Consider the following 144,179-nt stretch of genomic DNA (forward strand, 5'->3'; position numbering starts at 1 on the left):
CATAATAAGGATAATTATTAGAAGTGACTAAAAGACCCCATGGCATTTCATTCCTAGAGACCCCCACACCACGGAAAAGCAACTAGAAGGCTTGTTTCTGGCTCAGTCCCTGGACAGTTCACCACACCGAGACCCACTTAGGTCCCCAACCCACCTATGCGCACATGGGTCTCCCCTTCCCCCTCACCCACCCCTGCTCACTTGTGTCTCCCTCTGCTCTGCTGATGTGAACCCATCTTCCCTTTCAAGGGCCAGCCACAGGGGTGCCTCCCCTCTGATGCCTTCCTGGGCCCGTCCAGCCTTTCTGCCATCTCTTCCCTGAATCTGGACAGCAATGACAGTCACTAGTACAGTTTACTGTATCTTACTTTCTCTCCTGGCTTGACTTTTACATTCCTGGGGGGGAATCAGATTTCATCTCTAGCTCTCTCTGTGGTAATCTGACACCTAGCCGGTGCCCAATTAAGTGACCAATAGAAATCCAGCCTCCCTGAATACCTGAGAGAGGCTGGATCGATTACTTGAAGTCCTATATTTTTATTTTAAAAGTAATATAATAACTATAGCGGACACAGATTGAGTTTGAACTGTGTGCTGCCTCATGGGCAACATCTCAGGAAACTCTCCCCATGACCCTATGAGACAAGTATTGCCATTATCCCCATTTGACATATGGGGAAACCGAGTCTCAGAGAACTGAGCCACTTGTCCCATATCATCCAGCTAGTAAGTGGTGACATGGGAGTTGGAACCCAGGCATGCCTGCCATCTCATTTCCTACTAAACTTGTCCCTGACATGCTTATCAGGGGAGCTTCCGGCTGCCTGATTTTAAAGACTGAGGAACACTGGTGGCTGGCCAAAGGGCATGAGTCAGCTTAGATATTTTGGACCCATCCTCTGCCAACAGGGCTCCCAGTGTTTCCATGGGCAGGGTAGGGGGGGTCCTTATTAGACTGTACCCAGGGCTGAAGAGACACTCAGCTAAACCAAAGCCAAAAAGAAAGTCAGGGGCGGATGGATTTCCCAAAACGAGGTATCTCTGGGGCTTTGTAGAGAGTGAGGTACTTTTTCTATTAAACGAAGGTAGAGTAGTCTTCCAGGAAATGTTAGCTGGCAAGTGGGCTTTAGAATTTAAGCTTGCTCTTCTGGCTGCCCATCATTACGTAGATGACCCTGACATTTCTACCTTCAGAGGGTGGCTTGCAGGATTTGGAAAGCAACCACATTCTGATCTCGAAGAAAACCAAAATCTTGAGAAAATGTGAGTATTTTTGGTAATGTCTGTGCCTCGAGCATCTGGCCACTGGCCTCTTGTCTGATGCTGTCACCCGTGGGCCCTGTGAGGCCCTTGCTTTGAGGGTCTGTGGTTTCCTTGATGAACCCTGACCTATTCATAAGGGTTAGCGTCTTCTCAAGAGCAGAGCCGCCTTGAGTCTTGTCATCAATCCTCACCAGGTCCTGTGGGAGGATCGGAGAGCGAGCTCTCTCACAGCTGAGGCACGAGAAGACTGAGACGGGCCCCAGATGACACAGAGGCCAAGAACGGCCCAGACTGGGCCTGGCAGAGCTCTGGGGTCTCAGCGACGAAGTCTGCTCACTTCTCAAGTTTGTTGTAGAAAACAGTTAAGAATCACATAGGCTAAGTAAAATTGTCTGGCTGAGTCTTTAAGAGAAAAACCACAGTTAGACCCAACAGAAATGAAACCATAGGTTCGCACAAAAACTACATAGATCTGTACATGAAGGCTGATAGCAGCATTATTTGTCAAAGCCCAAACAGGGAAACAAGCCACACAGCCGCGAGCTGGGGAACTGATCCTCATAATGTGGCCTCTCCTGACAATGAAATACTACTCAGCAAGAACTAGGCATGAACTTCCAAGGCACACACACTGTAACACCAATGAACCTCAAAGACATTGTGCTTTGAAGGGAAAAAAGCCCACACCCTATGACTCCATTTCTACGAAATGGCCAGAACAGGCAATTCTGTGGAGACAGAAAGCAGACAAGTGGTTGCCTATGCCTGGCGGGAAGGGGGAATGGGGAGTGATTGGTACTAGGCATGGGGTTGCTTTTACGGGATGACAAAAATGTTCTAAAATTAGTGGTGATGGTTGCACAAGCCTGTGAATACACTGAAACCATTTGACTGTTTACTTTAAATGGATGAACTGTACAGCATTTGAATTCTATCTCAGACTTGTTTCAAAACCGAAATCATGGCTAATGAAATAATGAACCCAGTGACAGGGCTTCACTGCAGGATGTGGGCTCACCCATGGGCTCTGATAAGCTCAGGTCATCTCCTGCAGAGCTTGGCCACAGGCCACCCCGACAATCCGAGGAATAGGAACGTAGGTGGAAAAGATGCTATCCCTTAATTTCTCCACAGAGACTCCATGAGGAGGAGTTCTGACCCCCCCTTTCCCGTGTAGATTATTTACAGTTTTATGCAATCGATCTCACTATTCTCTTTTCCCTTCTGGGTTTCAAGTCAGGCTTCAAAAGGCGTTCTCTGTTCTAAGACTACAAATCTTACAGAACTTAACTAATGTTTTCCTCTAAGGTTTATCTTCTTCCATTTAAATACTCACCTGAGGATCCAGGTTGTTTTTGTTTGTTTTGCCAAATAGATAGCCAGTTATTAAATCAGTTTTAAATTTGGAGTTACAATGGACTTGGGGTACCTTGTAATTTCCAGGAATTAAATATAAAAAAATGTGTGTATGTGTGTGTATGTATGTGTGTTCATTTTGGGGGGAGTGGGGAGTTATAGATCTTGTTCACATTCTCAGGGATTTTATGACTCACAGAAAAACAACTGAACTCTCTACATTTCGAAGCCTGAGTCCAGGTAGACAGTGCATGTACGTCCCAGTGCACGAGGCCAAATCCAAGGCAAGAGGACAATTATTAAACAATTACAGGGGAAGACTGAGTGATTACTTCTGTAGAAAGTTCTCCATCACATGTCTGGGGAGCGTTGCACCACCTTTTGGTTTGACAGCAAACTGAGGCAGAGAACAAGAGTTGACTCTCACTGGCTCTCCCTGGGCTTGGAAAACTTTACATTTTATTCATCTGCTGACAAATCGGTGGAGCTAAATCATTTTAGCTGACAAAACTTGGGGCCATCTTGTCACAAAGAATTTGAGGAGACTTATGGCCCACAATATAGATAAATGATAAATAAAGGGGAAATGCAACTGCCATGACAGAGAAGGTGGCAGACCCTTGTGTGTGTGTACATATATTCATGTACTAAATATGTATGCGACGCCCTCTGTGTGCCAGGCATGGTCTAGACTGGGGTTCTCAAAGTGTGGTTCCCCAGACCAGCAGTTTCACCATCACCTGGGTACTTGTTAGACATGCAAATTTCCAGCCCCACCCAGACCTGCTGAATTAGAAGCTTTGTCGGGCCCAGCAGTCTGTGTCTGAGCAAACCCTCCCAGTGATTCCGGTGCACATCTACATTTCAGAACCACTGGTCTAGAGACATGTAGTTTGTAATGGTAAAAGGACAGATGAAACCCCTGCTTTCTTCATGGAGTTGACATTCCAGTGTGTGTGGTAGGGGAGAGAGGAAACAAACAAGTAAACAAATAACTGAATATGATAATGTTTCAATGGTAGTAAGGTCTAAGAAGGTAAAGAAAGCAAGGGGATATGAAGGACAGTGATGGGAGCTGATTTAGAGCCAGTGGCCAGGGAAGAGGCCTCAAATGAAATGAGATAAGAATAATAAGCAAGAGCTGGCTGTACAAAGAGGGGCAGAAAATAAATGTGTACACATTAAGTAGAGGGAATAGCAGATGCAAAGGTTCTGAGGTAGGACTACGTTTGGCCTAGATGAATAGTATGACTGGAACACAGGGAGCAAGGAGTTCGTAGGGGGTGGACCTAGGGAAGCAAGTGGTGGTAGCAAGCTTAGCTTTTGTTCTTAGAACAAGTCAAAGGCAATGCACAGTTTGGAACAAACAGGGACATGATCTGATTTACCTTTCAGCAGGATCCTTCTGGACTGAAATATAGAGGGTTAGGGTTCTAGAAGCAGAAAAATCAGCTAGGAGCATATTCCAATAACCTAGAAATACTGGTGCTTGGATGGACTAGACCAATGTGCAAACATCTATTATTAAGGGGAAAACAAACAAACAATGCAAGACACTGTACCTAGTAAATTGTTTTTGTGCACATACACATTCAGATGGATGAAGCCAGTTTCCCCCAAAGGTTCCAGAAAAAAAAAAAAGTTAATGATGGTTATCTCTGGGGAGAGGAGATTAATGAGGGTCATTTTACAGCCTTTCATGTGTCATGCATTTTTGTCACATGTGTGAAGCATTACTTTTACTTAAAGATAAAATATTTTATTTTTTTTAAAGATTTTATTTATTTATTTGACAGAGATCACAAGTAGGCAGAGAGGTAGGCAGAGAGAGAGAGAGACGGGAGGAAGCAGGCTCCCCGCGGAGCAGAGAGCCCGATGTGGGGCTCAATCCCAGGACCCTGGGATCATGACCTGAGCCGAAGGCAGACGCTTTAACCCACTGAGCCACCCAGGCGCCCCAAAGATAAAATGTTTTAAAATAAAAATTGAAAAACTGAGATAAAGGAAAACACAGAATAGGTGATGGGTGATCAATATCAGAGAGAGGAAGCCCACCCCACGTGTATTAGAGTCCTTTCCAAGCACGGGCTCCTGAAGTCCCTGGAGAGGCAGGGCACCCATGGCCTGAGCTGTTCTTGGGTTACCATGGGAATTGGGTACTGCCCGTCTGAAAACCACTAGGCCCTGTTTCTGTCCTGCGGCTCTGATGATGTTTGTGGCTTTCAGATCTCCTTGGGCAACTAATACAATTTCCTGTGAATGTCTGCTGCGTTTCTCTTTGTCATGTTTGTCAGATCGCTCCCCCGACATCCTGGCATTTGGTTCACCATGAGGCCAGCATGCCCTTCATTTAATTGCATGATTTGGCATAAACAGAAGGAAATACTTTGCCAGGGGAGAGAGTATAATGCAGCATCTGATTTCTCCTGTCAGCTGATTAGGATTTGTCGTGTCCCAACAAGGTCAGATGAAATTAGAAAGAAAATGCAGTGTGTCTGGTGTGTGTTTCAAATAACTGCATCATTTCTGTAAGCAGGATGAACGAAGGGGTAAGTTTTAAAGCAAATATTAATGACCAGCCTCAAGATTCAAGGCACAAGAAACCACTGCTTCTAGGTTATGCCTGGAGAGGGACAGTATTTACTGGGGGGCATTTTGAATTCTGCTGATTCTGTCATGCTCTGGTTCTGCTGTCATGTTAGTGAAATTGACCAGGGATGTCTGATTACAGAGCACTGAGCACAGAATAAGTAAATGGACAGCAGTGCCACCTTCCACCTTTATCACCCTGCTACGGCCCTGAGAAGAGGTTTAGAGTCACTTCTGCTACCGGCAGCCGCTCAAAGGCTCCACTGTGAGTCAATCTCTTAGGATGCAGAAGGAAAAAATCTCACCTCCGCAACCAGCCAAAACATTTTAGGTGTGGATGACTCTGGCCATGGCCACACCTCTGTGGATAAACCTACCAGGTTTCTCCCAGGGTTTCTGTTGGTCCTGCAAATCTGCTGTGTTCTTCTTTTCCCAGATACACCCTCTGCACTGCTAGGAGGCCCGCACACAGGTTGTAGCCATCGCAGAAATGGCTTTAAAAGTGGTCTGGGAGCTTTGGGGAAGAGATGGGTTCTATTACATGGTCTGTAGAGGAGCCGGCGTCTTGTGGATGCTTAATAAGCAGCCCTACCAGCTATTATTTGCGTGGACTATTTCCTGGCCCAGAGCTCGAGGGCTATTCTGAGGCCAGACTTCCAGGCGAGGCAACCCCCAAGTCCCTTCCCATGCTAAATAACAGGCCAGAAAGCATTAACTTGATCGTGTCTCCTGAGTCAAAATATCCAAATGTATATTATTTTAAAAAAGATGAATCAAGATGCTTGATGTGCAAGTTGAAGTGAATGTGGAATTTGGGGGATATTAAGGTGACATTCTTGAAAATTCGATATTGAGGGGCATTCTATTATAGTAAATACTTTAAGGAACAGAGGATTCATTATTTCCCCACAGTTGGACAGTATCATTGCCAAATACCAGATATGCAGTAAAGAAATTAGTTTGTATCAGTAGCTAGGGATTATATTTGCCTAAAAGCTATGTAGGTTTTTTTGTTTTGTTTTGTTTTGTTTTGTTTTGTTTTGTTTTTAACAGCATTTCACAACTAGATGTCATGGAAAAACAAAACTAAAATAGTGCCTTACACATGCGTTACCGGTTTTCAAGGTGCTTTCACGCACTTCGGCATACTGGATCTCACGATATGGCTGTGGGCTTGCTGGGGAGATGCGGGTAGCAGAGTCTCATTAATCTCTTGTGTGAAGGAGGGACAGGGGAGCCCCAAGGAGTTGAGCTGCCCAGGAAGGGCCAACCATGCCGTGTAGGCAGGACCCTGAGCTAGGGACACTTGTGTTTAGTCACAGCGAGGGTTTTTGTTAGGGGTACAGATTCTGAGCTGCCTCTCTGTCCTCAAAATTTTTGGTCTGCTATTTAATGGGCTTAATTTCCTAACTGAGTGTTCTTTAATCTTAAAATCCATTATCCCACGTGCTGGAAAGTTAACATGCACCCTGGGTGCAGCATACTACTTCTTCAGTATTGAGAAGATGATTGTCTGCAATACTTTTATCTCTCCGGGCTTCAGAAGGCCCTTTGGCAATGAGCAGATCCTCAGGAAGATTATTATTTTGTAAAGCAAATTATGAGTGCCTATGAGTGTGCAGACATGGCAGTTCACGGAGGTTCCAGTGAGTAAGATTTGGTGAAATCAACTTTTTCTGTACTTTTCAAGCCCCTTTCAGGAGAGCTGCGGCTCATCCATGGTTGGACTTAAGTGATGTTTGTGCTTCTAGGGTCTCTGTCTCAGAGGATGAGCTTCTCTGGAAGCTCATCCCCTCGGAAGGCACAAAAATGGCTCCCCGGATGCTACCACAGAATGCATTAGATGCTACACAATGCGCCTGGAGAACAGGCTCCTGCTTCCACCTTCCAAGGGGAAGTGGAGAACAGAGAGCCTATTTCTAGTTCTCATAGGTCAATCCGTACCTGTCTGTCTGAATCATCCGGTGGGTAGGCTTAGACAAACACACACACACACACACACACACACAGGCTCAAATGCCTAACTAAGGAGGAGGGACTCTTCATCAATTATAGGAAACCATTAATCATGTTTCCATTTAGTCTCTTCAAAGATACCTCCTGAGCTGTATCCTCTCAATCCAATTTCCAGCTTCACTCCCTAACTTCTAGCCAAAGAGCTTTTTGTACGGGCAGCTTCCTCCCTTCCTCATCCTGTCCTGGCCAGTGGCATAAAGATGATTCCCGAGGTCCTTTAATGAAATCCCCACCCCGGGAACTGGGCTTACCTGAGGCTTCACTTGCCTAGCTCAGCAGTGACAGGCTCAACCACGGGTAAGGAATAACAGAAATGCTTGCTTTGCAGCCCCTTCCAGCCCTAGCCTGGATGGCCATTGCCTTGAATGGCTTTGCAGCATGCCCTCTTTAAGGCTTGGCTCTAGGAATGGCGCGCGCGCACACACACACACACACACACACACACACACACTCTGCCACACACAGACACTTACACCCTGTGCAGGGATGCCAGATGACAGAACAGAAAAGGACTCTTTCATCCAGCAGCCTTCTGATTCCAGAGGAGCCTCTCTGAGCCACGACCTGCTGTTTCCTTGGCGACTGAGACTTCCAAATAAACAGGATTCTGCTCAGACAGGCCAGTAGTCCATTCGGCTCAGCCATTTGTCCCAAGACAAACCACGCTAGAATAACACCCAGGACAGTTGCTGCTGCCGTCTGCTGTCTCTGCCCCCCTTCTCTGCCGGCCAATAGCCCTGCATTCCTGGGCCTGCTGCTGGCTGTCCGTGTTGGGGGCACGTAGAGCTTTGTGTGTGTCCCTGTGGGTGGGGTCCGTGTGGGCTGTTGTCTGAAGGCGGGTCCCCTCTGCTGATCAATGAGGCCAGAGAGAGACCCAGAGGCTGCCATTCTCGGCACCCCCAGCCAGCCCCCCCTGCTTTCCACACAGGCCTGCGGGACTGGTAGCCGGCTCTGTGGCATGGTGTCTGGAGGCGGACCAGCACCCTGATGTGCATGCCACGGCCCGTCCCCTCTCCCCACACAGAGCTGCAGCAGCCGAGCAGTCCAGAGAGCCAGGGCACGGGGCCGCTCTGGGGAAGCAACCGCGACACAGAGCAGGCGACACCCTGCGGATTCCCCTTCCTCTTGGAGAGAGAGGCGCAGTCCTCAGCCTGCAAGTTTTTCAGGTAAGACTCTGAGCGTCTGTTCTAGGAAACAAAGAGCAGCTTATATGCAGAGCTGAGTGTGTGTGTGTGTGTGTGTGTGTGTGTGTGTGTGTGTGTATCTAAGTGCAAGGACAACAATGACACAGAAAGGGGGAAAAATCGGGGAAAGTGAAGGCAGTAGGATGTTTGAAGCCGATCCCACTGGAAGCAGCTGTCCTGCACGGAACACCCAGAAGCTCCCCTCTGGCTGGACTGAAGCCAGGCTGCAGATTGCTCTGGGGGAAGGGCTTGCTGGTGGCACAGGCAGGTAAAAATAGCACCTAGAGTTTAGACACCGTAAAAATAATCATGCCCCATGCTGCCCAGCACCTTCCTTCCTCCAGGCTGCTGGGCTGGTGAGGACTGGAGGGGACAGAATGTTCTCATTTACCAAAGTGCTGGATGTGGCCCTTTGGTTCAGCAGAAGCCAAAATCTGTGGCTTTAGTAAGTCTGGCTGGCACACTCACCCCCTTGGGGAGCCTGGACATTCAGCTGCCTCAGGAAGTCTGTTCACTGGCTGGGCACCTCAGGTTTTATCAGCATTTTGGTGGGAAAGTCAGGCTGCAATATAGGATTAGCTGAATGGGAGAGGACAGGCTGGTATTCTGATGGCGCTTCCAGCCACCTAGATTATTCCTTACCTTCTTCTGATCCTCTGTGAAAACCTATCCTCCTCTCTGTAGCCCTGCAGACAGACACCCGAAGAGAACGTACGCGAATGCCTGGCCACACCTACATCACGATTCCATGCCCAAAGTATGCAAGGCTTTTAGAGAGGAGCACTTGATTAATTCAGACCTCCAGGTCTGGGGCAGAATTCAGGCATTCAATCAAGCACCCATTTTTTCAGAGATCCCAGAGGAACCCACCTTATTTGGGCACCGGATCCAAGCACTCCCTCTGTGACTTGGCAGAATGTAAACACTCCGTGCTTTCTCCCCCTGTTTCAATCCACCCCCACTTCTCTGCATTCTTTTCTGCTTGGGCACTTTCCCTTTTGTTCCCCACAGGGACTGATTGTTTATGATTTAGCTCTGCGCACTCCAGTGGGAAGGCAAGCATCCGGCAGAGGACGAACTGGGTGCTGCGTGGGGCTGAGCCAGCCTGATGGGGGCAAAGGGTTGAAAAGAAACGAGCCTGGCTTTGCAAAGTGGTGTCCAGTGAAGCGTCGGCCGGCGGGGTACTGGGGCTGTCTGGGTGAATGAGTGTGGATTTTGGTGGAGCCTGTGATTCATAGTCACAAATTCCCTTTTCCTTTGTTTTCTTTGTGTTGGTCATTGAGGGCTTCTGAGGAAAGTCCCCTTTTGAGATTGTGTATCTGAAGGCAAGATCATCAGTTGCTGCGGAGGGCCACTGGTGAACACTGGACACTCACTTCTGTTGACCCTGCTTTTTCAGTATGAGTAAATGGATTTCAAATGAGGTGCTTAATCAAGAGCAAAGTTAATGCGTAAACAATTAAGGGAGGAAACACAGAGCTTCTTGTAAACTGCCTCCCAAAACTGGTGAGCGGTCATACACAGATGGCTCGCATGGTTGCAAAAAGGACCCAAGGAGGCACTATCTGCTTCATTCGGTCGTGTGACAACACAGGCGGGGAGCATCAGTGGTGATGACTGCATTTGTTGTCGCGATGGTAGATGGACATCACACGCTCGTCTGCCCTTAGTACAGGGATGCCTGATCCCAGGACAGAGGGGCTGCTCGATGACTCTGCTGACAGGTGTTCACTGGACCCTGAGTCAACCACGGAGGGTCAGGGTACTACCAGGCCTGCTGTGCCAGCTTCTGGGAAGCAGAGATGGTGCACAGTGGAAGTCATGCCCCTTGAACTTCATCAAATAGGTGTGGCTTGGCTAATGCAATACTCCTTCATTTAAGCTACTAAAAAAATAATCTGCAGTCATTTGTTAGGTAAGCCTAACACCCACATATGACACAAATTACAGGCGAGTGAGATTTTTTTTCCTTAAAAAAGGATATGCTGATCAACCAATGTTCATGGGGGTACTCCCAAGGTGTCCCATCTTAAGGTACCACTGGATCAAGCCCACTCAAACACAGAGAAGGGAGGGCACCTACCTGGGTGGGCAGCTAACGGAGGATGGGCCTGGGCTGACAGGATGTCCAACTCAGCTGGGAGGCAGAGTTCAAGGTATGAGGACAAAGGCAAGCATCTAGGTTAGTGGCCTTGAGGGAGAAAAGAGGGAGGAAGGGAAGGTCTGATTCTTAAATATTCTTAAATATCACTACTTAAGAGAGGCAGCCTAGCATAGTGGCTAAGTGCATAGATTCTGCTGCTGAGCTTCCTGGGGTTCAAGTTCAGACGTGCCATGGCCTTGGGCCTCAGTTTCGTCATCTGTAAGATGGGGTAATAAGCTCCCATCCTTGTTGGTGAAAGGATCAAATGAATCATGCTCTTAGCACAGTGCCTGGCTTATAGTGAGTACTGTGTGAGTATCTGCTATTGTTACTACTGAATGGCGGGTCTGAAAAGGCTGTCCCAAGACCATTTGTTCCCAAGTCCAAAGTGACACTCCGTGAGTGACCACTAGGGCCACCTTTGGGGCAGCATGGAGGTGCTCTGGCTCTGGTGTGGAGTTCTGCTTGCATCTCAGAGCATTCAGAAATTGAAGGGCTTCTGTGCTGGTTGCTAGTGTTTTCCTAAGCCCCTACTGTGTTTTAGAAACTCTGCCTGGCTTTTGCACAGTTGCTCCAGACCACCTCTCTGACTTTGTCCAGGAATGCTTGTGAGGACGACAGGTGTGAGGGACATGCTTGCCTTGCACCAGGGCTGTGTAGATGTGGGTGGTCCTTGGACAAGACTCATTTCTGTCTCTTCAGGATCTGTGGTTTGCAAACTTTCACATGCATAAGAATCACCGGGGAGCTTGTTTAAAAGATCAGGTACCCGGGTCCTGCCCACAGAGGTCCTGATTTAGCCAGGCCGCTGAGGGCCCCAGGAATCTGCATTTCCTGGGTGGGGCCCAGGTGATTCTGACTTTGGTCCGCAGGCCACAGCTGCAGTCTGATCATGGCTCTTACCGTGAACGAGAACACAAGAGTCATTTGGCCTCAGTGACCATCAGCCTCTTCCTTGTAATCACCTTCTTCCCAAATTACCATTTTCCTGGGACCTGCCCCCCACTGGCAGTAAGGCCGATGACGCCACACCCGCTGCACCGTGAGTTACTCTGTGCCTGGCACAGTGGCACACCCTTCACGCTTGTCCCTCCATCAGTCTTCGGAGCCGTCCCATCGGTTAACTGTGCTCACTACCCACCTGTTACAAAGGAGGGGCAAGTCGCCACTGCTAGTAAGCGACTGATCTGGGTGTGAACGTAGGATGATCCCATAACCAGAGCATCAGCAGGAAACCTCTGGGCCAGGCGACAACTGGGGTTTTAGCTGTTTGTCAGTTCAGCCTTTCCCTTTTCACTCTTGGGGGTCTTTCTCTGGTTCACATTCCTCTCTTGTCCACTTCTGTTCCCAGGCTCCCAAATAACTTCCTCAGAAGATGTGTCCCTGTGCTTCCTTACCTTTTTCTCCTTCGTAAATCAAAAAGGATCGGGGCAGTGGACAGGTGGAAGACAGGTGTTATGAGCTGAACTGTGTCCTCTATTTAAACGCATATGCTGAAATACTAACCCCCAGAATATCAGAACATGACCTAATCTGGAGCCGCCTTTACAGAGGAAATCAATCCAGATGACTTCATTAGGGTGGACCCTAATCCAGTGTGACTGACATCCTTATAAATGGGGAAACTGGGACACAGAGACAGATCTAGAGGGATGATGACATGAAGACACAGGGAAAAGAGGGCATCTCCAAGTCAGGGACAGAGGCCTGGAATGGATCCCTCCCTCCCAGACTCAGAAGGAGCCAGCTGCCATCTATAAGATGGAGAGAGCCCTGGAACAGCTCTTTCCCTTGCTGCTCTCCCAAGGAACCAGCCCTGCTGATACCTTGGTTTTGGACTTCTGGCCCCCTGAACTACGAGGCAATGTTCTTCTATTGCTTGAGCCATGGTCATGGTACTTGCCCTAGCAGACTAGTACAGTGGGAACCTACATTCTTCCCGCAGCCCCTGAGTTTGGGGTGATCTAGTTTGAGGCCAACACATTATAGCAAGCTATGACAACATTCTCTTTTAACTCATGACTATTCTTCTTTTGTTCATGATTCTTCAACACTGTTCATGGGAGTCATAGGCAGGTCCAGGTCCCAGGAAGGAAGAAGGAATGAATAGCAAGGATGAGGAGGGAAGTGGGAAGGGAAAGTAAAGAAACAAAGAGCCAGGAAGAGGAAAAGGAGAGAAAATGGGGACTGGGATGGGGGATACTTGAGGGTCATTCATGCCCATGACAGGTCCATTCCACTCCCCTGTGGGAGGCCACCTGTGTGCCGGGAAGCATGTTGAACACTGGGGTAGAACGGAGCCTGGAATGGATGGTCCCTACCTTCAGGAAAGCCAGAGGTCAGATAGGGATACAGACCTCAAGCATGCAGTACTTCTGAGTGTCTCAGGAAAGCAGATGCACTACTTGACCCAGTCAGGGGGTCTGGAAAAGCTTTGGTGAGTTCATGATGCCTGGGTTGAGAAGTAAGGGACTGGCAAGGGTCCACTGGGTGAGGGATGAGTGTTTCAGATGGAGGGAAGAGTACTGCCAAGGTCACCTGGGATGAGGAAGTGTGGCATTGCCAAGGAGTGGAGGAAAGGCCAGTGTGGCTGGAATGCAAGGAAGAAGAAAGAGGAGACAGCCAGAGTTCAAGGCCCAGGAGGGGTCTTGACAATGGCAGCCATGCTGACAATTTAGGTTCTTCAAATGAGAACCACAGAAGGCCAGAGAAGGAAGTGATCCTATATAGGGAAAACTCCTTTCAACAAAGGGAATGCTGGGATGGAGATGCCGATGGTGTGGTTTGGCAGTGGGTCCACCCTGAAGCCAGACATCAGATTTTCTGAGCTCCCAGACTTGGGGTTGGCTGCACTGCCTCTAGGGATAAGTTCCAGGACCTCCAAAAAATTGTTGTAGTTGTGGTCTACCCGCAACATTCTGGTGTTTGTCACCGTCCCACTGGAAAGGGTCGAATAGGGACAGTTCTCTCCTGTCTGTGATAGCAAGCTGAGCACCTTGGACGGGTTGACTGGGCAGCCCCCTGTTCAGCATCCCTTGGAGGCCAAAGAGAGGCCTCAGAATACAAGCTCTCTGCTTACATGCTTTGCCTGAAGCAACAGGAGCAGGCATGCATTCCAGAGGCAATGATTCCATCAGGCTGCTGAGAAGGGTAGAGATTCCAGTTGTGAAAGGGAAAGAAGTAAGGGCAGGAAGCCCAGAAAGACCCCTGAGGCTATCAGGGGTGAGAGCAGGCAGAGAACCGTCTGAAAGAAGCAGGGCAAAGCCAAATGCTGCCTTATTGCTGAGTTCCTGGGAGCAGCAGCAAGCCTGCTACCGCAACAACACACCATGCCCATTGCTGGGACACTTCTCAACCATGCCTGTCCTTGTGGGCACCATCCCCACAAGAGTCTCAGGGTAAAACTAGAGCCATGCCTTTGACAGGCCCCACCTGCCACAAAAAGAACTCTCTTCCTTGTTCTTTCTGAAGAGGGACTGGATGTGGCTAAGCAAGGATAAGTTCTTGGAGCAAGCAGAGCACACTTCGGAGGAAAGAGGGGATTTTCAGGAAGGTGAGTAAGCAGCCCGAGGCCTCTTGGGGAGCAAGATCCCGACTCTGCTCCTCTCACATCCCCCCCGCCCCCACTCTAGCCTCACTGGCCTCTTTCCTGTTCCTCTGTGGTGCCATGTCCTTGCCTGCCTCTCGGACTTTACAACTGCTGTTCCATCTGCCTGGAATGCTCCCCCTGTTCTGCACATAGCAGATCTTTTCACACTTGGGCCTCACCTCTCTTGGGAACTCCCCAAAGAGGCTTTCTTTCCTGTCTCTCCCTCTCGTGGCACTTGTCCCAGTCTCTACTTTTCAGTTTTCCCAAGACTTACTGTTGCCCATCTTTCCCACTAGAACATGAGCCTCGTGAGGGCAGAAGCTCGTCCATCTTGTTTCACGCTGTATCCCTAGGACAGAGCCTAGCCACAGAGCAGGCACTCAACAAATACTGGCCCAATGAATGAATGAGTGAATCATTCAATCTTGGAGTGGGAAAGCCAAGGCCAAGGCCAGCTGTGGGATCTCCCAGTCTGTTGTTCCTCATAGCTCTAGAAAGGGGTGCATCACATCTGAAAGCAAAGCTGACAAGTTTGCACCAAGCACCTCCGACCCTGACTTAGGGGAACACACCCCTCATGGGTCCCCAAGCCATATGCCACCAAATCTGGCTTAGCCAGCCTGGTCTCACCTCTTCAGAGAACTCACTCTGGTTGCCTGGAAAATTCAGCTTCATTGTATTGTTCATGCTTAGAGATGAATAACGTCTTTTGGCTGATGGGCATCAAAGGCAAGTCAGTGATGTCAGGCACCGAGAAGGGAGACATTAATCCACTGAGTTCCGGCCCTCGCACCTACGGAGGCAGCTGGAACCATCAGTCAGGTGGGAACAGAAGCAGTTTGCTTTGATTAATCAATGTGTGCAAAGGGCTGCACCAGTATCTCTGGGGCTATAAAGAATCTCTAGAAAATGAGAGTCATCTTGTCCTTCCTCAGGATCTCTGTCAGAGTTAGAAATGGCAACAAGGGGAGAGCTGAGATGAAGGCTCCGGTCACTCCCTAGAGCCCACACAGAGCAAGTCTGCAGCCCAGAGAACATGCTCCCAGTTCAGGGTCATGGGCTGGGTTGGCCCAGGCTTTGGTGATAAGGAATTTAAATTAGAGGAGCAAGCACAAAATCTTCGCTCAGGTGGCTACAGAAAACTTGCTCCGTTCTCCCCAGCTGGTCCTGGATGACTTTGTTGAGGGCTCCGGAAGCAGAGTCCTAAGTTCCTTGGAGAAAGAGTCAACAGAGAAGCCCAAGATTCATCTCATGTTCCAATTCTGACCCACTGCTCTCATTACCCTTTCATTAGTTCAGACTGACAGTCTGTGATGCCTAATGGTAGGGGAGCAAAATGGCCAAGGGCATGGACTCCGGGGAAGGGCTGGCTTTGAATTCTGGCTCTGAATCAACAGATGCATGGCCCTGGCCAAGTTACACAAATTCTCCATTTCTGTGAAATAGAACAGGGGGACCTGTTTTCTGGGGTTGTTCCCACGAGTATGGGTGTCAATAGAGGCTAAGTCCGTTTTGCATGACATTGTCAGCGTTGGGTGCTGCTCTCTCATAGGGCTGGTTGAAATTTAAGTGAAACAGTCCGTGTAAAGCACCAAAAAGGTTTTAGGATGTAACACACAACACAGTATTTGCCCAATAAAATATAATTATTGACAAGTCTGTAGTCTGGCTAAGGCTTTTTTTAGAACGCTTTGTAAGAATTTAATTGATCTAAAAAAATGTTCCTGGGACATGAAGGTCATCTGTTGTCCTACTGTTTCTCCATCAATTTTTGTTGTTGTTTCAAGGGACAGTTATCACCCTGTGCTTTCTCAGCACTTTAAAATCCTTGTATCAGGGGTGCCTGGGTGGCTCAGTTGTTAAGCGTCTGCCTTCAGCTCAGGTCATGATCCCAGGGTCCTGGGACTGAGTCCCCCATTGGGCTCCCTGATCAGCAGGAAGCTTGCTTCTCCCTCTCCCACTCCCCTTGCTTGTGTCTCTCTGTGTCAAATAAATAAATAAAATATCTTTAAAAATAAAAATAAATAAAATAAAATAAAATCCTTGTGTCAGGAACCTAGAACTAGCCAAGAAAGCAACAGAGCACTTAAAGAGCTGGACATGAAATACACACAGGCTACTTGTTCAGTACTTTGAGGCTGCGGGCGTTTCCAACAATTACAGGAGTCAACTTCAGCAGCCTCCTTCTGCTCAGTTCACATAATGGCTTTGGGATTCCCACCCATCCAGGGGTGTGAGGTTCCTCAGGGCACAGACTCCTCACAAATACTGCTCTAGGGCCCTGGTCTGGGACTTTGAGCTTAAGTCATTTGAAAATCCAACTGCTGGGATGAAAGGGACAGGCTGGCATAGGCTGGACTGGCCTGGCTTTTGCACTGAGGCCGTCCGCTGCTCCATCCCTCCCCACTGCGTGACCTTGTGTAAGAAACCAGTCCTTTTTATGCTCTGGGCTCCTTCTCTACAAGAGCTGCCTCTAGAGAGTGGGTTGGAGATTAAGCACAGCGTGTAGAGCTCCAGCTGTCCCTCTCTATACTCCTTCCTTTGTGGCCTTCCTGACCATCACATAGCTGTGGATATGGAAAAAAACCCAGCGGCGATCAATGTGTTAAAGGCTTGCCAGTATTTGCTTGCACCAGGTGACCATGAGCACATCACTTGGCTTCTGGAGCAGTGCAGAGAGATGGATTATGGGAAGGGGTCCAGGTCATGGTCCGAAGGAGGGGATGCTGGCAGCCCCTGCACTCAGCTCAGCCCATCCTCGCACCACCAGGGCCAGAACCAGATTATGGATTTTTAGCCCGCTGCTCCCCTGGGATGTCAGACTTCTCACGAAGGCCTGAAGATTCATGGTCTTCCTTAAAGGAGGGGGACCCCTTCCTGACCCACTCTGACCTTCCCCAGATGCCTCTCCACCTCCCACTGAGGCCCGAGGATTGAACACACAGCTGGTTCAGGGTGGATCCAAACGGAGGCAGCGCACATCGGGGGAGAGCGTTTCCAAGGCGATGTCCGAGTTGTCTCTAGTGATCCGCTGACCTGACCCTCCCTGACTTACGCTGCCCCAGAACTAAGCCAAGCCTTTGGAGGGCGGATACACCTTGGGATGTCTGGCTGGGGCCCTACTGTGGTGGGAGGTTCGGATCCCACGCTGGGACAGGCCCTGGGGAAGGTCAGGGGGAGGGTGAGCCAAAGTAGGCTTAATCACCTCTGTTACCTCCTGGCCTTTCCTTCTTCTGATGGAACGGCAGTCAGATGTAGGGTGTGGAGGCCTCTGTTTCAGCGAGGATAAAGAACATCTCTTCAAAAGAGCTCTCAACATGTCTTACTGTAGGATGGAAGCAGGGGCTGAATTGGCTACTTAAAAGTCTTCTTATACTGCAGATCAAGAGAAAGATCTCAGTGACTAATTAGGAGTCCTACATTCATCAGACTATTACACCCCCAAAGTCAGTGTTTCCCCAGAGTCAAGGTCCCCTTCTCTTCCTGGCCAGTCCCACATCCTGCTGGGCCTGCGTTGGCTGCTCATGTTTCTCATTATCTCTCCCCCATCCTCTCTGAAGTCTTCTCACTCCACCCAGGGGTTTTATTTTTAAACTTGCACAGTAATGCTAGGGCTGAGCAAGACACACTGCCCACATTCCCGGGGAACTGGACTGCCTGGAAAAGCATCCCCCTTTTCGGAGATTTCCTTCCTCCCTCCTTCCTTCTCTCACTTCCCTTCATATTTATTGGGCACCTTCTCTCAGAGAGCCTCTGCCAGAGGACACGGCAACAAAGGGAAAGATACAGTCCCTGCCCTCGGAGACCTTATATTCTCAAAGGGTAGGGAATACCGGGGACAGGCAGGCTGAGCACGTAGACACACACACCAAGTAAGCCAACAAATAAATATGTGAAATCGTAGAAATTTGTTCAGGCCAAGTCTATAAAAGGGACAAACAAGGCACCAACAAGAAGAGCTGTGACAAATTAGGTAGCCAGGGAAAGCCTCTCTAAGGTCATGGCACGGAAGAGAGGGCCAGAAGAACGAGGGGCGTCACACAAGCAAAGAGTAAGGCCAAGAATATTCTGTGTGGAAGCAAGAATAGGGGTAAGGTCCTGAGGTGAGCAAGTGCATGGTGTGTTCTAGAATTCCAACAGAAGGCCAGGATACTTCAAGCACCGTGGACAGGGGGAAGATGTGCTCAAAATGGGGAAGCATGCAAAGAACAGATCACACAGAGATGTGGAGTCATGTCAAAAGTTGGGGCTTTTGTCTGAGGGCGGTGGAAAGTCACTGGGGATTAAAATTAGGAGGTAACATACAGTGATGGACATTTTAAGATGCTTATTGGGTTGTGAGTGGAGAACAGACCCTAAGAGGGGTGGGAGGGAAGGCAGGGCATGAGTTCAGAGGCCTCAGACTTGTGCAGAAAGGAGATGATGGTGGCTAGGCTGCAGCCAGGCCATGCCACGGCTAGAAACAGGCAGGTTCTTCCAAGAATGAGCCTGCCACTGGCCATTGTCCTTCCAAAGAGCCCTAAGTACCCCCATTCAGAAGACAGAATAGAACACCAAGGCTCAAAGGCAATAAGTGTCGGAATAAGCCATGAAAGTTTAGATGTCCTGTTGCCTATAATTCGACAGATTTATTAGGTTTCCAAACCCAATTAAGTAAGATTTTTGTCCAACACTGACTCCCATGATTTTCTGAAAGGCGCACACAAACTCCTCTCCACCATGGCCCCTCTCTCTGTCCTTTACAGCTTTGGCTTGGGTATGAGGCCAAAAGGCTTTAACTGGGTGATCTCACCTGCAAACAAAATTCAAAGGTGACTTTATACGCCCAAAGGACCCGAACAGTGGTCTCTGCTGTCCAAGAGAAACACAACTATTTACACTCGGGAAGAAAGGAGAAGGAAAACAAAGCAGAATCGCAGCGTACCTGTTCTACATACAGCAATAATAATAATATGACTTGCTACGTACCTCAGGTAATTTACTTGTAACTCACTGCATCCTCCGAGAGACCGATGAGGCGGGTACCACGCTTAGTCCTGGTCACTGGGAACGGAGCTAAAGCTTAGGGGGCAGTGTCGTCTGCTGGTCCAAGTGGCAGATTTGGGGCTCAGGGGCTGCTTGGCCCCGACTGGCTGAATGAACTCCTATTGACCAGGGCTCAGGGCTGCCTGCTCTATGACTCCTTAGTTCCAAAAACTGCACTCAAAGAGTCTGGAAGGAGATCGTCCAGAATGTGAGTGGCGCGGGGATGTCAGCAGATTTTCCTTTTTGTTCGTATTTTCTTTTCTAATGTTTGGAACACATAGCACTTGGTACATAGTGGATACTCAAAAATTGTTTACTGAAATTGTTGGGTTAATGAGTATGTGTTACTTAAAATTATTATCTTTACATCATTAATACATTTCACTATGGGAAAGGTAGCCAATACCAGAAAAAAAGTTTACCCATTGTCCGGAGATGATCGCTATTAAAATATTGGTGATATTGATATTTTTCTAGTCCTTTTCCTGTGTTTCTGTGTGTCCATCTCTATCTACCTCCCTATTGATGCATACAGACAGCATGTGTCTATTAAACAAAAATGGGATCATACAGTATTTATAGACTTTTAACTTACTTTTTCACTTTATCACGGGCATTCTCCATTCCATTTTACATTCTTCTAAAAAAGAATTCTTCACAGTCGCAGTGCATTTCCCTACAATTTACTTAATGGGCCCTCTATTACCAGATATTCAGTTTGTAGTACTAATATTAATAATGCTTTACTGAAGTTCCTTCTAAAAAACATGTATGCATATCTGTATTACTATTAAAGAGAAAATGACTATGTATTGAAATACAGAATGGAGAAAGACACTTATCCAGGGGGCTCTGTTGGGTAGGCCAGCTAGCATATTTCTGGCATCTGTCCTTCAGAATGAAAGCAAAGACAATGGCATTTACAATACTCTCCATTTTCCCAGTCTTGTCATTACTCACCTCTCAAGTATGTTTTGGTGCCACTGTGTCGCAATGCAGGTGGGTTAAGAAAAATCCCAGTTGTGGCTACAATGTGGGCCCTAAGTCAGGCAGCTGGCTGTATGTTCCGGTCCTATCCCTCACCGACAGTGTGACTGTAGGCAAGTTCATCGTTCTGAGCCTTAGTTTCTTCATGCGTAAATGGCATACACCCCAGAGGGTGCAATGAGGCAATCAGGCAAAGCTCTCTTAAGCCATCTGCCCAGCCTAGAATGAATGCTCAGAAAAGGGTGGTTTCTATCATTATGAAAATAGAAGAAGATTTTTCTCACAGGTTCAATGTTTTGGAAAACTCCTGTCCAATCTACAGTGCAGGATCCAAGTAAAATGAACTAAAAAAAAAAAAAAATCACTCACTATTACCCTTTGGCTATATTACCCTTCTACTCTTTGTGTATGTGTGTGTGTGTGTGTAAGACTAAATTAAAAAACAATTAACTTTTTTTCCCCTTCCTTGCCAAGAACCAGGTTTGTTGGATTAGAGATATATTTAAATTCTGTTGTTCACAGCTGCATTTAGCATTTAGCCAGCTGTGTTTTATAAATGTCTATCCTAAAATAAAAACAAAGTAGGAAAAAAAAAAGGCAGGACTGTCTACAGCAATCCTAAACTGTTCTCAGTTTTATATAACAAAACAGAAAATATCTAACCCCTAAAACAGACCACAGAAAGAACTACCCTGACTCGTGTACTGTATACATCGTTAACCCAGACACACTATTGGCACATAGTAGGTGATCACTGAACCTTGCTGAATGTATTTCTTGAATATATGTTTTCCTTACAGACAGCAAGCTGTTGAGAAATAAATCAGGATATTCATTACATCTAAATACCATTAGAGCCCATGTGGAGGGGCAGAAGGAAAAGATAGATGATTGAATGAACAGATGCTTTTTGAATTTGTAAATTGAGTGTTTGGGAAACTTTATCCTCCTAATTCATGGCTCCTGAAATATGTTTATAATCCTGGTGGAACTGTCTAGGGCTTTCTCTAAACTGCCATCAGGGATATCACATAATGACAAAGCACTTCTGATGGCCAGGCCAAGTTTTTCCATTTTTCTTTAACTCCAGGCAATGCTCAGCAAAATCTTCGTGTAGGTATCAGAGTGTATCCTCACTATCAAAATGGCTCTAGAGATCATGGGTAACACATGTACTTGTAAGGCAATGCACTGCTGGGCCAAGATATTTATTTACAGAGCGAACCCCTAAGGCCAAATAACTATGAGGCACCCCAAAATTTCCAAACAAATAGTGGGAAATGGTAGAGCTCCCAGCCACTCCTGCTCTGGAGTACTTCTCCCTTCATACGCTTTGCTGGTATTGGTTGACTGCCTTCTGTGCATGAGATTGCATGCTGTGGGCAATCCAAAGATAGAACATGTCCTCTGCTCTCATACATAAGCTAGCAGAGGGGAGAGACAAGCTACCAGCTCTATAGAATCCTAGAAAGAAAGGAGTAATTGCTAGACAAAGCACTCCATGGGTCCTGGAAGGGAGGAAGGACCCTACTTGCTGGAGATATCATGGAAGGCTTTGCAGGAGAGGTAGCATTCGACAGAGGCCTTGAAGGATAAGAAGAGTTGTAATTAGCAGCCATGGGGGTGGGGGGAAGGACCTTCCAGGCTGAAGGAACAGCCTACACCAACCATGAAGGCATGAGAGTCCCTGGCATGCAACAAGGAGAGGGAGAGCCACAGACTGATGGGATGGGGAAGGATGTAGGAGAAGGGGGTGCTTTTAAGACCAGATGTGGAGTCACTGAAATGCTTTGCCACAGACTCTGGGCCTGACTGTCTAGGAAGTGGAAAGCCATGGAAAGTTTCTGGTAATGGAGGCCATGGCATCGGGATCCTCCTCCAGAAGAAGGACTCAGTGACAGCGTAAGAAGTAATTAGAACAACAGAGCTTAGAGGCATGAGGCTGATCCTTCAGCTCTGTCTTCCATTTTCCACCTGCTGAGCCTCTGAAGGTTTGTGCAGCATGGACCAGTGATAGCTTCCCCCTTGAATGCTGTGATCCTGTGCCTTGCGCCTGTCTCCTGTGGCTTCCCTGAGAGAACTCTTATATCATGGATCTGAGAATGCAGAGTGCCCCCCAGGATAGCCACCTCTGTCCACTTCTCTGTTCAGGTTCCAGGTTGTTCTCCCTTGCAGATTCCCCTCTTCCCTCTGCTCCCACTCTCCTGCACCTGCCCTCTCCGCAGAGCCCTACCCCCACTACCTGCCCCACTCTCAGCTCTGAATGGGTGGGTGACTCCTTTCTGATGAGGCACTCGCCCCAGGGAGCTCACCTCTGCTCTGTAGAGTGGGATTCTCCTGCTTATGTCTACTCTGTCGGTGAACAGCCTCTCCATTCCTGCCTCCATCCTGCGTACCCACACCCTGAGTTATCTGGCAATTCCTGTGTTAAGTTCCGGTCATTTGTCAAATTCTCCTCATTGTCCGCCCCCCGTGGTTTTGGACCCATCATCTCCCTTCCTGTTTCCATTCATTAACAGTTGATGGAGCCCCGGGGATGGTGCTGAGGAGGGTACAACAGTGCAGAGGAAGCACGTGGCCCCTACCCTTGACCAGAGTGCAGTCCAGGGAGGAAGATGAGCAGTAAGCAAGCGCCTGAAGACTGATGAATTGTTCAGGGATGGAAACACAGAGCACTGTGCCCCGTGGCCTCTGCTCTGCCTCTGCCCTGCCCTCTCCCACCACCACTATTTTCCTGTAAAATGTTACCAGAAGCATCTACCAAATTCCCTTCTCAAAAATCTCCACTGGCTCCCCAGAGCTTGCTGATAAGAGTCAAAAGTCTTCAGACTGGCACCGAGGTCCTCTATGACCCGACTCCAGATGAGTGTGAGGTGACCCTGTGTGTCCTGCCCATCACCCTGCCCAGCAGCACCCGGCCCCCTGTGGGAAGATGACCACCTCTACGTCCCACACCTGGGCCCCCGGTGAAGCCATTCCCTCATCCCACATCCACACTTGCGAAGCCTGTCTGTCCTGGCTGAGCGGCTACAGCTTCCCCCACGTCCCCCAGGACTCCATCTTCCCCGGGCTCTCACACTCCCATCCTGCCGCCTACATGGTCTGTCTCATAGACGATTTCACTTCTCACCCTCCATCAAGCACAGGAAGTTGGTTTTACTCATTCTGAATAACCGTAACAACAAAAATCATAGCTAAAACCACTGAGATGCTTTCTGTGTGCTGGGAGCCATGTGCTTCACTCGTGTTAACTTGTTGCATCCTTAGAGCGAGCACGTGGGGTAGGCACCATTCCTGGTCTCCTTGTGTAGGCAAACTGCCCTTCTGGATTTAAATCCAGGAATCCTGACTGCAGAGCCCATGCCTTTGACCATGACCTCACCTTTATTCCTTTCCTGTGTTTTGTCAGGTCCCTTATACTTAACTAAGGGTGGCTCAAATAAGTGCATGGGAACAGTGACAGCCACAGTGAAGCTCAAAGTCACTCTGTAAGTCACAGTCTCGGAGAGAGGACAAATGCAGAATGGTTAGTGTCTTCTCTTCTGTGTATTAATTAGGAAATCGAGGAGATTTTCAGAGGACAGATTTTTGGCTGATGGAGGAGCAAAGGACTGGGCAGCAGTTACTTGTCTCCTGACTGGTTTAATCTGATTTGATTTGGGTGGTGTCACACCCCTCTCACATAGCATTGTCACACCAGGTGCCCAAAACAGAGCACCTTCCTCTCACGCAGTCACTGTGCCTCTCTGCCTGAGCCTGGGAGATGTTTAACAAGGGCAAGAGCCTCTCCCCAACTCACTGGACTGGACCTGTCTGTTTCCTTAAGGGGAGAGGTGTGGAGGCCAGGCCCTCCCCTGAGGGCCTGCCCTTCTCTGCTCCAGAGAGACGTGCCTTTGTGCATGAGGGCGGGCGGGCAGAACCTTTGTGGCGCCCTAGTCCATGGGAGCAGGGCCAAAGTGGAGAGCCGGGATGGGGAGACTGGGAAAAGGGACAAGCTGGGTGCCCAGAGGGCAGTACACAGGCTGCCACCAGTAGGCCAGCCAGCGCACTTCCTCCGTCCTTTGTGGGCGTGAACAGGGAGCAGAGCTCTGGAGAGCTTGGACTAGTGTGGCCGCAGGTTCCAAAACCTGCCCACCCAAGGTGCTTCAGTCTTCAAATCCCCCTAAGAGAACACCTCTGTAGTGTGGCCATTTTGGAGTGGGAGAAAGCCCACTCGTTTCTCTCCACTGCCTCTCCCCATTAGCCTGGTAGGAACTGCATACAAGGTGGGCAGCCCTTCTTCACTTTATTTCTACCCCTGGCTTGAGTTTGGCTCATCTTGCTGTAGCCTAGACATCTTTATGATGCCACGTTGTCTTCCGTAGCCTGGCTTAAATGCCACAATTTTGGGGGGAACGCATCTCAGGATATACAGATGGACAGAAACGCAGATAGATATGTCTTGTCTAACACGTTGTGCTTGCCAGTCTCTGATTCAAGGATGCCACAGTGCTGCTGCATTGTGTGAAGCCCTACACACCAACCCAGCCAGCACACTGCACTATGGCCTTAAGATTCTTAAGCGAGCAGAAACAAGTTCTGAGAAGCTAGGACTTTTTTGGCACGCTCCTTAGACCATGAGAGTCATTCCACTGTGTTGCACAGCTTTCCCAAGGGGCATCTGGAGGGCCCATGGTGCTGCTCCAGATCCAACTCCATGAAAACCAGACCTCGAGGGGAAACGAGCAATGTCAGAGAACTTTCTTCAAATGCCATGCCAGAGTGGCTTGTGCAACAGTACAATTCTGTTGGCAAAGGTGTAACTAAAAATCTGGGTTTTCCTGACCCTGGGACTGATGCAACGAGGCAGATCAGCTATTCAAGGTGGAACAAGGTAGATTGGGGGGTGGGTCTCACCTTAAAAGAGGAAGGTTTGCCGGAGGGCCAACCTGGGGAAAAGTCATTAGTTCCAGCTTCCGTCCTCATGAAGTGAGGAGAAATATCAGCGATAAAGAAAAGAGCTGGTAGAGCCTATCTGCCTGGGAGCCCCTGCAGCCCCCCACTCCCCAGAGGAAAGCCTGTTTCTACCACTAGGAGAGGAAATCCGTGCAATGCTCTCAAGACTGTGGAGAACTTCGGATGGGAAATGCCAGGGAGCTCTCAAGATACGGGGAGGCTCTGGTGTGTGTTACTTGGTGATAAACATAGATCTTGACTGATTTTGATAAGCCGGACTCATTAGGTAGAGGTAAGAGGCTTCGAGAAAAACATGCACTTACATATAGGCTACCGGGTACTGAGGGAATCCCACCAAGGACAGAGGCAGACCACTGGGCAAAGGGAGCAATGGTGCAAGAGGAGACAGGGGGCTGATGGGACAGAGAGGAGCCTCATTGGGGAAGCTCTTGGGTCAGCAGTTGCTTGAGAAACCCTGCGGTTTATGGTGGTCTTTTCCAAGGGAGATGAGCCAGCCATCTTCCCAAGGCAAGTATTTCCTAAAGTAATGTGTCCAGAGGGGCCAAAGTCCAGAGGAAGGGAGTGCCGGGGAGATGGAAAGCTGGATCAGAAAGGAGGATGGCAGTCGGGGGACAGTGTGTGAGGTGAGGCCGCAGTCCTAGACACACACCAGCACAGATAGGAGCACTGGTTTGGGTTCTGAGATCCCTTCCTGCTAAGAGTCCAAGCTGGATGTTTTATGATGGGACTCCCCAGGTATTTCAGAAATAATAACACTTTTTAGGAAATGTAATCTGGTTATATAAGGTAATGCTATTACTTAATTATTAATCTCATCATCATTATTATTCAATGTGTATGCAATGCAGCACTGTGCTAAGCCCTTTATAGGACTCTACGCCATTTTGTCCTCACATGTTATCCCCCTTATAGAGGAGAGAGAACTGAGGTTCAGAGAGGTGACGGCACCTAGCCCTGGTCTCATGGTGATTGGTAGCCAAGCCAAGACTTGCCCTCAGTGGAGGTGATTCCTCGGCTGACAGGGCCAGGCTTCTGTCCCCAGGGAAAAGGCTCAACCCACCTGGAGTCAAAAATGAAACCCATAGACGTTGATGGAGTTGTGAATCTAGCACAGGTAGAATAACCACAAAACACCCCAACTGCCTCTTACTAGATGTCTACTTGCGTGTTTTATTAAACGTAAGAAATAATAAATTGAAAGATACACCATCATTTTACATACCACTGTGAAAAAAATGCCATATTTCCTGATTCTAGAGATGTGAAAATAGCCAAAGAAAACTGTCCCCAAGGCCTGGGAAGTATTTTAAGTGCATACTGTGCTGGGAGTTTCGCTTCTACTACCCCATTTCATCCCAGCTATAGCCCTTGCTTTTCACCCCTGCTTCTACAGGCGAGGACAGAGTCCTTAGAGGAGCAAGGCCTGTACACATGCTCAGTGACACAGACACAGGGAGCCTCAGAGACTCAGCGGCATCCTGGGCTAAAATGCCTGCCCTTAACCAGTTGGCAAGACCACCTCTGAAGAAGACAAGCCATCTTTGTCATCTGTTCCATCCTGACAGGTGGATAGCTGGGCAAACCAAAAACACAGTGGAGGTACCTGGCCTCAAGAAAAAAGAAAACCTTACCTTGTTCTCCTTCACAGGGTCATCTGTGAGTTGGGCTCACTCTAACTCTTAAGCTCCCCTGAGCTCTGGGAGTGAGCTCAGGGGAGCTCTAGTTGCAAATTCAGCTGGCCCCTTTAGGAAGATCCTCCAAGATCTACCCATTCATTTTCTAGCTCATAAGCTTCCTCGGTCTTGGGTCTTTCTCTGACCCATCCTTCCCTTTTCCCTAAACTCTAGTGAGCAATTTGTGCTAGATTCTATGGCGTCATCCTTGACCCTGAACCTTATTCTGCCCATCTTTCTTGTCTCCTCCCATTTCTCCAAGTGTCTTAAGTTTCTGACCCTGATCTGCCTTGTGCAAGAGCCATGGTCATGTCTTAATCAGTTCCTACCCCTGTTTCACATCTCCTTCCCATTATAGGTTTTCTAGAAACCCTGCATATTAAAATGAAAATGTGGGGCCAAAGAGAGATGGAATGAGGAGATTGTAAGTGTGAGAAAAGTCAATTGGACTAGTTTTCTTGCTTTCATTTTTGACTCCAAGACCTCCATCACCCACCGTGGGCTGTGTATCTACAAGCTGGCCCCTTGGTTTCCCAACCGTGTCATCATCATATATCTTGTTGCCCTCTCTCTTGACCTCTTGGCTGTCATTCCCATAATTTTCCATTGTGAAGAAGGCCATTGCACTGTAATGAAATCTTCCCCATCTCTTTAAAACACCCTTGTTCCCTCTCCTCCCAGCCACTGAGTCACTCTTTCCCTTCCTATCTCTTTTCGAAGACTTCCCGACAGTGGACATGGAGGATGGTTCTTGGCGCTCTCCCCCTTCCCGATATTACTCCCCACCTCAACAAGAACTTAAAATCATAACTTGGAATTGCCTCCTTGGAACCAGCAAAATCACTGGAAAGCACCCATTTTCTTTCTTTCTGGATTGACCTTCTACTCATTCATCCTCTATCCTTCACAATCTTTTTCTTAAAGATTCACAACTGTCTTAACTCAGCCCGACTTTGCACAAAGCCCTAGTAAGAGGAACTTTAACAGAATTTCTGCTTTCAATATATGCAAATCTTTAGTGAATGTTAGATATTACTTGTTTTCAGTGTTTAATCAAAGTGTTAAACCTTCTCGGTATAGGCTTCCTTTGCTGTAAGTTCCCCCCACCCCCAGCACAGAGACACAGCTGCTTTACTCATTCACTCCACACACCACGAGGCTGCAGTAAATACAAACTGAGTAAATGATGAATAGCAGTCATCACTGGCCTTCTGTGTCCATTTGGTGTGTGAGCTCCATGAAAGCATCTGCTCGTTCAATGACAATTTGAGACCCTACCATGTGCCAGGCCTATGTTAAGCACGGTGGATAAAACAATGACCAAAACAAAAGTCCCTGCTCTCTTGGAGCTTACCTTCTAATAGAACATAATTGCTTAAAAATCATTAAATAGGTATTTAAGTTAGCTACTATCAGACTCTAATAAGTGTATTGGAGAAAGTACTGCAAAGACTGGAAGTTGAACTCATATTTGTCCTAGGAGATGTAAGGCAGTGGGAAAGAGGTTCGATGGGAGAATGAAATGAGCACATCTTTTCACAGCTTTCTTGAGATATAATTTACATACCACACATTTCACTCATTCAAAGTGTCCAATGCAATAGCTCTCACTATTTTCACAGAGTTTTGCAACTCCGGCCACTATATACCTTCAGGACATTTTCATCATACTAAAAATAATCCACACCTATTAAGCAGCCACTCCCCATTCTACCCACCCCCCCACCCCTGGCAGCCACCAAACTACTTTCTGCTTCTATGAATTTGCCTACTCTGAACATTTCATACAAATGAATCATACAAAATAGAGTATATTGTGACCACCTCTTTTCACACTGCGTAATGATTTCAAGGTTCATCTGTGTTGTAGCATGTTATCAGTACTTCCTTTTTATAGCTTAGTAATATTCCACTGTGCCGCTACACTATGTCTTATTTACCTAGTCATCATTTGATGGACATTTGGGTTGTTTCCACTTTTTGGCTATTTTAATGCCGCTATGAACATTAAGGTACATGTTTTTGTATGAACATGTTTTCATTTCTCTTGGGTATATCCCTCGCAGTGGGATTGTAGGCTCGTATGGTAACTCTCTGGATAACCATCTGCGGAACCGCTATATTGCTTTCCAAAGTGGCTATACCGATTTTACACTTCCATCAGCAATGTATGAGGGCTCCAACTCCCCCATATCCTTGCCAACACTTGTTAGTATCCATCTTTTGGTGATAGCTGTCCTAGTGGGTGGGAAATAGTATCTCACTATGGTTTTAATCTGCACTTTCCTCATGGCTAATGATCTTGAGCATCTTTTCACATGATGAGAATATAGTTGACACTTGAATGACATGAGGGTGAAGGGGGGCCGACCTCCTGTGCAGTCCGAAATCCATGTATAACTTCTGATTCCCCAAAAACTTAACTACTAATAGTGTACTGTTGACCAGAGGCATGAATGATAACATAAACAGTCAACCCATATTTTGTATATTCTATACTATATTCTTACAATTAACTAAGCTAAAGAAAAGAAAATGTTAAGAAAATCATAAGGAAGGGATATATATATGGAAAAAATCCACATATAAAAATCCACATATAAGTGGACCCACGCAGTTCAACACCATGTTGTTCAAGGTGTTCTGCTGTATTCATATCACATCTGCAAGGCAGGCAGTTACTGACTTGGATCTCAGCATTGTGCCTGCACGTCAGGGGCTCAGTAACTGTCACTGAATGAACACAGGTGAGAATGAAGCAAAGAAAAGTGTCTTGAAAGACACTGGCGCTTTTAGCTGTGGTAGGCCTAGAACAGGCATGGGTGCAAGAGGGAGAGTATCTGGCAAATATGAAGCAATGTATTTTGATCCCTCCCACCCCATCCTGTTGCCTTTAAACCATGCTCCATCTGGAGCCTCCTTCCCCAGAGGCTGGGTCAGGGAGCCTGTCACACAGAGCCAGAGAAGGAAAGGAGAACACAATAAAGAGGACATATCGTCAGTTCAACTGCCAAGATTTGTGGAAGGAAGACTTGCAGAATTGCTTGGCTTCCCATTTAATACAGCTAAGTCTAGGCCTATAGAGAGACTGTAGCATTTCCACCTCTGTGTAGGGGTGATGCCTGTCTGCCCCCAGAGCATCTGGAAGTGGAGGTGGAAAAAAAGGGATGTGTGTGTGTGTGTAGGGGGTGGAGGTGGTTTGGCCGAGGAAGCATCTGGATGAGCTGGGGGCAGCATGGCTGGCCTACAACACAGGGAGGCCCGGAGGGCTGAGAGAGTGGATGGGTGTGATCCAGGGCAAGTGGGCGTAACTCATACTCTGGACCTCCTGCTCTCCCTGCATGATGCAGATGCTGCGATGAGAGCCAGAGGTCACTGTGGGGTGACCCCGCTGTGGGGCTAGGGGAAGACCTCTTGGGTGGGGAGGTGAGGAGCCCATGGCCAGCAGGAGCCAGTCAGCCAAGGAGCCGCCCTGAACCCTGACCACACTGAGACAGACCAGAACCTTAACTTGAGCCATGAAGGCCCTGAGTGGGCAGTGTCAGGGCAGGCGAAGCGCTCCATGCTGAGACCTTGGGCCCCAGAGGCCTGTGAATGAGGGTCTCAGCTCTTCTGGTGAGAGACTCAGAGACCCTCACTCCCCTTACCACTAGATGATACTTCCAAAAGGAGCGGGAGGGTGGCCGAAGACGGGGGAATCTCAGGGGCAGAGTAGTCCTTAATAGCTCTGTTTAAATTCTTATACTGGACAATACTGAGCTGTTCTCAGCTACCTAACAGTTGAGGGCTTGTGAGGAAGTCCAGATTAGACAAAGAGAAACTACAGTCTCACTGTGTGAGGTACATTGTAACCCCGCCACCTGGCTCTGTTTGTAGCTGGTTAGTGCGACCTTGAACTAGCCTAACATAGGGCAGTGGGAGCAGAGATATGGTCGGAAGCTGATGGAAGCTGGATGTGTGTGTGTGTTGTTGTGTCTGTGGCCATTTCCATGCTTACTCCGAAGTCAGGAAGCATAGGAGCAAGAGAATTTCTCCTCTTCCACCAGAAAAAGAGCTCCAAGTGCATGCCCTTTGTCGTCTTTGGCTAGGATTCTTCTAGAAGCTTTAGGAGGCATTTGGATGGGCCAGGCTGAAGAATCCTCAGTCCCATAAGAGCGGCACCTCCCAGTTATTTGAGTCCTTACTTTGTTTCAGATGCTGTGCTTTCAGTTATCACTGAATCCTCCAGCCACCCTCTGAAAGTACGTACTGTTGTCAGTCATATTTTATAGATAAGGAAATTGAGGGCTTGGTGAGGTTCCCTAGGACCTACTGACCTCCCACTGTGGGTAGTGGCTGGACCAGTATTTGAACACCGTGATCTAGCCCCAGAGGCTGGACACTTAAGCACTGTGCACAGTGCCTGGTGTTTTTCTGCCTTCAAAAATTCCCGTAGAATTAAAGCAAGACCCAGTTAAGGGCTGTTTATTGAGAAAAAATTTTTTAAACATTACTGTTTTTTATTTGTAAGACAAACTGTCTGCCTGGAATATAGTCAGTAATATTATAGTAACTTTATATGGTGACAGATGGTAATTACACATTATGGTGAGCATTTTGTAATGCATATAATTGTTGAATTACTATGTTGCGTGCCTAAAACTATATAATATTGCATGTCAATTCCACCTTAATAAAAAAATGCTTGCCCATTTCACAATAATAAGGATGATTAAATAGAAAAACAATGTGTAGCTAAAGTAGCAGAGAACCTGAGTGAGAATTCTTTTCCATCACTTTTCTCGCAGCACAAGCCAACTCCAGCAAACTCCAAGCCTCAGCTTTGTTGGTTATAAAATCATTTCCAAAAGTCAGGACAGCCAGCTCAGTTTAAAGCATATATGCTTTTTCACCCACCCATCTATCTACCTACTCACCCACCTATCTACGCATCCTATGCCTATCCATCACCCAGCCACCTGCCTGTTCATCTACTCATCCACCTATCCATTCATCCACCCATGCATGCTTCCATCCACCCATCTACCCATATACCACCCAACTACCTATCCATCCATCCATCCTTCCATCCATCCACCCATCCGCCCACCCACCTACCCATCCATCCATCCAACCATCCAGTTTTTCATCTCACAGTTATTGAGACTACCATGTGCCAGGCACCAGGGACCCAAATGAACAAGCCAGTTCCTTCCTATGGGAAGATCACAGCTAGAGCAGAAGCACCCTCGAGTATAGTGTATGCGAGTACTGATGGTGGTTCAGCCTGCATGGAGTGCAGAGTAGACAGGGAAAGGGACTGAAGAAAGGCCAGCATGAGAAGGAGAGATTTTGTCTGGAATGAACTACCCACTGCATTTTCTCTTCCTTCAGGTCTCAGCCTAAATGTCATCACCTCAAGCAGTCTTGCCTGCTTATCCTAAAGTTAGCTTTACTCTTTATTCTTATAGTCCCTTGATAACTGAATTTTAGTTTGTCCTTTAATGTGTGTGTGCATGTTGGGGGTAGGGAGTCTGTAAGGTCCCAGGTACAACATGGTCCCACAAAGGCAGGGATCACTACTTGTTCTCAACGAAAGTGTCTTCAAGGCCTCACAAATAATGGGTGCTCAGTTTGTTGCCTGAATGAATAAAGGCTGAAAGCAGACCACTAGACTTGGGCTGGCAGAGAGTGAAGAATACGGAAGGTCATTTGAGCAAGGATGAGGCTTGATCAGCTTTGTGGTTTGGGAGGATAAGGCTGGAGATGTTGTGGATGATATGAGAGTACCAAGCTATAGAAAGAAACAGTAGAAGCAATTGCTTTGGATAGGGGTCAAGATTTTGCTGGCCTGACTCAAGATGGGGATGACAGGAAAGGAAGGAAATGAAATGTAAGGAATATTTAGGTCAAATCCTTAGGAGAGGCCTGTGGGTACTGAGGGAAAGGGAGTATGACTAAGGCCTGTGGTTTGGGTTACTTTGTAACCACTGTACTGTCATGAATGAAGGCAGAGGTTACCTGGGATTTGGGAGACAAGAGCAGAACCCGAGGCAGGCAAGGACACTCAGGGAGACAAGGAGAGCACGTACACCATGGACAGACCCCTGAGGGATTCTGGAATTCAAAGGATGGCTAAAGGAAAGAAGCCAGGGCAGGATGCTGAACAAGGGCAGTTAAAGAGAAAGGAGAAAACTTAGAATCTGGTGCTACTGTTGAAACTAAACAAAGAAGAAGAGTATAAAATGGGATCAAACGCTCCACTGACCAGGGGGCCAGAAGAGTCCGCAAGACAATGGTAGAGATCCTGGGTCCAGCTGACGCTCAGTTCCAGCCATGTGGGAAGGTGGGTGTACTGGGCCAGATCTTCCGGTGGTTAAAGAAAAGAGAGAGAGCAGGAATTCTAGGGCAAATCTCTCAATATCAAATCCATCAAGAATAAACACAACCAAACATGTGACCCTAGCCACCTACATAGCCTCGGGCCACATCTGGCTCAGGGGTCACAAGTCTGCAATCCTGTTATTGGAGGAGGTTATGGGCATTTTATTTATTTATTTATTTATTTTTAAAAGATTTTATTTACTTATTTGACAGACAGAGATCACAAGTAGGCAGAGAGACAAGCAGAGAGAGAAGGGAAAGCAGGCTCCCCGCAGAGCAGAAAGCCTGATGCAGGTCCTGATCCCAGGACCCCGGGATCATGACCTGAGCCAAAGGCAGAGGCCTTAACCCACTGAGCCACCCAGGCACCCTGGTTATGGGCACTTTAAGTAAAAGAGTGGGGTGGAAGGAGGACTCCAGAGGACTGGCGATGATGGAGAAGTGCCGGGGCTCTGGCTTCCTCTGGGAAGCCAGGCCCTGCGGGACAGAAGAGGACCCAGGGCAGAGGTGGGTAAAGTGGGAAGGATTCCCCAGGAGGAGGGATTTAGCAAGTTTGGGGGCAGAAGGGAAAGACTGAGTGAATAGTATTCTTGCCCTCTCTTCAGAGGGCTTCAAAAGTGTTACGAGTTTTTCCTTTAAATCAGAAAAATATCTGCAAAAAGACCAAAGAAATGGGAGTTCCTCCTCACCCACCCCATCCCATTCTCCAGAGCTAATAATTGTTTTAGGTTTCTAGCCATGTAGCTACAGACACACGTATAATTTTAAAAATAAGTTATGGAATAATTCCACATATATTATCCTAGGGCTTCCTTTTTTCCCCACGCATCTATGTTCATATGTGTCCATGTCTCTTTTTTAAGGCTGCCTGGTATTTGCTTGGCTGTACAACTTACCATTCTATGATTGGTACATGTGGTTTCCAAATTCCTGCTATTATTTAAGTGGGATTTTTAAAAGGATTTTATTTATTTGAGAGAGAGAGAGAGCACTTGTGCAAGTTGGGGGAGGGTAGGAGCGAAGGGAAAGGGACAAGCCAACTCCACATGGAGGATGAACCTGACATGGGGCTTGATTCCATGACCCTGAGATCAGGACCTAAGCAGAAACTTAAGAGTCAGATGCTTAACCAACTGAGCCACCCAGGTGCTGCTCCTGCTATGATGAACAATGCTGCTGTGAACCTTCTACAGGGACCTCTGCACACTGGTGTGAGTCCCATCATAGGACAAATTCTTAATATTAAATGTGCCAGCCACAGAATCTGTACGGAGTGTGCTGTCTCTTCCATGTACTTGTTGAATCTGTCTGCGTGTCCCTCAGGGCCCAGGAATAAAAAATATAGGGAAAAAGATGTTTCCCAAGATGCTTGTAAATGGAAACAAAGATACTTTGAAGTATCTTTTAAGCTTTATAGTTGATGAATACACAGCTTTCTTTTTAATCAAGGTGTTGTCGGTAAGGACCGCAACGCGCATGGCTAGGTTCCTCTTCCTCACTAACTTGACAAATACAGAACACATCTACATAACTCTCTGAAAGATAAAGTCAGTTTCTCCTTCTTGATTTGATCATCCATTTTCTAGATGTAGGATCGATATTTGAAAATACTGATTCCAGAGGGCCCATTAAGCACACTAAAAGAGTTCCTGGTGTGGGAAATTTGTCCACAGATTTCAGCAAGATCAAAGGTTGAAGGCCATTAAATATTTTTTTGTTTAAACATGATTATACTTTTGGGTTTTGGTACTTAATCTGTGAAATCATCAGTTTAGTTATACTTTCAGAAGAGGCTTCTTTGGCACAGAGGGAGAAAACTCTCCCTTATTCCTACAGAGAAGGTGAAAAGATGGAAAAGAAACAAGACATAACATAAACACCCTCTTCTAGAGACCTGGGAGTCTGGTCCAGCCCTTGGCACACTTAGCTCGGAGCGCCCTCTTCTGGACGTGGGCTCCGCAGCACCATCCGGGGCCCAGCCCACCAAGGGCAGGCAGACAAGTCTGATTTTCGAGTTTGGATAGCTGCTCTAATCTTCCAATTCCAGCTTCAGCACATCCTTCTTCTACCTCAGCCACTAATACCCCGAGATGTTCTTTTTCAATGTTTGTGCTATATTATCAGGTTACCGAGGACTATGCCTCCTCTTCAAAAACGACTCCTTGGTTGTTATTTAAAACAAAACAAAACACCCTCTGATCTGATTTAAGCCACTGGGATTCCACTTAACACTGTTCACTCTCAGAAATAAATTTATAGGGGCGCCTTTTAAGTGTCTGCCTTCGGCTCAGGTCATGATCCCAGGGTCCCCAGTGCTCAGCAGGGACCCTGCTTCTCTCTCTCCCTCTGCCTGCCACTCTGCCTACTTGTGCTATCTGTCAAATAAATAAACAAAATCTTTAAAAAAAAAAAAGATACAAAAATACATTCATAAGTTTGGACAAACGGGAACTAGGTCTGGAAGCCAAAGGAGAATGGCGAACAGTTCTATGTGTCATTACCTAATACACTGGAGCAATATATGCTTCGAATGAAGGCTTTCTGTCCCACTCTAGAACGCTGTCAGAACCTTCAGTTAGCCTCCTATTTCCCCAATTAATTAAACAAATATTGGCAAAGCAAATTTTATGTACATGCCAGCTGTTTCACAGTGGGGGACAAGGCAAGGGTATTGTCCCTTCAATCAAACATGTGTGATAACTAGGTAGTGTTTTTCTTGCAAAATGCCTGGCAATCTACAAGCGTCATAATGGGTCACTGGAGCTTCAGTGTCTTTCACATTACTGTTAATCTGTCATGTGCTACTATTAAATTTAACTAGGTTAATCCTCTTACTCAGAAAATGGCTTCCCTTGAACTTCTTAAAAGGGACTATTCAAACCTCCAAGGAACATACTCATGATGTGTTATGATAGGAAGGAGGAGGCAGGATGAAAGCAAACAGCTTTTGCAAACAGCTGCGTGTTTTCCTTGGAACGGGGTGGGCAGAGCCGAGGCCGGGCCCTGCTTGGATGTGGGAGCCTGTGGCTTCCTGGCATCATCGTCTCAAAACTCTCCTGGGTGAGCCCCAGGCCCGTCGCCCACGACTTGCCCCTTGTCCTGCTCATCCCCCAGTCAGAGGAGAAGCCCTGTTTGTTCTCTCTCTCTCTCTCCCTCCACTCCATCCCCTTCTTTCTCTGAGGTGTGGAAGCCCTACGACTCATATGTCAGACAGAGGGGTGCCAGGTCCTGGACAGGGCCAGCCCCCAAGAGGAGGGGTTCTTCCATGTAACCAGACCAAAGCATTTACAGAGTCAAAGTCAGCAACGACAGCAGGGGGAATGAGCCAGGCAAGGTCATCCAAGAGAGATTAGGAAATGACGCAAGGCCACTAACTGTAAGGAGGCCAAATTCCCTCGTGATTCTCAGTGAGATTCCAGTAGTTATGTCTTCTCCACTTTTCCTCAACTTCAGCTGAACCTCTGAGCTGAAGGTGTCCCTTCTTTCTCCCTTCTCTTGGATTAGTAACTGTCATACGATGCTTCTTTGGGAAAGTCTTGGGTCCCTCTATTCTGTGATCAAAATTATAAGGAACTTGGCTTAAAACTCTAAGAAACTTAGCTTTTAAAAGCTCACCTTGCCTCTAAAATCCCTCCAGATCTCCAAGGGTGAGGGGTGGGTTCAGAATAACTATACTCTGTGGGCTCACCCCATCCTAAGCTCTGAGTCTTCAGGGGTCCTTTCCTCAGTTACTCTATCCCACTAAAACCAGTACATTCAATTCAACTCACCAAATATTTACTGAGCTGAGTACCATGTTAGAAAAAGACCCAGATGCTGCCCTCAGGAAAATCACAGATCAAGAGATGAGAAAGATGAATAAACAAATCCTTCAGTGCAGTGTGGTAAGTGCAATGACAGAATTACCTACAAGGCAGCACTTTCAAGCCACAGCTCTCACAGAGTTGGGGTCTGAAGAGAGAGCCAGATGTTAATCAGAAAACTGCGCACATAAAAGCAGTTCAGTTCTGACACTACCCTTGATGAGAGGCAGGCAGAGCCAACTGAGTTTTAATGGGGCACCCTGCCCCGGGGCGGGTGGGGGAGGGGATCCAGCGGGGCCTCCTTGAAGAATCACAGAGAGATCTGAAAGACAGATCAGGGAAGATTAAGTGTAGGGTACAAGAGTGAACAGTGGCCCAAGCCTCAAGAAGAGCTTGTGCAAAGGAACTGTGGCAGGAGAGCACAGTGATCCAAGGCATCAAACCAACACTGGTATGGCTAGAGCCCAGGGTGGGAAGGGGCAGGGAAGTCGGCAGGATACCACATACTGTGTGGTCAGCTGTGGACTTGGCTCAATTCCTCATCTGTATCCAGGGATCAGAGCAGCACCCGCCTTGTAGGAACCAGTAAATCCCATTTAGCACTTGGAGGCAGGGGGTATGATCTAAGCACCGGCTTCTCTTACTGTTGCCGTTGCCATCCTCATCATCTCACCAGGACGAGCCCGCAGATGAGGACCCTGCTGGCCCAGGTCAGATATTTCTTTTTGACATGACACACTGGCTCTGTGGCCATAGTTCCTCAGAGGTCTCAGAGACCACAGAAATTAGCATAAATCCTATAAGAGTAACCACTGGCTTTCTGGAGACATTCTGAAGGAATGACCGGCTGGGCTGCTGACCACAGGGCTTAAAAACAACCACCAAGAGTTTATCCTCAAATACCCAGAAAAAAACCGAGACAGAGGAAGGAGGATGGTGCCTCCTGAGAGAAAGCCATCTATAAATGGAAAATTACACTGAAAGCAAACAAATCTTATTTGATGTGAACCCATTTTTGACTCTGTCTGGAAATCCAGGGCAGAAGGAAGTGGAAGGGACAGGGAGTGAGCAGGTGTGCCCAGGCTGAGGCTGCCTGCCGGGGACCAGTGGGTACTATGACCAGAATGATGAGGAAGGGTTAGAGCCGGCTGCCAAGGCACCCACACTTCGGGCCAGACACTGGACAGACCCAGACACTCCTGGGCTGCTTCTGAGCTGTGATGCACGCCCGGGCTGCAGATGTTGGCCCAGGCTGCGGTGGGGAGCAGGGAGATTGGGGGGGCAGGAAACTTGGGAGAAACTTCAGGGGTGTATAACGAGCAGAGCTCCTGGACACCTCTGTTTCCTAACGTGGGCTGTTATAGCATCAAGGGGGATAACATATCTGGTAAGTGCTGAGTAGATGCTACCCTCACCAATCAACCAGTACTCTCTTCAGAGCAGCTTAGAGCCACCATTAACCATGGCTCTTAGTTCCGGACCTGCAAGCCGTTTGCTGCGTGGCTCAAGCAGATTTCTGAACATCTCAGTGCCTCATATTTCTCCTTAGGAGAGAATCGTGACCCTCCGATTTAAATGGCTCCACTTCAGAAACATCAACAATAACAAGAGGTTAACATTTGGTGATATGTTTTCTCTGTGTCCCAAATACTGGTAAGAGCATTCCTGAAGAGAGCCTCAGGACTAAAACCTGGAGTCAGACAGCTGAGTTTGAATTCCAGACTGTTTCTTTCCTGGATGTGTGGCCTTGACCCGTTATTTAACCTCCCTGAGCTTTAGTTTCTGCCATCTGTCAGGGAAGGGGCTTGGGGTTGTTCATAATACCAATGTCACAGGTCTCAGGAAGGACTAGATGAGGAAAAGCACAAGGAGGCAATTACCAGGGTGGCTGATCCCGAGCACTTCAAACTTCCGTGCTTATCGTTATTACGCCCTCTCTCAGCCTCTGTGACCCAGAGCCCTGTATTACAGCCCAGGAGATGGAGGCTAAGAAAAAGTAACATGTCCACGCGATGGAATACTATTCAGCCCTAACAAGGAAGGAGCCAATCTGAAAAGGCTGCAGAGTGTGTGATCCCAACTGTATGACATTCTGGAAAAGGGAAAACTAAGGAAGCTAAGGAAGTAGTAGAAAGATCCGTGGTTGCTGCCGGGAGGGCTGCTTGGGGGGAAATGAACAGGAATAGCACAGAGGCTTTTTAGGGGTGAAACTACTCTGTATGATACTACAATTTGCAGATATGTTCTTATGTATTTGTCCAAACCCTTCGAATGCCCAGCACCGAGTGAGCCCAATATAAACCACGGACTTCGAAAGATTAATATGTGTCAGTGTGGGCTTATCACTGTAACAAATGCACAGCTCCTGTGGGGCTGTTGCTAATGGGGGAGACAGTGCATGGTGGGGGGCAGATAGGAACCCTCTGAATTTTGCTGTGAGCTTAAAAACTGCTTTTAAAACATAAAGTCTATTAATTAAAAAGAAAAAAAAGTTAAGAGAGGCAGAGCTGGGACTCAGACCTCTATATGTGAACTGTAAGCCAGGGGTCTTGACCTCTGCCCACAGCTATGTGGGCTCCTGGTGGCTGATGCAAGTCACAGGAGAAAGGCGGGTCGAGATGCAGGGAGGCAAGCTGGTGGGCACGCCGGGTCAATTTTCCCTGTTTCTTGTCTGTGGATGGGGCCCCCAACCCTACCCCTGCAGCCCTTTTCCCCTCTGCCTCCTGCCCCCTCGCCTCTTACCACTGGCCCTGCCAGGAGGTGCTTATGGGGAAGAGGTGTGGATACTGCTGTGTTACCAACGCCCCTGTGTTAATACACACTCAGCTCCTCCACAGGGATAATTTGGGCCATGTGCGTGCTATGAGGAAACGTGGGTGTGTTAAGCTATACATACACATTTACACGTAAAGTTTAAAATGTTCACCCTTTGGGACTCAGCCCCCCCACTTCCAACAATTCAGGCACTCCCCATTATCCACTATAATGCATCTCTAGAACCTGCATCTTACAGCAGACTTTCTGTGTTAATCACACTTTCCCATGAGAATAACGGAGCAGCTGAGGGTTACATACTGAAGATCTCTATCTATGTGATATGAAAGCAATATCTGGTTACTATAAACCTCAGTTGTAGTTTCAACAGTGGGCTAGGACCCAAATTACTTGTGTATTTATGGGTTACGAAGGGAGAATAAGGATTAACACTCACCACCACTATCTGCATTAAGTGGCCATCTAAGAAGTTTCAAGTTCTGGGTTAAGCAGGTTATGTGCCTTAAGTCATTTGATCTTCACAACGTTCTTTTCAGTTAGGTACTATTATTGTAGATGATGCTCAGAGAGGTTGTGTGACTTTCCAAGGACACACAGACACTATGTGGTAGACTCCTCAGAGTTTTTGTTTTTGTTTTTGTTTAAGATTTATTTATTTATTTGACAGAGAGAGAGAGAGAGAGAGAGCGAGAGATCACAAGTAGGCAGAGAGGCAGGCAGAGAGGCGGGGTGCGGGGGGGAAGCAGGCTCCTGGCTGATCAGAGAGCCTGATGTGGGGCTCGATCCCAGGACCCTGGGATCATGACCTGAGCTGAAGGCAGAGGCTTAACCCACTGAGCCACTCAGGTGCCCCCTCAGAGTTATTTTTAACTGCCATGGATTTAACTGCCAACTGTCCTGGACTTTTGAACTTCCTGCATGTTTTCTTGACAAATCTCTATAGATTTTCCCCTCCCTTCTACTCCAAATCTCATGTCCTAGCACAGTGCCTGGCACAGGGGAGCTGTCAATCAATGCTACTCTCCATCTCTCCCCTGAACACACCCCTCCATCCCCACTCCCTCTCAGAAGAACCGTCTCTCTCTCGGGTACTTCCCAAACTGGAGGATGCCTAAGCATCACCTGGAGAGGGTTATTATTGTGTAGACTCAGAGGGTCTGAAGCAAGGCTCAGAATCTGCATTTATCAGATGTCCCATGTCATTCTAATGTTGGTGTTCCTTGGATCATATGTTGAGAAACACTAATCAGCAGGTTTCCAGGGAAAATTATTTTTTCTTATTTAAAACATCTGCTAAAATACAGCACCTGCATGCCAATGTTTATAGCAGCAATGTCCACAATAGCCAAACTATGGAAAGACTCCAGATGTCCACTGACAGATGAATGGATAAAGATGATGTGAGATATATATATATATATATATATATATATATATATATATATATATATGAATAGTACTCAGCCATCAAAAAGAATGAAATCTTGCCATTTACAATGATGTGGATAGAATTAGAGGGCATTATGCTAAGCAAAGTAAGTCAGAGAAAGACAAGTATCATATGATTTCATTCATGTGTGGAATTTAAGAAACAAAGCAGATGAACATAGGGGAAGGGAAGAAAAAATAAAATAAGACAAAAACAGACAGAGACGAACCACAGAGACTCTTAATTATAGGAAACAAACTAAGGGTTGCTGGAGGGGAAGGGGGGAGGGGGATGGTGTCATTGGGTAATGGGCATTAAGGAGGGCACTTGATGGAATGAGCAGTGGGTGTTCTATGCAACTGATAAATCACTAAATTTACTACTTCTGAAACTAATAATACACTGTATTTTAATTAAATTGAATTTAAATAAAATTTTTTTAAAAAATACCCGTTAAAAATATAAGTGGTAAAAAATTCAGAAAGTTCAAAAGAGGGGCACCTGGGTGGCTCAGTCAGTTAGGCATCTGCCTTCAGCTAAGGTCATGATCCCAGGGTCCTGGGATCAAGATCCATGTCAGGCTCCCTGCTCCGTGGGGAGTCTGCTTGTCCCTCTGCCCCTCCCCTCAACTTATGCTCACGCTCTCTCTCTCTCTAATAAATAAATAAAATCTGGAGGAAAAAAAAGTTCAAAAGAGTAGACAGTAAAAAATACATCTCTCCATGTACAAGATTGTTCAGAGCAATGGTTTCAATGAGAGGGAAAAACTCACCCAGATGTCTGTCCCTACAGAGTATATGCAAATACGGTGTAGGTGATTTTTAAGATCGGAGCTTACTTACAGAGTTTACTTACATAATATTTGCTGACGTATCTGTATGGGTGTATACCCGTGGAGATGTCAGATATAAGGTGAGTGAATAAAAGCCATCTGCAGGGGGTGCCTGGGTGGCTCAGTGGGTTAAAGCCTCTGCCTTCGGCTCAGGTCGTGGTCTCAGGGTTCTGGGATCGAGCTCCGCATTCGGGCTCTCTGCTCAGCAGGGAGCCTACTTCCCCCTCTCTCTCTGCCTGCCTGCCTGCCTGCCTACTTGTGATCTTTGTCTGTCGAGTAAATAAATAAAATCTTAAAAAAAAAAAAGCCATCTGCAGACCCAGAGAGTTTATGTGCATTACACAGCCCCCCCTAAATTCCTAATAGTAGTTGCATCAGAGGAAGAGAGAAATACTATGTAAAAGAAAAATGGGGAACCTCAACTCTCCGATGTTTTATTTTACATATTAAAAAGATCTGAAGTAAATTTGAGAAAATGTTAACATTTGTTAAATCTGGGCAGAGTGTACACAGGTGTTTCTTCTTATTTTTTGTTTTTCTTAAATAAAAAAGAAAGCTGTCCCTGGTTCCCCTGCTCACCGTTTCCTTCCCCAGAGGCAGCCTGTTATTTTTCCTTTGTCCCTGTCTAGGTCAGTCTCAGCATTAACAAACGCCTGAGTCTAATCTCCATTCTTCATCTGATTCTCTCCTACCCACTTCAGGACCCGGTCTTATCAATTTAATTCTCTTTGGATCTTCAATCTGTTCAGTCCCTTTTCCTGCAGGGGTTTCTTCTTCTTCTTCTTCTTCTTCTTCTTTTTTTTTTTTTAAGGATTTTTTTTTTTTTTAATTTATTTGACGGAGAGAGATCACAGGTAGGCAGAGAGGCAGGAAGAGAGAGGGGGAAGCAGGCTCCATACTACGCAGAGAGCCCAATGCGGGGCTCGATTCCAGGACCCTGAGATCATGACCTGAGCCAAAGGCAGAGGCTTAACCCACTGAGCCACCCAGGTGCCCCAGGCGTTTCTTCTTCTTGACAAACATTCTCAGATCTCTCATTTGAGAAAAGAGAGACCTTACTCCCTTCTTACTCCCTCAAGACAAGACTTTTTTGGGGGGGCACCTGAATGGTTCAGTGGGTTAAAGCCTCTGCCTTCTGCTTCGGTCATGATCCCAGGGTCCTAGGATCGAGCCCCGCATCTGGCTCTCTGCTCAGCAGGGAGCCTGCTTCCTCCTCTCTCTCTCTCTCTCTCTGCCTGCCTCTCTGCCTACTTGTGATCTTTCTGTCAAATAAATAAAATCTTTAAAAAAAAAAAAAAGAAGAAAAAAGAATTTTCTTTTGGTGGGATCCCGGGCGTTCCTGGGAGGGTGGTGTGGGCTCACCACTCCCAGCTACTTATGGCCATGCAAACCTCTTGTCACCTCTCCTGGCTCCCCTAACCACCCATCTCTGGAGACAGAACTCAAAAGACTTTTCTGCAAATCGGATACATTTGGCCATCCCTTTCTTGACCTTGTCCCCTGCCCGGACTTTTGGAAACATACCTAATCCGTCTCTTTTCTCATTTTTGCACCTCAGCTCCTCTCCTCTCACACCATCCTGGGGCTCTCCTATGGCCCACCAACTCTGTCTTCTTCTCTTCTCTCTTGTTTTTCTCTCCACTGATGACCTTACCAAGCCCCTAGATGGCAACCCTCAATGCGCATTTTGGGGAAGAGGCCTACTTCGTCTTGAATTCTCTTTCTGTGGCTTCAGAACCACCTTTCCAACTGTCTGAGGGTCATGCCCACCTCCAAGTCCTACAGGTAGAGCAAACTCATCCTGCCAAGTTCAAAGTACATATAGTAAGTAATTCTGCCATTTCTGCTAGGTCAGTTCTTCCTAAATTTAATATGTGCACAAGAGACCTTGGGCATCTTGTTGAACTGCAGCTTCTGGTTCCCTAAGTCTCAGGTGGGGTCTCAGAGTGTGTATTTCTAACAAGTACCTGGGTGATGCCTGTGCCCTCCGCCCCCGACACACACAAATAGTAAGATGCTAGAGAGATTTCCATTCTCCAGGTCAGGGCTCTCAACTCTGTCTTAAATTTAGAACTACCTGGGGCTCATGCTAGGTATAATATGGTTGAAAAATATGCACACAGCTAGAAGATTCAAATTAATTAACTCTTCTTTTGCTTGGCCCCAAGCCAGACAATTAGAACTAAGAATTAGAATTAGAACTTCTGGGTGAGTGGCCCGGGCCACCTGCATTTCATGAATAACTACAAAGTATCTGTGTGGGCTAGGACTGTGTGAAGCACTGAAGGGACAGTGGTAAGACAAAGCCCCTGCGGAGCTTACCTCTTACTGGAAGTAGTGGTGATGAACAGAAAAATAGACATTGATACTGAAGAACATTTCAAATCAGTGCTATGAAGGGAAGAGTGAGCGAGTAGAGAAAATCTGAGCAGGGGCTCTCTTAGTTAGGGTGGTCAGGGAAGGCCCTTGTGCAGAGAGGACATCTGAGCTGAGAAATGGACATGTAAAAGTCTGAGGACGGAGAAGCATTTCAGGCTGAGGGAACAGTGTTTCAGGGAGACAGAACAGCAAATGCCAACATACCGCAGCAGGTCCATGCTTGGTTAGAAGGGAAGTAAAGCAAGTGGTATAGGTGGAGCGCAATGAACAAGGGAGGAGAGGTGAGCGATGAGGCTGCAGGAGGCTGGAGGCTGATCATGGGCCTGTGGAGCACCATCTTCCCAAGAACAGAGCAACAGTAAGCCTCTAGAGGGTTTTCCCCAAGCGAGGCCATATCATCTGACTTAAGCAAGCTGCCGGAGGAGACCAAGGGTTAAAACAGGAGGCAGGTGTGACTGGTGGCTTGGAACACAGTGGGAGTGATGGAGAACCCAGAAGAGGACAGACAGAGGATAGAGCCTGGAGCAAGAAATAATAGAACATGCTGATGAATGGAATGGGCTTAGGGGAAGTAAAGACAGAAAAGGACGTCTCTGTTTTTCAGCTAAAACATAGCCGACATTTACCAAGATCTGAAATACTTGAGAAAGGGAGTTTGGCGGACTGGATGGGGGAAATCAAGAGTTATGTCTGGTTCATCTTAGGATAATTACTGGACATCCAAGTGGAGATGCTGAACAGGAAGTGGGACTTAAGATCTGTCTAGATTATCTTTCCAGCCTTACTCCTCACCCCTGAGAACCCATTCTATATGAGCCAGTCCTAATTCAGAGTATCCTGATCCAGGTTCTCACCATGCATTTTCCTAATTCTGTCCCTTCCCATGCTGTATCCTCTATCCAATCTTGGACTTTTGAGACCCTAGTCCTGTATTATAAGCCATCTCAAGTAACCACGGCTCCCTCATATCTGTCATCAGTGAGCTGTGACTCCTGGGGACTCCCATTAAACCCTGATGCCTCGTTTGTGACATCTGTCACATGCCCTCCCAGCCCCCATGAGTTGTTTGTATAAATTTACCTGCCCTGCTGGGCTGTAAGTTCCTAGAGGGCAAGGCTTGCCTCCTAGTCTTCTACCATATCTTCCATGATATCTACACATCTACCCATGATATCCAGAAATACACCCAGCACATAGAAGACTACTCATTGAAAGTGTTGAATAAATGAGGATTAGGACATGTTCTGAAATGATCACCTGAGGTTAATCTAGTCATCAGTGATCAAAGGTGACAGGTTTTCTTACTGCTGGAGGAACTTATGACTGCTGAGTCTCTGGGTCATTGGTATAGAACCACCTGGTATGATGCTAAAAGTCTTGACACACATATGCCATTGTTTGTCTCTAAATAGTACTGCGTGCTTTAGGCCAAGAGTATATCCTTTTTAAAAACTCTGAATCTCAGGGCGCCTGGCTGGCTCAGTGTGTTAAGCGTCAGCCTTCAGCTCAGGTCATGATCCCAGAATCCTGGGATCAAGCCCTGCATCAGGCTCCCTGCTTGGTGGGGAGCCTGCTTCTTCCTCTCCCTCTCCCTCTGCCTGCTGCTCTGCCTGCTTGTGCTCTCTCTCCATCTTTCTAATAAATAAAATCTTAAAAAAAAAAAACTAAACTAAACTCTGAATCTCATGTGTGAACTCACCGAAGAGGCCTATTATTGGAAAAGCTGGTGGTACATTCTTTCCCAAGACAAAAACTACCTTTGTAATTATCACCACTGCTGCCCAAGGCCCAAGTTGCTAAGACTGGACTGTGGTCCGCTTTGCTTCCTATGGGTGCATGTCTCTTACGGTGGGGCACGAGAAACTGGTGTTGAGTCCAGTTCAGTTTATAGCCTCATGCCCATTTTGTCCAGGAGGTTTCATTATAATCAGCTTGATTTATTACAGTGCATTTTTGCCTCGTGGTGTGCAAGGCATGGATTCTGTGCTGGGGAAAACACAATGACAGGTCAGACACTGAGCAGTGGGCTCTTGGTACACAAGCTAGCAGACAGCAAGAAAGTAAGAGAACAAGACAGAAATGGAGAGTAGTGGCCGCGAAGGGAGGCTGGGGTGTAGCCAGAGCTCACAGGGCGCCAGAGGTAAGGGATCATTCCTGCAAGAAGGGCATGGGGGCTAAGTGAGACTAACAGAGAAACAAAACAAGAAAGGATGGCGAAGTAATAGAGGCTCTGGGAGGCAAATGGTCAAAGGACATCGTCAGTTCTAGCAGCCATCATCTACTGAGCATTGAGTATGTGCCAGCCGTTGTGATAAAAGCTTTATACATATCATCTGATTTACTTTTCCCATGACCTGTAGTAGATACCATTTAACCCAGTTTACAGATGAGGAACTTGAGGACCAGAGAAGTTAAATAACTTACTCAGGGTCGCAGAGCTAGAATAGATGAGCTGGGATTCAGACCCAGGTCTGTTGGACGCCGAAGCCTATGCTCATAACGACTGCTTTATACTATACGGATCGAGGGGCATTTCCACCCAGCAAGCCTGCTGTAGGCTGAGAAACACAGTGTCTTCCAATACCCCGAAGAGCAAGGTACTGAGTGATGAGCTAAGTTAGAGGTGTTGTTCAAAAGCCCTGCTATGACTGAGCTGTCTGCTGGGGCCGAGGGTGCTTAGGGCTGAGATGCTCTCATCCCTCATCAGGGAATACTCACTCCATTGTGTCGGGCCCCACCTAAATGTTTTTTTATTGTCTGCTCTTCACCATGAGTAATGCCACTTTCCATTTTAAGCTGGGAGCTTCAGGAGATGACCCCGTTCTAAGCCAGAGCTGAAAGCTAAGTGCTGCCTGGGGGATTACTCACCCACTTCAAGACTCGGCCAACATCGCACCCTCCCACTCAAGACGCTGCTGGAAGAGCTCTTCCTTGCCAAAGCCTCAAGGAAATCTGGCTTCCCCTAGAATCAGACTGGGAATGGTGCCAGGCTATCAGAAAGCTGGCAAGTTAACTGATTCTCCAAGTGAAACTACTGTAGTTGTTCTGGTCCCTACCTGTGTGGTAAGGTTTGCTTGCTTGTTCATCCCTGTGGCATAGGCTGAGGGCCTACTACGCACCAGGAACTCTGTTCCATGCGAGAGATACTGCGGTCATCCAGATGGCTTTAGTCCTTGTCCTCGGAGCTACCGGTCTGGGGCAGATGAGCAGACACTTATTGCGAGACTTCATAACTGGTAGAGTATATGAAAGGATAGGACACGGGAAGCTCAGGGAGTCTGAAGCACTCCCAGCTGAAGGATTTATGCCAGCAGAGGAGCTGGCTAGGTTTCTAAATTGTAAGCAACCCAAACTGACTTCTACTGCTAATCGACAGAAAGAGAATTTAGAGAACCTGGGGTTGCCCCAAGAATCACCAGGAAGGGGTGGTGGTCCAATATCACAGGAAGGGTATAGCCAGACCAAGACCCTGGGGGGTAGGTAATCCCTCAAATAGGGGATGTGGCTTCAGATAGTGGGCAGTCAAAAGGATAACAAATGTCCAAGACAGCAGGTAGAAGTAGAGAAGGTGGGGAGGAGAAGCCTGTCTCAGAATGACCTAAGATAGTCTGAGTCACAGAAACCAAAAGGAACAGCTTAAAGAGAGAGCTGGCTTATTGAGGGAAGCAGGCAATGGGGCCAGGCAGTCTGGCTCCCAGAGGTTTCCACAGGGAGTGAAGTTTGCTGTTCAACCAGACTTTGAAGCTTTTGTGGGGAAACAAGCCCTGTGCTGCAGGTAAGGAAGAATGACATTCTAAGCCTTTCCCTTTTGTTTTAGGGTTCCTTGGGCCTTTCTGGAAGGCCCCATTCTCAAAGGATGCCTTGAACTTATAAAAACCAGTTAAATCAGAAAAATGTTCTCCATATCATCGTTGGGAAAGATGACAGGGACAAGCCAAGGAGATAATAATGATAATGGCCGACACTGACTGCTTATGCTAACATGAGCTTACATGCATTACTTCATTTACTCCCCATAATAAGCCTATTAGTTTACAGACAAACAGACGGAGGCACAAAGATTATCCGTGATTTGGCCACAGTCCCATGGTTAGCAGATGGTGGAGCAGAAGGCAAATGCAGATCTGCTTTACTTTAACTAGAGTCTGCTGACAGGAACCACAAGAACAGAAAGGTCAGAGGAAGAAAAACGGTTATGGCAGGAGAAATCATTTTTTTTCTGTGCATGTCATGAGGGATTGGAAGCCTCGTCCCTTACCTCTTACCTCTCCCATGGGTACCATACTGAATCTTAAGGATAGGCATTGCTCCAAAGAGAAATTTTCAAATTTTATTGGAAGGGGAAAAGGCCTCTTTTCCTAGAGGGAGCCTTGAGGGAGGAACTTGTAGCAGTAAGTCAAGATACTAACCCTTAGACTACAGTGAGAGGTATATACAGCATTTTTGATGGATTTTTTAAAATAGAAATTTCTCTAACTATACAAACAATACATGGTATTTGTGGGAAAAAATGAGGGAAATATGGGAAAATAGAAAGAAAACAAAAGTCACCCGTAACCTTACCGTTCAATGACGGCCGTTGTCACATTTCTGAGTATTTGTGTTTTGTGTTTGTGTGTGTGTGTATGTGTAATTTGTAATCTCACTTTCCAACGTGCATATATGTATGTCATACTGTCTTGTAAAATCAGTTCTTTGTATCTGAAATAATTGTTATTGCCTTGATTTCACCTTTTTCCTCAAGGAAAAATCATATCAGAGTCTTCCATTTGCAAATTTACTAAGCAACTCTTAGTTTGCAGAGTAGTAGAGTGTGGTATGTAATGCAAGCCTGTTTGTTCAAAGTGTGTAGATGGTATGGACTGCATAGAGCATATGTGAAAATGCCTGGTTCTTTAAGGAGGTTGTGATTGTTCATCACTCACTTAACATTTCTAACTGGTAAGCATTACCTGAAAATGCCTACTATAATAAGTAACTCATCATAATGAGTAACTCATCAACTAACCTCATCATTTATTAGATAACCATTCATTTATCAGGAGAGATTTATTTCATCATCTACCATCTGCGTAACATTGAAAAACATTACATAGACAGAAACTAGAAAAGCAGTTTCTAGCCCTGAGCTCCGAGTGGAATCCTGGTTCTGATCCCACTTCTCCTTCTCCAGCCTTGGGGACCTCATCTCCTTCGACATCCCCGCCAAAGGCGGTTCAAAACCCCCAAGTTCAACATACACAGAAACTCTGCTCTCTTGGGCAGGAGTGCAGCTGGGCCTCTCCAGTCCTCTCTGAGTATCTTGTCCGGGTACCCATGTGGCCCAAGTCAGCCCACAGCCAGGTCTGGCACACCCTGCTATTGTCAGCTCTTGGTACACCCAGTGCCCTCCACCTCTTGTTTTTTCCCCCCACTCCTCAAGACAAAGTCCTACCGGTTCAGGAGCCCTGCGTCTTCCCTCTGTGCAGCCCAGACATCTGGTTTGAGCTGAGAGTCAGTGGCCGGTCAAGCGTTTGCACCATGCAGTTGGATTTGCTGATGTAAACAAAGGAGATTGCATGTGAGTTTTCTGACCCGGAAAGGCCCCACAGGATGATTCCCTCGGGCCTCCGTCAGGATTTTTTAACCTTGTCCAAGGGGACAAGGAAAATGAATCTGAGTTTAATTAATGAGCTATAGCCAAGAGAGAAGCAAAGCACTTGGGCCCTCTCTTTCCTTCTCTGTCTCCAGTAACCCTGTTTTCAGGGAGCCATTCCTCAGGCTGAACTGAGGCCACATTGCAGCCAGGTGAGCCACGTGGGGCCCCAGGGAGCCAAGGGTTAGCCTCTACTCACAGTGGGCACATCCTCGCTCTCCCCAGTGCAGGGCTCCCTTCTCCCCTTGCTTTTTCGCTTTGTGTTTCCATGCTTCATTGGATTTTATCTTTACTTACAAAAGCAAATTGTTCGTACCTAAATTTATGTTTTAACAGGGAATCATCTCAGGCCCCACCCATCTAGTCTCCTTGAAATTCCTGGGGTCTCCATCACATAGCCATTTGCAAACAAAAAACCTAAAATGATAATTCAGATGAAAAGACCTCCTAACTCTGGGAGTGGCTGAACTTTTTTGCCTTGCTCAAGAGCTCAGTTTTTTCATCTATGAAAACGAGAATAACAGTACGCTCCAGTCCTGCCACATGAAATCATGACATAACATCTAGGAAACCCTTCATAAGACAGCACAAATTAATTAGACTTTATGGTTATAAACTTATTTTTAAAAATTTCTGAACATGCTATATTTTGCTCATTCTTACTGTTACAATTATGTTTTGTGGCAGCTTGTGCTGGTTATATATTTCCAGTAGCGATACCAAATTTCCATGTGATATAAATTCCAGTTTGAACACTAATTCAACTTTAAACATACTAATTAAATGATAATTAAAGATACATTTGAGCTGCATATATCTAGATTAATCAGGAAAAGTCATTCTGTATATGGAAAATGAACCCACTGCAAGAAAGAAATGACCAAGGAAACAAGAAACCCTAACCAACCCCTAAATCAACCGACTAACCAGCTGGCAGCAGAAATCTCAGAGCAAACATGGACATCTGTGGCGCCATGCTGGAGGGACCATACAAGATGATTTTCAGTAACTTTTTACCACCACCATCGAGACCAAAACAGCCACAATTAGACATTTAGTTCTCCCGGCCCTGCTTCTTCCTGGGCCCCCCACAACCTGTTTTTCTTATCCCACCATCCTCACTGGAAAACCTCAGGCATCTGATGTTCTTGACTAGAACATCTTGGGTGCGGAACTCCCTCAAGAGTTCTATGCTCTGATTTACCATTCCCATTGCCCAAATCAAGACTCTTTTTTTTTTTTTTTAAGATTTTATTTATTTATTTGACACACACAGAGAGAGAGCATGCACTAGCAGGGAGAGCAGCAGAAGGAGAGGGAAAAGTAGGTCTCCTCGCCAAGCAGGGAGCCCGATGCAGGGCTCCATCCCAGGACCCTGGGATCATGACCTGAGCCGAAGGCAGACACTCAACCGACTGAGCCACGCAGGTGCCCAAAACTCTTCTTAAAATAGGTATGTTTTTAAAATATTAGCCAGAAATCATAGTTATTTGATTTAATAAATTTCAGGAAATATCTACTAAGCATCTACTAAGTGCAAGACAAGAGTGTGTCCTCGGGGGAAGGGAGGGCGTAAGATCCAATCCCTGTCCTCAAGGAGGTTAGAAGTCACCAGGGAGGCCAACCAGAGGATACAAGTAACTCTCCTTGCTGGGTAGAATGTAGTGACTACCACAAACAGCACCAGCCAACATGCTGCAGGAGGAAACAATGAATTTGAACTTGGCGAGGATCAGGACAGGTTCAGAAAGGAGGCAGCACTGGCCCTCAGAGAAGCATCTGTCCTTTGAAAAGATTAGATGAACTCTGGTGGCCCCCTAATTGGTGAATTATTTCAAGTCCTGTGCCTATTCTGAGCCAAAAACTGGAAGAAAGTTTAGCATCCTGACTTTTCTTCCCTGAAATGGGCCAGCTCCTTGTTCCAGAGGATCATGCAGTGTCCCCCAGCTGGTGCAACACCCTGGGACACATGGGGTGCTGCACACGTCCCTGACCCCACCCACTGAACTCCTGCTCATCCTCAAAGGTCGCAGCTCAGTGTGACCTCCTCTGAGACTCCCCACCCCTCTCCCCCTGCTGGTGCGGTCACCCTCTCCGGCCACAGTGTCTGATTTCAATGGACATAGAGAGGAATTGGCACTGTTTCAGACTGTCTTAGTCAGCTGTTTGCTTTTCAAAAGTGCAGTATCTCCCCCTGCAGGAATAAAACTAGACAAGGAAAGCAGGGATTTGGCTTTTCTGTTGCCTCTGTGTCCTCAGTGCCTGATAAATCATAGTATTTACTAACTATTTGTTGAATGAATTAATGAATAGTAATAGATCAACTCATCCTTCCCCTGGCTATTTCATCTCTCTGATCTGTTAGTTTTTACAGGGAGAGATCAATGGTTTTAGAAAATATGTAGGATTAATGTTACATGGATGTAATCAATCAAAAATATTCATACTTGGGACCACCTACTTGGCTCTGGCAGTAGAGTGTGTGACTCTTGATCTCAGGGTTGTGAGTTCGAGCCCCATGTTGGGTGCAGAGATTACCTAAAAATAAAATCTTTAGAAAAATATATTCATCCTGGAGTTCAGTATGGCAACTGGCAATTAGCAATTTCTCAGGCTTTGGTTCATAAAGTTTTCAGGAAAATCCACACACTACACAGCACAGTACAGCTCGTCGTTCCCCCTCCTGCCCTCATTTCTTTCAGTAACCATTTAGTAAGCATATATTATGCACCAAGACTATCCGAGGCACTGGCAGTTACAAAGCTGAGTGCCACAGACAAGGGCTCTGCCCTAACGGCATCAAGTCAAGGGGTAGATAGAGTCCAGGAAACAGCACCAATGAAGAACAGAGGGATAAGGGTCACCCCACCCCCAGGAGGGCTAGGCCTGGTCCTGGGGCTGGTGGTAAAAGAAGGCTTATTTGAGTACCATTTGAGGTGAAGTCTGAAGAAAAAGTAGGGATGTGCTGGGGGTGGGAAGCAATGTTGGCAAAGAGAGCCTCAGGCCAAGGGAAAAGCAAGTTAAAAGGCCCAGAGGTGAGAGCAAGCTTGGCACATTTGTAAAATGGAATCTCACTCTTGTTGGAGGCGACTGAAGGGTCCAATGCCAGGGAACATGGGCCTTTTTATTCAACACCAAGACCGAGAGAGCGGGGAGGTAGTGTGGGTCACTGGTGTGCCTTGGGAGATGACTGGAATGTAAGCTCCATGGGGTAAGGACACTACCAGCTTATTCACCATCTGAAAGTGGGGCCAGGAACACAGCACATTCTTAACAACCATTTGCTGAGTGAATGAATGAAGCACCCTGAGATTACCTCAGCCGTCTCTTCGAAGTGTCACGAGGCCCCAAGGCCTCATAAGACTAGGAGGTGTCTCAAGAGCTGGCTGGTCTGCTCCCTCCCCTCCAGGCTGTCTGATGTGCCCTTAAAACTCTCAGAGGTGACACTGTCTTGTATAAAGTATAGCAGCATGACTTAGAAATGCAGTTCTTGAGGTCATACGCATGCAGCGGAGGGGGAGAGGATCCGTCCCATTATTTGGTGAGTCAAAGCAGGACAGACAGGAGCAGGGACAAGAGTCCTTAATGCTCAGACTGGCAGGCCAGGCAGCAAGGGCATGCTGGCTCTCCAGTGTTATTCATCGTCTGTGAAGATGCCCTGGTGCCCCATTTCTCAATCTGCTCATGAAGATCAATGAGACCTGCATTCTCAAAGCAGCACCATCAAATGCAGAAATCGTATTTTCTGGTATAGCTGGCAGTGAGGAATTTAAAATCCAAGTTTCTCTCCCACCTCTCGGTACCACACCCTAGCTGAATGCGGCCGGCTCTCTCAGAGAAGGCTACTGTGCCTGGATCCGGGAGATCCTGGCTAGGAAGCCGGGAAGCGTGGACACCACATTTGGCCTAGGCCCACCTCTCTCACCCTATCTGAGGTCTCGCTGTCTCTCACTTGGGCTGCTGCCCTGTTTCCTCTTCTGCCTCACCTCCCCTACTTCTCCACTGAGCAGCCAGAGTGACATTTTTAAAAAGCTAATCTGATCATGTCACATCCCAGCCTGCACTGCTTTCTCCTTCAGAGAAAACTCTCTAGTGCTCAGCATGGCCTTACCCTGTCATCTCCAGCCACAGTCATCTCTCCTCAGCCACAGCAGACTATTTTCTCCCCAAGTGAAACATGCTCTTCCTGGACTCAGGACCTTTGCACATGCTCTTCCTGATACCTTCTTTTCCCTACTCACTAGGAATATAAATTCCACTTCTTCTAGCAAGTCTTCCCATCTCTCAGGCTCTGTAGGTCACCTATTATCTAACTCCCATGGTACCCTGGACTTCATTGCAACACTCAGTTCACTGGGAATCCCTTTTATGGTGGGTAATCCCCACTAGAATGTGAACTTCAGAAGGTCCTTGTTGCATCTGCCTTGCTCCCCACTACATGCCTCATGTCTGGCACAGCAGAAGCTTGTCAAGTGAATAAATGAGGACTCCAGTCTTTGAACTGGCAGGAACAACGTGATCAACTAAAACAACAGGCAGAGAGAAACAGAAACGTAACAGAACCTCATTATATTCCTTTTTTTAAAAAGATTTTTAAAATTTATTTATTTGGCAAAGAGAGAGAGATCACAAGTAGGCAGAGAGGCAGGCAGAGAGAGAGAGAGAGAGAGAAGTGGGCTCCCTTCTGAGCGGAGAGCCCGATGCAGGGCTTGATCCCAGGACCCAGAGATCACGACCCGAACCAAAGGCAAAGGCTCAACCCACTGAGCCACCCAGGCGCCCCAGAATCTCATTATATTCCTAAGCTAAATGACCACCCCCACCCCAGGCTTGATTTCCTCTTATCATGGGCATGTATATTATGACAAGGCTTCAGTTAATTCTTCAGAACTGGTTTCTGGTTGGGTTCAGAGAAATATGAGCCGCCATGGTCAGTAAGCTAGAGCTCTGAAAGCTAGAGCTCTGAAACAATCGAAATCAAGTCAAGAGGCATTGGTGTGTCTACCAGTGGCCTATTGCCCCTGCCACAGAGACAAGGAGTCCTCCTGCCCCAGCCTATCACAGCAGAACAAGGCCAGAAAGACCTGGAGCCTTCACTCATTTTGTCTTACCTTCTGTCTTATTTTCTTCCCCCCAGCAAGGACAAACAATAATTCAGTAAAGGAAATATGAGTAATGGAAAGAAAGAGAAAAAAAATAAACATATCAAAATGGGCAGTGTCCCTCGGGCCCCTGCTTTTAAAGAAAACAAGGAGAGTAGATTTGGAGACATTTCAGTGACTCTGCTAAAAAGGAGAAAAATTAATCAAGCTGGCCTCTCCCTTTACAGGCTGGATTCCTTATCTCTCTCTTGCTGTAGAAAGAAAGGATTTCCCAGGCCAGGGGTTGTCCACTCTGGCCTGCATCAGAATCCTGTGGGGAGATGAGCTGAACTGGCAAGCGCCAGCCCCTGACTCAGGTCCAGTGAATGAAAACCCCTGGGGGATGGGCCCTCACACGATCTCCCCACCCCCACCTCCACCCTCCCCTGCAGGGAGGACCCTTCCTGAGGAACAAAGCTCAGGAGTCAAAGGCAGAGTTTCTGCCCTGTGTCCACTGCCCTAAGGTCCAGCTCAGGTAAGAAACTCAGATGTGCTCCTGGGGTCCCCAGAGTCAGGTACTGAAACACTTGTTTAAAGTAAATGGAAAAGGCCTAAGAAAATCAAAAGAATTAGTGCAACACAGACAGCTTTATAAAACAATGAGCAATCAATCTGTGGATCTCTGGTGAGGCTTACCCTGTTTTGATTAAAAACTCGAAGAGGCTTTGTTACCTGGATGTCAGGAGTTGCGAGAGGAAGAAAGCGAAGTCCTCTGAACAGAGCAAGCACTTCTCTCCTCTATGGAAGGGTGGAGTGGGGTGTGCTTTAGAGAAAGCCAAGCAGTCTTTAAGGCGCATCCCCCCACCCCTGCCCATGGCACGAAAGGAAGAGGGGAGCAGGAGACTCTACAGCCCAAACCCAGGAGGGAGGCTGGTCTTTTGTGAATTCCCAAAATATGAAAGACAGTCATGCACACGCTCCGACCAAACACCATCCTTACAGCCACCCTGTGAGCAGGTACCGTTCACATGAGGACAGATTCCGACAGCTGGAGCGGCTTGCCGGCAGCCACGCATCTAGCTAGAAAGGGGTGAGTCAGAGGTAATACCCGTCGGTGTAATTCCCGTCGGTCTGAATCACAGTGATTTCTTACCTTGTATCTTGGCTGTCTCTTATTTTAAATACAAGGACAGACCCCATTTGGAAGGCGACATGAGCGAGAATTCTCAGTCGTCTGCCGTTTTTATTTTAGGCTGTGTCAAGCCTCACCTCCGCCTGGGAGATGAAGCAGGTTCTTAGTTCAGTACGTGTTACTGACGGCCTTCACTACATTGTGCTCTGCGGCAGGCTCAAGAACCCCAGATTAAGTAAGTGGGAGGTGAGGTCTCCCTTGTAAGAATTTATGGTAAATTTACAAATTCACAATGGATTAAAGAGACAGACATAAAGCACTGGCAGGTAATTTTACCAGAGGTCTGGGAATTGCTGGGTCATAGAGTCATCAATGCTGGCAGATTTAGAGAGGAGCTGAGCTTTGACCAGAGGTCAGGAGTGGTTTGTCAGAGCAGAGAGGCAAGGGTGGTGCAGCGAAGCAGTAAAGAGGCCAAGCATCAGTCAAAAGACAACTCCAAGGCTGCCCACGGCCAACGCTGCCTCCCCGCATTCTGCTCCCCCTGAGTCTCCGCCTAATGGACTCTGGCAAGTGCCCGAGTTCACGCTGGAAAAGCAACCCTCGGCTTGGGTCATGCATCCAGAAACGCCTACGGTGAAATCCCAAGAAGGGTGCTGTACACTCTCAGAGCACCTTGAGACAAGGGGGGCAAGGCTCCCATTTTATGTGGTGATTCTGAAACCAAAGTCAGCAGGTCTGAAACTTTCAAATTAATTTCTCCTCTACCTTGAAGGGCAGACATATAAATCAGAAGGGAAGCACATGGATGACAAGGAGTAAAATGGAACTTAAACGCATAATGGGCAGAAACCTTCTGAATATTTTGAGTGAAAACCTTAACAAAATGCACATGCTTCCCCCAGCAATTCCACATCCATAAATCCTCCCTAGAGGAGGGGAGGGTGCAAGGCACGGGGTGCAAGGATGACTATAACTGTTGTTTTTATAATAGTGACAAACAGTATACAACCAAGTGTCCCACAGAAGATCAGCTCACAGAGTTTTGCATGTCCACAATATGGAATCCTATAATCCTCTGTAGCCATTACAAATGGAGATGAAGATTTATGTTTATTATTTATTTATTTTAAAATATTTTATTTATTTATTTGACAGATAGAGATCACAAGTAGGCAGAGAGGCAGGCAGAGAGAGAAGAGGAAGCAGGCTCCCTGCTGAGCTGAGAGCCCGATGTGGGCTCGATCCCAGGACCCTGGGATCATGACCTGACCCGAAGGCAGAGGCTTTAACCCACTGAGCCACTCAGGCGCCCCATGATTCATGTTTATTAACGAGGAAAACAATCCTAATGTATTTAGCCAAGTCTGCTTATAAATAAGCAGATTATAAAACAATTGATATATATGTATAATTTTACGAAGTGGAATCATGTGATTCTACTTTCTTCAGACCAAGCCTGAATCCATTGAGTAGAATTGAAATCATATGGAATAAACTCTCTGATCACAGCGTAATTAACTGATATCAAAAACCTAACTAGGAAAACTGCAAATATTTTCAATTAAACAACACACTTTGAAATAATCCTCCAAAAGAACATTTATAGGGTAAGGAGAATTTTTAGAGTAATTTAAATTGAACAATATACAAAATATAGCATACGAAAATTTGGGGAGGCAACTAAAACAACTATTAAAGGGAAATTTTATCTTTAGCTACTCATATTGAAAAGAAATAAGGTCTAATATTGTGACCCAATATTCTGCATGAAAATAAGTAAATAAGGGCACCTGGGCAGCTGTCGGTTAAGCGTCTGCCTTCGGCTCAGGTAATGGTCCCAGGAGTCCTGGGATCAAGTCCCTCATCAGGCTCCCTGCTCAGCGGGGAGTCTGCTTCTCCCTCTGCCTGCCCCTCCTTCTGCTTGTGCTTGCTCTCTCTGACAAATAAATAAAATCTTTTAAAAGATATTGAAATAAGTAGATAAGTAAGAAAATAAATAAATAAAAGGGCAAAGTAAAGTAAAAGTAAGCCAAAATAAGAAAAATGAAAAATAAAGATAGCAATAAAACAGAAATCAGGCAAACAACGCAGAAATCTAAGCAAGCAGAAAGCTGTCTTTCTGTTTCAGAAAATCTGTGATATTCCTATATATAAGGCCCTTTGTAAAAGGCTTCTATCCCTATGAATAGACATGTTAACAGAAGTTATCTTTGGCTGATAGGATCAGGGACAATCTTTAAAGACTTATTACTGACATTCATCTGTATTTTCTTGTTTTTCTATCCCTCTTTTATATTTGAGGGCTCCTAAGGGGACTGACATCCTCTGCTTATTTGCTGAAAAGCAACAGACCCTATTAACCCTTTGTTTCACAAAGGAAGGGCAGGGACCCCTGATGATACAGAAGTTCTGAGTGGTAGGAAGGTATCTCTCGATCAAACTGTAGAGAGGAAAGGAGCCCCCTTTGAAGTTTCCTTCAGTTACTATGACTTTATTCACGGAGACAGCTTTGGGCTGGTGCAATTATGTTTTCAATTGCTTCCCTCTTTCTGCAAGCAAAAGGGCTGCCAGGGCAGGAAGCAGAGCCTAAGCAGAAGCCTACCACGGCTGCCCTTCACTATACTTACCTCGAGACTGCCTTCTGTTGTTCATGGGATGCTTTTGCATTAATACCTGAGAGAGAAAGCTTCCTTTAAACAAGGAAAGGAAACTGAAGTAAAGCCACACATCAGTAGTTTAAATGCAATTCACAAATAAGGAATTTGATAAGGAGATAGCAATCAAAATGAGGAGCACATCTGTTCTGGGGTCCCAAGGAAAGTGGCGTGAAGCTCTGGGGAGGAAGAGACTGCCCCTGCGGGTTTATCAGTGCACACTGGACTGTCCCCACAGGTCCATCAGGCCTTGATTGCTGTCTGTCTTGTCACTGCAGTATAAAAACAACAGCACAGAAATAGTAAATGTGCAATTTGCTCAGGTGATGGCCCAGGCAGTAGGAAGACCATTTCAGAACAGGATTCCAAGTCCAGATAAATCCTGCTGGGAGGATGATTGATGTGGGAGGTTTCTAAGAGCAGATAACATTTCTTTGCAATGTTTGTGCAGAGGAAAGAGGCCCTTCCACAGGAAGAAGGTCAAGGCTGGTCTATTTTTATAAAAGCATTTCAAGTGGTTTAGTGGCCTTATTTCCTGTGGTTCCCAGGAATCCTGCAGCAGGCTTCCAGGAGGATGTTGGTGATAGGGAGCAGAGACTTGCTGAGTGACAATCAATAATTATCTCTATATTTGCTTCACTTTTTCCAATAAAAATAATCTGGGGGAAAAACATTTGCTCTAGAAGAGCAAAGGTCAAGACAACAAAGAGTAGAATGGGACACGAAAGTCCCTTAGTATTCGGCAGAGTCCCCAGGTCAAGATTTTGCAAGCTGAAGACTGATTTATTCACTCATTCCCTTTTATTCAACAAATAATCAAGCATCCCCTCTGTGCCAGGCACTGTTTATGGGCTGGGTAGAAGATGGTAAAATAAACATGGCTTCTACCTTCCAGGAGCTTACAGTCCACTGGGTGAGGAAGACATCAGACAGGTCAACACATGGATGGATATATACTTAATTACAAATGGTGAACAGGAGGTACAGAAGAGACTAATGGAGGCGGAGGTGGGGACAGAACTTAGATTGGGAGGTCAGGGAAGACCTTTGAGGATGTGGCTTCAGCTGCCATCTGAAGAGTAAAGAGAAGCCAGCCAGGGCAAAGTGCTAGAAAGTGAACAACAATGTATGAAGGCAGCCATGTGGAAGAGGCCACACTAGCCTCAAGAATCCAAGAGAAGACAGGAGTGGAGGAGAGGAGGAGTGAGTAGAATGCAGAGGGTAAAGGGAGGGAATGGTGGGAGGTCAGGCCAGACCATCCAGGAGCTTGCAGGCCATCGTAAGGATTCAGACTTTACTTTATGGGAATGAGAAACTATAGAAGGCTACAAACAAGAAGTTGATGTAGGTTTTCAAAGAGATAAACGTGATGGGAGGGGCCATGGATTAGAGAGATGGCTATTTCAGAAGTTAAGACAGCAGACTGGACTGGGTGTTGACAGTAGGTACTAAATACATAAATTTGATAGCTCCTGATTTGACCGTAAGAGCTTAGGAATTCGACCAGCATACAGGGCTGGGACTAAGGTGAGGCAAGGGAGGCACTTGCTTTGGGCACAAAATTTACTCAGAAACCAAGATAAATAATATTTTAGTGCAATATTTTTTATTTTTATTTATTTTTAGAAATTTTCTTTTTCTTTTTTTTTTTTTAAAGGATTTTATTTATTTATTTGTCAGAGAGAGAGAAAGAGCAATTGAGCACAAGGGAGAGCAGAAGGCAGAGGGAGAGGCAGGCTCCCCGCTGAGCCAGGAGCCCGATGTGGGACTTGATCCCAAGACCCTGAGATCATGACCTGAGCTGAAGGCAGCCACTTAACCAACTGAGCCACCCAGATGTCCCAAGTGCAATATTTTTTGAAGTTTATGTGTTTCTTAAGGAATCTCTACATCCAGTGTGGGGCTCAAAGCCATGACCCCGAGATCAAGAGTCATGTGCTCTTCTGACTGAGCCTGTGTGCACCCCCTTTCATGCAATATTTTTTTGAAAAATCAAATTTAGGGAAAAACAATCCTTGATGAGCAAAACAAATTTCTTTTAAAAAGACAGGATCAGCAACAGTGCTATGCCAAGCCACATAAGGAACCTGAGGCAAAAGGAAAACGTCTGTAATACTGATAGTGTTTATACTTAAAATTTTTATATTTTATTCATTTCCTCACTCTTGTTCTGGCTAAGCTGACCTTCCCCACCTGTAAACCAAGAGGCCACCACATCACCTTCTGCTCTTCAAGTAGACACTATGCAAAGAAAACTAACAACAAAAATCATCACAAGCCCCCTGGTGGTACAGATGCTACTCTTTTTCCTGATTCTGAGACAAAAAGTACACCACAGTCGCTCCATAAATACTTGTTTTTTTTTTTTTAATTTTTATTTTTTTAATTTCTTTTCAGTGTTCCAGAATTCATTGTTTATGCACCACACCCAGGACTCCATGCAATATGTGCCCTGCATAATACCCATCACCAGGCTCACACAACCTCCCACACCCCTCCCCTCAGTCATTCCATAAATATTTCTGATAGTGTTAATGGCTGATATCTATCAGGCTCTTCACATGTTAGGAACTTTGCCAGAAACTGGTAAATACAATGATCTCATTTTACCCTCACACCAATCGAGTGAGGAAGGTATAGCATTATCCCTGTTTTACCATGATTGGTGTTTACCATGATGGGTTAGCATTTAGTGAATACAGGAAGAAAGAAAGAAAGAAAGAAAGGATGTACAGATTGAAGGTTAAATGAGAGAAAAGAAAGTGACGGGCCTCATACTATTCCTTAGAAGTTCTATCTGGATAACCAGTGATTCCAGCTCTCTAGGCAAACACTCTTCTCTGACAAATACTAATTACCACACTTAAATGGACCTGTACAGAAAGGAAACTAAACTTAAATACCCACCTTTTTCCATAGGGATTATTTTTGTAAGTTAGGTGTTTTAAACCAAACAGCTTTCCTAAGAACATATTTCTTTAATTCATTCATTCCCAAATATTTACTGAGGAATCACTGTACATCAGGCACACGTCTGGGTGCTCTCACATGGGAGCAAATCAAGCCTGAATGTGGGTCCTCATGAGGCTTATAATCCATTGTGTGTGTGCATGTGCATGTGCGTGTTGGGAGATGTGTTGGCAAGAGACAGTCCATAAGAAGGAAGCAACCACAAACATAAGATCATAAATTATCGTAAGTGTTACAGAAGTATAGACAGGCAAGTGAGGGGAGCCGCCTAGATAGGGTGGGACCGACACAGTTAGACTCCGGCAGGCAGATATCCTGCTTCCCATAATACTTATGTTGCTGAAAATGCTGTGAAGAATTTTTGCAAACCAAATCCACCAAACTCCCACCACAGAATATGAAATTTTATAACCTAATGACTTACTCCTATGGAGAACTGTTTTGAAAAGGAACACTATTAACTTATTTTCTACCCAAACACATCTATGGGAAAGGTCTTCCCACCACTGAAAGATCAAGAATCTAATACTGGAAAACACTGGAAAATGTTCTGCCTTCTGTCCGTCCTATCCCTATGGGCCCATCTAAACATCTAGATTTATGGAATTCCTGAGGAGCCCCTTGAACCGGCCAACACCAAGGAGGAACCAAGGAATGTATGACCTTTAAAAGCTGGCAGAAATTACGCACAAAAAGATGGCAGCCTAGTGAAGTAAGAAATCCCTCTGACGTTTCTTCTTGCCTCCTGTTGCCTAATCTACTTTCAGAGGCCAATAATGTAGAAATTGTCCATTTTTCAAACAACCCCACCCAACAGAGTAGTACTTTGATCTCAAAACATAAGTAAGGAGCAATGGATGGTGCAAGATAGAAATGGCTTTGAAAGGTCAGTCAGAAAAAAAGAAATAAACAAGGAGAAGAACCATGAGGAGTTGAAGGAATGAAAGCAAACCCTGCTTTGAACTACCTGCCAACTTGAATGCAAACTCCCCTGAGAGGCCATGGTTGGCAGATGAGCATACTATCAAGGTTACTGGTACCTACCAATGCTTGCGATGTGCAATGAGCACCTTCCCGGAGATGCTAGACACTGGGGGCAGAAATTTATCTCTTAGTTTACCCTCTTGGATACAAGATTTTAACACACTTCCAAGCTCTTTCATCCCTTATCAAACCCAGTCCTTGCCCAGGGCCTTCAGTGATACTCTCTTACTTCATCTCCTTCCCATAAAACCCACCTGGTTCCTGCCAACAGCTAGGCTTTGGACAGGGCTGTGTGTGGAACACCAATGACATGGCCAAAGGACTATGAGAGCCATTGGGCCTGCTGAAATGGGGCAAAATGTGCAGATGGGGGAATGGTCCCTTTTAGACTTTTTTGTGGGATCAAAGGGAGCTGGCAAATGAAAGGAGCCTCTAAAAATAGCCAAAGTCCTTAAAAAGAAATCATGCAAAAGGAAACAAGGTTTATACTGTCCTAATGTAGGCTCTGCAAAAACTAAGCCCTGGCAGGCAGGTGCTGGGACAGCTTATTATTTTCTTCCTGCCCTTTGGCGGAGACACCCACTGGGTCCCTTTGCAAATCCTGGGCCCTGCTCCCCCGCTTGCTTCCTGCATAGTGCTAGAAGCCTCTGCAGGAATGTAGCTCTCCTGGGGCACAGCCTGGGCCTCCATGGCCCACTTTCAAGATCCAGAATAGACTCTGACATGTGAAACAAGCTCCACGGGGTTTACAATCCTCCTTCATATCCAAGCACCTTAAACACAAAACTTCACACCAGGATTGCTAACCATTCTTCCAGAGATGCCTGGAGATCATCTGTCTGGCAGAAATGTGAGTTTTGTCCTTTTTACTCTTCAGTGTTCTGAACACACATGGGGCCCTTGGAAATGAGGCTGACCAACAGAAGGCTGACATAATAAATTATGTCTTAGGGCTCGGGGTTTTGCTCTTGGCTAAGCCACAGATTTGCTTTGGTAAGCTGTTCACCCTCTCTGTGTCACACTTCTCTTGGGTAGAGAAAAAGAGAAAGGGCTCATCTATCCCACGTCATAGGAGGAATAGGAAATAAACAATAATTACCAAGTATGTCTTGTAGCATCTACACACAACAGGCATCCAGAGATGCCTGCTTACTCATATGAAACATTTGGTGAGACTCCAAGTGCCATAAAAATGTAAATAACCAATGCCTGAAACCATAGGCTCACATGAACAACCATAACAATGCCTTATATTTCCCAGGCGCTAACTACAGGTGTGGCCCTTCCCAGGCCTTCCCGGCTCTAGTCCTCCCTCACAGCACTGCCACCAGATCAGCATGCTCAATGGCTCCACTTTACAGAGGAGGCATGAGAAGATCAGATAGGTTAATGACTTGCCCAGTCAGACAAATGGTTAATGAGACACAGCAGAAACCAAAGCCCAGCTCTACAAGAACTTCCCTTTATCCTGGCCTTTCCAGCCCAGTTGGAAGTAGGACTATCCACTCCATTCCCCCAGTGGGCTCTGGCCTCACCCCAGCCCTTTGAAAGCAATGGCAAGTGATTCTACTGTGACAAAGGCCAGGAGGGACTTGACTGCCATCTTGGGTCATCTTGGGGAAGAAGCATCACAGTGATGATCAGAAAAGTGTTGGTGGGGTATTTATAGCACTGAGAGAGGGGCCGTTCTGGGTAATGGGAGGAACCTGCAAAGGACTCCATTCAATAGACACAAGCATCTGTTGATGGGGCTACGGGAATTATAGGGACTGGGAGAGCAGGGGGGAGTAAACACAATAGAGAAGCTAAGGGTCAGTTATCCAAAGGGCCTTTTGTCTCTTTCCTGTATATCTTTGGCAGTTAAAATCATGAACTCTGTGGTTAGAAAACGCTACGTTCAGATCTTGACTCTGACACTGATTTATCTGCGTGACCTTAGACAAACTGTTTAAACTCTCCCAGCCTTGGTGTCCTGTGCTGCAAACTGGGGATAGAAAAGTCATGCCTTGAGTTCAGTTCAGGGCAGCCTCCCTGTTCAGTTAATTAATCTTTGGGACATGAGCAGGGTAAGGTAGATGATTACATAGAAAATACTACTCTATTCATTTATCTCTCAGCCGACAGAAAGAAAGAGAGAGAGAAAGAGAGAGAGAGAGAGAGGAAGGAAGGAAGGGAGCAAAAAAGGAAGGAAGGGAGAAGGGAGGAAGGGAGGGAGGGAGGAAGGAAAGAAGGAAAGGGAAAAGCAATGCCTATGTCACAGAACTTCACCAAGGATTAATTAAAATAATGTATGTAAAGCACTTGGGACAGTACCTGGTACATAGTAAATGTTCAAGAAAAGGTCACTACTTTTTGATTTATGAACTTATTTGATGATTTACGGGTATGTCCAGAACAGGCAATCGGGAAACACACGGTAGGGCAAGCCCTCAGCCTTTCCAAAGAGATAACAAACACATATTTCAAAAGACTGAGTTCGGAAAAGCCAAATTTTATAGGTCAGGAGGGAAGAACAAAAAACACCTAACAAACAGACCGTCTCCCTGCGAGCTGGAAGGTCTGCTATTTTCGGGAAAGGAATGTCCTTGGGGGCTGGTCCTGGAGATTGTAACTTGCACAACATTTTCAAAAGAGTTTCGGAGGGGGGCGCCTGGGTGGCTCAGTGGGTTAAAGCCTCTGCCTTCAGCTCAGGACATGATCCCAGGGTCCTGGGATCGAGCCCCGCATCAGGCTTTCTGCTCAGCAGGGAGCCTGCTTCCTCCTCTCTCTCTGCCTGCCTCTCTTCCTACTTGTGATCTCTGTCTGTCAAATAAATAAATAAATAAATAAAATCTTAAAAAAAAAAAAAAAAGTAAATGTGAAACATCCGACAGGCAGAGAAAACCATGGTTTAAAAAAAAAAAAAAAAAAGAATTTCGGAGGCACATCAGTGAGAACAGCCTTGAGGACGGCCCCGGAGCCCCTGCAGAACCACTTTGCATCTGGCTGGAAGCCCAGGGCTCTACAGCATCCGCCTACAGGCAGGATACTTCCACATAAGAAGTGTGGAGGTCTTCAGGCTGGCCCAGAACCGCAGGATGCTCCAGACTGAGGGGCACCCGCATGGCTCAGACAGGCCTGTGGCCTGCCAGGCACGTTGCTGCGCCGGGGAGTGTGCCATTTCTCCTCTTGGAGGGTGTTCTCTCCAAGCATTAAACTAATGCCTGACCTCCAACTGAATGATGCTCTAAGAGGGTGTGTGTTTTGGGGGCGGAAGAGCCAGAACCCTGGGAACAAATAACAGATACTGGAAGAGCTCCCCGGGAATGTGTGTGTCTCTGCTGTTTCCTATTCCTCATGAAGCAGTGCAGGGGCTAAGAGTGGGATTGAGCTGTTGGGTGAAACAGCTAAACTGGACTTCCAGGCTACACGTGGTCCATGCATCTCTGCCCCTCCAACCGGCAGCTCGGCTGGATCGACCTGGTATGGCCAGATTATAACCTCCTTAAAGACAGATAGTGATTTCTACCGCAAGCCCAGAATCCCTTCTCTAAAAAGCCTTAGGGCTAGGTATGTTTCTGAATGGAGACGCTGGGGGATTTTAGACAGGTGGTTTGGTATGTATATTGTATATTATGGAAGAACTTCAGTGGGGTCCGGGGCCATGCCCTGTCATCAAACACACTGGTGATTCTGCACCAGATTACACAAATATTAACATAAAGGGTGATAAATAAAGACTTTACATGGTCTCAGGACAGTTTGGATCAGGTTTGGCCCCAATTTGAGTTATGAAAGAATGTCTAGTTTTCAGAGCTTTTTTGCATCTCAGAATGTAGACTAGGGATTTTAGGTCTTTCTTTTCATTTCCGTTTCTTTCTCCTTATTTTCTTTTTTAAATTTCCAGAACAGTCTGCCTGTGGCAGGTGCTGAGTAGAAGTGGTTGGCATCTAGAGCATGACATCTTGATCTCCCTCAAATAATATTTAATCCTGGAAGCCAGGGGATGGTTTATTCTCAGTGACTTGGGGATTCTTGAGGATTAGAAGGATTCTAAATTAAAGAATAGGAGAGAAAGACATTGAACCCACAGGCTCCCTGTCATCCCGGACAGTAACACACAAACCCATGAATACACTGAGAATGGTGACTAGTACACAATATATTCAGTCCCCGAGTAAATGAGAGGAAGGCATCACGGCACATCAGCAAATGGTAAGCTTTAACTGATTGCTTAGAAAATGATATTTTAAAAAATATCGCTAAAATACTACTAAATGTTAAACTCAAGTTTGTTCAATGCTAAGTCAATAGCACAGGGGATTGGCAGAACAAAACAACAAGCTACACAGAAAATGATAATCAAGCTAACATCTGCGACTGCTTACAAGTTTTCAAATGCTGGGCTTAGCACTTTATACATGTGATCATTGAACACAGCAATTCTGCGAGGTAGCTAACAGGGCCCATTCTGCAGACAGGGAAACTGAGGCTCTGTGAGACCGAGTGAGTACTTTGCTAGTGAGTATCCAGCCAGGGCTGAAACCTGAGTCTAGTAGTATGCTGGTGAACCAGCTATCAGAGAAAAGGAGGGAAGGAAGGAAGGCGGGGAGGGGGATGCAGGGGAGGGAGGAAGGAAGGAAAAAACTGAAGGAAAAAAGGGAGCTAGAGGGAAAAAAAGAGAGAGAGAAAAAAGCCCTGATTATAGTATTTTCCAATTTCTGTGGTGTAAATAGTCTCAAAAGGATTAATTTCAAGCCCACTAATGATTTACTAACCTGAATATTTAAAAATTGGCTTTCACAAACCTGGAGGTACCTCCTCCTGTACACGTGGTTGAGTCTACCCCAGGGCCACATCCACAGTTTGCCAGACCAACTCTGGAAGATGAGCTTGCTGCTTATGGAACACAGCTTGCCCGGGAGCAGCAGACCACGATGCTAGCCCCACAAGTGAGCCACAGCCACATTCCTACCCAAGACCCAGTACAGACCCCTAAGGCAGGGAAGAAGGGGGAAATGACAGAAGAAAACCCTGTCTCCCTCTCTTCAGGCAAACTTTCCTTCACCAGAGGGTGTGAGGTGGGCTACCGCCAACCCAGCCCTCCCTGACAGAAATAATAAAACCTAGAGCTCTTTTTAGGCTTCACAGGCTGTTCTGCAGTACGATAAAGAAGTCAGACTTGAGACTAAAAAGATCTGATCCGTTTTTGAGATCCTTCAATTCCCAAATATCACCTTTGAAAAAGTAAGGAAGTGTCTTCTACAAGATGGGGTATATTTGGGTTCATATGTTTGGGTCTGCTTTTAACCAAGGGCAGGGTATTCCAGCCTAATTTGAACCCACTTAAAATACATTTGGGGTCTTGGTTTAGCCTCTCTGTTAATACCTGTAAGGACCCCACCTTCTAAGTAGGTCTTCTGATAACATGTTTCCACTAGAGGCTCCTATGAAAAGACTGGCCTGGTATTCAATCCACAAATACGCCAAGGGCAATGATTACATGTAGGCATTTGCTAATAAATTCAGGGCCTAGAAAAAGAGTCAGAGCTTCTTTCTGGAGCTTCAGAGACCAGTAAAGGAGACAGTCAGGTAACCTTAGTTAAATGATACTCAGTCACTCATTAAACGAATATTTATCAAGGGCCCATTAGATGCCAGGCATTTTTCCAGGCACTGGGCTGACAGATTGGTTTGGTGAGCAAGACAGATTGGTTTGTACTGTCGTGGAGCTGACAGTCCAGTCATAAAGGGAGAGATTAATTAAATAATCACAAGAATGAATGTGTAATTAAAAAATATAGTAAGAGAGATCGGAGGAAATGTTAGATGGTCCAATGAGAATGGGAGGAACCTGACCCAGTTCCAGAAAGTCAGCAAAGGCTTCCTTGAGGAATTGGCAATTGAACTAGGACTTGAACAAAATGTAGGTGTTCACCAGGCGGGTGGGGTGGAAGGAAAGACAGGAATTGTGTCTAGAGAGAGGGAACCATGTAGGCCAAGATCCCGGGTGAACAGGGGCGCAGGGGTTTCAGGGAAATGGAAGGCCAGTGTGGGGAAAGAGCGTGGTGGGTGATGCAGCATGCGGGGATGCCAAGGCTGGTCCTCAGAACCCTACAGGCCCATTAAGGCCTTAGAACTTTTCTTAAAAAGCAAAAGGCAACTTGTAAGTATGTTTTGTAATTGAAGCGTAGTTGACATACAATATTCCTTTAGTTGTAGGTGTACAACACAGTGACTCGACACTCATATACATTATGAGACAATAGGGATAAGGCCTTAGTCTTTATCCCAAGCAATGGGAAACCACTGGATGGTTTCAGTGGGAGATATACGTGGCAATTATAGCCAGGGCTTCCATAGGGTAAATGATGTGCTACTAGAGGAGCACAGAGGGAATCAACTAAAATCTAAACTGGTGTGTGTAGTGTGGAGGGACAGGAGGGAAGTTAGGGCTGGGGATGCGTCCACATCGGCTTTCTGGAGGAGGACGTATCTGAGATGAATTTTTGAAGGGAGAGGATGACCTAGCCCAGCCACTGTGGAAGGGGGAGGGAGGGAGAAAGAATGCATCTGGGTGAGTGTGAGGGTGTGGGGGGACTACAAGAAAAACAGGCCAGTAAGAGAAAAGGCAAGAGAGTTAGGCAGGGACCTGATGATGAATACATCCCAGGTCATGGCGGAGTCTGGGTTTTATCCTGATGGCTGCAGACAAGCCACAGACACAGCCAGAGGTCCTCAGCAGAAGGATGATCAGACTCCTGCCTTAGAAAGGACACTTGGAGCAGAGTTGACAGTGGGTTGGAAGGCTGCAGTGCTAGAGAAGACACCTTTGCAGCCCAGGTGAGACAAGGCGCAGCATCGGCAGGGAGGAGCCAGTGTGAGGACGGAGAAGAGAGGATGATTTTAAGAGACATTAAAAAGGTGCAGTTGAATAGGCTTTGTCACCAGTGGGATGAGTGGGAGTGATTTTTGCTCTACCCACAGAATAGAACAGAATGGATTCTTCTACTTGTGTTGACTCTTGCCTTATGACCTGGAACATGGTCAGTTTTTGCGAGTGTTCACTAATTGTTGGGTGCAGGGTTCTGTTGTTAATTCATTCAGTTAAGTTTGGTGCACTTTCGTCTACATCCTTATTACTAAGTTTTGTCTGTTTGTTTTAACATTTGTGACAGAAAGGTATTAAAGTCTCCTACTATCATGGTGGACTTGCCAAGTTCTCTTCATATTTTTCTTCAGTTTTGTTTCATATGTTTGGAGGCTAAGTCACTAAGTATACATAAGCTTAAAGTTTTTATATCTTTCTGGTGAATTATTCCACTTATTATGCAGTGATCCCTTTTATCATTCATCATTCTTTTTGCCTTAGACCTAACTTCTATGATATTAACATAACCACACGGACTTTTAACTTTTGTTATCTGTTTTTCAGCCTTTTGCTTTTAACCTTCCTGTGTCCTTAGTTTATGTTTTAAACATGTCTCTTGTAATCAGAACGTAGGTGGAATTTTTAAAAATCCAGTAGGTAATAGATTTGGCCCATTTACATTGTATTGTGGCTACAAATATACTTGGATTTATTTTTGCCACCTCATTTTGAGCACTGTTTTTGATTTTCTATTATTTTTCTGGATGCCTTTGGGTAAGTACAGTTTTATTTTTTTCACCTCATTTCCCTTATCCCTACTAGTTGCTGGTTGGAATCACTGCATTCGGTTTCATTTCTTTAAGCAGTTGCTCTTAACATTTAATAGGAATTTAATATTTGACTCAACAAAACCAAGGTTAATTAATATCTCTAACAAAGAGTTAATGCTTTTGGGTGATGCCATTGATAGAGACTTAGAGCCTATTTGGAACCAAAGGGGAGACCTATTTTACATATCCTTGGTTGGAGGACACATGTCCAATTATCAGATTGCCAGATGCCTATACGTATGCCTTTGGTGGCATTATACACTTTGTAGAATATTCTCTTCATGGGTATTTTATATTACCTGCACAGTGACAGGGGTTAAAAACAAATACATCAGTGTTTGCCTCTCCTTGATTCTTGGAACTCTAAGTTTTTCCAGCTAGCTTAGTTACCAGGGCCAAACTGAGCACAAATGCTCTCCAAAATAGTGGATTTCATAATGTCATTTCAACAACTGTCGATAAGCCGAGAACTGAGTGTAAAATGGGGATCTGGATTCTCTCTTACATAACCATGGCTTACCTTCACCTCCTTCAACCTCTCTGCTATGCTTTTGGCTTAAATGATGGGGAAGGAATTTAGCTAATTTCTCCCAAATATGACAGGGAATGAAAAACTCTATTTGCATACCAACTGAAAAATTATTTTAAATTAAGCATTCAATGGCCATCGATTAACCTAAACCACACTGGGCTTCAACTAGTTCAAGAGAACCAGTTATTCGTATCTCCTACAGGTCAGGTCGCATTTTCATACTTTTCAAGTGCTATGTATACTGTGCCCATTAACCCTTCAGACAACTCTATGAGGTAGACAGGATGGGGATTATTAGAAGAAACATCTCAGAAGGAGTGAATGATTCGCCGAGGTTCCCAGAGTCAACCTGTGCATAGCTGGGGCCATATGGTGTTACTCATTACCCCAGATTGAAAAGTGACTGTTGTGTTGCTGGGCAGGCCCGTATATTTACCATCCTGTTCACGCGTCAGAGCTCAGGTTCTTTTTGAGTAGCTACAGATGACGAAATATGGCAGTCTTAGCACAGATATTCCAACAAGCATCACACTGCCCTCACTTTGTTGTCACTGTTAAGTCAAGAAATCTGGCTTTCCCTAAAATGTCACCAGTGCCCCAAATCTCAAAGGGCTGGACTCAGCACACAGGGATGACATAGAGTCCACGGGGCTTGATTTTTTTTCCATCCCTCCACAGATATACACAGATAAGCCCCACCCCTGACAGCCAACAAATAAAGAATAGTAACAAGAAGCAGAACTTATAAATTTCCGTTATGGTTAACGCCTGATTTCATATAGTCATGGATTAATGGATTCATTTATTAGAACAATTTGTGAAAATCCCCAAGGGCCCGTAAAGGCTATTGCTTAATGGTTTTTTATCATGTCATAGGCTTCCTTTACTCCTTTCTTTTAAGGAATCCTGAGTAGGCAAGGAACTTAGGACTAACTACTGCTTAAAATATAGGTAAATTGTAAATAAAGCCAAAAAAATAAAGGCTTTTTGTGCCTCTGGGTTTTCTTCAGCAACAAAAAAGGATTTCATTTTTTGTATGTTTCAGCTGATTCATAAATCCCACTGCCACAGTCTATCAGCTTCATGTTGACTCAAGGCTCAGTTTCAGGAGTCAACGTGTTCTCCTCAGGTTTCCAGCTAAGGATGTGAACTGCAGGGTGGTGAGAGCAATTAGAAGTCAGTATAGCCACCCCCATGACTGTCCCTCTTATTGGAGGGAGCAGGCAGAGAGCAGAGTTGTGGCTTTATAACTGCAGGGTGCACTGTGGTTGGGAGGAGAGGGATACCTGAGGACCTGCTGGCCTCTGGACAAGGTTGTTTACCTGGGAAGATCTCCATAGTGACGAAGCCCAGGCTGTCAGGCTTAGATGTACATGAGAATGTGAGCATTATGACAACCCTTGGCCAGAGATGGAGCCTCCAACCTCGGGAGCCTTCTGGTCTTTCTGGTCCCCATTCATACCAAGGGGATAGAAGCAAGAAGGCAAATGGATAGAGCCAAATCCATACCAGCACTTAGAAAACAACTCAATGGAGACTCCCCACCAATGCTAGATCTAGAAGGGAACCATCCTTGATACCCACACAGTCAGGGCACACAGGGACCTCCACTTGAGGAAACCCAGGGACAATGAGAAACAAAATCCTGTCCACCAAAGACCGGCAATACGAATAGCTATTCGTACAGTTAAATGGCAACCACCAGTATATAATTATTGTCTCCTGTACCAAATTAAGTATACAACTTAGCAAGTGCTTGGGAGGGAAAAAAAATACTTATTATCTCTTGGCTATACTTTAAGGCACCGGGATCTGATCACTGTTGCATGTTAATGGAGAGGTGATGGGTAAAGATGTCCAAGTTTGGAAGAACTAAACTGCTTTATATCAGAAGGGGATCCAGAAGCAAGGGGAGTGAGGAAGTGGAATGAGAGAGAAATTGAGAGGTTGAGTGAAAAAGGGCTGAGCAGACAGAAAAAGAAACCATGAGAGGGAGAGGTGGGCCCATAGATGTAGAGGCTTTTGGATAAATGAGAAGGTTTGGAAGAGAGAGTGTGAATTTGGGAAGGAAACACAATATGCCCCACAAGGTAAAGTCTGCAGATATATAAAGAACATCTTCGATCTGGTACTATATTATCTGAAAAGAGCTAGACAGAGTTTGACCATATGTGAAGGGGATATTTGGGATGGCTTGACTTTAAATACAGTTTATGAAGCATATGCAGAATTCCCTTTCGAGGCTGTTAGAGGAACTACAAAGCACGGCTGAACCCGGGATCCATGACTGGCCCCTGTGACTGGAGACTAAAAGACATGGATCACAGACATTAAAATGCCTGGAGCAAAAGAAACAAGAGAGGTTTCCAGCACGAACCCTAATTTCAAAGTCACCAGAAAAATTACTCAAATTTGTTGCCTTGACTTGTGATGGAATTGCTTTCCATGTGAGCAGTTCTGTGAGGCCGCCCTGGGAATGGATGGACGGATGGAAGGAAGGAAGGAAGCAAAGATGGAAGGATGGATGTACAGAAGGATGGATGAGTGGAAGGATGGATGGATGGATGGATGGAAGGACAGATGGAAGGAAGGAAAGATGGATAGATGGATGGAAGGATGGATGGACGAATGGAAGGATGCATGGATGGATGGTTGGATAGATAGATGGGCAGGTGGATGGATGGATGGATGGATGGATGGAAGGAAGGATGGATGGATGGGTGGATAGATGGATGGAAGGAAGGATGCATGGAAGGATGGGTGGATGGAAGGATGGATGCATGGGTGGATGGAAGGATGGATGGATGGATGGATAGAGGGATGGATGGATGCATGGAAGGATAGATGGATGCATGGATGGATGGATGGAAGAATGGATGGATAGATGGGTGGGTAGAAGGATGGATGGACGGAAGGAAGGATGGATGGATGGATGGATGGGTGGATGGATGGATGGAAGGAAGGATGCATGGAAGGATGGGTTGATGGATGGATGGAAGGATGGATGCATGGAAGGATGGATGGATGGTTAGTAATGCAGGGCATGCAGGAGACTGGCAGGCTCCCTAATGCCTGGTGTTGTCGGGTCTCCAGGGAATGATGATATGCCTGGAATCTCGCTTCAAGGTTGACATGGGGACAAAAGTTGGTGAAAGCCAACATCTGGGTCACAAATTAATAACTTAATGCATAACAAGCTCATGGGAGTAGATGTCTGTGCCACACAAGACGTAAAAATCCCACTTCCAGCAATGATACAGTATCAGTGAAGTCCCTTCACCTTTTCCTGGTGTTAAGGGCAAGTGATGGTTTTGTTTCAACACACTCCTTTTGAGGCTCGGCACCGCCACCTAGAAGGTATTGATCTTAGAGAGGCCATCGAACATCTGAAAGCTTCAGCATCATTTTAGAAAAAATGGGGATGATATGAGTGTCTGTCTTAAAAAGTATTAAGGAATGTCACGCAAGCTAACTTGCTTACGTGAATGGAGGAGGCGTGAATGATGATGGTCATGATTATTACAAGGCCCCCGGATAATCACTTTGCACAACCACCACCTGCTCACTCTTGTTAGGAAGCTCCCGAAGTCATCTTCCAGCTCTTCGCCTCTTCCCTGAGTAGCCCTGTGGTGGCCAACGCGTTGTTCTCCTAAATGGTGGGGCAAGAAGAGGTTTTAAAATTCTAATGTTCGTTACTTTTGCTTCTTAAAACTTAGCTTTGTGGCACTGATAACGTCTTTACACTGATGGTATAAATCTCGACAGAGTGGGTGTCTACACTATGAGAGGATTATACTGTGTAATATGGCGGTTTCCTCATCAGAATAAGTAGGTCTCATTTGAAAATAACGAGGAGGAAGATAGCCTTTGTACAAGGGACAGACCTGCCTTCTCTGTGTGATATTAGGAGGTAAGGAAAGCTGGGGAAGGATAACTGGCAGACCCTTCATCATGATCTGTCTCATCAGGTTTCCTTTGGTGTGGCATCTGCCCTTTAGAACCCCCACGGAACACCCACCATAGGCTTGTTCCCCGTTCTGGTGCTGTTCCCACCAGCAAACCCTTTATGCATGAACCCTTCACTGTCCCTATCATGGGTGGTCTGCAAGGCCTCCATCCCTTTTTCTACGGGTCCCCAACAGTCAGACTGTCAGAGCTGTCTGTGTCCACGGGGCTGGCAGTCCCCAGCCAAAACAGTGGGAGGATGGACAGCAAAACCTCAGTGCCGGCCTCTCGGCTTTTGTGGGTTTCAGCCAGGGCCCAGGTGTTATTTTAGTGCCACTCCAGTGTTTAATTTGAGGATATGTGTGGATCAGAAGGAGGGACCAAAACATTATTTTTTTTTTCCCCCTTGGCCAAGTGATTAAATTTGAAATTCTAAAAAATGCACAGCCTGGTCCAAAGCTGTGTCCAATTGAGAAGTAAGAAATGTCCTGAAAATCCCTCCCAGGCCAAAGACCTTTCTTCCTTCACTGCTGCCCACCACACAGGCCCGTCTCCAGTGGCCATCACCTGGGCTGTCTGTGGCTACTGACCAACCGGGAGCCCCGTGCCTTGAGGCTCTCCTTCCCTGCTGGAAAGGGTACGCGGCCCCTTCACCGGAAGGACATTCTACAGGGTTGTCTGATTTCTTACAGCCTTGAAAGCACCATAACGAGCAGCTGCTGAGCCATGGCTGAAGGGGAAATCACAACCTTCACCGCCCTAATGGAGAAGTTTAATCTGCCTGCGGGGAATTACAAGAAGCCCAAACTCCTCTACTGTAGCAACGGGGGCCACTTCCTGAGGATCCTTCCAGATGGCACAGTGGACGGCACAAGGGACAGGAGCGACCTGCACAGTAAGCACCCATCTCTCTTGCAGCCTCCTGCCTTCCTGGTGTCTTTCTCAGTCAAGGAGGCGAGTGGGGAGGCTGTCTACATATGGGTACCCTTTCTCTGCCTGACACACTCAGAAGCTTGTGTCCAGGGTCTAGGTGTAGGAAATAACACATGTGAGAGCTCCAGCCTAACTAAAGGGGTCCTATACCAAGTTTTAAAAGGGCTCTCTGTTGTCCTAACGCAACTGCTTTGAGAGCAGATATGGCTTCCACTGTTCAACTGCTGTGGGTTTCTGACACTAGTGAAGAAAAGCCTGGCTCCCAAGGCTGGTGAGGGCCCTGCCTGTTCTCTGACAGGACGAGCCACATGGGGCAGAGGAGCAGTGAACCCTTCATAAAGACCTGGGCTCAGTTTCATGGTCACGGACTCTCCAGCTTATGCTCCCACCCGGCCTGATCTGTGAAATCCTAGTTCATAATCATAGTCTTACACATCATAAATTATGCAGCGCTCACTCTACGTATCATGCAGATGGGGCTGTGGTAACTGGGAGGGGTAAAGTCATTCTCCAGACCCTATAGAAACTGGAGAGCGGGAGCAGTGGGAGCCAAAGGCTCTCTCTTTCAGGCTCTCCTGCCAGCTTAGTCCTCAGATGGTGTTGATAAATTGAGGTATGACTTGAGGGAAAAGAATCTCCGTGACTCTCTAAGAATAAAAACCTCTTCCTTCTGCTTTAGTACTTCTCACGGTGGTGTGTCTGTTTGACATTAGGTGTCTGGGCCCTTTTGGGTTGTTATCAGGGAGTCCCTGAGCACCACTGAGGCATTAGCTGTTGTGGAGAAGCCAAAAGTCCTAAGTTCCTGCTTAGAGAGTCAGTGATCTGATGGGTGAAGCACACTGCGAATCAAGAAAAGAAAAGTGTAGAGGAAACCAAGAGATGCACAGTAACAGCAGAGGTGGAAAGTGAGGTTCTACAGAACAGGCTGTAAAATGGAATGCAAAATACTGACCTTGATGTGATTTACCAAATAGTATTAATTAGTCATGTAATATGCACCAAGATTGCAGGCTGTAAGCAGAAATGACCACCTCAGTGGTGCTCACTCTACTCTTAAATGCAAAGGTCCTGGGGTCGGAAGCTGCCATCTATGAAGCAGAAGGCAGTCTCTTCCTTTCCACTCACGAGGCAGACCCTTGAGATAAAGAGCAGGAAGGCTGGTGTTGGGCCTTCTAGCTGCAGGGTCTGATTTTTGGGGGGGGTTGTTTTGATAGCTTGTCTTCAAGTGGGCCTAGTGAACGCCTTGTATTTGATGAAAACTAGGTACCAGAGTGAGGCAAAAAGGACTCTGTTTAGTACATTAAACATATACATGTATATAAGTAACATCTACTGTGAACAAATGGACTTAGATTGTAGTCCACTGTGTGAGGCAAGCTACACAATTTGTGTGATCTACCCCATATAACACAAGGGAAAGAAGCTTTGATTCCTCCAGGATTTTAAATGTTTCTGATAAATCTTACCCATCTTCAGAACCAATGGGAATGCTCTCTGGTGCTCAGAATCCCTGGGGAAAGACAAGCATGATACTGTGTTCCTCAGGGTTAGGCTGGCTTTTCTGGGACATCTTGAATTCTGGGAAATGAGACACTATAGTTAGGACTTCCAAGTACTGGAATTTCTATACAAATGTCATTTGATTTCATTGTTGTCACTCCATCATTAATACTACTGACTGCATTCCGGGTATATAACATTCGGACAACTTCTGAAAGTGCTGTGGATCCAGCCGCCTGACCTAAGACATCAGGAACCCCTGGAATGCAGCACAACAAAGCTGTAGGAGTGGGTGTGAGGAGGTCTACATCCCAGTAATGCTGGAACAACTGTTTGCCAAGTGAACCTGGGCTATAATTACGTAATCTTTCTGGCCTCACTTTCCTCACTTGTAAGATAAGAATAAAACGACTTGCCTCGCTGGTTTCTCAGGAGGATTAAATGAGATGATCGAGTTAAAGTCTCCGGCACAGTGCCTGACTCAGGGGAACAGCTCAGTACAATATTGCTGTCATCATCATCATCACCTCAAAGCTTCCAACTATTCAACTCAGCATGTGGAAATACAGTATAATATTTGAGGACCTTCCCTTCATCTTTTCTGTAATATTATCTCCCAGGAAGGTCAAGAGTCTAGATTGATGTTTTGATTCAGGGCCCCTCTGGCAACATTCAGAGTTGTGTTCGCCTATTTATTTACTCGAGAACTAAGAGCAAGGGCCAAGGGGGACAGAAATCAGAGTTAAGTGGGGTGAGTGAGCAGAAATCTATCTCTGTACTTATCAGTGCCAAGAGGACAGGAAAATGCAGATACTCGCCCCAGACTCAAGGGGCCCTAGATTTGGAGTCAGAAAGCTTGAGTTCATATTCTTGCACTGTCCCTTTCTAACTGGGACAGCACTGAACAATGACCATTTTCCCCATTTTGCATAAAATGCTCTGCAAAATAAACGTTAAGTTCCCCCGCCCAAAGACCCTTCCAATCACCCCTCCTGTCTAGAAATGTAGATGTCTCCAGTGTTCCCAGCTGTCTAACCTTGGGAATAATATTGAGACTCAGCTTCCTCACCTTGGGGAATGGGAACAATGACACTGCTCTGTGTGTCTGAAAAGGCGGAAAAGTCTTAAACGATCCGGCAGGCAACAGTACTCTCTACACGCTGAGTGTACTTCTGTCGCCCTCTACTGTCCAGTGGTGGTACTGTCACACACCCTCTTCATTTCACAGATTATTTTGAATCCGAATCAATCTGGACAGGGCAGGGTCAGAGAGAGTAAATGACCTTGGTTTACTGATTAGCATGGTCCGGCAAGGGGATGGTTTCTATTCCTAGATCATTAGTTTGAGCATGACTAGAGATTGTGGTCACAGGCACAGAGCCGTACTCTAAGACTTCCGTCAGGAAGAATATATATAAAACCCAATCAAATATTGAAATAAATCTACATAAATCATACCAAGTAGAACTGCATGTCTTCCAGCTCTACAAAGCAAAAAATAACTCTTCTCATGGCTTCTCTTTGTCTGCAACCAGCAGATCTGCCCTGGGCAAAACTGGAGTGTTTTCAAAACTTATCTTCTTCCTACTTCCAGGAGAGTCAGTTTCCAAGTACCTAACACAAGGCCTCTCTTGGAGTAGTATAAACCTATGACAGGTGTTTGTGCACTGGCCACTGTAATGTAGGCCTGAGTAAAACGTTCCCAAAGCTCCTCAAATCACGGCTGTAGGCAATGATCCATACAGGCTTTGAAGATGTGTTACAACGCCATTCTAGGAAAGCCAGGCAACATCAGAGTCAAGAGCTGCAGACCACGAGACAAGGCAATGGATGTTAAGTTGCAAGAAGATTCATGGGGACCCCTATGGCTTTACTTTGGGACATGGGCAGATGGTGGCCTCACCTTGAGAGGGAGGATCCTGGAAGAGGAACAGGCCCAGGGAAAGATGACCAGTTCCATTTCAGACATAGAACATTTGAGGAGTGCCTCTTGTGCCATGCATATTTCCCTGTAGTTATACTCACACTCACTTGTGTGAGTATTTAATGCTTTTTGCCCCCACTAGGCTCCCTGAGGATGGGGACTTTGTCTGTTAGAGCTCAACAATCCAATTCTGTGTCTAGTCCATTGACTGGCACTTGGCATAGTACCCAATAAACATGAATTTGATGAGTAAATGAATTGTATTGGTGGCAGATAAATTCAAGTTCAACAACAGAATCAGTAAATACCTATTGAGCACCTGATAAATGCCAGGTATTGTGTTAGAGTCCTGCATTTCCACTTAACCATAATCTCACAAAGTTATGAATAATCATCACTCTGCAGACACTGAGCTAATAGGGCCTGTGATCACTCAGTAAGTGGGAAAGTTGAAAGGGGTCCATAGCTGCTGCTTCTAAGGAAGCTTCCTCTTCTAAGACTCTTTTCATATACCACTACCACCCCTGACATCAATAAGATGATGGTGGTCTCCCCCCAAGAACTGATTAAATAAACATACTGGAGGGGCGCCTGGGTGGTGGAGTCAGTTAAGCGTCTGACTCTTTGTTTCAATTCAGACTCCTGGTTTCAGCTCAGGTCGTGATCTCAGGGTTGTGAGATCGAGCCCCATGTCAGGCTCCACACTCAGCACGGGGTCTGCTTGAGATTCTCTCTCCCTTCTCCTCTGCCCCTGCCACTTGTGCTCTCTCTCTCTCTCTCTCTCTCTCTCGATCTCTAAAATAAATAAATAAATCTTAAAAAAAGAAAGAAAGAAAGAAAGTACTGGATTCACACAGCCTGTCATGCGGATCAGAGAGGTGTAGGTGCAGCTCCCTGTTCATTAGTTCCTTGTCCCCCTGGGGAAGTGACTTCCCCACAGGCCTCTGTTTCTTCATTTTAAAAACAGTTCCCATGTCACAGTCAAGGAGGAACCTTAAAAGCGTCATATAGCAGGTGCTCAAAAAATGTTATTCACCATCATCATCCCTTCTAGGCTAACTTAACCTTCTTCCTTGTAACCATCTGATCTCTGTAGGCTGTTAAGTTAAATGAATGTTAGCCTTGCTCATGGAACTTAGTCTTACTCTTCAATTCGGTGTCGCCAGGACCATCTAGGTTTGGAGCTCTCATGGCCTGGAATGTAGGAAAAATGGGCCCAGGCCCAGCAAGCCCTGTCCTGTCTAACTTCTCTGGCAGAGAGAGCAAACTGTTGTGGGCAGAGCAAGAAGGGGCTCCATGTTCGATTCTGCCCTTCCTGCTGCACCTTCCTCTCGGGCCAAAGGGGACATGATTTGTTTCTCAATGGGATGAACACGTGAATGGTAACTGGAGAACAAGTTTGCGAGCATCCCAGATCTGCAGCCTCTGCTGTGACCCACACCCCCTTGCTTTCCCAAGCACACAAGAGGCTGTGTGGGGAGCAGGATTACTGGCACTGCTCACCGCACAAATGGAAAGTTTCCTGAGCGAAGTGTGTGCCAATCAAATATTTATAAATCAAACCACATCCTAAAGGCACTAAGGGAGTTCACTGGTCAGAGAAATGGTACTTTGCAGTCCTTTATAAAGGGCAGACTCCTCTTAAGTAAAATCCCTCCCACCTCCTTGTTTTGGGGCCGTGCAGTCTGCAGTTTGTCTGCTATGACTTGGCACCTCGTGGTAAGGACACTTGGCTTCCCACCGGCTTGTGCTGCAAGTCAAGACAGCTTTTCAGATCACCAGGGTGGGCACAACTGGGCCCTGTTGGCAGAAGCCAGTGAGCAGGGCCAGTCTTCAGGCAGAAATGCTCCCCCACCCCCTGCGGGCTGTTCCCACCTTGGTGAGATAGGATGCCAGAGGCCCTGCCCTTCATCCCACTCACCCCTTATCTGTTATGCAAAACAATCTCTAGAAAGACTTTTTTTTTTTTTTAATATCACATAGTCCGTGGACTATATCGAAATTTTCCAGGGATCTTTTTTTCAGACCCTAAAGCAGAAGCAGACACCTTTACACATTCTAAGAAGAGTCTTTTTCATACATATATGTATTCCAAACCACTGGAATTTTCTTTCCACAAATTCACTTTTTTTTTTTTTTTTTAAACTTCTCCATCTTCCTCTAATGTTTTACGGAGCTCGGCTTGTGGCTACACTTTAATTATAAATGCCACTGACATAAAACAACCTCACCGAGTTCTGAATGAGGCTGACCTCACTTTGAGTAAACATGGCAAAGGACGGGAAGTCTCCGACCCAGAATAAACTAGGCACGTAATCTCTTTTGGCCTCTCTTTGGAGAGCAGAGGTGGAAAGTAGGCTTAAAGGCCACGGGCATGCTACCAGAGCAGAACCTCCCTCTGCACTCATTTGTGCCCTGAACGCACCAGCTGATATCTTATCTTTAAAAACTTCTAGGGGCAGAAGAGGAAGACGTGAGGATGGCTTGGGGTGCGGAACCATGTGCAGGGCCCCAAAGCTCACTTTGTCTTGGCAGCTACAGGCTCTTGGCACCTTTTTCTTCTTTCTATCCTTGGAAATAAGAATCATGTATCTTCCTGTGAATAAAAGTACTGCTAAGAGCTAATGGAAGGCACCGTGGAGAAGAGAACACCAGAGATACAGGCAGAGCTCTAGCAGAAAAACAGGTTAGACTGCCTAGTTTGGGGCTGGCATGTCCACCCAAAAGCTCCGGGTTCACCTTTATGTACACTCCTTCAAGCAAAAAGCCCTGTGAAGGGATTCAAAGTGTAAGCAGGGGGCAGGGAGGAGCACGATTCACAAAGGTGGAGATTACCTTGATCTTTAGTTTTGATAAAGAACACATTCCTAGACCAGCACAACCTTCTGTGCTTCCCAGTTTCTACTGGGCACATGATGGTCACAAATCCACCAAGCAAACATAGCCTGTGTATAAAAAATGTTATACTGCTTTGTAAATTTGAATTTCTCTAGGAAACTGATGTCTAGCTGGAGTACCTTTAAAAAATTTGCTGGTGAGAGGCAGAGAAGAGGCCCGGCTGGGGGCAGAGAAGGCAGGAGTCCCAGGCAGGGGCAAAGCTGGGCAAACTGGGGAACCACAACAAAGAAATAAAAAATAAATAAGTAAAATAAAGCGACAAATTAAAAAAAAAAAGTTGTTTAATTAAAAAATGCTTCCATTTCTCCTGATAAATCGAAAGTGGACCAATAAGTACTCTATGGACTAATTGACTTGTCTCATTTTTGAAAAAGTACTTGCCTTTTCATCCTGGGAATGGGTTAGAGCCAAGGACCCTCCTATCCCAGACAGGAAGTCCTAAATTCCTGCTCAGGATAAAGAAAAGCTGCTTCTTCCTGTTCGTGCAGGTGTTGGTTAACCTGGTGGAAGGTGATAGAAAAGGAAACTGAGCAGAGGACGGGGGAGCCCTAGTGCCCCCTCATCCCTGTCCTGCTTCATTAACTTTCCTGGCTCCATCACCCCCTAAGACTCACCTTCATGGACACCTGTGCTTGGGTCTGCAAGTGGCCTGGGTCAAGCCCCAGTGGTCAAGAGCAAGCAACAGGAGCCTTGGCCAGCTCTGAGTGTTTGCGCATTGACTAAGAGCTGAGCTTTATACAACCACGATGTCCCCGAAAAGGAGAAGTCCACGGTCACCAGAAGCCCCACCACCCAGACCAAACCAGGGTCACCCGATGGCTGGGTCTGCCTCAGAACTGTGTCTTTAACAAAATGAAGAGCTAGGATAAAAGAGAGGTTCCTCCCACTGCCCTCTGCAGACTCAGCCCTTCTCCTCATCCTTCCCAGGGCAGCAACTGGTAGGAATTTGTTCTGAATCTAAGGCACATTTTCTCATTTTACTTCCTATATATTCATGAGCTATGCACACTGTTTTGTGTTTTATAAAGGATTTCATCAAGGATTTACTATATTCTTTTGCAATTTGCTTTTTTCACTCTGCATTATTTTCTGCTTTTCTTTGAAAGATTATATATATATATATATTCTACCTAATACATATGTGTATGTATCATAATACTATTTAATACATATGAGAGAGAGAGTTTCTGCTGTGGGTGTTGCACTTGTGTTTCCTTCTAGCTGAAAAATGAGCGGGATTTCTCAAGTGGGCATATTTACCATCACAGGTCTGAGCCCCCTCGGCTCCCAGCGTGGGGTCCCTGTGTGGCCCGGGGCGCGGTTCTCAGCACGCCAGGGATGGATGGCCAGGGAATGTGTGTGGACTGAGCAGCTTCCAAACCCTGGTGCTGTTGTGAGAGGGAGGAGCTGGTGCTGGGCCAGGCTGTGTGGTCTCCCCTCCCCTTTCGGAGCCCCCTTTCTCACACGCACTCCTTCCCGCTCCTCCTGGGCAACAGCTGCCAGAGCTGGAGGTTGAGAAGAGTGGATGAAGTCACTGGAGGGAGCCGGACACCTCATCGGTTCCACGAGCAGCCTCGGCTGGGTGTTACTCCTTCCTGCCAGGCCCGCTCGCAAAGGATATATGTTTAGGAAACTTAGCCAGAAAGAAATCCAGTGAAAATGAGCTATGAAACTTGGACATCCTGGAGAAATAATATTTACAGAGGAAACTCTTGAGACGAACTCTCACCAGTGCAACAAGCCTGGCGTTGGGGCTCATGGCCGAGGACCGAGTCCTGTGCCAAGCAGCTCTGGCTCATGGTTACCTTCGTGTGGCCATCATGGGAGTCCACAGACAACGAAGTTGACTCTACCTGCCCCCCACCCCAGAAAGACGAACGGAGACTAAGGAAGGCAGAGAACAGAAATGAGCTAGGAAATGAAAATCTTTTTAAAAACACTCCTTGCTGATAATGATGTGTCAGTGTAGGTCCATCACTTGTAACAAATGGACCACTGTGATGGGGACACACATCACACGTGTGACAGCAGGGGACACAGGGGAAATCACTGCCTTCCCTTCATTTTTTCTGTGAACCTAAAACTGCTTGGAAATATAAAGTTTATTTTTTTTTTAAATCTTCCTTGATTACAAAAAAGGACCTGTCCTTTGGGATTTCTGTAGCACCTATAATGTGTTTGAATAAATATCTATATAATGTGTGGGCAGGTGGAAAAAGTCCCAGCAGCTAACCAGGAGCTGCAAGTGGGATACTGGATGACCATTTGCCATCTTGTACATCTTCTCTGACCTTGAACACAAGAGGGTGCAAGAAAAGAGAATTTGGCTGGATTTGGAGTCATCTTTCCCATCACTGGAGCCAAGGTGTGGTCTTAAAGAGAAGAAAACACAGGATACTTGCAATACTCAGAGCTGGGCCCTGGTCACAACATTAAATGTTGGGTAAAACATGTCATCAGCGAGCTTCAGTCTTCTCACCTATAGGACAAAGTCACTGCCACCTTCCTCCAGACAACGCTGGGAAAAGCAATGGAGTCACCGTAGCTCGGGGGAAATGACAGTGATGGTCCTGGGCCCTCTCTATGCATTACATCACTGAATCCTCAAAACAATTCCATGAAGCAGGTGCTATCATCATGCATAAGGCAACAAGAACTAAATAACTTGCCCAGTGATCACACAGCTAATACACAGCCAAGCCAGAATTTGAATTCGTGTGGTTTGATTCTGGAACCCATACTCTAATTTTATACTGTTTATACCAGAACAGAAACTAGCACGACGCCTGGCACGCTTAGGTGATCCCACACAGTCAGTCCCTTCCCTCGGTCTCTCTTAAGCATCAAGATTATGCCGAGAAAATGGCAGAGAAATATATGTAAAACTTCTCTGAAGACCATAAGAGCCAATGAAAGCACAAAGCGCTAAAAAACCCCAATTTTATCAACGTATTATTCATATACCATAGAATTAACCCACTTATGGTGTACAACTTGATGGGTTTTTTACATATATATATTCATAGACTTGTGACTATCTCCACAGTCAATTTTAGAACATTTTCATCCCCTCCAAAAGAAATCCTGGATCTCTCAACTGGAATTTCCCCTTTGCTCTCCCCACCTTCCTCCTCAGCCCTGGCTACCACTCATCTATGTCCCATCTCTATGCGTCCATCGACTCTGGACATTTCACTTAAATAAAACCATACAATATATGGTCCTTTGGGACCGGCTTTTGCACTGAGCATGTTTTCAAGGCTCATCTACACTGTAGCATGTAATAGTGCTCTGTTCATTTTTAGGGCCGAACAATATTCTGTTGCATGCAGCATTGCTGTGAAAGGTATTTACTGCTTCATAGACTCTTAGAGTTGGGGAAAACTTTAGAGGCTAGACACAAAGGCTTGCCCTCTTACTGATAAAGAGACTGTGGCCTCTAGGTTAAGGAGCCTCGCCAAGGTCACCCAGCAGGCTGGTGGGAGAGCCTGGAATGCTCAGCTCGGTCCCTCTTACTTCATTCCACAAAGCATCACTGGAGACACAATTCAAAGTGCACAGTTTACTGATGATGGACAGCAGGTTCATCTCTGCAAATATTGGCCTAACATTGTCCATTAGACAAATCTATCTTGGCTGAGCCAGTGGGCAAGGCCCAGCGTGAGGGGCTTCAGACCTACGGACAATCAGATAGAGAAGATCCCTGCTCTTTCCCCAGGTACACATTCTCCTGGGGAGGCAGAAACAAAGGAGCAAATGCCTAAATGACAAAAATAGGTGTTTGCCACATAAAGTGCCACAGAGGAAACAAAAGGCTGAGAAAGAGGACGATGGGGGAACTCAGGTGGCACTGGCAGGGACAAGGCTGTGTATAGACAGTTGTGGGGGCCTTGGTGGGAAAGGCCTCCCTGAGGAGGGGGCGTTTAGGCTGGGGCCCGGGGCGGGGAGAAGAACCAACCGTGTCAACATCAGGGGGAAGAAGGTGCCAGACAAAGCGTGGGCAGGAATCCTGAGGTGGGAGAGAGTCTGACGTGTCGGGGGAGTTAAATGGGTGGGGCGGGCTGAGTGAGGGAGCAAGTGGTGTGGTGTGAGGCTAGAGGGGAGGCCCAGATCATGATGGAGGCCTTCTGGCCCGTTCTCTCATGACTACCCTCTTGGACTAACCCAAGTCAGGAGGACCCGTGGGAAAGGAGATCAGTGGCTTCCAGTTTCCTTCCTGTGAATTAGATAAACTGCACTGACCACAGGAAGCTAGAGGAGACCCGAGTCTCTGTAGCAAACACATCCAAGGACAAGAGAACCGCATCTTCAGTAAGGGTGAGTAACTATGTATCACTTTTGGGATGAATCAGAAGATAAGGAAAACAGAAGGAAATGGGAAAATACAAACATATTAATAAGGAAGTGGTTAAATGATTATGGTACAGCCACGTAGTAGAACACGGAGCAGCTGGCTGATAGAACTAGGTTAACTCTTTCAGTGCTTAACTGGCAAGATCTCTAGTTGGTTGTTAAGCAAACAAACAAAACAACAAGGTACACAGTTGTGTGTGTATCATACCACTGGTGTTAAAAAATAAAAAAAGCAGGAAGGATAACATGTATTTCCCAGATGTGCATAAAAGCTCTCTAGAAGGGTACACATAAAATAGATCTAGGAGGGGTTTACTCATTTATCTCTGCCTCTCCCCAGCACCAGAGAATGTGTTCTGGGAGGAAGGACAAGTGTCTCATCTGTCCTGTTTATCACTGTATCCCCAACAGTTGCACCTGGGAGGCTGGGGGACAGAGACAACAGAAGGAACACTCTGTCTCCTCTTACACGGTTTCCAAGTTCGAAACAGGTGAATGTATTTCCTATTCAAAGAAATTAACTAAAGCAGGAAAACAAGGAAAAGCAATGAGGGGTCTCCAGCTGCCAACCAGAGCCCCATGTTCCTTCTAGCCCACCCTGCCCCCCAGCCTCTGACTAAGCCGACCCTTAGGGAGGCCAGCTTGTCCTCCCGGAGAACGGGGTGCTCACTGGTCCTCAGCTAGATTTTTTACCCCTAGTCATCACGATGGTTGTGACAGTCTAGTCACCAAAGACATCATCTAGAGAGCCCAGAATTAATTTTGCTTCTTAAATGTGAGCCATCAAAGGATCTTCCCCCTCGAGAGCCACTAGGAGAGAATGAACAAATGAAGAATTATTGAATGGCTGCTATACTCCAGATAGTGGTCCAGCAGTGGGCAAGGCTCCTTAGGGTATTAACCAGTGTAAATGGGGAGTCTAACTCAGAGGAACTCAGGTCCTTGGCCTTGGCTCATAGTTTCCCAATAATTCCTTGTTGTGGGGGCCGCCCTGAGCATTGCAGAACATGTCACAGCATCCCTGGCCTCGATGTACCATTTGCACTGTAGCCAACACAGCCCAAAATGTCCCCAGACATGGTCAGATGTCACCTGGCGAACATCACCCCAGGACGAGAACCACCATTCCCATCCCTGAATTTCCAGACATCCACTTTGTCTTCCCGATGAGAAGTCAGGGTTCCCATCAGCCTCTGTCCCAGCTGGGCTGCCACAGAGGCTGGCCATTGACTGAACTTCACAGTGGGAGTATTCCCTGAGTTTCAGATGCACTAACCGGTCCGACTTCCTGGGACCTCTCTGTCTGGGAAAAAAACGCTATGGGATTTTTAAAAATAACAATCTGTCCACAAGAAGCTCCCACGCCGAACAGGTTGGGGCCCTAAAAAGCCCTCCCAAAGCAGGTTGCTAATTAAAGTGGAACACAGTCAGGCTGGCCAGCTGCCCACTCTGCAGCACCCAGGGAAGTGAATGTCGCTTCCTCCCATGGTGATTCCCCACCAGGAGGGGATAGAGACAGAGGAAGAGCATGAGGGGTCATTCTGTAACCAACAGGGGGATGGCAGGCACGCCCATCATCATCTCTCCTTCTCTCAAGAACATCATTCCCAAAGGGCAGCTTTCTTTGGAGGGCAAAGAAAAAGGAACTGTATTTCTATGTTTTGATTACTGTGAGGCTCATCCTTGAGGGCACTGAGAAATGAATGAGCAAAATTTTCCATGGCTAACTGTCCTGGCCGCCAGGCCCTATCGGCAAAGGTTTAGTGTTTATTTACTTTTGCTTGTGTTATTTTTGTTTCAGTTCAGCTGCAGCTCCGTGCGGAAAGCGTGGGGGAGGTGTACATAAAGAGTACCGAGACTGGCCAGTACTTGGCCATGGACACCGATGGGCTTTTGTACGGCTCAGTAAGTATGAGGCTGACATGCTTCCGGACACGGCCAAGGTTTGAGGTTTCCAGAAATCGTGTTACGTTGAGTGATGCAAACTAGAAAGCAACAATTAGTCTCTGCTTGTTGTTTTTTCCAGCAGGATTCCCACCCTCTACCCTGCCTTATTTTAGGCGCAGGCATGAAAGAGTTTCTTGTGGTGCTCTCTCAAAATACTCAAACATACTATCGCCTGGACACAGAGGAGACATTGATTGAAATTTCAGTAACTCCTCAGTCAGTCATTTCAGAATACCTATTCCCACTGCATTCATTCATTCCCACAATGTTTCTGGAGCAACACCATAGGCTGTGTGTTCTCTACGCTTCTCACAAAAACTGTAGAGACTCCAGCGTGCGACTCGTCATCCAACAAATATTTAGCAAGTGGCTCCCATGTCTAAGGCCTGAAGGGATGTGATGATGAATGGGCCACATGTCCTTGAGAAGCACGGCCTCAGAGTTTATTCAGGAGCTAAAAATCCTCCACATCTTCTGCTCCGACCCTCTCCTTGGTAATGCTTTACACGGGTTTGACTCAGTATATACATCGGTCTTAGGGAGAAAAGAAAAGAAACAGTGTAATTTTGCCCCTGTTGGTATCTCTGGTAGAAGATTTAAATGGAAAGAGAACTAAAGCCAGTGGGCCCAAGGTTTGAAATTATTTCCACATTTCAATGATCCTTTCTCTATATCTTAACAATTGATCATTGAGGCTTGGCCAAACCCCTTTCTTCCCTTTTATGAAGAAGATGTCTACAAAAAGGCAGCTAGTAGGGGGTTTTGGTCTGAACCTCTCTTTAACTTACATCAAACTGCCAAGGGGCAGTGGGCACAGAAGACTGCCTCTTGAAGCTGTAACTTCAGGCAGGGTTCGGAATGTGAACACAGTTTGGTTTCTCATGCCGCCTGCTAGGGGTCAGGAGACAACACTGTCAGAGCAATGAGCAGCCTCCTGTAGGCTGTTCACTGAAATACGGATCAAATGGGGTCATTTTAAAGGGTTTGGAGCTAGGCAGTAGCTGTTACATAGAAAGCAGATTTTTTTTTTTAGGTGGTTTTTCTTCTTGGTGATAAAATCAATCAACTGATCAATCACTGAATCTCAGACTCAAAACTGAAAATTTTCTGCAACTTTGGCAAGTTACTTGCCTCCTCTGAGCCTTGTCTAAAATGAGGCTAGTAATGGGTGGTGACTGTCACATAGAGGCGTTAAGAGGGGTCCGAGAGATAGTGCACAGAACCCACCCACCAATGTTGCCGACACGTGTGAGGTGCCCCATCAGTGAGAGCTAGAAGACGAATAATAAGTTTATAAATCCCTTATCCTCATTATTTTCCAGTTTATACTTATAGTTTATGGCTTTTCCTCTTTTAAATCAGTTTTGTCATTTAATATAACCATCTTTTACTTGTATAAAAATACTGAGGGAGAATCCCCAAATCCAATTTCCTCTAGGTTCCCACCATAGTCCTGGCCATCCCCATGCTTCACGTGAAATATTCAGAGGGTAATCTTAATATATTATATCTGATAATTTATATATTTCTCCACCAATAATGATAAGTTCTAAAATATCTCCGAGCTCTGCCTCACATGTCTAACCAGTTTTAGGTGTTAATCCACCCTGGTACAAATTTTTATGCCTGGGGAAAGGACATGTTATTTTAGAAAATAAGTTGAAAGACTATATATCAAAATATTAATATAGTTATCTCTAGGGGTGATAACCATCCAATGTTATAATATGTGAGCCTGTCTTATCCAGATTTTCTACAGTAGGCCTATGTCACCCATATAGTAGGGAAAAAAGAGAGCTAAATATTAAAAAATCATCTTAAAAATAGTTATGAATCAACTGTTAATCTCCAGGCCCTTGGCATCGCACCAAATGCATAACAACTACTGACAAATCCTGGTGGAGGGACAGACGAAGTTCCCTGATGCAGCCTGCTGACTCAGCCTGTGACTCAGCCGCTCTGTGTGTGTCAACTGCTCTAGTGTAACACAGACGTCAGGTGAGGGACGTGGCTGTCCTCAGCTTCGTCACAGAACACAGGCCTGACGCCCACTGAGGGGTGTCATGGGGGACCCTCCCTACACGGGAGTGAGCAACCCACGCAGGTCCATCACTGCCCACCCCCTTCCACACCCGGCAATATGCATCAAACACTAATGTCTGGATAAATTCCTGCAGAGATAGCAAGAGTCACCCAATCAGATATTACCCTTATCTCCCATCTTGTTCTGAAAGGATCCAAAGTGTCTCACCCAGATGTTACTCCACTAGACTACAAATGAATAAGGAGCAGGAGACTTCCTATTCCAGAGTTCCTTACAAACCAAAGGGAACTTTATGGACTGCTTTCCACACTCTCAAGAAGCAAATGAAAGTCACCACCTAGCTGGAGAGCACCTATCCTTCACAAGACTCTGCGTCAGCTGGGTAGATGCAAGGCTGACAAGTTTCCACCTCTTCCTTCAGTGACGCTTACAGCTACATACACGAACATGCCCATGAATAAAGAATGATGAACAACAAGACTGGAAACCACCAGGAAGGGCATCACCCACCACTGTGAGTGAAGAGATAATACTAAGATCACGTGACTAGGAACTGGCACAAAGTTGATATACAGCCTAAGTATTTTATCTTCAAGTATAACAAATGTATTAGAAAATCCTGATGAAATAGGAAGCCAAATACCTGGGGTCCTTCTTACCACATTCTAGCAGATGAATTCCAAGTAAAACAGTAATTGTTGGTAGCTATTTTTCAAGTAACTGGACTATTTAATGTGTCCTAGTGATCTTTCCATATTAATAAATTGGCAACTGCACTGGATTCCACTGCATGGGTGCGCCCCTAGCCACTTCACCAATCACCTTTCCATAAAGATGTAGGTTGCTTCGAGTGTGTTCCCATTATACCCGGTACTGCAAAGACCATCCTTGAAAATAACGTTTTATACTTGCTCGACTATCTCCTAGGGCTCAATTCCTACAAATGAAATTGCTGGGTCAAAGGTAAAACATATTGCCAAACTACCCTGAGAAAATTGTCACCAATTTATCTCACCAACAGTGCACAGAAGTGCCTATGTCCTATGCTTTCACAATACCAAGCATTGCATTTTTTTTTGTTCTTTGCAGATATTATAGCCAACCTGTTATATTGTTTTTAATTTGCATTTTCTTGTGAGATTGAATGTTTTCATAGGTTTCTTTCCCACTTCTTTTTAAAAGCAGGGATAGCATGCCATTTTGCTAACATCATCAGTCTCTATCCATATGGCCTTATCTATGTCCCTCTGTGTGTACATACGTAAAGATATGTGAAAGTATGTTCCATCAACTGTTAGCAGTCCTTATACCTGGGTGGGTGGCTTTGGGGTGTTGTTGTTTTATTTTAAATTTTTCCTTCCTTTTTAAAGTAAAGTTGTGATTTTTAAAAGTACAATTCTTTAAAAAAAAAAAAGGACAATTCTTTGTATGAGTAGATATTTTTTATACATAGGAAAAAATAAAGCTATGTTCAGTTTTTAAAACCTTTAAGTTACAGAATAATGTTTTATGCTTAAGACACATTTTGTGCAAGTATTTATATCCCAAACAATGTTAACATAAAAATCCTGATACTGTTAGTGAAACTTGCCAGGATATAAAATAATATTAGTAGGTTGTCATTTATTTTTCAAGTCCAAACTTAAAAATCCCCACCACATCACAGTTTGGTTTAACCAATTTTGGCCATTTTTCAGGGTCATGTCTATGTGCCAGCCTTTAGAGACGAAAGGCTCAGCCCTGCTTTTGATGTGCTATGGCTGATCATTCGGGACCTCCCCAGCAGGGAACTCCAGGGTCCTGAGGACAGCAGAAGGAAGGGGAACTTGCAAAAACAGTAAATGAAGTTGAAGGCTCACTAGGTGCTGGGTTCTGTTCTAAGTCATTACCATTACCACTTCCCTCAGAAACAGGTCCCATTATAATCTCGCTTTTCCTGAGAAAGAAACCAAAGCACAAAGATACTCCGTAGACTGGCCCCAGGTCACAGTGGCTAGCAGACAGAGAAACCACACCGAAAACCAGTCACTAATAATTCTCCTCTCTCCCGTCTTATCTTTTTAGCAGACACCAAATGAGGAATGTCTGTTCCTGGAAAGGCTGGAAGAAAACCATTACAACACCTATACATCCAAGAAGCACGCCGAAAAGAATTGGTTTGTAGGTCTCAAGAAGAATGGAAGCTGCAAACGCGGTCCTCGGACTCACTATGGCCAGAAAGCAATTCTGTTTCTCCCCCTGCCAGTCTCCTCTGATTAAAGAAATCTCTTCTGGGTGCCGACCACTCCAGAGGAGGCTGAGGGGATCCTCACCCAACTGACCCCAGATTGCTCCCTTGACCATGGCTGCATTAACCCCTGGCCCACAGAGCCTGACTCTGTAAGCAATGCGCTTCTAAATGCCCCATTCACTTTTTTTGCAGAGCCTCTTAGCCCAGCACAGTTTGGAGCAGAGGGAACAAATTGCTTCTAGGGGCCAACTGGCTGGTCAGTCTGGGTGTGTGGATGTCCAGTTGCCTCCGGGCACCTGCTATAGGCTGAGCCTCTCAAAGCAAAGGTGTGGCCAAATGAAGTGTGTTCAGGGGCCTGCCATGTGGGTCATTAGTAACTGCATACAATTCCCTCTACTGAGTAAACTCTGTTGGTGATTCCCCCAAACATCTCGCATGATGCCCTTTCGTCCTTTCAGTTCCCCACATATATTAACAGAGAAGTTTATGACTAGGTTAGGGGAAGGCAGTGTTCCATGAGTGGAAACTGGGACAAAGAAATCAACCCCCCGCCCCAAAGAGAAGGGACTAAAATGGCAAATGGAGATTGGGTTCTGGTGGACAGCTTAGGAGGATGGGCTCTCAATGCAGAATTAACAAAGAATGGGAGGCTTAGTCGCAAGAAAGCAGAATGCATCCATAGCTTTGGAAGTCCTTACGATGCCTTGACTTTCCCAAGATTATTTGGGAGCAGGAAGCCCCAGGATGATGTCAGATGGGCAGCATAAGAAGTGGGCTCTTGATAAAAGCAAAAACATCCAATGTTGGTAAATTCATTTGGGTCTGGAGTGTGGGAGTGCTGAGAAAGAAAGGAAATGTGGGCTGAGGGGATGCTTTCCTAGAAAGAGGTAGATTCCAGAAGTGAGGAGGAAAGAGAGACGGACACCATGACTTGTGCCCAGTCCCCAGAGAACAGAGGAACTGGGGTCCCAGGCAAGACTTAAAAATCACAAGCAGACTGAGATCGAGTGTAGATTCTGGGGCAGTGGGTCTGGGGTGCAGTCTGTATTTCTAACATGCCCTGGGGGCTGCAGGGGCTGCTGCCCTCTCCCCCACCCCCACTTTATGTAGCAAAGTGCTGAAGCAAAGGAACGTGGCTCAAGCCCCCTGACCCTCTCTTGCCTCCCCCTTAGAAACATACACACCCCGAGACTTCCTGAGCGTTTAGGCAGCGTCAGCAGCAGTGACGCTGATGTGACGGATCATGGATTTAAGGCGCTTTGGCCCAGTGGCTATAAAATACCCATTTAGAAGAGATCCAAAAGCATACTTCAAAAATGTTAAACCCTCACCAACAGCTTTTCTCAAGAGACCATTTGTGTTACGATTACTTGTATAAATATGCTTCCTGCTTAAGGTAAACTTGACCCAAGTGGCTAGCAAATTAGAAACACCATTCATCTCTGACATATGATACTGTTGCCATGTAAAGGCCCTTAATAAGCCATTTACATTTACTGTGAGATTGTATGTTTTAGTCACATTTAAAAATATAGAGCTCAAAAGGCAGTTAACTGATTGGCATTCAGCCACTGAGAATAAAATAATAGGCTATGATGTATAAGTTCTTCAATTATCTACTACTTATACTATATTTACCTATAAAAAGAGATTGTACTTCATTTTCTATTGTGCTATTACCAATTTTCCTTTGAAAGTGGGGACTCTGAAGCAAAGATATAACTGTGGATAAAAACTGTTGAGAATATTAGCTCATGGTGTAAGAAATTGACATGACTAATGGAAAAATAATTCTTTACTAACTGAATTGTCATGTTTATGATGGGGGGAAGACAATTTGTTAAAGTTCAAAGCAACAGTGCAACTGAGGAACTGAACTAAGTTCACACTATGGTTCATAATATCATTCTGCATTCAGAACTTTTTGTTTTTGTAACTTGGATAAGACAATTCTATGTTATTTTAGTAAATCCTTACGGGCAAGATGGGGATCGTGCAGTGTGGTTTAACATCTCCTTACTCTGAAGATCTGGCAGAAAAGGGTACCGAGAGAGGAAATCTAAGATATTTATAATGGTCCATAATTTTTAGTGTATGAATCAAATTCAAATATAACACTGGCCAAGAAAAATTAAATGTTGCTAACAGATGAGACAGAGGTCAGTGGTTTCAGAGATCCAAAGCAGTTAGAAGAAACACTACGGTGGCCTCCACAACCTCCGCCCAGTCATTATTCATGCATTCATTCAGTGAATATGTATTTTGTGCCTACTCTGTGCCAGGCACTGTCCTGGGTACCGGGGCCCCTGGAAACCTTGTCTGTCTGGTTCACTGCTGTACTCTTTCCCAGGGCATTATATTTATGATGAAAGACGCTGTGGATTCATTTACTTCAGTCAAGTGAAAACGCAGACTGTATAGGTTCCCGCTGAACAAACAGCAAGTCCTAGAAACCCAGGTTCTGGAAGAATTTGCAACACCCAGTGTAAGATAAATCCCTATCAAGGTGTCAGAGGACATGGTGAGGTAAACCTACTATTTTCAACCGTAGAACCATGTCGGCTTCAGGGGCACTGCTTTCAAATTGGGAAAAGAGCCTGTCAGGTCTTGTTGGGGCGGCGGGGTGGTTGTCAGATGCCCCGCCACAAGGAACAGGCTCTAGTTCCTTAAACATGGATGGAGCATTGCTGTTGTGCTCTCTCTCTTCCTTGAGAAAGTCACGTAGCCATCTGCTTGTCACATGCCTCTCGTTTGGATTCATTCTCAGGCCAACTGTTAAGAATTGCCTGATATTCTGTATGACGCCTCAGGAGCATTTATGCTTTTGATTGTTCCCAACATGGAGGTGGTTAGTGATCTGTTTCCTTGTGAGGGATGATAATTAGAGCCTCCTCCAGCCAACAGTGTGGAATTATCAAAAACTGACTAGAACATCAAGTGGTCCTAAAGATCAAGGTCCTTGCTTTGTGTCAGAAGTGACAGAGCCCGACTCCTCAGCCTTGGGGAACGTACTGCCTAAACCAACCAAGACCATGGGCTACAAAGCAGACCTCTGATGAAGAAGACGTCTATCATTTTACATCACTGTTGCTCTTTTTTTGGCACCTTACAGGTATTAATAAATGTTCCACTAAAAGGTGATAATGTCTCTCTGAGTTTTAAAACAACACAGTCTCATCTTCCTGTGGAAGGTCTCCCCCATCTTTCCCCTGCGCACCTGACAGGTGAGGCTCCTGTGTTTTCTAGACACACCTTGTCACCAGAGGATACCGTAAAAGCTGACAGGAAAGCTAAGGTAGAAACCTTTTTCATTTTGTTTGGAAACCTAAGGCAATATTAGTGTTCTTCTAGGGATCCATCAGGGAAGTACGTTCAAGGGATTTGCCCCCTGAATAGCCAAGTATCATAACTAAATCAACTGATATTTTTTCTTCATAGTAAAAATTATGAAAATTTATGCTACTATCATACAGTTGACCAGCTTGTGCTGAGGCAAACATTCTATGACCCCCCCACAAAAAAAATTTAAGGACTTACAACTTGTAGTCAATGGCAAAGGGTGTATCTCTTTCATCTCAAGGGCCTAACAAAGGATATTAATTTGCCCATCAGATTTTCTGATATTATTTTCATACTAAGCAGCATCTCTTTAAATAAACTTCTCAATCTTAGGACTTCTTTTTATTGTATTTATTTATTTATTTATTATTTGTTTATTATTTATTTTATTTATTTATTTGCAGAGAGACAGAGCATGAACAGGGGAAAGAGCAGAGTGAGAGGGAGAAAAACAAGCAGATTCCCTGCTAAGCAAGAAGCCCTAACAAGGGGGCTTGATCCCAGGACCCTGAGATTATGACCTGAGTTGAAGGCAGACATTAAAAAACTGAGCCACCTAGGCACCCCTAAATCTTAGGACTTCTTATTCTTAGGAGAAAGCATACTGTTTCTTCCTAGAAAGAATCAGATCACACACACAAACATTCACACACACACACACATACACATACACTCTCAACAAGCAGTACCTATTATTAATGGCCGGGCAGTGTTTGTCCACTCTACCAATTACACACCACCATCAATCACTCCTTTTCCTTTTAATGTCACCTAAACCCAATATTTTCCTACTCTTTGGAGCTTGATCCACAGTAAGAACTACATTTTCTATCACAACCCAGCACATACATATGTATACACACACAACTAAAACAAAAACAGCAGGAAGCTATACACAGACAATGCATTTTTTCCATTACATTCCATTTAAAAATGCTGGTCAAAGATCCATTAAATTGGGTCACAACATTAATGGGTTACAATCACAATTTTTTGAAAAACACTGGCTCAAAGCAACTGGTCTTCTTCCCAAAGATGAAGAAACCCAATGAGGGATCCTGTATTACGACTTTAGTGTTTTCAAAGACACAGTTTGTTCAAAGACAAGGGGACATCCTGTTACCCAGGAACCATCTGTTCTGAGGGCTTGGTGAATTCTTTTAGTTGGTTTGCTACTAATCATGCATAATGAATGTAATGATGCAGATCCCACAGGCAACCACCACTGTTTGCAAAGCCTCCAATGTTTTTAGCAGATTCTGATGGAAGGGCCCTGAGGACATTGGCCCCCTCCCATCCTTTGAAACTCTCATCACTGTGGAGCCTGAGGGCATTGTCTCCCTAACTCCCACTGTCTTCACTTCATTCCTCCCTCTCGCTCCCCCATCCCCAAACTCTTAATTCATAACTATTTCTAAACAAGACTTGAAAAGTAGACAGCCAGGAAAAGGTGAGACACCCAGGGTCTCTGAGCATCCCCCCCCCCCCCGCCGCCTTCATCACTTTCTGACAATGACCCTCTTATCTTCCTACCATAATTCAGTGACAAGATAAACACTACTGCTACTGGAATGCATTTTATACAGGGATTCGAAAATTTTCATCTTGGCTGAACCAACTAAAAAAAAGTAACTCTATGCCCTAAATGTTTCGGAGGGTTAGGCTGGCTGAGAATCGGATTCTTACGTGTGAACTTGACAGCAAAAGGGAAAAGCGTAACTGAAGTCACTGCCTTCCACGTTTATCTGAGTGATGTCCTAGCTGCCAAGGAATGGAGAGGGGAGGAGAATCCTAACCCTAAATACCCTTGGGTTGCCATTATATTGAGGAGTACGGTGATAGTGATACCTCGAAGACGTGCCTTCATGTGCACTTGTACAAATTAACAAAAATGATCTGTAAGGAGCTGTAGTGCAATATAGGAATGCTTAAGCCCAACCTAACCATGGGACTTGTAACTTCTCTTTTTCAAAATCATTAGGCATTTGTTTGACAACTGTTAAAATTGCAATAATGGCTTGTGAAAAGCGGCACACCCCCACCTTCCCACTCCACTCCTCAGACCTGTCCTCCAGCCCCAGAAAGAAACTCCCTTGCTACTGTACATAAAATTTACTCTAAAACCCAGTCAGAGAACTCTAAGCCTGAGATGTGGGGATCTGACACAGGGCACTCGGGACCCCAGTGATCCATTGAACATTCTCTCAAGTTATGGGGAAATGCACTAAAATGACTACCGGGATCTTTCTGTAACACTGTACCCACTCTGTGGTTGAATATTGACCATGACATACTACACTGTTAGCTTTCCACCCCAGTTAGAAAATTAAAAAGAGAAACCAGGTCACACACAGCCTGAAGCTGGAGGGTCGGTTTGCTTTATAAAACACATGTACTGTAGGGCCTAGTTTTGGGGTCTTCTGATGGCTCTGAGAATGTGTGTGATGTGGGAAGGAGGTATTTCCTAAATTGCTTCCTTCCCTCTGAGCTACCCACTGTCACACAGGCTACATTTACACATTCAGCAGCTAAACACTGGTGTCTATTTTATTATGTAAACAAGCAAAACCTCACCATGTCCTTGATGTGCTCCTCTATCAGCCTTAATGAAGGGCTGGGCCCTCCTTGTTTGGAAGTGTGTTCAATTTCAGGATTTGGCTCACTTGGTTGCTGTGTCTAGGGATGTAGGTGTAGACACAGAAACGCACATTACTGGGACTTTGGCATTCCCTATCTTCCTGCCTTAAGAGAAATTCTCTTGTTAATCTTACCCAGAGGTAATATAAGAGCAGTTTTACTGATATGCCTTGACCCAGAGCTTTCTCCTCCAAAGTGAGTTACAGGGATGTCTTCATACACTAACATGTTCTGTTTGGATTGTAAAAACAGGACTGTTGTAGTCTGCAATATCAACTGTGTTGAGAGTTCAGCTGTTCCCTACAGAAGTAAACAGTAAGATCTATGGCTTTCTCAAAATATAACACCTGTGGGGGTGCCTGGGTGGCTCAGTCGGCTAAGCATCTGCCTTTGGCTCAGGTCGTGTTCCCGGGGTCCTGGGATTGAGTCCCAAGTTAGGCTCCCTGCTCAGCGGTGAGTCTGCTTCTTCCTCTCCCTCTGCCTTTCCTCCCTCTGGTCTCACTCCATGCTTACTCTCCCTCTCTCAAATAAATAAAATCTTTGAAAATGAACAAATAAAAAAACACCTCCATTAGGAGCCCCGAGTGTGACCTGGGAAATGGGGCAGGTGTTAGGACTGGCTGGATTATTTCTGATATTATGGGACCAAATTGTAAATCCAGGGCGGGTGTGCAGAGGGGACATATGAGAGAGGAACTTGTTTCCCTATCCGTGGTGCCACTGGAATCTGTCATAGAATATTTACCTGAAGAGAAGAAGATAGGTAGGTTTTATAGACTGCTTGAAATTTCATAACTCTCAACAACCTGAACATTTGGAAGAGTTTGGCAGGGCAGAGGGCTACCCCATACCGTCGAGTCCTCAAGAATAAGCAGCAGGAATATGTTGAAAATGAAGCACATTTCCTCAATTCCCTCCCTTATTCATTCATTCACTGGTCATTTATTTAACATCTAGCATTGAGTTCGTGAGGGTCAGGTCTGCAAACTGAGACCACACCAGTCATCAGAACAGGGAAATTTTAATGGGAAGAATTATTAACTAATAAAGAGGGATTAACTACTGAGGGGGTAGAGAGATCTTGAAGCAATACTGGCATAGAAGATGGAGAGAGCAGCTTCTGTCCCAAGGCTAAGGCAAGTACTCAAGGAAGGAAGAAACTTGAGAGAGGGCCTTCTCTCAGGGATGAGATTCAGACTCCACAAGCAAAGGGGTGTCTGTGGCCCAAGGATGGAGGTGGATCTCACTGGAGCGCTTCAAGGAGTTTCCCAAGTGGAAGCGACAAGCGTCCCTAGAAGCAGCCTGTGTGCCCGGCCCAGCCAGGGCGACTCACTGGAGGTTTGCGCTGGAAGCTGACCGCTGGCCACTGTGCCTCGGGAGCAAGAAGAAAAGCACAAGAACCCCAAAGACAACCCTTCAAGTGTCCCTCCGGTGCCCTCTGCTGACAAAGCCAAAGCTGCATCAGCTGGCAAAGGAGAAATATCATCGTCAGGGTCCAGCTGCAGCACGACAAAAGGAGGCAAAGAGGGATGGATCGCAAGCAGACGCAGTCAACTGACAACCTGCACAACCGTGATCTAGATACTCCACCAGACATAGCATTAGAGATGAACAAATGTGGGCCTTGCCCTTAAAAGGCTTATTGTCAGCATGGATGCAGACAGTCCCTAGATGAAGGCATCATTTTTTTCTGGTTTACGCCCTTGAAAAAAATCACTGCTCTCTGAGCCTCTCTGAAGACCATCACATATGTTCAAGGTCCTTCCTTGAGATATTAAATAATTTGCTATTTTATTTTATTTTATTTTATTAGGAAAATAATAAGGTCACTTGTTATTTTAAAGCGACTGTAACCAATGCAATATAGACACAGAGAAGAAGCTAGTTCCGGAATCACACCAGCAGAGTTGGAATCCTGGCTCCTTTGCTTACTGACCTGGTCATGTTGGGCAAGTGACATAATCTAGCTGTCCTCTATGTCCTCCTCCAAAGAGTGAGGATCCAAACAGTATCGGCCTCACAGGCTTGGTGAGAGGATGAACTGAGATGGAGGCACGCAAGTACTTTTAACACAGTATGTGGTATACAAAAAGGATTGAATAAATGTTTGCAATTGTTTTATAATAAATATAAATTGTACATAGTATAAGATAGGGCTAAAAATGATCTTTTAGAATCTCCATTCAGGTTCCCAGAGATTGTTTTCATGAACCCACATTTAGAAAGATCTTGCTTTTAATCGGTTCATTTTAAAAAGATATAAATTGGGGTGTATGGGTGGCTGAGTAGGTTATGGGTCTAACTTCAGCTCAGGTCATGATCCTAACATCCTGGGATCAAGCCCCGCATTGGGTTCCCTGCTCAGTGGGGAATCTGCTTCTCCCTCTCCTTCTGCCTTTCTCCCTGCCTGTGCTCTCTTTCTCTCATTCTCTCTCCCTCTCAAATAGATAAAATATTTTTTAAAAATAACAAAATTTTTTTAATTTTTGAAATTTTTAAAAAAAATTTAACAAAAAATTTTCTAAAATAATATTTTAAAAAGCCACCCAGACTCAGTCGGTTGAGCATCCAACTCTTGCTTTCAGCTCAGGTCATGATCTCAGGGTGTTGGGATAGAGCCCCATGATGGGCTCTGCATGCAGAGTGGAGTCTGCTTGTCTTTCTCCCTCTGCTCCTCCCTTTGTACTCTCTTCCTACCTCTGTCTCTCTCACAAATAAATAAAATCTGTAAAAAAAAAAAAAAAAGGATAAAAGTCTAGATCATCTCCAAGCTTACTTTTATATGGCACATCTTAAATGAAATCTTACAAATTAAAAAAAAAAAAAGTATGTGGAAGATAACACAGGAGTAGTAAGGGGCCAGAAAGACGTGCAAAAACAGAGCTGAAGAAACTGTGTGTTTGGTTAGAAGATTTTTTTTTTTTTAAGATTTTATTTATTTACGAGAGAGAGAGAGAATGTGAGCACACATGCAAGCACACAAGCAGTCAGAGAGGCAGGCAGAGGTGGAGAGAGAAGCAGGCTCCCTGTCGAGCAAGGAACCCGATGCAAGACTTGGTCCCAGGACCCTGGCATCATGACCTGAGCTGAAGGCAGCAGCTTAACTAACTGAGCCACCCAGGCGCCCCTGGTAAAGGATTTAAAATGAGTTGTCTTCACTCTCTTCAGCTAGTTCAAGGGTGATTTTGGTTTTCTTTCTCTGCTGGTCAAAATGAAAATAGGTACAGGGAACTTAACAAGGAAGGGGTTTTGGTTCAGCATAAAGGAAAAAAAAAACTTGTCACAACTATAGCCATTCCAACTGTGGCTGAAGGACACCCATGGTTAGCAGCTGGTATCTGCCACTCCCAGAGACTTTCGCACAGACACTGGATGGACACCTGTGGTAGAGTCTGACACATCACTCACGTCTCCCTCCCAAGATGAAGCCATCAGCAACTTTCAGGAATGGCCTAGTTGAAGACACCTGCCTTACTCAAGGGCACACCTCCCCGAGGCAGTCTGCACAGGGTATACCTGCCTGGCTCCTTTGCTTCAACACCAGACAGATCTCAAGGATCATTTCAGCTTCAGAGCTTCTCAAAACGTCGGCTGAGGCTCCTACCAAGACTGCCTCACTTCTCCTTCTGCCGTATCCTGCTTCCTTCCCTCCCACAGAAGTGGATCCCCAAATGCCTAATAAACTGCCGGCAGGTGAATCTTCACCTCACTGTTTGCCTCTCAGAAAGCCCAGCCTGTGATGACACCTGCCCAGGATGCTAGGGGCAGGGCTCTGAGCAGGATAACTGCAAAGGGCCCTGCAGCCCATGACTCGACAAAGCCACTGGGCATCTGAAGCTGAACGCTCTAAGTCTACAAAGCTCTGATCTGTGTCCACTGCGCGCTATCCGTACAGATGATTCCCAAGAGAAATCTTAGCCTTCTTTCGTTATTGTCTGATCTACGGCTGGCCTCAACTCACTAACGAGGGGCACCTGTTGAGTTACTACGTTGTTGATTGAAGCACTTGTCAAGTCTTTCAACAACTACTTATCAGGGCCCAGAAATACACCAAGCCTGGTGAAGACACAGTGCACAAAAGAGCTCTTTTCTGGAGCTTGCATTCTAGTGAGGAGAAACATATCAACCTACTTCCCAAACTTCAGTCATCTGCATACCTCTTCCAAAATGTTTACCTACCTGTATCTCCATTGCCTGATCACAATACTTCTACTTCCTCCGGCTTATGGATGGTGGATTCACAGTTTTACTGACGTTAGCCCCAATGTAGGCTAAAATGTTCACAAAAGGATAAGCTATGAGTATATTCATATTTTTTCTAATACACATTAAACTAAACATATAACTTTAAAATTAAAAAAAAAGTGAACACCTGCAAATCATTTGTGCCATATGTGTACCATACTTTAGGAAGCAATTTATACAAAGGATCACACAGAGACATGTAAAACTGCAAGTGTGACAAACACTTATAATGAGAAATATCCAGGGTCCTCAGAATATATAACAGGGGGATTTAACTTATTTAAGGGCTTCCCCTAAGGAAGTGAGCTAATAAATGAAAGAAGAATTAGAACTCGCAAGGTAAAGAGGTAGAGTGTGTGTTGTGAAGAACATTCCAGATAGAGGCAGCAGCATATATTAAGGCCCTGTGGCAGGAGGGAACACAATGCCAATGAGGCTCAATGAGGTGACCAAAGGGCAGGGAGCATGTGGCGAACTGAGGCTAGCTGGCAAAGTAGAGGCCAGTGATGGAAAAGGGAAGTTAGGTGGATTCCATTCTCCAACATCTGTAGATAACCAAGTTGAAGCTCTATGTACATAATCATTCTCTTTCTCTCTTTCTCTCCCCCACACAACTGAATTTTAACACTTCTCTAGACCCTCTGCCAAAGGACACAAATAAGCAGCATCGACATGCAAATTTCTGGCCTGGGACTGTGAAATATATTCCAGACTTGAAACTTTGGGGGCTGAGGTTACATTTGCTAAATATTTAGACCTTTCCCCCAGGCTTTTATTCATTCCATCCAGCAGGTGGAGTACAGGGAAATGTTTTTGGTTCCCAACAAATCCCCTCATATCGGAAAAAGGAAGAGCAAGGTTTGCCAGCACAGTCAAGGGTGAGAGATAGAACAAGGAAGCAGTGATTGTGTATTTGAGTCTCATTCATATGGAAAACATGAGCTAATTAGCTTCTTACTGCTATGCTTCCAGGGATTCTGAATTTGACGTTTCTGTCCAAGTTTGGGGAGCTATGCTATTAATCAGTCCAAAAACAAATGAAGCGGCTTAAAAAGAATCATATAACCAAAACCCACATCCTTCATAAGATTAAAAAAACAAAAAAACAAAAAAACACAAAGAGGCAACTTGGAAACTCTTCAGACATGGTGCCAGTTTCAGGGTTTAGGGGGGATTTGGCTGGTTGACGGAGATGTCTTAATCTGGGGATGAAAATAGAGAACACAAACATATTTACACAGCTCTAATGAGGAAAACTCAACAGACCACATTGCCCTGTAGAAAGTGGGCTCTTCAAGTCCTACAGCCAAACAGTGACCTTGTGGGAAAAACAAAGAACTCAAAGGACAGAAAGTGAACAGAGGCAGAATAGGTTATTTTGGGCACTCCAGATTCTTTAAGAAACATGACCAACTCTTTATAATAACAATTCTGAATTGATCTCATTTCTTTTTCTGGAAGACAAGGAGACCTGCCTTCTTGACAACCAAACAAAGAAGACAGTTCCTGAGTCTCTGCCATCGAGGAGGTTATTGAAACAGACATGGGGGAAGAGAAGAGAAGAAGGGTCTATTGAGGACTCCGACACTCAGCTGGGGGATGCCGTTTATAAACAAAACCATCAAAACGTAACCTAAGAGAGCACGGAACGAAATGCATGTGGGGTGCTCCAGGAGCACGGGTGGAAGGAAAAATTCTTCTCCGGGGGAGTTAGGGAAAAGCTTTCCAGAGGAGGTGATGTCTGACCTGTGTCAGAAGAGATGAGCAGGTGTCTCCCAGGCAGGGAAGGAAGCAGGAAAAGGGGGGGACTATGGGGCAATGGTGCAGGGAGAAGCAGGATGATAGAGTCTCACCTCATTCACGAAGATTAGGAGCGAGAAAGTCCACTTACAAAGAGGAGTCAGTACCCCATGGTCAAGCTCAGTTCTGAAAAGCCCCTAGATGGACGTACCATATCTCAGTGAAGAACCAGCATGCTTTTGGGGGACCTATATTGTATGAACCCCGTGAAAAATTAAGCCCTGTAATCACCTTCAGCCAGCCAGGTGCTCCCAGTACAAGAAGCCTGGAAAACCAGGACAGCAGCAGACTCTTGCTCCCCTTGGGAGTACACAGACGCAGGAGTAGAATGTCAGGCAGATCACCCACAGTAATGACTGTTCTCTTTCTCCTTCCTCCCTCCCCCATGCTCTCTCTCTCCTGAGCTGGTAAAGTGGATTTCTTTTACGTTAACTCTGTGTGTGTATGATGTCACTTTCCTTCCAGGCACACGGCACAAGCTGGGAGTGACCCAGCACCATTATTCAGTATGTGATTTCTGCATCTCTAACACAGGGAAAATATTAAAACCTCCCTCACAAGGTTATGGGGAAGATGAAATGAGCTACACAGTGTAGACTGCATAGAACACTGCTTGGTGCAAGGTAAGTGTTTGACCCTTACTGCTATGATCATCACTCCAATCAGAGGAGACGGCACATGTGAGGACACAGAGCGACAGAGGAGAATGGTGTGTTCAGAGGATGGAGAGCAGCATAGCCAGCCAGAGGTGAAGCTGATAAGGGAGGCTTTGGGGGATCTGTGAACATTCTTTCTTGCGGGACTAAGCTTAAATTCTATCTTTGGGCAAGAAGAAACCAATGGAGACATTCTGCAGGTAGGTCATACCTCTACATTTATGTTAAACTAAGATAGCTCTTGCTGTTGTGTGAAAAAGAAGATGGGGAAAACTCATCAGAAAGCTACTGTAAAAGTGTGGTCTTGGGGGGCACCTGGGTGGCTTAGTCAATTAAGCATCACACTCTGGGTTTCACCTCAGGTTATGATCTCAGGGTTATGGGATCAAGCCCCGTGCTGGGTTCCATACTCTGTGGGCAGTCTGCCTGAGATTCTCTGTCTCCCTTTCCCTCTGCCCCTCCTCACCATGTACCCACTTGCTTTAATAAATAAATCAATCTTCAAAAAATAAAAGAGTATGTATGTTCCTGGGATGAGGAGAACCTGAGCTGATGACAATGGTGATGGTGATGATTTTCTTAATGCTGGTTCCCCCAAAACAGGTCTCTCAGGAGACCATGACTTGGGCACAGGCTGGGAGGAGATCCCAAAAAGCACAAGTTCAGGAAGGGAGAACAGGACAGGGATAGACAGGAGAAGGGCTAATCATGCCTCACGGAACAGGTCCCTTCTGTGGACAAGTGAGGCTCAGTTCCACTGGGGTCTCCACAAGGCTGTGGAGAAGACACCTCAGAATTGCCCCAGTCATGGAGGTGGGATACTTGTCCAGTGAAGCCACCCTTCTCCAGCTCAGGGATTCACTTGTAAGTATAGATCCCCGCACTTTTGAGCTGGTTTGCCTCCAGACTGAGCAGATTTCTTTAACACCCAAGGAAGCCCTTGGGGAGAGAGAAAAAGGGAGGCAGGCTCTTGAGGGAAAGCTGCCGGTTTGTGTGTGGACTGTCCAACAAGGCTGCATGCAAGCTCAGAAGTGGCTGAAGAGATATGGGGCAAGGGATTATGATGATGACAATGACATTGTATGATGAGAGGACATTGGCTGCAGCAGGTAACCTTTTCTGAGTGCTTACCATGGGCCAGTCATGATGCTAAGCATCTCATGTAAATTCATGACCACGATCTGCCCTTACAACCCTCAGGAGGTATCAGTGCTACTACTATGCTCATTTTACAGATGGGGAAACTGAGGCACTGCGAGGTTATGAGATGTGCCCAAAGCTACATAGCTAGGAGGTAATGAAACCCATGCTGGATCTCATGCATTATAACTCCAGAGCCCATACCTTCAATTGCTAAAGCACATTGCCTCAAAATGCCATACTGCGTACTGGCGATGAGCTGGGATGAAGAGAAGAATCTGAGAGTGATTTAGGACAGTATTGTCCAGTACAACAGCCACTAGCCACATATGGCTATTGAGCCCTTGGAAATGTGACTAGTACAACTACAATAGTGAAGTCTGAATTTTATTTAATATTAAATAGAATAGTTATGCATGCCTAGGGGCTACAGCATTGCAAATTTAGGAGGTGGAACACTCTGCCCTTGAAGAAGGTAAGGAATACTTAGATCTTTACCAATATGGTGATGTTATGACACATCTTTATGTGTGTCACAGTTAATTAATTACAAAGAGCATTGAACATCCTGAAATTGATGAATTTTTTATATTTAATTTAAAAATTTAAAATCAAATTAATGCAGGCACACAGTTTTAATAATACAGTATTACAAAATTTATAGCAGTAGTACCCTTCTCCATTGTGGTCTTGGTTCCTGCTCTCCAGATGCAACTACTTTTATTTCTTCTAGATAGTTCTCCTGATATTTCACTTTGTATTTCTAAGCAGTATCTATGAAACAGTATGTATTAGTTTCATTCTATGGAAGATACAGTTATCTACATAACCTCTGTTATGTAGATAGCTATCTGTAGATCTGTCAGCCAGTTATCTACATAAGCTTTACCCCCATCCCAGGGCCCTTCCCATCATCCCTAAAGAGTCACATCACTGGTTAGTTCAAGATTCAATGTTCAGATTAGTAAAATGTTGTAACTGTTAATTACACATAAGAGAAGGGATGATTTCATGTCATTTTTCATATAAGTGCCTGTCTTTCATTTCCCTGTTTTCAGCTTACTCATCACTAATTTAGCCTCAAACTTTCAGACAGATTCTAAAAAGCCTCTCAATACATTCAACCACATTTTTTACCATTTCAGTTTTCATCAAGACATCCCTCTTGGAGTCCTCAGATCTGTGAGGGCCTTTGGCAGTGTCATGACCCTGTGGCTTCCTACCACTATTTTCCTGGGATTCCTCATGCCTCTCTCCTGTTTTAGGTTTGCTATTCCAGGAATCCCATGCAATCTTCTTTCTTGATTTAGTCCCTGGCTATTTAATATTACATCTAGTAGCTTTTATCACAAATGGTAAATGGAAAGTTATTTTTTAGAAGGTGTTTCTGTCTTTATTTGATAGTCTAGATGGGTATGGAAGTCTCAGTTGTAAATTACCCTCCCTTGGAAACATGAAGTCATTATTTTGTGTCCCTCAAGCTTACAGTGCTGATGTGAGGAAGTATAATGCTATTCTGATTCCTGATTATTGAATGTTACCTCTTTTCCTCTCTGGAAGTTTTCATTATCTTCTCTGGCTCCAGTATCTGAAGTATTAGAATGATGCACCTTGCTGAGGATCTTTTCATACATTGAGGTAGGTTAGTGGTGGACCCTTTCAGTCTAGAAATACATGATTTTTGGTTCTAGAGAATTTTCTGGCAAAATTTCTTAGATAATTCTTTTCTTCTCGTACCCCTTCTACATACATATATATTCTCTCTCTCTCTCTCTCTCTCTATATATATATATATATATATATATTCTCTCTCTCTCTCTCTCACACACACACACACACACACACACACACACACACACACAATTTCTCTGAAGAAGCCTGATTAATACAATTTGTTAGGTATGAAATAGTATTACAATCCTGTAAAGAAAATCCTCATTTTTGGAGATGTATTGTAACATATTTAGGGGTAAAATATCATGATATATAATTTACAATGGTTTAGCAAACACACATACACATACAAAGCAAATAGGCAAAATATTAACAATGAATAGGGGCATCTGGGTGGCTCAGTGGGTTAAGCCTCTGCCTTCAGCTCAGGTCATGATCTCAGGGTCCTGGGATCAAGTCCCACATTGGGCTCTCTGCTCTGCAGGGAGCCTGCTTCCTCCTCTCTCTCTCTGCTTGCCTCTCTGTCCACTGTGATCTCTCTCTGTCAAATAAATAAAATCTTAAAAAAATATATTAACAATGAATAAATATAGAAGTGGGTACATGGAAGTTTATTGCATTCTTTTAAAATTTTTTCTGTTCAAAACTTTCCAGAGTAGTAAGTCAAATCAATTAGAAAATTAAAAAATCAGAGTAGTGGGGCGCCTGGGTGGCTCAGTGCATTAAGCCTCTGCCTTCAGCTCAAGTCATGATCCCAGGTTCCTGGGATCGAGCCCCGCATCGGGCTCTCTGTTCACCGGGGAGCCTGCTTCCTCCTCTCTCTCTGCCTGCCTCTCTGCCTACTTGTGATCTCTCTCTCTCTGTTGAATAAATAAATAAAATATATTTTAAAAAATCAGAGTAGTAAGTGGGAATGGGCAGTATTAGAAGTTCATCTCATTTCTCATAGTAATCAAGTAGATGAAGTGTTAAAATCTTCTGGTGGGGTGGGGTGACAAAGGAGAGGTCTTGAGCTGGAGGTAAGCAGAAACTATAACAGACAACTACTAACCAGGAGTTTCAAAGAGCTGTTCTGTCAGTGGTGGGATGGATCACAGGGAAAAAATCTATCCCCTGGCTTGGGGATATGGTTGTCCTCAGTCTGTATGATGAGAAAGGAAAGTCTCCCTCTAAGAAGCTATAATCATGAGCCTATCCTCAAGTAGAATTGGGCCACAAACTTATACTACTTGCCTCATCTAGGAACCCATACCCTTAAAAATTAATGTAAGACAATGGTCCCTGATATTATTTATGCACCAAGTATAAGCAAACAACATAAAAATTACTGTGTGACTCAGTTGGTTAAGTGTCTGATTCTTAGTTTCAGCTCAGGTCATGATCTCAGGGTCATGAGATGGAGCCCTGCCTCAGGCTCTGAGCTAAGCATGGAGCCTGCCTCAGATTCTCTTTCTCCGTCTGTCCCTCCCCTGCCCACACATGTGCATTCTCTCTCTCTCTCTCTCTCTAAAACAAAACAAAAATTACTTATTAAATGTTGAACAAGAGGGAGTCGGTAGACAAAAGTGGTGCTGTGGGACACTCAAGCACTTCAGACACTGGACTTTTGAGTACTAACTGGATACAGACCATCAAGAAGTACTTTTAAAGTGGCCCAATACACTTTTTTAGAAGGGACTTACAGTGTGAGAAATAAAAAGACTATCTTGAACACCAGGTGGGTTTAACTCACATAGGAGTGAAATAAAATTTCAAAAGAACAATAGAGACATTGAAATTAAAAACCTAATGGGTAGACTGCTTCCAGAAATGTCAGGGGAGTGAAGCAGACATGAAGCCCTCCCATAGACAACAATAGTAGAAATAAGATTGAAGAAATATTTTTTAGAGGACAACTATGTACAGTATTTTAGACCCTGAAGAGAGTCCAAAAGCAGACAGAAGCAAGAGAGTTTAATCATAAAAAACTGCCACAGGAAGGAGTCAGAATTAAGAGTTTATGTCTTCCCGGACTGAGAGTGATGCCCAACCCTTACAGCTCTAGTTGTAATAAAATAAATAAATAAATAAATAAAATAAAATAAATAAACCAGCAGTGGAAAACCACAGCCTTACCAGCTAAGGTGCCAAAGATCAGAGTTCAAGGCTGAAAACGTAGCTAGAAATCTACAGGAAAAGTACTGGCAGCAGAAAAACCACAGAAGGAGTATAAAACTCTGAGTATAAACTCTGTCCAAATCCTGGGCCAAGAGCTAAACTACGCATGTGTGGGAAGAGGCGCTAAGGGGCCTAGAGAAAAAATGGGCAGAAACCAGAAAGCAATGCGCTCTTCAGTAAGAAAGCTGTGTACAGCCCTATCTGTGAGTTTGCTGTTTTTTTTTCTTCAAAACTGACTTAACTTCCTAAACATGCACAAGTCAGGAACCAGAAAGTTGAATTTTACAGGTTTGAAAGTTCAGAGAAAGGCCCCAAACCAGCCAAATAGCTAGGAATTAAAGAGAGGGAAATCCCTAAAAGCAAGACCTCTATCTCTGTTGAAATCCTGACTAACCACTGTATTACAAGAAGTGGAGAACTCCCAAAGGACCAGGTGAAAAAAGTAGCAATGAGAAGCCGTAAGAATAGAGATATTCGATGCTGCATACCCAAGGGTGACAAAAATTACATTGGAGTCCAGACAAGTTAATTGCCTACTAGAAAAAAAAAAAAAAAAGCACCTTGGAAGAATAAAAGAGAATCTAGAGTTGCCATAACATATTATCTATAAGGCTCAATTTTCAACCAGAAATTCCTATACATGCAAAGAAATGTTAAAGTGTGCTCTGTATTAAGGGGAAAAGGCAGCCAATAGCAACTGATTCTGAATGCCTCCAGATGTTGAATTTAGCAGACTTTAAAGCAATTATTAGAAATATGTTCAAAGAAGTAAAAGAAAATATGGTACCATACTGAAAGGACAGTTAGGAATTTTCAAACGAAAAATGGAAAAAAAAAAGGAAATTCTAGATCTGAAAAACACAGAAACTGAAATTTAAAATGTTTATTACATGGGCTCAATTATCTATTGAGGAGGGCAGAAGAAAGAATTAGTGAACCTGAAGATAGAGCAACAGAAGTACCAAGAAACAGAAAGAATAAAGATTAAGGAAAATTAAGGAGAGCCTCAGAGACCTGAGGGAATAATATCCAAATGTTCAAAACATATTTAATCAGAATTCCAATGGAAGATGAGGAGGAAAGAAAGGGTAGAAAAAAATATTTGAAGAAGGAATTGCTGAAAACTTAATAGAGAGGCAAAAGGATACTTTTAGGAGTGATGGGAATGTTCTGTATTTTTATTGTGGTGGGGGTTTCATAGGCACATACATTCATCAGAACCCTCCAATATATAATTTAAGTGGGTGTGCTTTGTTGTACATAAATGATATATCAATAAATGTATTTTAAAATGTGAATGATGAACTATCTCTCTTCCACTAAAAAAAAAGCCCTAATGAGGGGAGTCCAGGTGACTCAGTCAGTGAAGCATCTAACTCCTGATTCCAGCTCAGGTCATGATCTGAAGGTCATGAGATCAAAGCTCCACATCGGGCTCTGTGCTGGGGCATGGAACCTACTTAAGATTCTCTCTCTCCCTCTTCCTCTGCCCCCACTGCCCCAGCTTGCACAACTCTCTTGCTCTCTCTCAAAGGAAAAAAAAAAAAGTCCTAAGGAATGGGTTAAATATTATACTGAACATATGGGAGAGAATATGGGTAAAGAGAAAAATAAATCTGAAGAAATTAACCAGAATGTAACATGGTGAAATCAACAAAAGTTCAGGGAGAAGAGAAAGACAGGAGGAGCTGTCCAATGAGAGATGAGTAGAAATGTGGACAGACAGTATTTGAAGGGATTTTTACTGAGAATTTTCCAAAGTTGATGAAAGATACAAATCCTAAGTTTCAGGAAGCACATGGAGCCCTACACAGTAGAAACAAAACTACGGCCACATCTAGACGAACAGCTGTGAGTGGGGAGAGAAAACCATGGAGAATATCTTCAAAACAGGTGGAGGAAAGAGGGATTGCCTACGAAGTGGCATTTATACTGGCAGCAGACTTGTCAACACAATGGCAGTGGCCAAGAGAGAACAGAATCTGGTCTTCAAAGTGCTGAGAGAAAATAGATCTCGACCTCTTCCCCCCACTTCGGTACCTTGCAACCAGCTGCAGAGCTATTTCTGAACACCCCTTCTGTTTTTAGCCTTCTCATTACCTCTTCACTCCCGATCCATCAAATATGTCCAGTCTCTTGGGCTATTAAGGGATTTTATTTCAAGTAAACAGTGTTAATGTGCTGAGGGTGCTAATGACTCAATGCTGTGGGTTGCCAGTGTTGACCTAAGCCATTTTTATTATAATATTACTTAAATACATACAAATATATAAAAGTAGGTATAAACCCTTATGCTTATCGTTCTTAAACACCTATTAAACCAAAACAAATTTATAAAGAAATAGGATTTACTGATAAAGAAATTATAAGCAAAATTATGACAATAAAACGTAAAATATAGCTATGTGTGGCAGATGATGCTATTTTGCTGAGACAAATGGCTACAATTGTGATTATTTTATTTTTTTTAAATTTTATATATTTGAGAGAGAGAGAGAGATAGCAAGAAAGAGCACGTGTAAGGAGAGGGAAAAGCAGACTCCCCACTGAGCAGGGAGCCCAATGCAGGGCTCGATCCCAGGATCCTGGGATCATGGCCTGAGCCAAAGGCAGACACTTAACTGACTGGCCGCCCAGGCACCTCTAAAATTGTCTTTTCCTTCACTGAAGCAGGTTCAGAGTAGAGTCAGGCTGTCTGGGTTGAAAGGCCACTGTGTGATTTGGACGAGTGACTTAATATCTTTAAGCCCCCATATCTCTCCTCTAAAATGAAGAGAGTGAGACCCAAATCAGTGATGTTATGAGGACTAAATGCAACAAGAGGAGAGGAGTACTTAGCCCAGTGCCCAGCACATAAAATGGGCTTCACCAGTTATTATTACTATTGTTATAATTTGTCCTCTTTGATAATAAACCCATTTTAACTTCTGTTCCATCACTCTGACACGTAATGAGTCACCTTAAAATACAATACCAAAAAAATTTCTATTCAAGAAAAAAGTCCTAATGAACTTGGAATCTACAAGCTGGCTCTTGGCCGAGTCTTTGCCTGTAATGAAAAAGGTGGCCATCACATTAGGTTTTTCACTTTGGAACGCCTCTGCTGGCGTAAGCCTCCTGAAGACTCAATTTCCACGTCATGTTTTCCCTTAAGTCTACCCTGTGATGGAAAGTCAACAGTCTTCCCTTGCTCCCAGTGTGAGCATGAATTCCCATGCAAACCTGGGAGCTGTAACAATGCGCCCAGACTGAGCAACGGGGTAAACATCCAAGCAATCCAAAATAGGTTTACATTCCCTTTTAGAGATCCTCTCTGAAACAGAAATACACATACGCCACCACCAACAACAAGAACACCACCCTTAGATTTAACAGCTTCCTGGAAATGAAGGGTTTTAAGCCAAAGGAGTTGCTCCAGGGTGAGAACCTTAGTCTTAGTGGCAGGCTGTGGCAGCACAGTAATAAAGGAGAGGGTTTGTCATCCTTTAGGGGCAAAAGAATGCTTATAACATTAAGAAAACAAAAAACAACAAAACAAAACAAAACAAAACAAAAACCACACTATATATTTAGTCTACCAAGAAGGCAGGCTCACTATTTAAAACAAAATCTTACAGTTTTAATCTTTATGGGATGGTTATTTATGGTAAGAAAGGCTTGGATGAAACTGAACTATCTTTATAATGTTTGTCAAGAGAAATTTAAGGGGCACCAGAGTGGCTCAGTCAGTTAAGTATCCAACTCTTGATTTCAGCTCAGATCGTGATCTTATGGTCCTGAGATCAAGCCCTATGCTGGGCTCCTCACTGGGTGTGGAGCTTGCTTGGGCTTCTCTCTCTCCCTCTGCCCCTAACCCCCCACCAAAAAGAATAAAAATATTTTTTTAGAAAGAGAAATTTAATAAGCAAACTAGTAACACTAAAGGATAAACTTTTCACTGCTTGAAAAAAACCACCATTTTTTAAAGTGATTTTAGCCCCTACTGTATACAAATGAAGCTGCTTAAAAATAAGTTATAGCTATCTCTTAATCAAGGCAAGTCTATTAGGCTCTTGGCCCTAAAGGTCCATGCTTGAGGGTCATAATCTGTTTTCCATACTTCTTGTAGTTCAGACTGGCCCTACTGCCAATTATTCTAATTGCATGAGGAATTTAGCTGAGCTATCTGACACTAGGTAGGTTCAGACATTTCTTACAAATAAAAGCAGATCCTTCAAGAGGCATCTGGGTGGCTTAGTCGGTTAAGCGTCTGCCTTCAGCTCAGGTCATGATCCTGAGGTCCTGGGACTGAGCTACTGCTCAGCTGCTCAGGGCAGAGCCTGTTTCTCCCTCTGCCTCTGCCCCTCCCCTGACTTATGCTCACTCTCTCTTGCTCTCTCTCTCTCTCAAATAAATAAATAAAATGTTAAAAAAAAAAAAAAAAAAAAAAGCACAGACCCTTCAGAGTTACTTCTCACTAGGTACTTTTGTCCCTAACTTTAAGTCCTCTCCTAATGGCTCAGCCAACTCTGCGATGAAATGTATAGCAAAGGCTAGATAATGTACATCATGTAAAACATTTATTAAAGACCACTTCGGAGGTGCCTGGGTGGCGCAGCTTGTTAAGAGTCTGTCTTCAGCTCAGGTCATGATCTCAGGGTCCTGGGATCAAGCCCCATATTGGGGTCTGGCTCAGCAGGGAGCCTGCTTCTCCCACTCCCTCTGCTCCCCCCCCTGCTTGTACTCTCTCTTGTCTCTCTCTCAAATAAATAAATAAAATCTTAAAAAAAAAAAAAGAGAATGCTAAATACAAAGAACAATGACAGCTAGGTTCAGAGAAAAAAAACACTAGATTCATAGAAATAATTCCAACATACATGCGCACACCACCAATTTAAATTAAGAAGTAGGGTTGGCCAAAGTACAGAAAGCAAGGATTCAGATACAAGAGCCCCCATGTTCACAGCAGTGTTATTCACAACGGCCGAGGTAGAAGCAACCCAGTGTCCATCAATAGATGAATGCGTCAACAAAATGCAGGACCTAAATACAAGGGAATACTGTGCAGCCATAAAAAGGAAGGAAATACTGATACGCTATAATACAGATGAACCTTGAAAACTTAAACTAAGTGAAACAGGCCAGACACAAAAGGACAAATGCTTTATGATACTATTTATATGAGGTATCTAGAAGAGACAAACAGAGAGCAGCAGGGACTGGAGAGGACAGAGAGGTATAGCCTCTCCTGGGCTCCCCATAATTCCCTCTCTCAAAATGTCCAAAGATCACAGTCTGGAAAATATGTTTTATAAAATTATAACAAAGCATCCATATTTCTATTCCTAGAAGGGATTCTTCTCCCTGCACTTCATCCATCCCCATAAAATCACACTGTCTTTCTAGCCTGGATACCTTTCCTGAACAAAACTCTATTCACTTGGGTAAAAGAAAGGTGGCTGTGTCCCAGTGATAATGTCCACAGGGTCCTGGAAATGATAAGAACACACATCTATCACAACACAATGAGGAAAACATTTAGAGTACTTTCTCTGAGGTACAAACTTGGCGAAATGTGGGTTCTCTCATGAGTCTCCTAGGTCGTTCAATAATGACAGCTCCAGAAAACCTTCTGGTTTCATGACTCTGAGTACCTAGAAGTAGACAATCCCACAAAAGCCCAAATCTTAAGGCTCCATCTAGAAAGCACACCAAAAAAAGCTGTGGGAAACTCTGGATGTAAACCAAGGGCCCGCAGGAAGAACATGGTAACAGACAGCTCCCAGCTATCTCATGTTTCCATGGTAATTCATGCTACGCTGGCAGCTCTGGCCTCTGGAAGCCTCTGGAAACCCCTGGGACATGATTTATGGCAGCCACGGGCAGCTACGGGCCCTGGATGTGAGCCGGACACACACGGGATAAAGCAGACAGAGACAGACTGCCCTGCTTTATCACATCGTATACTTCCTCACCTTTCCTGACTGGGCTGGGGGGTGGGGGGGGTGAGGGGGTGTCACCCAGTGAAAGAACATTTTACAAGCAAGCCATTCATCAGGACTCCTAATTAAAAAGTTGGAGAGTGTAACAATGGAGCGGATTTTGCAGTCTTCTGACACTTCATTAACCTCATCATTGTTCTTCTGTCTGGGATTACTACACAGGTTCTGTCCTTAACACTTAGGCGGAAAAGAAGCAGTAACACTTTGCCTGAAAAATAACTCCCCCATATGACCACAAGAGTTGTGCCAGATCATGAACGGAACAGGAACAATATGACAAGGAAAAGAAGATCTACTTGGACTTTACTAAATTTAGGAATATTCCCCTTCATTCAGAGGAAAATAGAGTAGGAAAAATAAGTAGCCTATTTTTCCATAGACCTTTCTAGTTAAGGATACGATGTTATCCACTTCTCTCTGAAGGAGACAGTTAAGAATGAAGAGCTAGGGAATTGACCCATACTATCTATTTACCAATAGCTGCACATTTTGTGAATTTTGAATTCAGCTCACTTATCCTCTCTACCCGCCCCCCTTTATTTTAATTCAGTAGCAAGACTAACTTTATGTTTTAAGTACATAAATAAATCCCAGGGTATGTAGTTCAAACTGAAACCATATCCATTCATTTTCTGTGACTGGTGAACTGAAACATAAAAATATTCACCCAACAATCAGCCTCTTTAACTTTCTTTTTATAAATGAGGAAACTAAGTCCCAGAGAGAGTAAATGAAGGGCCCAAAATCACGAAACTAAAGAGTAGCAGAGGCAGAACCCAAACTTGGTGAGTTACCTCCCTATCCGATGTTCTTTTCATTCTTTCAAGCTACCACTCTTAAAAACAAGGTCTTGATCCCTTCCCTCCATCCTAAGGTTGACTCCTCCTTGGCTTTCTACCACGTGGCCTCCCAGCACCATCTTGGTTCCTTGGCCCCTGAAAACTGGTTGATCCAAACATCTTGCTATATTCAAGGTCAAACTCCAACTCCTTCAAACAAACCAATTCTTTTTTCCTCATAAACATTCCTCCCAGTTTTGGTTTTCCATCTAAGCAACATGCCTGATTTTACAATGGAGTTACCTGGTAATGGGGACTAAAATCCCTAAGTCTTCATGAGTGGCCATAGTTCAGGTAGCTTGTTCCAGCCCCTTTAGGAGTCTACAGCGTGTCTCCTAAACATCACAGGAAAACAGACTCTAAATTGTGAATATTATCCTCTCAATAGACTAATACCTTAATCATGTAACTATTATAACTGCACACACATATGTGCTTATACATACAAACTCACACAGTAAGAACAAGAACATATATACTAAGGAAGATTATTCTTGCTGTAATATCAACGAAAAGGCACTTGAAGATCATGGGATTTTACAGAGCATGATGTACTAAACTCAGTCTTAGGCTGGAAGTCATCATAATGTGTTTCTTCTCCTGATTTTGCTAGCCAGAACTCTTAAGAGAACCTGATCTGCATGCCAACTCAGGAAATCTGTGGAATCAGCAGGAATTTCATTTGCCTGGGGCCTTAAAACCTCATAAAATAGTGCTTTTCAAATATCTTTGGTTCTCTCTGAGGGATGGAGATGAAAGATAACGCTCTACATTAGTAAAAGACAAATGGCTGAGGAGAGACATTATATGATGTGTAACATTCCTTCTCTAGAAGTTTATGTAGGGAACTCAATTTCCCTTTTTTGGCCTTACAGGGAGTGTTTAAGGGGAACACTAACTTTTTTCTAGAATTTTTGCTTCTGGCACTTAGAAGGGACTTAAAGTGTCTTCCTTCCCCATTCCACTCTCAGGAAAAGCCTGAAATTGTTTTTTAAAGGTCTGAGCATCCTGAGGGTGACTGGGTGACTCAGTCAGTTAAGTGTCTGCCTATGGCTCAGGTCATGGTCCCAGGGATCTGGGATAGAGCCCCTTGTAGTCTCAGGCTCCCTGCCTAGCAGGGAGCCTGCCCCTCCCTCTTCCTCTCCCTCTGCCCCTCCCTCCAGCTCATGCTTGCTCTCTCTCTCTCTCTCTCTCAAATAAACCTTTAAAAAAATAAAAAATAAAAATAAATAAATAAAGGTCTGAGCATCCCATCCCTTTTCCTCTTTCTTCTTCCTTATGCCTAATGGAATAAGAATAAGCATTTTTTGGTTTAGGGGATTATACTAGATCATCCCAGAGGGAAGGATATGGTATTCTGCCTTACACCAAAGGAGCAAAACCAGCCAGACTCAAAAGAATGGCTGGAATTTTGTGGAAGGTCATGGCTTTGGAGTTTCTGCATATACTGCCTGAACATCTGTGCCCTGCTGACATGCCATAACCTGGACAGAAATGGGGGATTGCTGCCTAGCCACAAAACCCTAATGGCCATGCCATGGGCTTCTCTGTCCACCTTAATCCTGGAAAAAGCAGCTCTTTGAAGGATATATCTGGGCGACCTGGGGAAACAGCACCCAAAAGAAGGCCAAGAAGAGCCACCCAGAAATAGCAATAAACTTCCCAAATACTTCCCAATTCAATTTTTGAGACCAGCGTTACTCTAATACTGAAACAAAAGACATTATAAGAAAACTGCAGACCAACATCCCTCATAACATAGATTTAAAAACACTTAACAAGGGACGCCTGGGTGGCTCAGTAGGTTAGGAGTCTGATTCTTGATTTAGCCTCCGGTTCCAGTCTCAGGGTTGGGAGATAGAGTCTCGAGTCAGGCTCCATGCTCAGTGGTTCAGATTCTCTCTCTTTCTCCCTCTCTCTCGGCCCCACTCCCACCCCTTGGCTCATGCTCCTCCACTCTCTCTTAAAAATAAATAAATAAATAAAAATAAAAATACTTATCAAAATATTAGCAAATTTAATCTAGTGATAGAGAGAAGGATAATTGTGGTATATTCGTACAACAGAAAAATGACTCAGAATAAAGATGAACAAACTACTGATAGGCATGACAACAGAGACAAATCTCAAAAATATCACACTAAGGACAAGAAGCCAAACAGAAATGTATTTGTGTGTAAGTAGAGATATAGACATGCAAACTTTTTCATATATGAAACTCCCAGAAAAGACAAATCAGTGGCAGAGTGACAGAAGGCAGATCAGCGGGACACTGGGGTGGGGTGGGAAAGATGAGAGGTGAGGACTGACAGGGATGGGGCCCAAGGAAACTTTTTGGGGCGATAGAAATGTTGTGTATCTTGATTGTGGTGGTGATTACACTGATTTATAACTCTCCCCAAACTTATCAACATATATACTTAACTATGGGTGCTTATAATTAATTAACATGCAAATAATAGGTCAATAAATTTAATTTTTTAAAAATCTGAGAAAGCAAGCTTGTCTAACAGAGGTCCCAATCTTTAAAAGTCCCCAACATTTGGTGGAGTTGGCAAAAAACACTGTAAATATCAGGATGCAAACTCACTTACACCACCAAGGATTGAAGTGGGGGCAGGGTAGTCTTGGGAAAGGCAGCAGCAGTGGGGACAACATAAAATAATCAACCCAAACCCCAAGGACCCACTTAAAGAGACATCATGTCTAAAACCAATGGGGTTGATGTCCCTCAACATTCCCTGGGAGCTCAGGCTTCAAGGTTTACAAGGGTTGAGGCCTCTTCTTCAAGTCTGAGAAGGCTTTTTTTTTTTTTTTTAAGGAAATGGTTATTAATTTATTTTAAAATAGTGGTAATAAACCTCTGCATGTTAATACAAAAAACATTTTAAAAAATGTTTTATTTAAATTCAGCTTAGTTAACATATAGTGTATTATTAGTTTCAGGGGCAGAATTTAGTGATTCCTCTGTTGCATATAACACTCAGCACTCATTACATCATGTTCCCTCCTTAATGCCCATCACCTACCCCATCCCTCATTCCCCTCCCCTCTAGCAACCCTCAGTTGGTTTCCCATAGTTAAGAGTCTCTTATGGTTTGCCTCCCTCTCTATTTTCATCTTATTTTATTTTTCCTTCCCTTCCCCTGTGTTCATCTAGTTTGTTTCTTAAATTCCACATACAAATGAAAACATAAGGTATTTGTCTTTTTCTGACTGACTTATTTCACTTAGCATAATACCCTCTAGTTCCATCCATGTTGTTGCAAATGGCAAGATTTCATTCTTTTTGATTGCTGACTACTTTTCTATTGTATAGATACACACCACATCTTTATCCATTCATCTGTCAATGGACATCTGGGCTCTTTCCATAGTCTGGCTATTGTGGGCACTGCTGCTATAAACATAGGGGTGCACGTGCCCCTTCAGATCACTATGCTTGTATCCTTTGGATAAGTACCTAATAGTGCAATTGTTGGGTTGTAGGGCAGTTCTATTTTTAATTTTTTGAGGAACCTCCACAATGTTTTCCAGACTGGCTGTACCAGCTTGCATTCCCACCAACAATGTAAGAGGGCGCCCCTTTCTCTGCCTCCTTGCCAACATCTGTCGTTCCCTGAGTTGTTAATTTTAGAAGTCCTAGAAGCCTTTCTGTTTTTCTCATGAGAGGTCTCTGGGAGCTCAGGGCAGCACCCAGACATGAGTAAGGACATGAGTACCTCAATACTACAATCACACACACAACAGTACCCTGCCCATAACCTGAACAAGCCTACAAGCAGATTCTTCCCTCAGGCCTCCAGAAAGGAACTCATCGTACCCCCACTTTGATTTCAGTCTGCGAGACCAAGAACAGAGGACTGTGCCCATCAGATTTCTGACATGCACAACTGTGAGAAAATAAGCCTCTAAGATGGAGGTAATTGGTGATAGCACCAACAGAAACCAAACAGGTTATAACAATGATAGCCACATACTGGAACTCTATAGACTTTATTAATCTAAAAAATATCAAAGAGAAGAGAGAATCAATCTCACTGTTCTAATAAAGCTTCCCTTTCCCTCCCATTTCAAGAGGAATATAATTAAACATGTGTGTATCTAGTGGTCCATACCCCTAACACAAAACTGTTAATTTCCCCTTTGGCTTGACCTGAGTAATTCCAAGAACTGAAATTTCACATGGAAGAGATAACATCTTTATACTAGACATGTTGTTTGAGTCAAAAGAATTGAGATTTTCTTTGTAATAGTATGGAACTGAACTTTGATAAGAGACCTTCCTTGATTTCTGAAGGAAAGTATATTTAACATTTTACTTCATATACAGAATTAACTTTGATTTCAAAACTGCTCTTCACTTAAAACCCAGACATGGGATGTTTAGTACATCAGCCTTACTAATAAACAACAAAAATGTATGTTAGTTAAGCAAGGTTCTCATTTGTAAAGATGGGATTTTCCAGGTATAATCAAAATGGCTTCTTAGCTATAATCTGTAAAATATTCTCCCATGTTTCTTCACTATGTGATAGCAACTTACTAAATACCTTTTCTCCCCCTTAAAAAGTTTTAAAGGGTGCCTGGCTGGCTCAGTCAGTGGAACACATGATTCTTGATCTCGGGCTTGTAAGTTTAATCCCCATGTTGGATGTAGAGATTACTTAAAAATAAAATCTTAAAAAAAAAAGTCTGAAATAATTTTTTTTGCTTAGAAAGCTGATGTCAAAGTAGCATAATACCCAGGCAATAGTGAGAGAGATTCACAGATTCTTGGAAATCAGTGGAGTTTATACCAATCCAAAAGCTACCCTGAGGACTATTTGAGTAAAAAACCAAAATCTAATGAGTTATGCAGATTTTATAATACATTAATCCAAAAAGGGTTTTTTTGTTGTTGTTTTGTTTTTGACATCCAACTTTGAGAAATAATGGATGTGGGTGCCAGGATGTCCCAATGATCACTGTGTCAGGGGCTTGTTTCAGCCTAGGTTGTATTTTTAGTCATCACTAGGAGAAATAATCATTTTCAAAAGGTGAGTGGCTGAGAAGATCCTATGCTTCCCTAATTCCATATGATAATTCTACAATATGAAAATAGAGTACTTTTCCATATTCCCTAGATCTTCATCCACTCCTCTGCATCTAGGATTATTTCCAAAGATCCCAGATACTTAGAGCTTTTTTTTTTTTTAAGGGATTTCTGCACTGGGATTACTCATATGCTAATTTATCTATAGAACTTCCATCCCTAGATTTGCTTTTTCCCTCTTTCTAGTTGCCATATCTAACTGCAATTGTCAAACATGGTTTATTAAAAAGACAAGCTGCCTCTTGAAAAGCTGCCCTTAAGCCACTATTAAAGAAGCCAGTCTCAGGTACTAAAATAGGAGGTGCCTCCTGGAAAACAAAGGTGATGACCAAGCCCACAGCCCTCACCAGGGGCAAGATGAGGCTGCCTTGGATCTCCTAGCTTAGAAGGAATTAGCCAAGCAGCACATGAGTCAGCCTACACAAAAACAGCAGAGGAACCACCCAACCAGTCCACAGATTGGTGGGAAATAATATACAATTGTTATTTTAACCCATTGCGTTTTGGGTGGCTTATCCTAGCAAAGGCTCACTGAATTGTTGGTAAAATATTGAAAAATTTCTGCCTGGGATATGGAATAACAGTGTACAACTTACAACCTTCTACTGGAGGTCTTAGAACAGTAAGGTGGGAGGATAGCAATAAAAAGGCTAAGGATTGGAAAGCAAAAACAAAATGGTAAATATTTGGAGATAACATAAATATGCAGATAATATAGAAGAACCTATTAGGCTTAATAAACAAATTTAGCAAGGTCACTAGTTGAAGAATGAGGTGGAGATTTTCTTTCATATATAAGGTGAAACAGTAGGAAAATGAAAATGATGCCATTTACAATAGGATTAAAAGGTATGAAATACCTGGGAATAAGTTAAATGAATGATCCATAATACCTCTATACAGTAAACTACAGAACATAACTAAACAAAACGGACCAAGACCTAAATAAAGGAAGAGATAAAATATTGACAGGAAAGTTGAGTATGCAAACATATCAAATTACCCCACACTGATCTATAGACACAAAGCTTGTACAAACAAAATCTTGGCATGGTTGTTTCTTCTTTTCCCTGGAAATTGACCTGTTGACTCTACAATACATATGGAAATACAAAGAACTAGAATAAAACAGATAATCTTGAATTAAGAACTTTCAGAAGGACTGAAAGTACAAATATCAAGGCCACCATTGGCCTGATACCAAAGTCAGACAAGGATGCTATAGGCCTGTATCCCTAATGAACACAGACAGATGGAAAACTCCTCATGAAAATACTAGAACACTGAATTCAACAGTACATTAAAAGGATTATACACTATGACTGAGTGGGGTTTATTCCTGGGATACAAGGATGATCCAACATCGGCCAATCAATAAATGTGATGCACAACATTAATAAAATGAAGAATAAAAATTATAGGCAGACAAGAGAAACAGATTCACAGGATGATTCCAATATTAGAGGTAGCTGGTAAGGACTTTAACTAACTAGGTTTAAGGGGCTCCTGGGTGGCTCAGTCCAACTCCTGATTTCAGGTCAGGTTATGATCTCAGGGTCATGAGATCAAGCCCCATGTCAGGCTCTGTGCTCATTGGGGAGTCTGCTTGAGAATCTCTCTCTCTCCCTCTGCCCCTCCCCCTGCTCTTTCTCTCTCTCTCTCTTTCTAAAAAGAAATAAATAAAACTTCAAAAAATAAAACCAAAACCCTAGGCTTAAAATACCAAAGAAAATAGAAAAGAATTAGAGCAAATAGGTTAAAAAGATGGAAACATTTAAAGAACTCTCATCTATTTATACTTATTTTTATTTTTCAGCTTTACTGAGGTATAAGCATCAAATAAAATTGTAATATAGTTAACATACACAATGTAATGATTTGATTGTCCAGATTCCCTTTCCCTGGAGGGTCTGTAATTCTAATCTTGATCTCAAGATACTGCAAAAGGCTTCCTTTTTGCTCCTTAGAGGTTTTCCACTTGGGTTTTTAGTCCTGCACAGTCCCTCAAAGCAACAAATGACCTGAGGAGGAAAACTGATCATGCACTTAACGCCCTCTGACTCTCTGCCAACAAATTCTCCTTCTTCTAATTTTTCAATACATTTTTGACTATTCCTAATGAGGACACTTCCCAGATACACTTTTAGCCCAGCATTGTCCATGTGACTGAGTTCTGACAAAGAGATTAACAAATATGTCCTGTGACAGCCTATAAGAGCCCTTCTGAAAATAAAGCTGATCCAGGAAGCCCTTTACCCCTTCCTTTTTGTCTCCTTTTGTTGGGTTAGAATGTGGTTATAATGGCAGGAGCTAGAGCAGCCATCTTAGGCCATAAGGTGAGCCCGCGTAGAGAAGTCATGTGGGGAAGCAGTGACAGGAACTCAATATTCTGCAGAGCAGAGCTACTATACCCAGTTCTGGACTTCATACCATAAGACTTTTCTGTGAGAGAGAAATAAACTTCTCTCAGGTTTAACAACAACAAGATCAAGCTGCTGGGAACATCAGACATGAGAGGGACAAAAAGGGTATTTCTCACTTATTATGGACAATACAGTAAGCATAACTAAAACCCAGATGATGTAGGTAGTAAAGGAGACAGTGAAGATGTTAGGTTATCTCTAGGAGAGTTTTGTCCGCCATAATGGCATAGATTGGAGGCAGACCAATAAAGTTACCATGATGGTATGGGACAAGTGCTCTGCCTCATCAGGGCCTTAGAGTGGATCAGACCTGCAGAAGCCAACGTGGGCCAATCAAATGCCTAAGAGACTTATGTACATAAACCAAATTGACAAATTACGCTGTTTCGATTCCATTGTGTAGAAAGGATGATTTGAAAACATTTTCAGTGGGTCATCTCTGCCTTGGTTCATATCCTCCAAGAGTGATCCTCTAGCTTTTCCTCTGAGCTACTCCTTATCTTCCTGATACTTTCCTCTAGTACATGTCTTTCAGTTCTCATGACGTAGATGCTATTACTGTCACCAATTTTTAGATGGGAGAATGAAGGCTTAGCAAGGTTACGTGACTGGTCGTCCATGGTCATACAGTTGGGATATGGACTCAGGCCTGGCTTACTCTAAAGTCCCTGCTCTTAATCACCCTGCCACTCTGTCCCCTTGAAAGGTTTTAGGGGTTTCATATGGGTAATCTTGTTTAATTCCCTAAGCTGCATGTTTTACAGTTGGTGAAGTGCAGGCTCAGAGAGGTTAGACAACTTACACAAGGCCACATAGTCTCTGAGCAGCAGAGCTGGGGCTTGAACTCAAGCTTGTCTGAGACAAAGCCTAAAGTCTTCACCTTACTATGTGGTCTCTCTCTCTCTCTCTCTCTTTTTAATTTTAGAGAGAAAAAGAGAGAGACACAGCACAAATAAGCGGGGCGAGGAGCAAAAGGGGAGGGAGAAAGAATCTCAAGCAGATAGTGAGTTGAGTATGAAGCCCATTGCGGGGCTTTATCCCAGAACCCTGGGATCATGACCTGAGCCAAAATCAAGAGCTGGCGGCTCAACCAACTGAGCCAAGCTGGTGCCCCTACTATGTGGTCTCTCTTGGCTAGTTAGCCAAAGATAAGCAGGCTCCTCATCTACAAAGTAGGGATAATAACAAGCAGCAAAATTTGTATTGCTTGATGAGGTACATCAGGGCTTTCAAGATTAGAGCTTTGGAGTCATCAGTCTCTACCAAGAGAATTCCACTCTTTCTAAAATAGAGAAAATGATGACATTTGTCATTTGATGGGAGTTATCTTCACTCCTTCTAACTCATTTGACAAAGACTTAAAATTTAAGGAGATGTGAGTCCCAGCAGTGCATTGGGCTCCCTGCTCAGAGGGAAGCCTGCTTCTCCCTCTCCCACTCCCCCTGCTTGTGTTCCTGCTCTTGCTGTGTCTCTCTGTCAAATAAATAAATAAATAAAATCTTTAAAAAAAAAATAAAGAGATATAAGAGCATTTTATGATGCCTGCTCAGTAGATTACATTTTAAAATTAAAATAATAGGGGTGCCTGGGTGGCTCAGCGGGTTAAAGCCCCTGCCTTCGGCTCAGGTCATGATCCCAGAGTCCTGGGATCGAGCCCCGTGTCGGGCTCTCGGCTCAGCAGGGAGCCTGCTTCCTCCTCTCTCTCTGCCTACTTGTGATCTCTGCTTGTCAAATAAATAAATAAAATTAAAATAATAATTGTTGTTACTGCTTTGTTGTTGTAATTACATTCTGTGTTTAGATGTATAAGCCAATGGTTTGGAAGAGTTAAAGTTAACGTGTCTCCTTCAACCTTTAGTGCCTTGCCAGGGTGCCTCAGGCAGTGAGGAGAGGGGAGTGTCAAGTACTATAAATTCTGAGTTGTGAATTATCACCGCATGAAAACTTTCCCAGGACTTTCAGTGTCCGTTTGTTCTAAAATGCTACAACCTGAGAAGAGACAGCACAGGCGCCGTGATTTAAAAAAAAAGAGGGGGGCACCTGGGTGGTTCAGTGGGTTAAGCCTCTGCCTTCGGCTCAGGTCATGATCTCAGGGTCCTGGGGGCTCAGGTCATGATCTCAGGGTCCTGGGATAGAATCCCACATCGGGCTCTCTGCTTGGCAGGGAGCCTGCTTCCTCCTCACTCTCTCTGCTAGCCTCTCTGCCTACTTGTGATCTCTCTCTGCCAAATAAATAAAATCTTTAAAAAAAAAAAAAAAGAGGCTGCCCATCAAAACAGTGCAAAGTAGACAAGCTTTCATTTATTTTCTTTGGAGCATTTCTGTTGGCAGCTCTACTCATTTGGTTAATGGAATATTTTTGATTCATTAAACAGGCTCATTTACGAAAAGAAGCCACCAGGGTTGGGGTGGGACAGGGAGCCACCCTTGCTCTCCCTGGCACATTCTCCAAAAAGTGGTGCCTTTTCAATGGTTCCCAAAGATAGTATGTGGACAGGATGGGCGTTAGAGCCATGCTGAAAGACCTTAAAGAAAGCACCATGAAGACAAGACTGTGAGTCTCAGGGGAAGGAAGTCAAGGGTGGAGCCTCTTCGGTGGGCTCGCCTGGCACCACTGGGTGAGGGGTGTGGACCAGGACAACAGTGGTCAGCGTCAGGCCCCACCCCCAGACCCCCCTACCCCCCGGCCCAGGCTGGCTGCCTATACACTAGGATGGGCCTTATCCCCCACCCCCATCCCTGCACGCCTCACCTGCCTGGAGACTATTCCAAGAGCAATCATGGCTCATCCCCCAGGACCCTCAGGTCTTCAGTCCCCCTCCAAGTGCTATTTTTGAAGGGCAGCAGGCTCCAGAGTAGAAAAGAGGCTCCAAGCACTGATTCCCAGAGTCCATGAAAAGGACTGTGGCCTGTTGAACTGTGCGTGTCAACAATTTGCAATATGGTTTCATAACAAACATCTCAATCTGTGTCCCTCATCTCTGAAACTGGAACCAGACAATTCTTCATATTATCCCCAAAACTAACTCAAAGCGGCAGTTAAAACCTTTGATGGATGCTCGAATCTTAACAAAGCTGTGCTGGCTGGAACTTTCAGGGTCAGGGAAGACCAAATCCCATTACAGTGAGTACAAGTGCAACACAAAATCATCCCAAATTCTTGCCAGGACTCACTTATTTCTAGCAATATTTAATACCAGGAAGCTCCAGCTCCACCCAAGAGGCTGCTCATCTCTTGTTTTTCTCATGTTAAATCTGACCTATTCATCATACACTTAGGACAGAAACTCTTCAGTTGAATATTAACTCCCTTTTACTACAGATTATTCCTATCAGTTACAGACAACTGTATAGCACTTTGAGACGTTTAATGTTAAGATCTACTTCTCTTTTAAATACCATTACGGGATGCCTGGATGGCTCAGTCGTTAAGCATCAGCCTTCTGTTTAGGTCATGATCCCAGAGTCCTAGGATTGAGCCCCGCATCTTCTCCCTCTCCCACTCCCCCTGCTTGTGTTCCCTCTCTTGCTGTGTCTCTGTCAAATAAATAAAATCTTTTAAATACATACATACATACCATTATGACCATTTGTTATTTACTTGTCATCTCTGTGCTCCTCTGACTCTAATCTCTCTAGTCCTCCCTGCCTCAGCCTTCTATCCTGATAGCTGTGCCACCACAAAGTGGCATCTCTTGGCTGAAAGACTATTTAAAAGACCTCTGGGTGATGCATGTTAACTAGATTCATTGTGCCGGTTATTTTGCAATACATACCAATATGTGGAATCATTATGTTGTACACCTGAAACTAATATAATGTTATATGTCAATTACACCTCAATAAAAAAAAGGAAAATTATGGTATGTAAATTATACCTCAAGGAAGCTGTTTAAAAAAAAAAATCTCTGAAATGCACTTCGGGAAGGATTGTGTGACTCCAGGGATATTTCTTTACTCTGGGTTCTGAGTTTGGTTACTTAAAAGCTCTGCAGGGACCAATCAGCCCTGCAGGGTATGACAGAACCCTAAGAAGAAGCACAATTCAGGCATGTGTGTGCACATAGAGAGAAATAGGTTTAAATAATTTGGTTCCACCAAGACCAAGTCCAAGATTCCTCCAGAGACTAGAGACACACACATGTGTGTGCACGCACGTGTGGGCATGGACAATGTAATTCATTTCCCAAATTGAGGTAGAAAGAATAAAGCTAACTGAAAAATGATAAGGAAGGAATAAGGTTTTACAAAACTAATCAGCCGCCATAAACACAAACACAAACAACTCTGCTCAAGAGAAAACAATCCTTTTTTCTTCCTACGTAGAAGTTTCACCCCACAGTATTATAAACAAAAAAGACTAGCCATCCACAAGGAGGGAGGAAAAACCCTATAGATTTTGCCATTTCCCTGTTTTGTTTATTCTACCCCAGAAAGAGGGGCATGAAGTCACATAAACTCCTGTACTCTAGGGGCTAAAACTTTTTAAAATTGTACTTTATGTTAAATAAACAAATGTTCTGAAGCACTGCCATTTGCTGGAGAAGAATGTAAATCTGGACTTAATGGGGCTCAGATGTCCTTCGGGGCTGTCTACACATGACCATGAATGGAAAAGTACTAAGCCCCAGACAGTAATAGCGTGCACAGCTATGGATCTGCTCAGCTAGAGGCTTTCTCCATCTTTTAGAGATGAATTCTGTCCCCTGGACACTGAGAAGAGGTAGCCACAGGACTATCCAAGAGAAGCCAAGGGAAAGGGCTCAGGATGAGGGCTGACAGAGAGCTTCAGATGTAGCCTAGTATTCAAGAAAAATGAGAAGCAAGCCTTACCAGTTACTGAGCTTATCACAAATATATCAAAGTTTCACCCTGAGACACCCCATTCTGTCCACATACAGCCACTCACCCCTCCATGAATATAAAGAACCCACTGCAGGTAAAATCTTCTTAAACCTTCTCCCCAGGGACGCCTGGGTGGCACATGGATGGTGCAGTTGGCTAGGCATCCGACTCTTGGTTTCAGTTTAGGTCATGATCTCAGAGTTGTGAGATCAAGTCCCACAATGGGCTCCATGCTCAGCGGATCTACTTAGGATTCTCTCTCTCTCTCTCTCTCCCCCTCTACCCCAGTCCCCATCCCCTGATCTAAAAATAAATAAATCATTTTAAAAAAGTATCTGCCCCAAAGCCAGATCTACACCCCCCCTCCAGGGGAGGGATAAAGTTTGTCATCTTTGGTCAACACCCTCTCCTCTTATCTGTGGGCTCAGAAGACTCAAAAGCCCAGGACTCTCTCCTTGAGACTATAAGGTATCAAAAATAAGACAAGACTGAGCAACTCTCAGACCAGAAGTGCCTGGGGAAACCTGAGGACCGAATGCAACTTGGATTGAAGTCTGGAGTTTAGCTAACAAGTAATATACCACAGTTAATATAAGATGTCAAAAATGCACAGAGACTGGGTGAGGGGTATATGGAAACTCTGTACCTCTTCACTTCTCTTTAAACCCAAAATTATACCAAAATAAGAGGTTAAAAAATGTAAATCTGAAAAACTAAATCCATAATGGGGGCCCAGCATGAAGATCGAAGAACAACAGCACCAGCAAACACTTAGCAAGTATTAAGGATGCATCAGGCACCAGGCCAAGCCAATACCAGCAGATACAGAAACCTCTTGACAACACCTGACACCAACCCTAATTTCATGCCCATTTCTTAGAAGAGGGAACTGAAGCTGAGAGGTTAGGTGGCTAACACACAGTCACGCAACTGGAAGGGAGCAGAGGTAGAATTTAGACCTAAACAGAGTAACTCTTAAGACTGTTTCCTACTTGCCATGTCAACAGTACCTACCATTCTATCATTTCTTTCCTTCACAAGATGGGAAACGTTTTCTTGAATCATAACCGAACAAAATAAAATGACATCTAATTAAGGAGTAGAAACATTGGAGCTCTCATTTAGAAAAAGGAAAATTAAGAGATGGGCTCTGTTTCCTGCCCCCTCACAAGTTATCACAATTTTTACTCATGTTGTAAACTATAATTGAACACAGTAAAACTACAAAGAAGGATCTTTTTCACAGAGCTCCAACACACAATCCTAAAGTTTGTATGGAACCACAAAAGATCCCAAATGTCCAAAGAAATCCTGAAAAGGAAAAGCAAAGGTGGAGGCATCATGATTCTGGACTTAAAGCTCTATTACAAAGCTGTAGTTATCAAGACAGTATGGTACTGACACAAAAACAGACACATAGATCAATGGAACAGAAGAGAAAACCAAGAAATGGTCCCAGAACTCCATGGTCAACTAATCTTCGACAAAGCAGGAAATAATACCCAAGAGAAAAAAGACAGTCTCTTCAACAAATGGTGTTGGGAAAACTGGACAGCAACATGTGGAAGAATGAAACTGGACCACTTTCTTACACCATACACAAAAATATATTCAAAATGGATGAAAGACCTAAATGTGAGACAGGAAACCATCAAAATCCTAGAGAAGAACACAGGCAGCAACCTCTTTGACCTTGGCTGCAGCAATTTCTTACTAGACACATTACCAGAGGCAAGGGAAATGAAAGCAAAAATGAACTATTGGGACTTCATCAAGATAAAAAGTTTCTGCACCGTGAAGGAAACAATCAACAAAACTAAAAGGCAATCCAGGGAATGGGAGAAGATATTCGCAAATGACCTATCTAATAAAGGGTTAGTATACAAAATCTATAAACAACTTATCAAACTTAACACCCAGAAAACAATCCAGTTAAGAAATGGGAAGAGGACATAAATAGACACTTTACCAAAGAAGACATCCAAATGGCTAACAAACACATGAAAAGTTGTTCACCATCACTCATCATCAGGGAAATACAAATCAAAACCATGATGAAATGCCACCTCACACCTGTCAGAATGGCTAAAATTAACAACTCAGGAAACAACAGATACTGGCAAGGATATGGAGAAAGGAGAACCCTCTTGCACTGTTTGTTGGAATGCAAGCTGGTGCAGCCACTCTGGAAAACAGTGTGGAGGTTCCTCAAAAAGTTAAAATACACCTGTACACCTGTGGCTGATAATACATTATATGTTAATTAAAAATAAAAATAAATAAAAAATAAATTATTAAAAAAAAATAGAGCTACTCTACAACCCAGCAATTGCACCACTAGGTACTTACCCAAACAATACAAAAATATAGATTCAAAGGAGGTATATTCACTCTGACGTTTATAACAGTATTATCTATAGTAGCCAAACTATGAAGAGAGTCCAAGTGCCCACTGACCGTTGAATAGATAAAGAAGATGTGATGTGTATATACATGATGGAATATTACTCAGCCCTCAAAAAGAATGAAAACATGCCATTTGCAACAATGTGGATGGAACTAGAGTATATATTTTTTAAAGATTTTATTTATTTATTTGACAGACAGAGATCACAAGTAGGCAGAGAGGCAGGCAAAGAGAGAGGAGGAAGCAGGCTCCCCAATGCGGGGCTCAATCCCAGGACCTTGGGATCATGACCTGAGCTGAAGACAGAGGCTTTAACCCACTGAGCTACCCAGGTACCCCAGAACTAGAGTGTATTAAGCTAAGTGAAATAAGTCAGTCAGAGAAAGACAAATACCATATGATTTCACTCAGGTGTGTAATTTAAGAAACAAAACAGGTGAACATGGAGGGGGCAGGGAGAGAGAGGCAAACCATAGAACAAACTTAATTATAGAGAACAAACTGAGGGTTGCTGGAGGGTAGGTAGGTGGGGATGGGCTAAACGGGTGATGGGCATTAAGGAGGGCACTTGTGATGAGCACCAGGTATTATATGTAAATGATGAATCACTAAATTCTACTCCTAAAACCAATATTACACTATATGTTAACTAGAATTTAAATAAAAATTTGGAGATAAAATAAAATGAATATTGAAATCCTTCCTGAATACCCAACCTCTAGTGCTAATGATCAGAGTAAGAAGGGCTATGTTTCGGGTCCATAAAAGCCAGAGTTCACACACAAAGAGAACAGAGATTTGTTCACCGAATCCTTGAGCATGAGAACCTGATAGCCCTTAGAATGTTATATAGCAATATTACAAATAAACAAAAGTCATTCTTTATTCAGCACAACGTCAACTCCTTAAACTTTCTGTCTCTGGGAAGTCAGCATGAACAGAAAAGGTAAAAGCCCTGTGTAAGTTTTAAGATAAATTCTTGGCTGATGAGCGCTAGCCGGCAACAGGAGAAAGCTGAAGGGGTTTAAGCAGCATCCTAGTGTTTAAAAATTAAGATGAGACAGGTCAGTCATGCTTTCCCTGGGAGTCAGTATAGCTCAGTGAAGATAATTAAGTTCCATGTTAGTTAGGAATATTTTCAGCTGCAAATAACAGAAAACCTAACAAACAATGGCAAAATCATTATAAAGACATTTACTTTTTGCTTAACAAGAAGTCTGAAAATGGCCACTGGGATTCATCTAGCAACTCAACAATTTGGTGAAGGTTGCCACTTTTACCATCCTTCTGCTTAACTGCACCTGGCACAAAGGCTTTTGGTACTTATATTTTTCAACTCACGATGACAATATAGCTGCCATAACCCCAGGCATCAGCATCCCAAGCTAGAAAGGCAGGCAGGCTGGCAGGCAGGAGGATAAAAACTTTCTCTTCACAAGGGTCTATTGATCTGGGAAGAGAATCTATCCTAATAGAATCCAGGAGATTTCCCCTTAGGTCTCAAAGGCCAAACAGGGTTTAATTCCCCCGAAAGGGCTTTGTTTCTAAGACAAATGAAAACACACAGGAACACACACAGAGTATACATTCCTAAAACGCAGGTATCTGATAATATTTTCTGATGTCCTAACTTCTAATTATTCAATAGCTTGTTCCTAAAATAATCAACTGGACAAATTTAAATCTTTTCTTACATTTTTAAGACCCCAGGAACCCAAGACACATCACCAAGTTGTAAACACAGCATAGACACACACACATACCTCCACAAAATGGAAGACCTGACGCTTTCTGTCCAATTACAAACTTGCTGAGAGCAAATATTGTTTATAGTCATTTCTGCGATCCCGCAGTCCACTGTACATTGTGACAACGAGGGCTTTGGACTGAAGAAATGGAAAACACCAGCTCTGGAAATCCATCCACCATCCATTCATTTCACAAAGACTTTCAAACACTAACAATTAGTGGGGCACCTGGGTGGCTCAGTCAGTTAAGTGTCTGTCTTCGGCTCAGGTCACAGTCTTGGATGGAGCCCCACCTCGGGCTCCCTGCTCAGCACACGTACACTCTGTCTCTGATAAATAAGTAAAATCTTTTTTAAAAATACCAATAATCAGTTTGTGCTATTTTCTAGAAGATGGGTCTTAGGATCTTTAAAGTCAGTCAATGATCAAATTATTTTCATCTCTAAAGAGCCTGACATATTGGGGAAGCCATCATTGTGAAATGAGAAGTGTTCTCCTGATATTAAGAAGTTTTGTATTTTAAAAATGCCAAGAAAAGATGTATTCATTAATGGATAGTATGAAACTGTTTTCGACAAGTGAGATAAAGTCAATCTCTATGGGATGACTTGGTCTTTCCCCCAAATTTCACGTGGATTATAGATTTATATGTAAAAAAAAAAAAAATAGAAAGATGGGTGATTAAAAACACCACCAACAACAACAACAACAAATTAGTTTCTGGGACAGTTTCTAAGCATGTCCAGAAGCAAAAAAGCAATAATAATAAAAATGAAGAAAGAATTGATAATTTTGATAAATTTGTCATTTAAGTAATTTTCAGGTGTTACATGGGAAAAATACTATAAACAAAACCAAATGGCAACAGATACAATGGGGACCTACTAATAAAATCTAAGACCAGAAAAGGGTTATTTTCCTTCAGATATAAGGAGATCTGCAAGTCAATAAGAAGCAGGTAAGTTAATAGGAAAATAGTCAAATTTACACAAGCAGAAGGTTTATACAAAAATATGGTCATTATTTGGGAATAAGATTGGAAGCCCACTCCTAACGAACTATTACTTTTAAAAAAACCATAATATTCTTCTATTTCCACATTGGCAAAGTTAAGAATTATAATTATCCATGTACTGGTGACAGCGTGCATAATCAAGCATTCCCATACATTCACTCTGGAGTTAAAACCGCCATAATATATTTTTTTTAAATTTTATTTATTCATTTGACAGAGAGAGAGAGATCACAAGTAGGCAGGGAGACAGGCAGAGAGAGAGGAGGAAGCAGGCCCTCCGCGGAGCAGAGAGCCTGATGCGGGGCTCGATCCCAGGACCCTAGGATCATGACCTGAGCCGAAGGCAGAGGCTTTAACCCACTGAGCCACCCAGGCGCCCCCCGCCATAATCTTTTTGAAGGACAATTTAATAACATCTATCACAATTTTATCTCTCCAAGCCCTTTAATCTATTAAACACACACACACACACACATACACACACACACACACCTCTATATGGAAGTTATTCTAAAAATATAGGATATGGATAAAGATTTAGGATACTTACTGTACTATTATTTGTAATAAAGCAAATACCACCGAAATATTCATTAGAAGGGAACCGGTTAAATACATTAGTACATCTTCACAAGAGAACACTACTTGGCAATTTTTTTTTAGTAAATGTAGATTTACTGAAATAGGAAACATCCAAAATGTGCTAAGTGAAAATAACAAGTTGTAGAACAAGATGTCCATATGTTCCCATTTGTGTTAAAAATATATATATACATTTGTATGCTTGTACGTTCTTAGAACATTTCTGGAAGGATATACAAAATTCTGCTAAACTGTGGTTACGTCTGGAAACGATTCTGTTTGAAATTTTTACCATGACTGTGTATTGCTTTAGTAATAAAAAAAAAAAAATGTAGTTAAAATACAGAAAGAACCATGTTGCTTCCTCTGAAATTTCTCAAATGGGGAAAATGTTAGGACTTAAGATTTCTTCTTAAGAATGAGCGTCTGGAGGCAGAGGGAAAAATGCCCATAAGGCAAGGAATCTCTTGGATGAATCCTTCAAAACACAGCTCTAAACAGAATATTCTGAAACTCCCCAAGTTTGGATGTGGATGGGGCTGAAGGGCTCTGTCACTTCCAGCCTGCCTGGTCCTTGCCCACTTGGGCCTTTACCACCACAATGGATAGAAAAAGCAACAGAACTCAGTTCCTTAATCTCCTCCTGACCTCGGAATTAAAGCCAGCTCAGGAGGAAAGGAGAAGAGGTGGGTGAGGGAAGGCCTCCCGGGAAAGACATCAAACGGAATGGAAGCATCTCTGACCTCAGGGTCACAGGCCACTTAGGACAAATGCTGCCTGTCCTCTAGCCCACCCTGGGTGCCTGCGCCAGCCCTGGAAGCCAATCAGAGTGATTTAGGAAATCGCCCCAGCCCCAGGGCTGGGGTGGGCAGGAAAGGAGCGATTAAGGGCGAGAGGGAGAGGTGATGCTTCCTTGGGAATGAGCACATTTGGAAGCGAGGCAGGAAGCAGCTCTCATAAAACAATCTGACAATTATGTGTCAGTCTAGGAGAAGGGCTCTGGAAATTACCGGGCTGCTGCACCGCACTCCCGGGCCCTCCCCTGGCGATTTCCTCACGGCTGCAATGAGCTGCAGGAGGAAATTATATTTAGGGCCAAGTGTTTGCTGCTCTATGTTTGAGTTCAACTTGGGACTGAGAATTTTACGTTCACATGCTGAGGGAGAAAGTTTCCTGTTGCCGCTGGAAAGCACAGGGGCCGCCCTGATTCCCGCAGGCCTGTCACAGGCACTGGGGTTGGGATTCCTGCACCTGGCTCTTTCCAGCCAGATGCAGCACCTGCATGAACTCCCAACAACCCTGCGATGGATACTGAGACCTCGAGACGGTCAGTGACTCGTCACAGGTAATGAGCTAAGAGCAACAGGACAAGAATTAGAAAGTAAGCATTCTGTCCACAGCCCCACACTCAAAATCCGGTTGAAAATGGATTTTATGGAGATTTTTTGTAAGAGCAAGCACAACCATTATTTTATAGATGTTTCTGGAGGAAAGGGATTTCTAAACAGACTCCTACCCTTGAACCCTCAGAATCAGCAACCTTTCCCAGCCCCTGTCTTGCCCACCAGAGCCCTCCATGCAAAGAGGATCCTCTGGGAGGTAGTGGGACATCTGTGCAGGGGCCCCGGGGACAATCTGACCTTTCCTACTTGGGCTGAGGGACTGAGGCTCTTAGCAGCTTCCACGTGGCACCTGAGGAGCCCAGGAGAGCAGTGGCTAAGGGTGGACTCCGTCCACTGTGCCACTAGCCATGTGAGCCTGGGCCAGGTGCTTCACCTTTCTGAGCCTCTTGTGTGGGTGGGGTTGAAGAGTCAATGAAATAGCATGCTGGGTTTTGAGCAAGTATGCTTTCTGGAACCTACAAAGCACTCATCAGGTCCTGGCGAGGACCCAAAGTTCTGTGCTCTGTGAGATGAGAGGGAGCCAATCCTGCCTTCACAGCCTCTTCTAGGGACAGAAGGTCCCAAGACTTCAGAAACGCTCTACTTCCTCCCTAGCTCAATCCCGGGACGCTAAATCACATTAATCTTTAGGAAATGAACTGTACCTGAGAACATGATTATTTCTTTAGTCTCTTAGCGGCACATTTATTAATTACTTGCAAATGCTCAGGCAGATAATGTGCACCGTGGAGAAGAACAAGGTCTCTAGAGCTAGACTCCCCACTCACATCCCATCCCTGCCCCTTAGGCAAGTTACTGAACGCCTCTGATCCTTAATTTCCGCATCTGTAAAAGCCAAGATAATAAAGATGGTTCCTAGCCCCTCAGGTAATTGTGAGCATCAGATGAAAGAAGATGAAATTATTCTGTGCCTGGCTTCATGCTAGGATTCACTAAGTGACACTTACTCTCATTATTATTTTTGATCATTATTGCAGTGAAAACTGAACAAGCCAAACAGACATAATCCTTGATTTATGAGATCAGGTGGACAATGCCCACGGTCTTCAGCATACAGACAGAGTTAAATAAAGCAGAACTTGCATGCCAATTAGAACAAACGTCTGGATGAAACAGAAACTAGAACGCTGAGTGGGATCGAGAAGACAGCATTAACATCTCTTATTTTTCCGTAAATGTCAATGAGGAATCTAATGACAGTGAAGAAAAACAAGGAACGTGGACAGTGGTGGTAGGTGGTAGGGGGTAGATGTGCAGTTTTATGTTAACTTGTTCAATAAAAGAGACTCCCAGCACATCTGTGTCCACACCACTTCTACGGGTGAGGAATGACCATCCTATCAGCAAGTCCTCTCCTAGCATGTCACCGAGGGATTGTCAGGCCACACCACACCTCACGGCTCTGGGATTTCTCCCATACCCAGAGTGCCTTCAGCACACTTGGTGCTTTGTGATGGTTTAAAATAGTCTTTCTGGGGGCACCTGGGTGGCTCAGTGGGTTAAAGTCCCTGCCTTCAGCTCAGGTCATGATCCCGGGTCCTGGGATCGAGCCCCACATAAGGCTCTCTGCTCAGCAGGGAGCCTGCTTCCCTTCCTCTCTCTCTGCGTGCCTCTCTGCCTACTTGTGATCTCTGTCTGTCAAATAAATAATAAATAAAATCTTTAAAAAAAATAGTCTTTCTGTGCATTTAGGTATTCATTCTTCATATTCCTTGTCTAGTTGCTGACTACAAGCTTTTCCTTCCCTTCGTTCACACACTTGCCCTGGTGTCCTGCACATGGTAAGTCTCAAGTAAGTTCTTGTTCCCTAACACACCTGAGTTGCCATCTCCAACATTATTCCTGTGGATGAGCAAAGAATTCCGGGTATCATTTACCTTTAAAAAAAGGGGGGGGCAGGGCCAGAAGGGGGCAGTGATGGGGCAGAGCCAGCCAGAGAAAGGTAAATGTCGGTTATTATCCTAGATGACTTCAGGACAAATAGAAAACATTTGGATTTAGCCCAGGAGAGGGTGCTACCTACTTCCAAGACAGCCTCGCCAAGAATGCCTGGCGGGGCCGTCCCCTGACATGAGGCTGGGGTTTGGGCCTCTGAGCGGCAGGCTGCTCACCCACGCTGGGAAATACTCCCACTCATTGCATCCTGCTTTGATAAAAATCCCTCTTCTTCTAAATTAGATAGACAACAGGTAGGAGTCTGGGGAGCAGGAACACGTCAGCAGAACAGATGCAAAGCTTCTCCCTTTCTTCTCAGCATTTATCCAAGAAGCTTGCTGAGAGCTGGAGATGATGTAAAGAAGAAACCTACATCACCACCCCACCACTGATGCAAACTCGAAGGTTGTTTTTAAAGGATTCTGAGAAAAGAGGGGAAGTGTTAAATGTAGGCATAGGTGGCTAGAGATCACAGGATATTGAATAAGCCCTAAATCTGGACCTTCTCCCAGCCCCTACATAAGGTATCTTTCCATGTCCAGTGATATTCAAAATCCCTTTTGTCTCTGCGATGGAGTAACTTCTCTGGAGACTGGGATCTAGGAGACTGGCCTTTATATTCTTACTTGCATCCTGATCCTTTCTCCCCAAAGCTCTTCAGCTAGCTGTTCATTTCTTCAGAATGTAATACGCTCCCAACTGGGACAGAAAAAAATTACTTGCATCTTTTCAGCAATAAGGTGGAACTTTTGCTCACTGTGCACTTTAAACAATACACAGTATTATACGGAAGCAGATCACTCACCTACTTCTCATTTGTCTCTTGAAAAGCCAGATGTCCTGCCTGCTTTCTCTAAATACAAACCCAAGAAACAAAAGTAGCAAGTGAACACGAAATAAAGTGAATGTCAAACTGTGGCTTCTGATGGTAACGTGAGTTTAAAAAGCAGCCTTTAGCGGGGCGCCTGGGTTGCTCATGACCTGCCTTCAGCTCAGGTCATGATCCCAGGGTCCTGGGATCGAGTCCTACATCGGGCTCTCTGCTCATCAGGGAGCCTGCTTCCCTTCCTCTCTCTGCCTGCCTCTCTGCCTACTCATGATCTCTTTCTGTCAAATAAATAAATAAAATCTTAAAAAAAAAAAAGCAACCTTTATACTGTTGGTGGGAGTGTAAATGCACAGGACTTATGATAAACTTATATGTTTATCATACCACGTCACCTAACAATTCCAATTCTATAAGTGACCATTACAGATGTATTGGGACACACACACAAAGGTATACATAGAGTAAATCTGTTGTAGCAATGTTTATAATAGTAAAACTCTGGGAACAAATGACCATTAACAGGAGACTAGTTAAATTAATTAACCAGATTAACCAAGATACTCTACATCAGACAGAAGTTGGTGTGCATAGGCTATTTTGGAAAGATGTGCAGAATTATTATTAATCTAAAAAGCAAAGTACATTACAGTATGTATAGTATGTTCCCACTTATGTTATATATGCATGTGTGTATATATATACATTTATATATTTTTATTTATACAGATACATTCACTTATATGTTTATACCTTTTTTTTTTAAAAGAAGGGCTCTCCATATATGGAAAAATTCTAGGTGATCCCCAAAGCTTCCAACAAAGTGACTTTTAGGCAGTGGGACTGGAGAAAAGGAGCACCTTTTACTGTACATAGATTTGCACCCCCTGAATTTTTTACATATGTTACTTCTGTAATAAAAACCAGCCTCAAGTTGTAGGAGATGCCCTTCTCTTCTGCCTTTAGAAACTTTGCTAGCTTTCTTCATCTATATCTACAGGCCAAGTGACAGACGAGCAAAAGCAGAGGACAGCAGTATGTACACTGGGGCAAGTCCCTATGGCTAGGGATACACAGGAGCTCAAAGCACATTGGATATGAAACCATTATTTTCACTTCTCAATATATGGGTAAGGTCTATGCTCACTACATTAGGATTTTGTGACTGATTTTGGTGACACAATAACGTGGACCGAGGATTCAATGACTGGGAACGGGCACATGTTCTCGTCAGCCGACAATGACATTGTGGGGCACATCCCTGAGCAGCCCACACAGAGCAACACTGAGCTAATTGTATTAGTTGGGCTTCAGTTCAGCAGTGAGGACTAGCACATCTCAAATAATAATGCCTTTAAAAAAAACTCCTCTTTCCTCTCATATAAAAGGCCTCAAAGACAGGGTATGGTGTGCTGTGCCTTCTATCCTGTTGCTCCATCATGGACCGCTTCCACCTTGTGGTTCAAGACGGCAGTTTCCACATTTCAGGGAGCAGGATGGAAGAACGTATGAAGAAGGCGGCGCAGACTTTACACATATAACACCTTTTAAGTGGATTTTCTAGGAGCTGCCGCTAGACGCTTTTACCTACTCACTTGAGCCAGAACTCCATCCGCTGGTCTACCTAGCTGCCAGGGAAGCCGAGAAATGCAGTCCTAAGGCCATCTGGCTATACGCACCGCTCAAAATTGGGGGTTCTATGTTATTACCATGGAACAAGGTAAGGGTGGACACTGGAGATGGCCAGTGGTTTCTACAACATTGATCTAATCGATTTCCCCAGGCCCCCAACCTACTCTCCCAAAGATGAATTTATTTATCATCTCAGCAAATGGCACAGGAAAAGAAAAGTATCATGCTTTGCCATATACCCACCTTTATAAGCTTAGGAAAACTATCTATCTATCTTTGCTAGGGAAACATTTAGAGAAAAGTTTTGCTATTATTTCAACACTCATAGGATGGCAGTGTGTCCTGGAATTTCACTCACCTGCGTATCCCCCCGCCCCCCACCCTGGTCTCTATAATGGATGGAATACAGGAGCTACAGGGGACAGGAACCATGTCATTCCCACAACAGTCCTACAATAAACGTCAACAGAATGCAGTAGAACTGGTCTGTGATGTAATTCAGAGACTATTTCCTGTGAGGGACAATATGCCCCGGAAGAGAAGGGCTATTTATGCTATGGGGAAGGCCCATGGGGCTTCAGATTTAGGTTCAAGGAAAACGGAATTCAAGAGCTGACTACACTGGATTCCCGGGGGGGCTAAGGACAGTAGTGTGAACAGTTATATATGAATCGGGACTTGAGAGACTCCCAAGGTTAAGAAGGACTAAATACTCTCCGAGTAGACAGGGGCAGGCTCTCTGCACATTCCTACCGGCCACCCACCCTCGGAATTACCAAAGACCTGGGCTTTGGGGAGCCTCTGCAAGGAGGGGACTGGAAGCTGCCCTGCCCCTGCCATCCCTGTCATTTACTGCGGGTTCTCAGACAGGGGACAGCTCTTCACTAGGAGTGCGAACGAGGGTGCTTTCATGGGTTTTATCCTGTGGGCCTCACCAGAAAGCGGTCAAAAGTCAAACGTTTCAAGTTGAGCTAACCTCCCCGTTGTTTAAGACAAGTTACCTTCCACTTCTTGGATCAATAAACAGCTTCAGGGTGTAGAGATCCAGGAAGAGAACATTCTTAAGGAGGCAGGAAGGCAAGAGCTGAATCCAGGACCCTGAGGATGACTCAGAGGGGCGGGAGCTCAGAGGCCCCTCAGCAGATGCCCCCAGTCACTGGGAAAGAGCTTGATGCCAGACTCGAGGATCTGTGACCACTTCATTTCACTTGATTTCACTTCATTGGGACTCAGTGGTCATCACACCCATCCTGGGTCTCTGCCCCAAGGGTTCTACCAAAGTGCTCAAACGTCTGACACCACCCCCATCACCTGTTGCATTCTTTCCTTACATGCATCTCTCAGTCTCCTCTATCTCACTAAATGGCCAGGCTATTCTGTCAAGGACTAGGGCTGAAAGCTCTGAGGCCTTCCCTGCTCCCCCTCTTACATCCCATCCCTGAGCAAACCCTATGGCCCCACATTCAAAGCCATACCCAGAATCTGACCATTTCTCTTTGCTGCCACCGATTCAGGAAAATGCCCTGCTCATCTACAGGATTACCAAGCCTCCTACCTGGTCTTGACAAGCCACCCATGCCATGATTTTCAGCTTTGAAAACCTAAGCCAAGTCGGGGAACCCCTTGACTCTAGATTCCTCCAGAAGCCTCCCCATTTCACATGGAGTCCAAATCCATACACCAGGCCTCCAAGCCCTCTGTGACCTGATGCCCTCCCTCCCACTTCCTACACCCTTCGCCTTGCTCTGCTCTGGCCTCCCGGTTCCTACCCAAGTGAGACAGGCACGTAACACAGCTCTTCTTCCACCTATCTGCCTGCTTTGCTCCTTCACATCCTTCAAGGAGTGAGCAGAAACCTTCCCCAACCACCCCTTCTTCCTACTTTCTCTTCACAATGTTTCTCTCTACTTGACAAAATATATATTCATTTTTTACTGTCTATCTCTCCCCAGTGGAGTGTAATCCCCACAGATACAGGATATTTTCTCCCTAGAATAGTGCCTGGTACAGAGCAAATACTGGCAAAACAAAGGATGCTGCACACTGCACAGTTAAACGTGCAGCATAAAGCAAAACAACAGCCACAGGTACAGGAGAAAAACCCAGTCATCCACGCAAACATACGCAAGGTTTTTTCTCATTACTAACTTGTTTTTTCATGACTAACCTACTGCAAGAAAAAGACAGGGGATATTTTCATTTATTCAATGACTAAAAAGGAAAAACCATTTATTGAGCACCTACTATGACTCAGGAACTACTCTAGCTCTGGAGGTAGAGCATCAAGATAGGTAAGCTCCCTGTTTTACAGAGCCTATGATACAGAGTGAACATGGGGATCGAGGTAGAAGTTGAAGAAGCTGGGAAGAATACCATAAATAACCAAACAAATAACACAGTTTCAAATAGTTATTAATCTATGACTATTAGGGTAATAGAAGAGTAATAGAAATCTTACTGAAAATTATCAACAAAAATACACCTGTATTATTTCTGAGTCTAATCCACCCCCTCAAATCCAGCACTTTAAGTAAAATATATTTAGATTTCATTTATATAAAATTAATACATGCTTCTCATTTCAGAGTAGCTACTTATAACTTCTCGTGAATCATGAAGTATGCCAAGTCAAAGACAATCTCGCTTATATACGAATTTAGCGATCGACACTGCATTCTGCCATGTGCCTAGAAGGTACCCACTAAAAATGAGTTGAGGATTTCCCAAAGATTTTCAAAAGTGAATATCTACAATTCTTCCCAACCTATCATTGAATCTTTGTACATATTTCCGAACACTGCTGAGAAGCTGCATGCTTTTATTTTAGTAGAGTTGGTAAAAATTCCATATGGATTCCTCCATTCACAAAACTAAATGAAAACACAGAACCTCTTAAAATAAAAATAGACGCGTTTGGGAATCACAAGGGAAATGTTACTTACTCTCTGAGCACTCAGCTTCTGCTATCCCTAGTGGTGGGAACCTACACTGGCATT

General features: G+C 44.7%; 1 protein-coding gene, 1 long non-coding RNA gene and 1 other non-coding gene across 5 annotated transcripts; 2 read left to right on the forward strand and 1 right to left on the reverse strand.

Annotated features, from left to right (window-relative positions):
- Positions 1-8,371: 8,371 nt before the first annotated feature.
- Positions 8,372-95,978, forward strand: FGF1 (fibroblast growth factor 1). 3 transcript variants are annotated; one of them, XM_032844239.1, is made up of 4 exons: positions 8,372-8,390; positions 75,668-75,870; positions 88,385-88,488; positions 92,639-95,978. In XM_032844239.1, the coding sequence occupies exons 2-4, from the start codon at positions 75,702-75,704 to the stop codon at positions 92,831-92,833; spliced, it is 468 nt and encodes a 155-aa protein (XP_032700130.1). In that variant the 5' UTR covers positions 8,372-8,390; positions 75,668-75,701; the 3' UTR covers positions 92,834-95,978. The 3 variants fall into 3 exon arrangements, with proteins under 3 accessions (XP_032700130.1, XP_032700131.1, XP_032700129.1); XM_032844240.1 differs by lacking the exon at positions 8,372-8,390 and adding an exon at positions 63,451-63,668 and having other exon boundaries at positions 92,642-95,978; XM_032844238.1 differs by lacking the exon at positions 8,372-8,390 and adding an exon at positions 63,455-63,668.
- Positions 8,899-14,886, reverse strand: LOC116859163. Its single transcript, XR_004381094.1, has 3 exons — positions 14,771-14,886; positions 10,492-10,599; positions 8,899-8,970 (listed from the first exon to the last, which is right to left on the reverse strand). It is a non-coding gene; the product is annotated as an uncharacterized LOC116859163 (long non-coding RNA).
- LOC116859185 lies at positions 64,818-64,944 on the forward strand. Its single transcript, XR_004381105.1, has one exon. It is a non-coding gene; the product is annotated as a small nucleolar RNA SNORA36 family (small nucleolar RNA).
- Positions 95,979-144,179: the final 48,201 nt, after the last annotated feature.

The sequence above is a fragment of the Lontra canadensis genome, unplaced genomic scaffold (genome assembly GCF_010015895.1).
Source record: "Lontra canadensis isolate GAN:19392208 unplaced genomic scaffold, GSC_riverotter_1.0 scaffold149, whole genome shotgun sequence".
Classification (NCBI taxonomy): Eukaryota; Metazoa; Chordata; class Mammalia; order Carnivora; family Mustelidae; genus Lontra; species Lontra canadensis.

Excerpts from the sequence above, each read along its gene's own strand:
- FGF1 (XM_032844239.1), top strand. The coding sequence starts at position 75,702 with ATGGCTGAAGGGGAAATCACAACCTTCACCGCCCTAATGGAGAAGTTT. Across the intron at positions 75,871-88,384 it reads GGACAGGAGCGACCTGCACA|TTCAGCTGCAGCTCCGTGCG; the intron begins GTAAGCACCCAT and ends TTTTTGTTTCAG. Across the intron at positions 88,489-92,638 it reads ATGGGCTTTTGTACGGCTCA|CAGACACCAAATGAGGAATG; the intron begins GTAAGTATGAGG and ends TTATCTTTTTAG.